The 144,179-nt window shown below is 35.9% G+C and overlaps 1 protein-coding gene and 1 long non-coding RNA gene across 4 annotated transcripts; one reads left to right on the top strand and one right to left on the bottom strand.

Moving 5' to 3' along the window:
- Positions 1 to 6,867: 6,867 nt before the first annotated feature.
- GLRB (glycine receptor beta) lies at positions 6,868 to 108,788 on the bottom strand. 3 transcript variants are annotated; one of them, XM_047854724.1, is made up of 10 exons: positions 108,653 to 108,788; positions 106,901 to 107,050; positions 72,021 to 72,127; positions 70,231 to 70,298; positions 49,487 to 49,716; positions 49,293 to 49,375; positions 47,319 to 47,459; positions 41,293 to 41,445; positions 27,336 to 27,634; positions 6,868 to 8,547 (listed from the first exon to the last, which is right to left on the bottom strand). In XM_047854724.1, the coding sequence occupies exons 2-10, from the start codon at positions 107,020 to 107,022 to the stop codon at positions 8,251 to 8,253; spliced, it is 1,500 nt and encodes a 499-aa protein (XP_047710680.1). In that variant the 5' UTR covers positions 107,023 to 107,050; positions 108,653 to 108,788; the 3' UTR covers positions 6,868 to 8,250. The 3 variants fall into 3 exon arrangements, with proteins under 3 accessions (XP_047710680.1, XP_047710681.1, XP_047710682.1); XM_047854725.1 differs by lacking the exon at positions 41,293 to 41,445; XM_047854726.1 differs by lacking the exons at positions 72,021 to 72,127; positions 106,901 to 107,050; positions 108,653 to 108,788 and adding an exon at positions 70,829 to 70,916.
- On the top strand, positions 28,401 to 45,773 carry LOC125163241 (uncharacterized). The gene is made up of 3 exons (XR_007151356.1): positions 28,401 to 28,521; positions 37,068 to 37,214; positions 45,573 to 45,773. It is a non-coding gene; the product is annotated as an uncharacterized LOC125163241 (long non-coding RNA).
- Positions 108,789 to 144,179: the final 35,391 nt, after the last annotated feature.

Raw genomic sequence — 144,179 nt, forward strand, 5'->3', positions numbered from 1 at the left:
CTTCATAAAGGGCAAAATATAGTATGTCTTAGTTGCAAATAAAACACCAATTGTTACTATACTATGTGTGTGTGTGTGTGTGTGTGTGTACACATACATATATATATATATATAATATATTATATATATTCACTTACACCTATTCATACACACACACACACACACACACACACACGTATACTAAGTTTTTACTTTAATATTTTCACAGCATTACACCTGTTAAATGTCAAGTTTTTAACAAAAGTTTCTTCATAAATGGATAAATACTATGGCTATCATATAAATTATGTTGCCTTAAGAAGTTCAATATAATTTTGTTACTTAGGGGTTGGCCTCATATATTTTCAATATTAGTTCAGAATGCAACACATTATCATTTATACGGAATTGGGTTAATTGGATATTTGGGTTAATTGAGAATATGTTCAGTACATAGTTGGGTTACCAATCTTCAAAGAATTAAAGTACAATAAGATATATTAAAATGAAAATTCTACTGAACATAATTTAGTAGTCCCTCTATGTTTCAGAAAGAACTTGAGAATCGTGCAGTTCTCCAGGATAATTGTTACGAGCATTAATTATCTTGTATTACTACCATACATTCATGGGTTATTAGAGACTAAGCTCAATTTCAACAAGATGGGTAACATATCTAGAAAATTCTTTTCTGTATTATTTTTTTAAAAATCTATAATATTCTCATTTATCTATTTGTATAGGATACATGTAGAATATGACCCTTAAATATGTGGATTCTGAGTTTTTGGCATTACTATATTCTGTTACCCACAACCTAATGTTTACATTATGGACTTCCAAGTAAATAGTCCGAAGATTTTTTTTACACATTCCAAGAATATTTTAATAGGCAATTTATAGTTCCTGATGTTTCTATTTTTAAAGTCCTTTATACTCCAAATTGATCTCGATGATTATGAGTGCTAAAATACCTGAAGGACAGACATAATGTGAATCTATTGTCAAAATGTCAGTGTATTTTTTAGCCCAATACTCGTTATTTTAATAAAGAACTTTTGAAAAGTGGCAGCTTCCTTAGAAATAGTGTATAGTGGTAAGAGGTAAAATGAAATGATAAGAACCATAATTTATTACACGTACTATGTGCTGGGGACTCTGCTGAGCATGTTACCTATAACAACAAATTAAAACGCCACAAAAACGTTACGAGGTTGTCATTGCGACCCCTGAGTTAGAAATAGGCAAATTGTGGCCCACAGATGTTGAATGACTTGCCAAGATTTACACTAGCAAATAGGATTCTAGCCTCGATTCTATGTTCCCAAATCCTCGTCTATAATGGACTATAAAAGGCAGGCTTACATGTTGTAATTGGTCATTCTTGCATTATTTTTATTCCCTCTTTAAAAATAGCGTAACGGAGAAAAAGATTCTTTGAGAAGGTTTGCAGGATTGTATATGGCAAACTCAGAACTATAACCTAGGTCCTATAACTTTCAGTCTTTCTGCTACCCACTCCCGCCTCCCTATATAATACAATAATTGGCTTTCGTCTTTGTTTAGACCCTAAGATTATTTTTATATGATGCATGTCCCGCATATATTCATTAGGAAAGTTCACATTTTTCTTTAGACATTTAAATTAATTCATCTAGAAATTTGGAAGCTTCTAAGATGCCCGTGGACTGATTGGAAACTCCAGTGATTTTTGAATGAAAGGGCTTTTGAGTACACAAATGAATGAACCAGACAAGTGCAGCTGTGTTTAGAATGAGGCTTTATAATAGTCTAAGGCAGACTTTATTAGGTATTCCCTCTTAATGAGTTCCATATAATTCTCCCAGTTAATAAGTTAAAGATCATCTTTGTAGCTGACAAGCCTGAAAATTCTGACTTAGATTTATAAAAAAAAAAAAAAAAAAAAAAACAAAAAAAAAAAAAAACAGAACAAAACAACACAACAACAAAAAAAAACCCTGTTAGCAAAGCAAGCGGATGTGCTTGTGTGCTTGTGTCCTAAGGAGGAGATACCTAAAAGCTATATGGCGTGAGGTCGCAGTCCTCAAAGAGAAGTGGACAGGGTGTTTACTATTGTTAAATGCCATTTCCCTCCTGCTATACTTCCAACTCTAATAAACACTTAAAAGAATATCCCATGGGAACATACAGTGAACTGAGCTGAGCTTTTCAAAAACTGAAATCATTTGCCTCTTCATCTTGTTTACCGTTTCACCAAATGGGGTTTCTGTTATGTGTCATCGATGGCATAGGGTGAGGCAATGCTAATTGACTAATAAAATCCCTGTTTGATGAGGTAATTGGGAAAGGACCTGTAGTTTGACTGCATTCTTGCTGAAGGGGTGGAGGGCTCTGACTCCTTTTGACAGCCTCGCTGTGAATGATATTAATTGAACTGCAGTTGCCTCAGGCTGCAAATTGGGATTTACTGAAAAATGTTTCAAGCTACAGGATTAAGATCAGATGGGAGTTTTAGTTAAGAAACAAACATTAGGTAAAGTGCATTACATCATCAGCTAAGGAAAATTTCCTTTACTGTTCATTATTTCCTCAGCAATGTTAACTAGGAAATAAAATTCAAATAGCACTTCGACATTTTTAATTGCAACGTTTCTGCACTTTACGCATCATAATTTTCTTTTTTTAGCTAATGTCTAGCTTCAAAATTCTATGATCAATGGTAAAATGGCCTTTATTAATGGGTATATTAAAGTATTTCTTACTTACTTTTTCTTAAGACAGGCTTTTTTCCTTTTACACAAATGATTTTGTTCCTCCTTATGCTTTGATAATATGCATTATGCATTCTGATTTGTTTTATAGTGATTTGGGAATTTAACATATATTTCCTTCTCACACTGTTGACTCTCATTTAGGAATGGAATCTCTGTCTTCACAGTTTTTGGTTAACACCTATTAAGATATTAAATACCCAAGAAGCATTTACCGAGCTACGTTTTTTTTTTCAGTATTCTAGGCTAAAGAGGGTTTAGAAAGAATTGTCTGGGGTATGATATGTGAGATGTGAGAAATTTTAAAGTACTTGTGGAAATGTAAATGGTATTTATTGTTTAGAATATAGAAATTCCAAAATTTCATTGTTCTTGCTGAGTAAGGACAAAATAAAATAATATATATGCATATATAACAATATATGGGTATATATGTAGAGAAAATATAAAACATATTAAATATAAAATATTAAATGTCTGTATATATGTGTATACACACACTAAGATTATAACCAACCTTGAATATACCATTCATATTATCCATTAATATTAGTCACAAGAAAGTCTGTTTAGTTAAAAAGTGAGGGTGAGTTAATGAATGCTAAATTATTAATATGTTATATAAACATATGCATTTAATGTGAAAATATAATTGGAATAAATCTGCTATTCTAAAGCAAGGTAATATTCTAACGAGAAAGCATTGAGTAAAAGTTATCAAAAATATTTCTAACCATTTATCACAGGCTTGGTATTGTATTTTTAATATTTATTTATTTTTGAGAGAGAGAGAGAGCAAGAAGGGGAGAGGCAGAGGGAGGGAGACACAGAATTGAAGCAGGCTCCAGGCTCTGAGCTGTCAGCACAGAGCCCAATGCGAGGTTTGAAATCACAAACTGTGAGATCTTGACCTGAGTCGAAGTCAGACGCTTAACTGACTGAGCCACCCAGGCACCCCTAGGCTTGGTACTTTAAAATTTTATATTCAACTATTTGCGTAAGCTGAAGTTTTCAGTGTAATAGATGATAAATTGAGTTGTTTTTAGAGCAGCTTAAGTTAAACACTGTGTATGTAATGGGAAATATTTTAACTTTATTTTTCAATAGAGATGTAACCATATGACTAAAAGACAATGTTGAGTGAAAACACATCAGTTAAAAGGAGTATTTAAAGACATGACATCCAAGGCTGGCACACGTAAAAGAAATAGTGAAACATAAACCACTTTCCTGTAAGGCAAGGTACCTGGCTGAACTTGACACTCCAATCACTACTAAATGAAACATAAAGGTCAAAATCAATTTGGTTGGATTTCAAAATGTGAGCAGAGGAGTAGTATGAGAAATAGCTTCAGGGATAAATTAAACATTTAACAGGAGAGAATCTCATGTCAGAAAGAGGATTTTTTTTACTTAGCTCATTGGGCAACACAAGGCACTTGAGATGTTTGACCAGAATGCCACGATCACAGTTTTATTTTACAGAACTTAACGTCATGATAATTAAGTGAAATATATGAAACTGGATTGGATCTTGAACACCCCCTCCGAACACAGTGGGGCAATTGGCAAATTGGAATAAAGTCTCTAGAATATAGCATTTTATTAATGTTAATTTCTTGATATGGATACTTGGCATTATGGTGGTAACAGGTTCTTGTTTAGGAAACGTACACTGAAGTTCGTAGAGGTAAAGGGACATCACATATCTTCATGCAACTTTATTTTAAATGTTTCAGAAAAAAAATGTCTCAAGGACACACACACGCACTTACACGCACACTTACACACACACACGCACACATGCATACACACACAGTAGTGGGGAATAAAGCAAATATGATAAAATATTCACATTTGAGGAAACTGGATAAATGGTACACAGGAATTCTTTGGAATATTTTTGCAAGCTTTCTAAAAGTCTGAAACAATTTCAAAAAAGCTATAAAAGTAATATGTCAATGACATAAGATAGGTTAAGAGATGACTAGGTTGTGAGAGTTTATCATGATGAAAAGCTACATTTGTAGCTTTTAGGAGGGAAATCTGGGAGAACTCCCCAAATCTAAAATGTATACATCTTTCAACTAAGTAACTTCACTTCTGGCATTTGTCTCATGGAAGAATACTCATATGTGCACAAATTTCTGTTTAAGAGGAAGCTACATTCAGGCATATTCATGCTATAAAATAATAGGAGACAGAAGATAGACCTATGAATGTCCAATATGTCCTCACAAAGAAAGATCTCCAAGACATATTAAATAAAAAATAAGCTAATTGCAAAACCAAACATATGGTAAAATCCCCTTTATGTTAAATCCCATTACATTAAATTATCTTTCATATTTAAAAATTGGATGGGGGGGCACCTGGGTGGCTTAGTCAGTTAAGTGCCCAACATTGGCTCAGGTCATGATCTCACGGTTCATGGGTTTGAACCCCACTCTGGGCTGACAGCTCAGAGTCTGGAGCCTGCTTTGGAATCTGTGTCTCCCTCTCTCTCTGTATCCCTCCTTGACTTGTGCTCTCTCTCAAAAATAAATAAATGAACATTTAAAAAAACACAACTGGATAAGGGTGCCTGGGTGGCTCAGTCATTTAAGGGTCCAACTTTGGCTCAGGTCATGATCTTGGGGTTCGTGGATTCAAGGCCCACATTAGGTTCTGTGCTGACAGCTCAGGGCCTGGAGCCTGCTTGGGATTCTGTGTCTCCCTCTCTCTCTCTGCCCCTCGCCCACTCATGCTTTGTTTATGTGTCTCTCTCAAAAATAAATAAATGTTAAAAAATTTTTAATTAAAAATTTGATTTAAAAAAATGGATAGAGTTGTAAATGCCTAAGGCAGATGCCTAAGGTGGTGACCTCTGGGGAAAAGAGAAAAGAGCTTGGAGAGCAGCTGCCATGACAGCAACTTTGAGTGCTTACTCGAAATACATCTTGGTTTCTAATACATCAAGGTATTCATATCTTACTTGGGTAATTAAAAAAAAATGAGTATCACACAGTTCAAAAAGAAGCTGATTTGAGGTGCCTGGATGGCTCAGTCAGTGGAGCATGTGACTCTTGAGCTCAGGATCGTGAGTTCAAGCCCCGCATTGGGTGTGAAGCCTACCTGATGAAAATAATAATAATAATAAGCTGAGTTCTAGTGGAGCGAGACTGCTGTAACAGTCTGATAAGGAATGGGAAAGGGCAAGTGAATTAGGGTTGTGTCAGCAGAAACAGAGAGGAGGAAGTGGTAGGTGTGAGAGGGAGAATCTATATGCCTCGGTACTTGAACGGGTATAGAGTGAGAGAAGGAAAGAAGATTTAATATGGCTGACTGCAACAGGGACGGCTTTAACAGGAATAGGGAATAAGAGAACCTACTGATTGTGAGGACAAGATAATTTTTATTTTGGAGACACTGGATCTGAGATACTGAGATACAGGTAAATACACTGCAAGTCTCCTAGAAAGACATAATATTTAAAGACACAGACCAGAACTACCCTGGGGTTAAGCGACTAAGTCCTTGAGCTAATAATTATAGAACAACTGTTAAGTGGACACTAATTGGACTTCATTGTTATGATCACTGTCTAATGTCCCACTTGAAGTTCTATATACACACTTAATCCTTAGATGGCTATGTATTTAGTTTGGTATTAAAATTGATCTTAGGAGGCTAAAATATTACAGAAAGGAATTCATTCACATTATTTTCAATAAATAAATTCTTGTATAATGAAACCTGTCTTCCATTTGGTACATTTCCCACTTAAAACTCTATATCTAAATCAAACTTCTGAATATGAGTGAAATTTGCAGAAATATAAAAAATGTATTATAAGCAAATGCCATTTTTATAAATAAAAGTTGTAAATGGTTTAAGTCTTACTCAAGGCATTTTCTTCCTAGCATGGTTCCATTAAGATGTTACTGCCTTGGGTCCTTGCAGGATATTGAAGTCCATCAGTGGGGTTACTTGTGGCATTTTAAAACTATTCAGATGCCTGAGCTTTTGCAACTAGGGGGTGCTGAAGTTCTACAGAGGATTAGATTACATCTTATTTTTTTAAAAATTTGGTAATCGGTGAAAATTTTTAAAAGTTAAAGTCTTTAATAAAATAGCATTGAATGACACATAGCAATTTGCATAAACAATATTTAAACACACTTTATTGTCGAATTAACCATATAAACTCTCATCTGCGACAGAACTCTCCAAATAATGTAAATATACTTATTTGGTCTTATGTTTGTGTTATATGAATTACTGATAATTCCAATTTCAACTATGGAGAAATAAAAAGGTACATTGGGTGGATACCACTAGGATATAGGACACTTATAGACCAGAAATTGCCTACTTTCAAACTGAAGATCAAAGTAAATAAATCTAAGTAATCTAGACTTGTAGCAAGAACAAAAATACAACTAGAAGGCCTAACATAGACAAAGACATTATATACTTAATCTTTAAATGTTTTATAACAAATCCGAAATTATTCAAATAAAAAAGAAATGAATTAAAAAAATTTAGTTTTACTGTAAAATATGTAAGCATTTTAATAAAATAAAGAAGCTAAAATCCTTCAAAGATTTTTTTTTCAAACTCGTTACTTCTAATAATAGCGTATTTTCCTCTTGGTTTCTTAAAAATTATGTGGAATCATATATCCATTATTATATTCCAATTTAAAATATTTATGACTCTTTAAGGCACAATGATTTTGTATATTCTATATCAACAAAATGAAATCCATGAAAATATATTTAGGCTTTAAGATGGATTAAATAGAATTTCTTTTGTCAGAAACATTTAATCAATGTATCTATCCTTTATTTTTATCAGAAGCCAGAATTCAGTATGAATTTATGTAAATCCAGATGTCCCTCTGTTTCAAAAATGCTTACCGTGTTTCATAACCTGGCATTTTGACAACACAGACACACTTTAAAATGAGCTGATTTTACAAACTAGTAACTTTTTGAACTTTATTTCTCCACAGAGCCCACATAATTATAGTTAATATATTTCTACTTACAAAGTTTAAACAATATGTAATATAATTTTTGCTTAATCTGTGATAGTACCATCTAAAATTATACAAGAATAAGATGGCTTTCTCTGAAAGTTACAAGGAAGGAAATCCGAAATACTACATACATTAGAGTGGTCATCATAACAGGATCCAGCGTGCACATCATTTTATTATCAGAATTTATGTGAAATATTTGCAATTTACACTAACCGAAGAGAACGGTTTAGATTTTATTGTATGGAGTATGCTTATCCTTCATTTATTCCTAAAGCAATATGTTTGCTATACATATATACATCATCAGTAGAGCACAGACGTAACAAGATCATGCTGCCATTCGAAAGTTAGGTGCCACATTTTTATTACAATCACATGGCATCCAAAATGCAATATATTGCTATGAAAATGCAAAATTTTTCAGACTGGCATTTATGAAAGAGGTTGGTCACAATGACATGGGATTTTATTTTACACAAATGAAAAGATTTATCATAAATATATAGACCAATATATAACATTGAAGAACAAGAAGCAGAAAGGAAACAATGCTCTTGCGTAAAGATCAATTCGCTTAGCTGCTGTTGGAATAACAGGTTTGGCAGGGGGCGGCTTCTTGTTGTTCTTTGCCTGAGATTTCCCAAGCCCATTGTTGACTTCAATAGGTTTTCCATAGCAGTCATAATTGGATAATTCGAAATCTCTTGGTAAGCTTCCAACAATGCTGAAGTCATTAGACCTCAGGTCAGACTTGGAGGTGCAAACCTTTTTGCATCTTGTCTCTCCAACCTGAGAATAAAAATTAAGGACAGGGTATATTTAATTTTTTTTCTATTCATAAAACATCTCTTCAAAAGGATATTTAAAAAATCTGATGGTCTAATCAGTTGACTATTATCTCTGTTTGGCAAAACAATTTAATAGCAACTGATTAGACCATCGGGTTACCTGAACATTTAGGGCTTGAAAATGTTGCCCATATAACAAGGCTTATGTCATGGAATAAACTTTTGACAGGTTATTTTATGTCAAAGGATCAAAGCGCAAACCAACATTTATCTCAGGCGCTTCCAGGCTTGTGAGAGTTCTCAGCTGAAATACCAATGAATAAAAATCCAATATTTAACCATAACACAGACCACATTACCACAATATGTGGATTACGGAAATCTTCTGGTATTTCTAACCTTTGACTTCCCCGTGGATTCTATTTCCAAAGACGGTGGTTTATAAATGACTGAGGCATTTATCTCCTCAATGAGACAGACTCTGTCTCCAAACCACACTCACAAACAAGATCTAAAAGATGGTCACAATTACCATGAACCAAAGATTTACTGGTGAAAGGCATCCATTCCTAATTTGTTGACTAAATTTGAAGAGCCAACCACACTCAGAGAATCTAAAGAAATTGTGTGTATTTCAGCCAGATCATAAGCCATAGAGATTATTCAGTTGATGGTCTCTGAATTATTAAATCTGCATTCATTCCCCATAACATACATAACAATTATTTTACACTGAACTCTAGCAATCAGAAATGCTCTTAGAAAAAACAGAGGTGTAGGCTAACCCCAGTGTCTAGGATAGCCCTGATATTACAAAAGGCCACAGAAGGGCCAGCTTTTGACTCTACTGCTTAATTTCCTACTGTTCTTACTCCTGAGTTCTATGCTTCACCTTTGGGATCTCCATTATCGATATTTACTGATTTTACTGAAAAAGGAAACTATGTCATTATATATACTGTTGGTATACTATAGTTTTTGCCTTGTTAGTATAATACATATGGATTCTACTTACCCTAAGTTATGGCTGGGTAAAAGTTATGCTTACTCTAAGAAGTAAAACACATTATTTCCTAGAAGTACTTCAGGTAGCAGGACCTTATCCTTTATCTGAACAAACACTGAGACATATTTTCTGGGCCAGAGCCAGATGGCAGTGTCTAGAGGTGGATAGCACACATAATTAAGATACACTGAGTGGAAAATCCAAAATGTGTTTATGCATCTCCTGTCATTATATATGTAGGTTATTTCCATTTTTTTTCAATTATGAACATGTATTGGTAATGTTATTTTTTCAGCTGGTATGCAAGTGTTAGCTTGATCATTATATACTTTATACCACATAGATATTTGTACAATCCATTGAGTAAGAATGTTTAAAAAATACGTTTCTATAAACATAATTATACAAAAATACACAAGAAAGAAAAGATATGGAGTGCCAATATATTAACATATTTAGAGAATGTTTGTTATTAAATAGCCCAAATGGAAACACATTTCCATCCTGCTTTGATGGGACTTTGTTTTAGCTACCAGCAGCCAACCTTAAGAAAGAGGATCCCCACCGCTTTTCTAATGTGCCGTTACAATTTGCCAATTGTGAGATCTCAGCTGAGCTTAGAAGAGTAATTGTGTCTTGATGAGGTATCTGGTTTTGACGGAGCAACCACAGGTCTAGTGTCTAGTCCATACCAATTTATGCACTGTGTCTATGACAATATCTGGCAAAAAAGAGGGGCTGGCGAATGAGAAAGACAGCAAAGGTAGCAACTAAAATCTAAATTATTTAAATAGGACTTTGGGAAATCATATATATATATATATATACATATATATATAAAATTCATGAATATATATACTTGACTATTATAAATATTTGATTGTACATGAGTATTATATATGTGAATATTATGAATTATGAATATAATGATTATATATGATAGAAAATAGATTTTATATATATAAAATTTACCTTTAGACCTTCCACTTAAATTTCCCAACTGGAAATTTCAAAAGGCCATTTTCAGCAAGCGGTTTGTCATTTAAGCTCCACCACCATGACAGACTCACGCACATACACAGACTCATCATATTCACAGTCACACACCTTCCGTGTAAGTGTGCCAGAAGGAAGCCCGCACTTAAAGCTCAAATTTTCCAGTGCTATCTGAGGAGTCGGTCTCAGTATGTACCAGTGAACTTTTGTAAAGAGTAAAATGACTACCTTCACTGGAACAGAGGTTGAGAACAGGCTCTACATATCAAATCTGTGCACTATCCTCAGACTCTCAGAGTAATCTGCAAAATCTGGGACTCTGTAGATATCCCAGTCTTTCTCCCTTTAGAATTCTCTAAGAAATCTAAAGTTTTAGATTCACTAACTGTGCTTTAGAATCCACTTATCAAAACAAAGGAGTATTCGGGCTTCTGCCAATAGACTTAAGAAGCATGTTTCTTCTCAGTGACTTTACTTTTTCACAAAGAAAGAGATGCATATTTACATGAGAAATACATTTACTTTAAGTCATATTTTATACACACCTACATAGCTCTAAGTATAGTTTTAGTATCTATAAATAACTAAACAAGTAACCAAATTTATATGATATTATAACCTAAGTCACACATAAATGCTTCACATTTTCTAAACTGTTTTATTTACGTAAACATATTCTTAGATTCTGCTAGCAATTTTAATAATTTTAAAATTTTACCTACACAGTTTATTCAAAATGTGACACAGGATGTTATATTTATTCAGAGAGTTTATTTAAATATAGTAAACATGTCAGTAAGAGAAGAATAATTTCTTCAATGTTAAAATAATAAAATAGAAAAGTACTCCAAAGGGCTTCAATTTGGTTACACTAAATCTTCAATCATTTTATTCATTAAAACCTCTTTTAGAAACATAGTTGAAGATTCTTCTATTTGAAAAGAGTAGGTGTGTGTGTGTGTGTGTGTGTGTGTGTACTGATGGAGAGAACCTCTTCTACAGAAATATTTTTTAATTATGTGACACAACTGAGAAAGAAATAAGAAGTCCTCAGATTCCTTAAGTAAGTCATGATTCATTAACAAGTTGGCTGCTCTCCCCTTTTTCCATTCATCAGAGATTTTATACAAACATAACTTTTTATTTAGTTAATACTCTCCACACATAATTATCATATCTAATATGTACATAAAAGTACAAATTTATTAAAATGTTTTAAGCAATTATAATATCACATGAAGAGGGATTCAATAAACTCCTTATAAATGAGATACTAACCCTACATAACACATTATTAAAAGTGATCTTAGTTATATTAATCTCCAATCTAAAATTTCTCAATTTTTCTCAGATAAATATGTGTCGTAATTTCATCATATAAACTTGTCACTTTTGAAAATACTGGTAGCAAAAATGAGGTAGCAAAAATGATAATGAAACTGTCAGGAATAAAAAAAAATGATGCAGAGAATAACTTACTAATGTTTCAAACTGAAGCCTTTAAGATTTTCTTTGTTGTCCTTTTCAGTTTGAGTCACACATTTAAAAGCAAATAACCTTATGCAATATTCCTTGACCAGAAGACTTACGCATGATTTCGTGGTGATAAAGATACCTTCTGCAGTTGATGAAAATACGTTCAGAAGGGAATAATCTCTATATATTTTACTAAATTTAAGTCATTCCTTATTTTTAAAAATTTAACATTACCATAGGAAACAACTATCCCATTGAAGCATGAACAGTAGATTTTATTTTTAATTCAATCAAATCCAAAAGCAAGGATACTATTTTTGTCTTTCATTCACAACTTTCTTGTGAATGGTACACGGCACACACTAGGCATTGAGAATAGGGTGGTATTAACAACAGTAGGTCCTCACTATTTTTGCTGAATTAAAAGAAAGAAATGTGCGAGTGAACAAACAAATTAGTAAACAAAATATTGTAATGGTTGAGGAAGTCCTAAATTTACCTGGAAAATTATGTATGTATGATGACAGATTTATGTATGCAGCTAAAATTATAAAAACACGTTAAAAGCTAGATTAAACTATCATTGCTCTTACATTTTTTTATATCTTCCCTTTTCTTAGCAAGGATAGTATTATTTTAAATATCAGCATCAAAAATTTCCTATAATCCAAATTTCACTGTGCTTCCAATTACTATTCCTATGCTGTCTAAAAATAAATGACATATCATTTTGAAACCATGCCCCACAGTGTTAATGAGACTGAAACCAGCAGAAAGTTTAAAGGTTGTTTTTTAGAGAATTGTTTCTCCCTAATCAGCTATTGTGTCTTTTCAGACCCCACTAACAAATCCACTAGCTGTTTCTACAGAGGCTTGAACTCAAGGTCAACTGATATAGTTCCAGCCTATGAACAAGCAAAGCCCTGCATTCCTTAACAGATAATGAGCCTAAGACCCCATTCCAGTTTATGCCAGCTCTTGGAACATGCCCATAGCCCCTTGTCCTTGGCGTAAAATAACCTCCTGACTGACGCCAGGAGCTGCATTTTTCCTTCTCTGGTGTTAAGTCCCCACCCCAAAGTGAACACGGGATGTATGCTGCATGCATGTTTGCTCAATGTGTGTATTCCACCATTCCTCATGAATAGTCATAAGTTTCCCTGCCCTTTTCATCAACATATATGTAATCTCCTACCCTGAATTACCCTTTAAAAACCCTGCTCCTTAACCTGGAACCTCGGAGATGGTCCTTGGACACCAATCCGCTGTCTCCCCAGGTTGCCAGACTCCTAAATAAAGCAATCTTTCCTTTCCGGCCAGCACCTGTCTTTTGAGTATTACCTTTCCAGTGGCAAGCAGCCGAAGTTGGGTTTTGCTAACAATTTCATTGAAATTACTTAGCAAAAGTTTGTGATTTGAAAGCAAAATACACTGGAACAGATGCATTTTGAAACCAAAAACTATATTTTTCACAGGAAAACCATCAATGAAAAAAGAAACAATTTTTTAATTTCTTTTTTACATACTTTTATGTGTCAATGTGTAACAATCTTATTGAATTTATCAAGCTTACACATTTGCTCTAAGTTTGAGATATATATATATATATATATATATATATATATATATATATATATATAAAGCTAAGTTATTTTCGGATGCATTCACATTCTGAAATCTTTCTCAGGGTACAAATACTACATAGGTCCAATGTTCGATTTAGAAATTGCATTTGGGGGCGCCTGGGTGGCTTAGTTGGTTAAGCGTCCAACTTAGGCTCAGGTCATGATCTCACGGTTCATGGGTTCAAGCCCTGCACTGGGCTCTGTGCTGACAGCTCAGAGCCTGGAGCCTGCTTCAGATCCTGTCTCCCTCTCTCTCTGTCCCTGTCCCCCACTTGCACTCTCTCTCTCTCTTATATAAATAAAGATTAATTTTTTTTTAAAAAGAAATTGCATTTGGCCTGTAAGCAATGAGAGTAATTTACATTTATTTCTGGAGATAAAAATTTCTGGCCAACTTTTAAACTCCCTAAGCATCACTCAGAATGTAGCAGGTTCAGAATTAAGACACGTGCGTTTCTATTGGCAACCCAAACATAGAGAATTGAAATACAGAAGTTCTTAAATATGATGAAGTTTTCTTCATTGGGAAATTATTTTAATGCCTGAAGACTAAAACTTAAATAATATAATTCTGGGGGAGAGTTCAAGATGGCATAGAAGATCCTGAACTCACCTCTCCCATGGACAGAACAAATCCATAACTGCATATGGAATAATTCCCTCTGAAGGGGATTGAGAAACTGGATTGAGAAGCTCAGGTGCTGACTCAAGTGACATGGAAAGCAGCGCAATGAAGGGGATTGAGAAGCTGGATGAACAGAGCCTCTGCAACAAGGAAGAACAAAATGGGTAGAAGAGGCAGAGACACTGTCTCGCTAAGGAAAAAAACACACCCGAGGTGCAGCACTCCATGGATCGGAGGGATCTCAAAGATACAGAAGTTTATTTACCCTGAGGAGTGAAAGATTGGAACTCCATGTAAGGCACATTACCCCTTAGATTCTGCACAGGAGAGAGGAGCCCCCAAAATACCCAACTCTGGAAAGTTATAAGGCATATATTCAGGAAAACTATGAAACTATAGTGACAGAATAACCCACTTTTAAAAAGCTCATGTGCTGGCTCACTTGACATGGAAAGCAGTGCAAGAAACACGATCAAAAAGTGCGTATCTATAGGTGAAGGAGGCCTCCTTACTAATGCACCCACTAGAGAGGCAGGAGAAAGCTGGGCCTCTCTCTCCCCAGGAACTGAGACACTGGAGGCAGCCATTTTTACTATCTTGTTCTGCCATACTGATTTTGGCACTGGGGAGCACCATTTTGGATTTTCCCTTTAGACTGCTAATGTCAGAGGGCATGATCCACCAAGAGTGCCAAACAAGCCTGGCCCTTGTCTAGGCCTTACAGCCAACAGCATAATAACCCTACCCACCAGTGCATCTGCACAATGACAGCCAGGCATCGCAGCCAGCTGGTCCAGGGCCACTCCCACCTATCATGTACCCACAGCAGTCATTTCCCCACCACAACAGGAGAGTGCACACAGACTACACAGGGGACATTCCTGGGGCAACCTTGTTCTGGAGACCAGGGGGAATTGCACTTCTGGGCCCCACAGGAGAACTTCTACATAAAGTTACTCCTTCAAGACCAGGAAAAGGATCTGAACTACCCAATACATATAGAGAAAGTCAGGCAAATGAAGAGACAGAGGAATATGTTCTAAATAAAAGACAAGACAAAACCTCAGAAAAAGAACTAAATGAATGGAGCAAAGCAATCTACTTGATAAAGAGTTCATAGTAATGGTCATAAAAATGCCTATCAAACTCAGGAGAAGAAAGGATGAACACAGTGAGAACTTTAACAAAGCTGGAAAATATAAGAAGGTACCAACCAGAGCTGAAGAATGCAATAACAGAAATGATAAATACATCAGAGAGAATAAACAGCAGATTATATGATATAGAATAATAGATCAACAATCTAGAGGACAAGATAGTGAAAATAACCCAAACTGAACGCGAAAAGAAAAAAGGATTTTAAAATGTAGGATAATTTAAGGGATCTTTGGGACAATATCAAATGTGCTAACATTCACATTAGAACTCATATAACTCAATATCAAAAACAAAATAAAACAGAAGATGGCAGCTTAGGAGGACGCTGGGCTCACCGCACATCCTGCTGATCACTTAGATTCCATCTACACCTGCCTAAATAACCCAGAAAACCGCCAGAGGATTAGCAGAACAGAGTCGCTGGAGCCAAACACAGATGAGAGGCCCACGGAAGAGGGTAGGAAGGGCGGCGAGGCGGTGCGCGCTCCACGGACTGGCGGGAGGGAGCCGGGGCGGAGGGGCGGCTCGCCGGCCAAGCAGAGCCCCCGAGTCTGGCTGGCAAAAGCGGAGGGGCCTGACGGACTGTGTTCCCACAACAAGCGCGACTTAGCGTCTGGGAGGTCATAAGTTAACAGCTCTGCTCAGAAAGCGGGAAGGCTGGAGGACAAAGGGAGGGAGAGCTGCTGAGCCCCCTGACAACAGAGCTCAGTTTGGTGGGGAACAAAGGCGCTCGCCAGCGCCATCTCCCCCGCCCATCCCCCAGCCGAAATCCCAAAGAGAACCAGTTCCTGCCAGGGAACTTGCTCACTCAGCGCAAACACCCAACTCTGCGCTTCTGCGGAGCCAAACCTCCGGCAGCGGATCTGACTCCCTCCCGCTGCCACAGGGCCCCTCCTGAAGTGGATCACCTAAGGAGAAGCGATCTAAGCCTGCCCCTCCTGCCCCCGAGCACCTTGCCTACCCACCCCAGCTAATACGCCAGATCCCCAGCATCACAAGCCTGGCAGGGTGCAAGTAGCCCAGACGGGCCACACCACCCCACAGTGAGTCCCGCCCCTAGGAGAGGGGAAGAGAAGGCACACACCAGTCTGACTGTGGCCCCAGCGGTGGGCTGGGGGCAGACATCAGGTCGGACTGCGGCCCCGCCCACCAACTCCAGTTATACACCACAGCACAGGGGAAGTGCCCTGCAGGTCCTCACCACACCAGGGACTATCCAAAATGACCAAGCGGAAGAATTCCCCTCAGAAGAATCTCCAGGAAATAACAACAGCTAATGAGCTGATCAAAAAGGATTTAAATAATATAACAGAAAGTGAATTTAGAATAATAGTCATAAAATTAATCGCTGGGCTTGAAAACAGTATAAAGGACAGCAGAGAATCTCTTGCTACAGAGATCAAGGGACTCAGGAACAGTCACGAGGAGCTGAAAAATGCTTTAAACGAAATGCATAACAAAATGGAAACCACCACAGCTCGGCTTGAAGAGGCAGAGGAGAGAATAGGTGAACTAGAAGATAAAGTTATGGAAAAAGAGGAAGCTGAGAAAAAGAGAGATAAAAAAATCCAGGAGTATGAGGGGAAAATTAGAGAATTAAGTGATACACTAAAAAGAAATAATATACGCATAATTGGTATCCCAGAGGAGGAAGAGAGAGGGAAAGGTGCTGAAGGGGTACTTGAAGAAATAATAGCTGAGAACTTTCCTGAACTGGGGAAAGAAAAAGGCATTGAAATCCAAGAGGCACAGAGAACTCCCTTCAGACGTAACTTGAATCGATCTTCTGCACTACATATCATAGTGAAACTGGCAAAATACAAGGATAAAGAGAAAATTCAGAAAGCAGCAAGGGGTAAACGTGCCCTCACATATAAAGGGAGACCTATAAGACTCGTGACTGATCTCTCTTTTGAAACTTGGCAGGCCAGAAAGAATTGGCACGAGATTTTCAGGGTGCTAGACAGAAAAAATATGCAGCCAAGAATCCTTTATCCAGCAAGTCTGTCATTTAGAATAGAAGGAGAGATAAAGGTCTTCCCAAACAAACAAAAACTGAAGGAATTTGTCACCACTAAACCAGCCCTACAAGAGATCCTAAGGGGGACCCTGTGAGACAAAGTCCCAGAGACATCACTACAAGCATAAAACATACAGACATCACAATGACTCTAAACCCGTATCTTTCTATAATAACACTGAATGTAAATGGATTAAATGCGCCAACCAAAAGACATAGGGTATCAGAATGGATAAAAAAACAAGACCCATCTATTTGCTGTCTACAAGAGACTCATTTTAGACCTGAGGACACCTTTAGATTGAGAGTGAGGGGATGGAGAACTATTTAACATGCTACTGGAAGCCAAAAGAAAGCTGGAGTAGCCATACTTATATCAGACAAACTAGACTTTAAATTAAAGGCTGTAACAAGAGATGAAGAAGGACATTATATAATAGTTACAGGGTCTATCCATCAGGAAGAGCTAACAATTATAAATGTCTATGCGCCGAATACCGGAGCCCCCAAATATATAAAACAATTACTCATAAACATAAGCAACCTTATCGATAAGAATGTGGTCATTGCAGGGGACTTTAACACCCCACTTACAGAAATGGATAGATCATCTAGACACACGGTCAATAAAGAAACAAGGGCCCTGAATGAGACATTGGATCAGATGGACTTGACAGATATATTTAGAACTCTACATCCCAAAGCAACAGAATATACTTTCTTCTCGAGTGCACATGGAACATTCTCCAAGATAGATCATATACTGGGTCACAAAACAGCCCTTCATAAGTTTACAAGAATTGAAATTATACCATGCTTACTTTCAGACCACAATGCTATGAAGCTTGAAATCAACCACAGAAAAAAGTCTGGAAAACCTCCAAAAGCATGGAGGTTAAAGAACACCCTACTAACGAATGAGTGGGCCAACCAGGCAATTAGAGAAGAAATTAAAAAATATATGGAAACAAACGAAAATGAAAATACAACAATCCAAACGCTTTGGGACGCAGCAAAGGCAGTCCTGAGAGGAAAATACATTGCCATCCAGGCCTATCTCAAGAAACAAGAAAAATCCCAAATACAAAATCTAACAGCACACCTAAAGGAACTAGAAGCAGAACAGCAAAGGCAGCCTAAGCCCAGCAGAAGAAGAGAAATAATAAAGATCAGAGCAGAAATAAACAATATAGAAACTAAAAAAACTGTAGAGCAGATCAACGAAACCAAGAGTTGGTTTTTTGAAAAAATAAACAAAATTGACAAACCTCTAGCCAGGCTTCTCAAAAAGAAAAGGGAGATGACCCAAATAGATAAAATCATGAATGAAAATGGAATTATTACAACCAATCCCTCAGAGATACAAACAATTATCAGGGAATACTATGAAAACTTATATGCCAACAAATTGGACAACCTGGAAGAAATGGACAAATTCCTGAACACCCACACTCTTCCAAAACTCAATCAGGAGGAAATAGAAAGCTTGAACAGACCCATAACCAGCGAAGAAATTGAATCGGTTATCAAAAATCTCCCAACAAATAAGAGTCCAGGACCAGATGGCTTCCCAGGGGAGTTCTACCAGACGTTTAAAGCAGAGATAATACCTATCCTTCTCAAGCTATTCCAAGAAATAGAAAGGGAAGGAAAACTTCCAGACTCATTCTATGAAGCCAGTATTACTTTGATTCCTAAACCAGACAGAGACCCAGTAAAAAAAGAGAACTACAGGCCAATATCCCTGATGAATATGGATGCAAAAATTCTCAATAAGATACTAGCAAATCGAATTCAACGGCATATAAAAAGAATTATTCACCATGATCAAGTGGGATTCATTCCTGGGATGCAGGGCTGGTTCAACATTCGCAAATCAATCAACGTGATACATCACATTAACAAAAAAAAAGAGAAGAACCATATGATCCTGTCAATCGATGCAGAAAAGGCCTTCGACAAAATCCAGCACCCTTTCTTAATAAAAACCCTTGAGAAAGTCGGGATAGAAGGAACATACTTAAAGATCATAAAAGCCATTTATGAAAAGCCCCCAGCTAACATCATCCTCAACGGGGAAAAACTGAGAGCTTTTTCCCTGAGATCAGGAACACGACAAGGATGCCCACTCTCACCGCTGCTGTTTAACATAGTGCTGGAAGTTCTAGCATCAGCAATCAGACAACAAAAGGAAATCAAAGGCATCCAAATTGGCAAAGATGAAGTCAAGCTTTCGCTTTTTGCAGATGACATGATATTATACATGGAAAATCCGATAGACTCCACCAAAAGTCTGCTAGAACTGATACATGAATTCAGCAAAGTTGCAGGATACAAAATCAATGTACAGAAATCAGTTGCATTCTTATACACTAACAATGAAGCAACAGAAAGACAAATAAAGAAACTGATCCCATTCACAATTGCACCAAGAAGCATAAAATACCTAGGAATAAATCTAACCAAAGATGTAAAGGATCTGTATGCTGAAAACTATAGAAAGCTTATGAAGGTAATTGAAGAAGATTTAAAGAAATGGAAAGACATTCCCTGCTCATGGATTGGAAAAATAAATATTGTCAAAATGTCAATACTACCCAAAGCTATCTACACATTCAATGCAATCCCAATCAAAATTGCACCAGCATTCTTCTCGAAACTAGAACAAGCAATCCTAAAATTCATATGGAACCACAAAAGGCCCCGAATAGCCAAAGGAATTTTGAAGAAGAAGACCAAAGCAGGAGGCATCACAATCCCAGACTTTAGCCTCTACTAAGCTGTCATCATCAAGACAGCATGGTATTGGCACAAAAACAGACACATAGACCAATGGAATAGAATAGAAACCCCAGAACTAGACCCACAAACGTATGGCCAACTCATCTTTGACAAAGCAGGAAAGAACATCCAATGGAAAAAAGACAGCCTCTTTAACAAATGGTGCTGGGAGAACTGGACAGCAACATGCAGAAGATTGAAACTAGACCACTTTCTCACACCATTCACAAAAATAAACTCAAAATGGATAAAGGACCTAAATGTGAGACAGGAAACCATCAACACCTTAGAGGAGAAAGCAGGAGACCTCTCTGACCTCAGCCGTAGCAATCTCTTACTCGACACATCCCCAAAGGCAAGGGAATTAAAAGCAAAAGTGAATTACTGGGACCTTATGAAGATAAAAAGCTTCTGCACAGCAAAGGAAACAACCAACAAAACTAAAAGGCAACCAACGGAACGGGAAAAGATATTCGCAAATGACATATCGGACAAAGGGCTAGTATCCAAAATCTATAAAGAGCTCACCAAACTCCACACCCGAAAAACAAATAACCCAGTGAAGAAATGGGCAGAGAACATGAATAGACACTTCTCTAAAGAAGACATCCGGATGGCCAACAGGCACATGAAAAGATGTTCAACGTTGCTCCTTATCAGGGAAATACAAATCAAAACCACACTCAGGTATCACCTCACGCCAGTCAGAGTGGCCAAAATGAACAAATCAGGAGACTATAGATGCTGGAGAGGATGTGGAGAAACGGGAACCCTCTTGCACTGTTGGTGGCAATGCAAATTGGTGCAGCCGCTCTGGAAAGCAGTATGGAGGTTCCTCAGAAAATTAAAAATAGACCTACCCTATGACCCAGCAATAGCACTGCTAGGAATTTATCCAAGGGATACAGGAGTACTGATGCATAGGGCCACTTGTACCCCAATGTTCATAGCAGCACTCTCAACAATAGCCAAATTATGGAAAGAGCCTAAATGTCCATCAACTGATGAATGGATAAAGAAATTGTGGTTTATATACACAATGGAATATTACGTGGCAATGAGAAAAAATGAAATATGGCCTTTTGTAGCAACGTGGATGGAACTGGAGAGTGTGATGCTAAGTGAAATAAGCCATACAGAGAAAGACAGATACCATATGTTTTCACTCTTATGTGGATCCTGAGAAACTTAACAGGAACCCATGGGGGAGGGGAAGGAAAAAAAAAAGAGGTTAGAATGGGAGAGAGCCAAAGCATAAGAGACTGTTAAAAACTGAGAACAAACTGAGGGTTGATGGGGGGTGGGAGGGAGGAGAGGGTGGGTGATGGGTATTGAGGAGGGCACCTTTTGGGATGAGCACTGGGTGTTGTATGGAAACCAATTTGTCAATAAATTTCATAAAAAAAAATAAAACAAAATAAAACAATCCAGTTAAAAACTGGGCAGATGACCTGAATAGATACTTTTCCAAAGAATATATGCAGATAATCAGCAGGCACATGAAAAGATGCTCCACATCACTAACAATCAGGAAAATGCAAATCAAAAACACAATGAGTTATCATACAACATCAGTCAGAATGGCTACTATCAAAAAGATAATAAGTAACAAGTGTTGGTGAGGATGTACACAGAAGGCAATCCTTGTGCACTATTGGTGGAAATGTAAACTGGAAAGTAGTGTGGAGGTTCCCCAAAAAAATTAAAAAGAGAGCCACCATTTCATCCTGCAATTCTGCTCCTGGGTATTTATCTGAAGAAAATGAAAACACTAATTCAAAAAGACATATGTACCCCAATGTTAATTGCAGCATTATTTACAATAGCCAAGGTATAGAAGCACCTAGGTGTCCACTGATAGATGAATGGATAAAGAAGATGTGGTAAATACATACAATGGAGTATTACTCAACCACAAGAAAGAATGAAATCTTGTCATTTGTGACCACATTGGGAGACCTAGAGAGTATTATGCTAAGTGAAATAAGTCAGTAAAAGGTAAATACTGTATTATTTCACTTATATTTGGAGTTAAAAGCAAAACAAACAAGCAAACAAAACGAAACAAACAGACTCATAGATACAGAGAACAAACTGATGGTTGTTGGAGGAGGGGGGCAGGAGGATGGATGAAATAGGTAAAAGGAATTAAAAGATACAATCTTCTATTTATAAAAATAAGTGAGACACAGCAGGTAAATTTCAGCATAGGGAATAAAGTCAATAATTTTGTAACAATTTTGTAAGGTGAGAGATGGTGACAAATCTTACTGCACTGAACATTTCCTAGTGTATATAAGTATCAAATCATTATGTTGTACATATGAAACTAATTCAATATTGTATAGCAATTATTCTTTGATAAAAAATAAATAATTCAGTCTAATGTTCTAGATCCTATTTATCCTTTGTATCTATTTTCACAAATAATTTTGATATGTTCTATAGTACTCTGAAAATCTGCTTCCAATGAATCTCTTGTATCAATCCCACTGCATCGAATATATTAAGATTCCAAATTCCTTGCACATTGGTGTTCCCTATTACTAGATAATTTCTGCAATTATCCAGACCCCGTGACATACCATAAAATGGAGCTGATTGTGGCACTACTGAAAATCAAGCACCCATTCCATAGAACGTCTTTGTTTTCTTCTCTAGATCACTTAACCAGAGTTCAAGTTAGTGGGTAGGGGGATTAGGAGGTAGGAAAAATGAGAAAGTGGTAAAAGACTAGGAGATATAAATTGGGGGACTGATAGCTAGGGCCACATATTTAAGGAGTCCATATAGTGACATGTCCATATAAAAAAGGGGGCTCAAGTATTCCTCCTTCCATTTCTGGAATGGGGAAATAAGTATGTTTAGAAGGAAAAGCAAACTTCCTCACAAGGAGCTAGCATGCTTCAAATACCAGTTTTTTTTGGTTTTTTTTTGGTTTTTTGGGTTTTTTTTTTATGTTCTGAAGCACCCTTAACCAGCCATGAGCTCTTCCAAGGTACTATTTGGTGGTTTGGGTCATAACAGAAAGTAAAAGTAAAATACTGGGGGAAAGAACCAATATTTCTCTGAAAAGGTGTGTTCCTGGTGCAGGAATGCAGTAAGTCTGAAACAGTCCAATAGGTAGAGCAGCTGTCACATAACTGAAGTGTTAAGAGTAGCTCAGTGACATGTCTAATCACTAGGGTGTGGCAGCCAGGCTACAGGTTCAGTGAGGATGCTGGGAGACTTGAAAAGAGTATTGGGGAACTCTGCTCCCAGGAAGATATAGTAGACATATACTGGACGTTATATAAAACAAACCTAAGAAGACTGTGAACAGTGGAGAAACAACCATTCTCCAGTTGTGGACCTTCAGACACATGGAACAACATGGTGGTGAGTGTCCTTTTCGCCTCATATATCCCAGATTTGAAGCTGAAGGAGCTGAAATTCAAAATGAAATTGGTACAGATAAAAATAGCTCCAATAAAAGTCTAATTCCTCTAGCCAAAGGACAAAGAAAAGAGTAGCTTAGCAAGACAAAAAACTTTATTTTTTAATTTTTATTTATTTTTTTTTAATTTTAGAGAGAGAGCATGCCAGGGAGAAGGGCAGAGGTAGAGAGAGAGAATCTCAAGCAGGCTCCACACTCAGGACAGAGTCCAATGTGGGGCTTGATTCCATGACCCTGGGATCATGACCTGAGCTGAAATCAAGAGTCAGACGCTCAACCAACTGAGCCATCCATGCGCCCCAAGACAAAAAAACTTTTAGACAATGTTCTCTCTGGTCCAGTCAAACACCACACACAAAAAGGTGACCCCATCCCCACCCATGCCAGCAAAGGTTGAGTGGGGAGCTGAGTCTTCCACCTTTAGAGGCTGTAACAAGGTGCCCAACACTCCCACCGCAGTGGTATCAGAGAAGACCCATTAAGGTGAGAGGACTCCCATCTCCATAGACCACTAACAAGGCCCTGCTTCCCCCATTGCATCAGAGGAGACTGTGCAGGCAGCATGGACTTCCACCCCTACCCAGCAGAAACAGACCGCTTCTCCTCTTCCACACTGGAGGTGATGTCACAGGAGCCCTAGCTGAGGGGCAGGAATTTTATCACCACAAAGTGGTAATGAGGGCACCCCCCCCCCCACACTGTGTATCAGTGGAGACCACATGGGTAATTAAAAACTAGCAGTCCCACCCTGCAACAATAAAGAGCCCCCAGCTATACTGTGTCAAGCCCTGGACTTCTACTTCCACTGAAGTCCTGAAGCAGCACCCTTCCTTCTCCCAGCAGGACAGGGCCAGAGAAAGCCATCTAACACAGAAAGTTTCAATAAGATTCATAGTCCATAACAAACTATGAAAATGTCCAAGTTTCAATAGAAAACCATTCATAATACGAAGAACTGGAGAAGATCTCAAATTGAATTTTTTAAAAAACAGAGTCTGTAGATAACAACACCAAAATGAAAAATGTTAGAATCATCTGAGAGAGGTTCTAAAACATGGATGATTAAAAAAAAATATATTTCAATCAGGTATTATGAACATTTGTTTGAAAGCACTGACAAATAGAAAGACTGAGCAAAGAAATACAAAATCTCAGCCAAAAGAAAGTCCAAATGGAAATTTTGTAACTGAAAAATACATTCAGCAAAATATAAATCTCAGTGGATAAGCTCATCAGAAAAAATGGAAGGGGCAGAAAAAAGAATCAGTGAATTAAAAGATATAACCAAAGAAATTATCCAATCTGAACAAAACAGAAAAAAATTGACTAGACAAAATGAAGAGAGTCTCAGGGATCTGTGGGACTATAACAAAGGATTTAACAGTTGCGTCATCAGAGGCTCAGAAAGACAGGAAAAAGAAGGTGGGTCTGCAAAGGGTACTCAAAAAAAAATAACAGTCAAAAACTGCAAATTTGACAAGAAACATAAGCCTACATTTTTAAATAAGCTGACTAAATCCCAAACAGGATAAACCCAAAGAAATCCCCACCAAAACACAGACTTTAAGGATAATAAAGACCAAAAGAAGTCTTGAATGCAGCCAGACAAAAATGAGTTCACCCTCAGGGGAAAACCGATATGAATGAAGAGGAGTTCTCATCAGGAGCCATGGAAGCCAGATGGAGGGAGGAGGCACAATAATTTTTACATGCTAAAAGAAAAGAATTGTCAACCTAGAATCTTATACCCAATGAAAATATCCTTCAGAAATAAAGGGGAAATCAAGATTTTCTCAGATGAAGGAAAACTAGCTGAATATGTTACCAGCAGTGCTCCTCAAAATATTGAATAAAGGAAATTCTCTATAAGTAAACAATGAAAGACATATCAGAGTAAAAGAAAGAACATGGTGAGCAAAAATATGCATAAATGCAATAAGCTTTCCTTCTCCCTTGCAGTTTCCTAAAGTATATTCAATGGTGAAATAAAAAGTAGAATGCTTTCTAATTAGATTCTCAGAAATATTTACAAGTCTATCATAAATAGAAAGTTAAAGTGACATTAAAGGATGTAATATTTTTACACATCACACAAACTGGTAAAATAATGACACCAGCAGACTTTGATAAGTTATGTACATATAATTAGTACCTAGGACAATCACTAAACAAGATGGATAAAGAGACACACTTTCAAACACAATATAGAAAACTCACAAAATGTCATTCTCAAAAATGTTTAAGTAACCTTCATGAAAGCAAGAAACAGAAAAGAGGGAGATAAAAAATGGGATAAGCAGAAAAGAAAACATAAAACAATAGACTGAAGTCCTAACATATCACTACTTAGATTAAATCATATCATCTAAACATACCAATTAAAACATGAGAGTGGTGGAGCGGTCCAAAGTCATAAATCAACTATATATGTTGTCGACAAGAAACTCACTTCAAAAATAATGATTTAGACATGCTGGATGGAAAAGGATGGAAAAAGATATGTCAAATATATGACTTCTCTAAGGTCATGATTGTTCTTTATTAACAAACAGTTTAGCTTTATTTATCATAAAGAGAGTTAGGGTATGAAAGAATCATAAGGCCTTAAAAACCCTCCCACAAGGTAGCAACTAACACTACAGAGACTTGGCTGTAGATGCAGAAAATGAGTTTAATGACTTTACAAGAAATTAAAATTTTCTAAAAAATATAGCTTCAGGCAGCACCACAAAAATAGTTTACTTTTCATATCTACAAATATGCACCTGGCATACTTGTCTAACATTCTAGGTAAGGGGTGTGATGGTAGATAACAAACTGAAAGAGTAATACTGGGCCAAAATACAGGCAGAGAAGGCAAGATTTTCAAGGTTGTAAGATGGTGTGAACCTATTAGTCTCCTGTGGAATGTACCAGGCTAATAAGCTCAATGGCAATAGCCTCCTGGTTTACTGGTCATCCCAAACAGAAGGTATCAATCAGGGGAGCTTTGGGGTAAGTAGAAACCTATCCTAAATTCATGAAACAGCCTGTTGATCCAGAATTTATCAGAATCTAAAGGCACTGACCATTACACTTAGACCAATGATCAAGTGACAAGGCAAGGTCCAATTCTGCTGCAAGTACTCACCACTGGGCTGGACAGATCCCTGACTACGGTATAGTTTTCCCATGGGCCAGGCATCCCGTAAGTAAGTAGCCTGCTGGCCATATTCTGTGTGGAGCTCTCTAACTTGATAGGGAAAGGAAGGGGGTTTTATCAAGAGCATGGGCTACCCTAAATCTACCAAGTGGGCAAAAGGTCAGTGCTTCCAGCAATCCTCTGGCCTTTGAGGCTTATCAGGTGAGAAAGAACAGGAGGGTCTGTAGCTTTGACACTATCTCCACAGTCAATGGTACCCATCAAAGAAGAAACATCTCATTAAACTCCATGGAAAGTCTTCTAGAAAGTTGATAAGGTGTTGATTTCTTTTTATTAATTAGTATTTGACCTTAGTATTTTTTATTTCTTTTACAAAAAGGTTCGATGTGTTTCAGTTCCTTTTTATCTGTGAGAGAAGAATGAGGGAGTACCAATTCTATCAAAGCTTCACACCCACAGAAAAGTACCTTTCTCCTGAACTGCAGAGCGGATGGGGGAAATACTTTCGCCAGTGTCATTCTTACCTGCAAAGTGCTAATGTGAACAGGAGTCCCTGTACCATTCACAGTATTCTTTTTAGCAGCATTTACATTTCCACCTTTTCCATCTGCCTGCTCAGCCTTTGCAATTCTGGCTTTCTCTGCTTCGACTCGTTTGGGGTTATTCAACATCACCTGCACGACAGCATACTCCACCAGAGAAGCAAACCCAAAGAGAAGACAAGCAATGAGCCACACATCAAGGGCCTTCACGTAGGATACTTTGGGAAGTTCAGCAGCAAGGGTTGTGCACTCGGAGGCCAAGCTGAGTACTGAGAAGATACCTACAGAAATAGAAATAGCAGTTAAAGTTGCTTCTTACCCCTGTGAAATGTTCTGCAAACATTACTTTTTGATGATATCCCTCTGCAGTTAACTCCCAATGCTCATCAGATCTCTTTCAAGCTCAAAGAGTAGAAAAAAATAATATTGACATACTTTTCATGCAAGTATTATTTAATGTAGTTGGAGATGTTTGTAAATATTTAATATTTAAAAGTAAATAGAAATTTAAGCCAACATGTAAAAACACAATTTAGATCTGGTTTAAATATTAAAGATGTCTGAAATTATTCTGTAGTATCTCGGAGGAAGCCACAAAGCTCTCTAGTTAGAGTTATTTCATTTTTCAGCTTTATTTTAGACAGTCACATAACTGCATTTTACCCCAAGAACAACTAAGTCTGAACAAGAATAGAACATATAAAGCAATTTTCTGATAAGGCTCACAATTTAAAATATCTAATAGAAAAGACAAAGATAGAGCATTCCTGATTATTTCAGGGGAAACAAATGATTTCAGCTTTTCAAGGAAAGAGTAATATTCTGCTATCTGTATTAACCATTTGTGGAAGGTTAACTAGTTACATATCAATTTAAGCCAAATAATTGTAAAATCCAAAAGGAAAATTGCAATAATTTATATCCCTCCTTTTTTTTGCACTTGCCACATTCCCACTGACTACCAGTGACACCCTGTGTCAGAAAAAGTCTTCTATGATGTCAAAGGAGGCTCACATTAAGTAATGTAGAAAACAGGTTTGCCTAGGATATGCACCTATGGGGCCAAATGCACTTTTTATTCTTAGATTTGACCACCACAGAGAATTAACAAATAGATCAACCTAACAAAGATATACTTGGTGTTCTTGTCTCTCGCCTTGGAAGTATGGTAAGCACTATATTAGTATTAATAATCAGTTAAAACACTGAAAAATATATTCCATCAGTTGCACTGTTTTAAAGTCTCCTGAGAGGGGTCAAGTTTGTTCGGCTCTTTTTTGTGAGTATTGAAGAGCTACGAGATTCTCTACTAGAAAGAAAGGTTTCTAGCAAAATATAGTAACTTCTGCAGATAGAAACAATATTACTTAGAATGTAAAGACTTGACAGTTTTTTAATTACCCTTGGTCCTGAGGAAAACTAAGAACTAATTAATAGAGACTACATCTTAAAAGTTAATATAGGTCTTAATGTTTCTAACCTGGAAGTGGAAACTAACATAAAAACCAAGATCTTATCACATGTTGCCCGAAACTGCAATTAGTTATACCTATGGGCATTAATTTAACAAGTCATATTTCCAAGTCAATTTTTTTATTTTTAATCAAATGCTGTATGTCAATCTAGCAATCAAAAACAACCTTACTTAATTCCTTGAAATAGAATATATTGACACACCATTCTCTGTTTCCATAGCATTTCACTTTCATCAATAACACAGGATAGATATATCAAACTGTTGTAAACTCAGTAATATACCTGAAAATTTCCTGATATATCAGAAACTTCATGAAAAAATGGAGAATAATGGCAGATTTTAAGGGTCCTGAAAGCCCTATAATGAATTTACCATACCTGGTAGAAAATATTAAGAAACTTTAAATTTGGGGAAGAGAAATGACATTACCAAAAGAATGCTGAGTAACATTATTCTGGTAGGGATATATACAACAGACTAAGAAAGGAAAAAAAATAGTAGCTGCAGAAACAAAGCACAGAACTGATGCAAAAGGATTTTGACAAGACATTTTAAAAGACTTGGTTACTGATTAAAGGAAGAAGGAAAAGATTGAGACAAAGCTCTGAAGAATGGAATAACTGGAAGAATACCCATGAAAGATGGGAAGAGGAGACGTAGGAAAGAAATGACTTTGGTATGAAAACATTGAGGTGGGTTAGAGAAAGGCCAAGAAGCATAAAACCGATGACCATGACAAGAGCATGATACACTTGAGAATGTTGTAAAAGAAAAGATTAGCCAATATTATTCAGATGGAGGTCATTTTGAAAATGCAGAAAACCTTGTGAGGAAAATATGCTGGAATGTCAAAGAAAGGAGACCAAAGAAACAGAGAAGGGACTGTCCTTTTAAAGGAAGAATATGGCATTAAGGGTTTTCTGGGGAGAGGAGGGAGGCATTTATAATTCCAGATATTAAGTTAGAAACCATGATGGTCAATTCTATTAAGATTTTTATCATTTCAGAGATGAAAGAATAGAAATGGAGAAAAATGTGAACATCACTGTATGCCTTCTCTTCAGGAAATCATATTAAAATTAGAAAATATCCATTTACTTTTTTAATCCTAAAATAAGAAATCTGAGCAAATAATATTTCTTTGGACAAGTATTATATCATTCACTTAACATAGTCTTCAAATAAAATTACTTCACTGTTAAATAATGCATAGTGAAATTTTGTCTGAATTTTAATAATTTATAAACCAATCAAAAGAAATTTCACTACTGGGCATCTACCCAAAGAAAATGAAAATTCTAATTTGAAAAGATATATGCATCCCTACGTTTATTGCAGCATTATTTACAATAGCCAAGATACGAAAGCCTACCAAGTGTTCAACGATAGATGATTTGTTAAAGATGAAGTGCATATACATACAATGTAACTTTACTCAGCCATAAAACAATGCCAATCTTGCAATTTGCAGCAAGAAGGATGGAGCTAGAGAGTATAATGCTAATATAATAACAAATGTCATGAACCAGTAGAGGTCAAGGAGTAAACTGCAAGTGTTTACATACCTGTCTAAACTACAAATAATTTTTATCTCATACTGCAATAAACTATCAAATTCATACATGGGGAATTGTGATTAATAAGATGAAAATTAATTTAGAAGTACTACTAAATTATATTAGCATGTTATCATTTCATAACATTTTACTCTAAGGATACGAAAAGGAAAGCTATTATTAATATCATGTGAGAATCCAAAAAAACCTTTTTGACATTTCTGTAAGAGGTCCTTATAATCCCTGAACACTGTTCTAGATGATCAGAGTATAAGAAAGAATGTGTGCATGCATGGTCTGCTAGAGGTCTGCCTTGTAACCTAAATTATTAATCTTTTTACACTTCAACTGAAAGTTACGTGTTAAAAAAACTCCTTTTTTAAAAAAAATTCCCTTTTAGCAACAATTCAAGTACTATATGTACCAGAGAAATGGAGTGTTATGCATAATTTACTTAAGAGTATTACAAAAAGTTGCTTCAATAATTACTTCCATACTCAGAGAAAGAGCTACAGACAAAAGTCTGTACCTAAAATTCATAGAGGGAGCTTTCATGTTTGTTAACAATGGAAAAGGTAAATTCAAATGAGATTAGGAGAATGTTTAGCATCTTTTCATGTGTTTGTTGACCAATTAGATGTTGCCTATTCAAGTCTGCTGCCCATTTTTTAACTGGACTTTTATTTTTGGTTTTTCTGCTTTTTTTGTTTTCTTTTTGTTTTTGAGCCGTATGAGTCTGCATATTTTCAATATTAGCCTGTTATCAGATATATGATTTGCAATTACTTTCTTCAATTCAGTAGATTATTTTTTCATTTTATTGATGGTTTCCTTTGCTGTGCAGAAGTTTTTTAGTTTGGTATAGTCCCACTTGTTTATTTTTGCTTTTGCTAAAATCATCAAGATTGACCAAGATCTATATCAAGGAGCTTATCACCTGTTATTTTCCAGGAGATTTATGGTTTCAAGTCTTATAGTCAAGTCTTTAATCCCCTTTGAGTTAATTTTTGTGTAGGGTATAAGATAATGGTTCAGTTTCATTCTTTGGCAGGTGATTGTCCAATTTTCCAAACACTATTGAAGAGACTGCCCTTTTCCAATTATACATTCTTGGCTCACCTGTCATAAATTAATTGACATATATATATATATATATATATATATATATATATATATGGGTTTATTTCTGAGGTCCCTATTGTTTCACTGAACTATGTGTCTCTTTTTTACCACACTGTTCTAATTGCTACAGCTTTGTAGTATAGTTTGAAATACTGCCTCCACCTTTGCTTTGCTTTCTCAAGATTTGGGATCTTTAGTGTCCACACAAAAATTTTAGGATTATTCTATTTCTGTGAAAAATACTATTGTAATCTTGATAGAGATTCCACTGAATTTGCATATTGCTTGGAGTAGTATAGACATTTTAACAATATTAATCTTCAAATCCATGGGTATGGAATATATTTTTCTTTATCTGCACTGTCTTCAATTTACTTCATTAATGACTTACAGTTTTCATATAGCTGTTTCACATTCTTGGTTAAATTTATTCCTAAGTATTTTATGCTTTTAATGCAATTGTAAATAGGATTGCTTTCTTAATTTCTCTGATAGTTCATAATTAGTGTAAAGAAACAACAGACTATCTTGAAACTTCACTGAATTCACTTATTAGTTCTAGCAGTATTTTGATAGAGTCTTTACAGTTTTCTGAATATAATATGTCATTTATAAATAATGACAGTTTTACTTCTTCCTTTCCATTTTGGATGATTTTTATTTCTTTTTCTTGCCTAATGACTCTGACTAGTATTTCCAATACTATGTTAAATAAAAATAGCAAGAGTGGCCATCCTTGTCTTGTTTCTGATCTTAGAGTACTGTTGGGTATAATGTTGGCTGTGGGCTTGTCACATATGGCTTTTATTATGTTGAGGTACATTCTCTCTATATCCACCTTCTTACAAGATTTTTATTATAAGTGGATGTTAAATGTATCAAATGCTTTTTCTGCATCTATTGAGATAATCATAGGAGTTTTATCATTCATTTTGTTAATGTGGTATATCACACTGATTGATTTACAGATGTTGAACCATTCTTGCATCCCTGGAATAAATTCCACTTGATCATTGTGTATGATCTTTTTAATGTATTTTTGAAACAGGTCTGCTAATATTTGGTTGAGGATTTCTGCAGGTATATTGATCAGGGATATTGGCCTGTAATTTTTATTTTTTTGTGTGTGGTATTCTTGTCTGATTTTGGTATCAGAGTAATGCTGACCTTGTAAAATACGTTTAGAGGAGTTCTTCCTTCTCCTATTGTTTGGAAGAGTTTGAGAAAAAAAATGATATTAATTCTTCTTTAATGTTTGGTAGAATTCACCAGTGATGTGTCTGGTCTGGAGCTTTTGTTTGTTGAGAGGTTTCTGATTACTGATTCAATCTCCTTACTGGTAATTTTTGTTATCTGTTCAAATTTGCTATTTCATCATGATTCAGGCTTGGTAGGTTGTATAGTTCTAGGGATTTATCCATTTTGCCTCAGTTGTCCATTTGTTGGTATATAATTATTCCTAAGAGTCCCTTGGGATCCTTTGTATCCCCTGATATTAGTTGTAATGTCTCCTCTTTCTTTCCTGATTTTATTGATTTGAGTTTTCTCTCTTTTTGTTTCTTGGTGAGTCTAATTAAGGGTGTGTCAATTTTGTTTATGTTTGCAAAGAGTCAGCTCTTAGTTTCATTGATCTTTTCTATTGTCTTTTAGTCTCCATTTTTTCCTACTATAATTTTTAGTTCCTGCCTTCAACTTAGTTTGGACTTCATTTGTTCTTCTTTTCCTAGTTCTTTCAGATATAAAGTTAGGTTGTTTATATGAGACTTCTCTTGTTTCCTGAGGTAGGCATTTATTACTATAGACTTCCCTCTTAAAACTGCATTTGCTGCATCTATAAATTTTGGTATGTTACATTTTCATTTTCATTTGTCTCAAGGTATTTTTTAATTTCTCTTTTGATTTCTATTTTTGATCCTCTGGTTGTGTAGGTGTATGTTGTTTAATCTCCAGAAACGTGCGAAATTTCCAGTTTTCTTAGTGTTATTAATTTCTAGTTTCATATTGCTGTGGTTTGGAAAACTGCTTGATGTGATTTCAATCCTCTTAAATTTATTAAAACTTGTTTTGTGGCCTAACATATGATCTTGAAAATTGTTCTATGTACACTTGAGAAGAATATGTATTCTGTTGCTCTTAGATTGAATATTCTGTAAGTAGCTGTTACGTACATATGCTCTAATGTGCCATTTAAGACTGATGTTTATTGATTTTCTGTTGGAGTAATCTAGGCATTGGTGTAAATGGGGGGGGGGATTAAAGTCCCCTACTATTATGGATTGCTGTCTATTTCTTCCTTTAGGTCTGGGAATGTTTGCTTTATTAATTTAGGTTCTTCCATGTTGGGTGCATAAATATTTGTAAAAATTATATCATCTTGTTGGATTGACCTCTTTATCATTGTGTAATGCCTTTCTTGGTCTCATTACAGTCTGTATTTAAAGTCTATTTTGTTTATATAAGTATAGCTTCTCTAGCTTTCTTTTTGTTTCCATTTGCATGGAATATCTTTTTATTAAAGTAATATGATATATTAAGTAGTACATTAAAGTAATATTATTTCTCTTTTAGATAAAATTATAAATATGTATAGGTTTAGTAACAGAGCTTCTAAATACCTACAGCATAATTTTATATAGTTGGAGATTTTTAACAACTCTCTCAACAATAGCTGTAAAAATAACTAGACAAAAGGCATAAAAGATTTCAACAGTACTATCAACCAACTTGATATTTACAGAACACTACATCCAACAGTGACAAATATACTTTGCAAGGGAATGTGGTATGGTTACCAGGAGATACATGTTAGGCTAGGCCATAAAAAAAAAAAGTCTGAATAAACAAAAAGTTTGAAATCATATTCTCTGACAAAATCAAAAAGCATTTAAATAAAATTAAAATCATTATCAGGTACTTATTAAAAGTAAATATTTGGAAATCAAACAGAATCCATGGGCCAATGAAGAAATCACAAGGTAAATTAGAAAACATTTTTAACTGAAAGAATATATCTATTTATAACTTTAAATGCTCCTGTTTAAAAAGAAAAAAAGATCTAAAATCAATTATCTGAGTTTTCACTTTAAGCATCAAAGAGAGATCGAATTAAATGCAAAGTAATTAAAAAGAAGAAATTAATAAAGAGCTAAAAATCAACCAAAAGGAAAATAGAAAAAAATAAATGAAATAGTTACTGATATTTTAAAAATATCAAAAAAAAAATAAGCCTTCAGCTAGAATAATCAGGAAAAAGAAAATTCACAATTTAACAATATCAAGAATTAAATCTGACATACCACTAATAGCCAGACATTAAAAGGATAAGGGAATATTATGAAAATATTTTGTGCTAATAATTCTTGCAACTCATGTAACATCTAGAAATCAATGAATATAATTCACCAAAATAAAGAAAACCCATCTAAATATTTAAGTATATGCAGAAAAAGAATTTGGCAAAATTCAATCAAATTTAAATTCAACTAAATTTTATCATACATGATAAAAAAAACAACTCTCAGCCAACTAGGGAAGCAAAGGAAATCTACTCAATTCAATTAAGACATCTACAAAAAATCTACAGCTACTATCACACTTAATAGTGAATGGCTGTTATTTCTACTAGAATCAGGAATAACAATTGTCAACAATTCTATTCAACATTATAGTAGAAATACCACAATGAAGTAAGAAAATTAAATGTTGGGGAGTATTTGAAGCAACTGGTAAGAATGCAAAATGGTACCATCTTTTTGAGAAATAGTATCTCAGTATTTTATAAAAGTAAGTGTATCTTGATATCACCTCACACCTGTCAGCATGGCTAAAATCAACAACACAAGAAACAATAAATGTTAGGGAAAATGTGGGGGAAAACAACCCTTGTACATTGTTGGTGGGAATGCAAACTGGTACAGCTACTGTGGAAAAGAGTATGGAGGTTCCTCAAAAAGTTAAAAATAGAACTACCACTGAGTATTTACCCCAAAATTTAAAAAACACTAATTCAAAGGAATGCATGCACCTCTGTACACACACACACACACACACACACACAAACATACTATACATATATATATATATATATATATATATATATATATATATATCACATATATACATGCCATGGAATATTATTCAGCCATAAAAAGAATGAAATCATCATTTGCAACAACATGGATGGAGCTAGAGATAGACAGTATAATGCTAAGTGAAATAAGTCAGTCAGAGAAAGACATCACATTATTTCACTCATATGAGGAATTTAAGAAACAAAACAAATGAGCAAAAGGAAAAAAACAAAAGGAGGGAGAAAGAAAGAGAGAAAAGCAAACCAAGAAACAGACTCTTAACTATAGAGAAAAAACTGATGGTTACCAGAGGGCAGGTGGCAGGGGGGGGGGGTGTGAAACAGGTGATGGCGATTAAAGAGTACACTCATGATGAGCATTGAGTAATATATAGAATTGTTGAAACACTATACTGTACATATGAAACTAATATAACACTGTACATTAACTATACTGGAATTGAAATTAAAAACTTAGTAAAAATAAAATAAAAGTTTTTCAAAAAGTAAAACATAGTTTTACTTTAAAATCCAGAAATCTTATTCCTGGGTATTTATCCAAGAGTAATAAAAACATATGTCCATACAGAGACTTGTACACAATTATTGAAAACAACATGTGGGTTATTTATAATAACCCAAACCTAGAAATGATCTAAATGTCCATCAACTGTGGAGTGGAAAAATAAACTATGAAATACTGCCCAACAATTATACGGAGTCAAATATAAACATGAGCAACAACATGGATACATCTCAAAAACAAATATATTCCTATCCTCTAGTTTTCTTTTAGTGGGTGTGGCTAGAGATAATCATCCCAACATACTGAATGATCTTAGTTGAAATTTATAATCACTAACCTCAGGAAGCCCATAATCACAGCAAGCATTGTATATGTCCCCTGTCCATTCACTACCTTCTCTCTTCAAACTCACAACAGTCTATCCTATCTCACTTGCAACTCATGACCTTTCTTCCTATTTTACTGAGAAAACAAAATCATTCACAAGCCCCCACTACCATGTCTACTTACCTATCTCTGTCTATACCTATATACTCTGCCTTCCCTCCTGATATTGAAGACCAAGGATTAGTAAACTGATGCATAGGACACCCATTCAATTATGTATTGTCTAAGGCTGCCTTTAATGCTACAACAACAGATTTAGGAGTTGGACCAAAAACCATATGGCCCACAAACATAGAGTATTTACTATCTGGCCCTTCACAGGAAGAGTTTGCTGATCCCTGGGACCAATCCACTTTGTCCTCGAAAAGGCCAATCTGTCTACCTGACCTCATCCACTCTCACTTCTCAAATTCTGCTCCTGCACTTCTTCCATCTCTCATTTTTTCCTTTGTTATTGGTTGTTTTCCTCTAAATATAAACATGCTAAGATTTTTGTCCGTCTTAAACAAAAACCAGAAACCCTCTCAACTCCTATTCCCACCCCAGCTATTTCCCCATTCTCTTTTTCTTTTTACAGCTGACAATCTCCAGCGTGTTGTTTCTACTGGATGCCTCTAGTTCCTCCCCAGATGCCACCATTCTCTCTTGAAGTCACTCCAATCAAGCTTTCCTCTGTTCACTCTACAGAAACTGTTCTTATCATGGACACCAGTGACTTCTCCAGGTTAATGAATCCAATGACAATAGTTAGCCCCAAACTTACTTGATTGGCAAGCAGCTTGACTGAGCACTCCTTTAACCTAGAAATGCTTTCCCCGTTTGGCTCCTAGGAAACTGCATCATACTGGTTGTTGCTCATCTTCTCAGTCTCAAGGGTTTAACCTTTATACGTCCAACTGCACTCCAGTCTCCTCACGTTAAAGACCATCTATGTTCTTACAAATCTAAAGTTCTTACCTCCAGGCTTGATCTCTCTTAAAAACTCCATACTTGTATAGCCAACTATCTGATATCTCTACCTAAAAGAGATCTCAAACTTAACATGTCCAAAACCAAGCTCCTCATCTTCCCACCTTCTCAAACCTCTTTTACATGCAGCTTTTCCCATGTCACTAAGTGGTAATTTCATCCCTCTAGTTTCTCAAACAGACAAACAAAAAACAAATACAAAACCAAAAACCCTTTGAAGTCAGCTTCGATTCTACTTTCTTAAATCCTACATACAACACATCTACACATCTCTTTATCTCTACCATATCCATCATTTATTATGAGCATCTCTACCCTCTGGCTCATACCGTGATCATTTCACTTAGATTATTAAAATAGCTTCTTTTTTTAAAATTTTTTTTAACGTTTATTTATTTTTGAGACAGAGGGAGACAGAGCATGAATGGGGGAGGGTCAGAGAGAGAGGGAGACACAGAATCCGAAACAGGCCCCAGGCTCTGAGCTGTCAGCACGGAGCCCAACGCGGGGCTCGAACTCACGGACAGTGAGATCATGACCTGAGCTGAAGTCGGACTCCCAACCGACCGAGCCACCCAGGCACCCCTAAAATAGCTTCTTAACTGATTTCCTTGCCCCCACCCATGCCCCATTTTAGTGGGTTCTAAACAAAGAGGCAAGGAGAATTTGTTAAAATTTATTTATTTTCTTATTTTTATTTATTGATTTGGGGGGAGGCAGAGAGAATTTCAAGCAAGCTCCATGCTCAGTGCAGAGCCCGACATGGGGGAGCTCAATCCCACGACCCTGGGATCATGACCTGAGCTGAAATCAAGTCTGATGCTCAACTGAATGAGCCACCCAGGTGCCCTGAGATCTGTTAAAATTTAAAGCACATCCTGCGGGAAAAGCCCTCAAGGGCTTCCCATTTCACTTTGAATAAAAGCCAAAATAATCAGAACACCTTAGGACATATTACACATCTCCTCCCTTTTGCTGTCTTTCTGACATCACCCTTTCACTTATTCTGATCCAGCCACACTGGCTTTCTTGGTGTTCCCAAAGTACTCCACACATGCTCCTGCCATAAGAATGCTGGCCTTGATGATCACTAACCCAGTCCATTCTTTCCTAGATATCCACCGTGATTTATTTCTTTACCTCCATCACATTTTTACCCAATATCACTTCTCTTTCAACAGTTCCCTACAAGCAGGCTGCTGTCCCTGAACTCTCTGTCCTTATGTCACTATCTTTCTACATTCCCGGACGTTAGGATTTTTTTTTTTTTTAATTGAAGTGTAGTTGACATACAATGTTATATTGGTTCCAAGTGTACAACAGAGTGATTCAGCAATTCTATACACTGCCCAGTGCTCACCATAATTACATACAGTCATCATCTGTCACCACACCCTGTTATTACAATATAATTGACTATATCCCCTATTTTGTACTTTCCATTTCCATGACTTGTTTTATAACTGGAAGTTATACGTCACCGTCTTATACATCATATATTGTACTTATTTGATGTCTATTTCTTTCCAAAAAAATACATACTCATTGAGGCTTAGAGGTTTTCTTTTGTTTAATCTATTTTATTAACTATCTCTTAGCTATTTACTTTGTTAGCTATGTGCCCATCTTCTTGAATATTGCTTAGTACACAGTTGGCACACACTAAATACTTGCTGAATGAATCAAGAGGGTAAACGTGCTTTACAAAGTGTAAAGTAATGTATACATGTGGCATATTATTAACTCCTGAATGTGTAATAAGCACTTTACACTCATATTTTCAGTTCTCCAAGTAACCCCTTGAGTATTTTTTGATACCTGTTGACATTTCAACAGAGTATGTTTAAAGAGGTTAGATCTGTTTGTTATCTAAATTGTCACAATTTAGACAGAGAGCAGGAATTGAAATCCAAGTGGAACTCGAGGGACTGACTTTCAACCATGAAATACTTCTGCTCCATACAACAGGTCTACTGGACGTTAAGTGGACAGCTCAGGGACCTTATGTCAGAACTCCTGCAATAGATGGGGATTTACAGAGAAAAATCCTTCAAGGACATATCAGGGATTTAAGTGTCTCCAGAGTACTCTTGAAAGTCTGACATTTCAATTTATATTGGTGCATAAGAGTAAGATATTTTTAATAAGCAAAAAATTGACTACTTGGGGGAAATGGATGATATTTTTCACAAGTCTAAGAACACAAATCTAGTTTTCCAGTAATTTTATTCTCAGTACAACATACTACATAGTTAATTCTCATCCCCTAAATGAATTAATCTATGAGTTGCCATTGTCTTCATTATACATACATAACCGCTAGGATGAAATCTCCTACATTTTTGGTCATTAAGATGTAGATTTGGTCTCTGTGGCTTTTATTAAATGTAAATCACCAAATGTCTTATTCAAGTAAAACTGTCATTTTCATTGCTTCTTTCCTGGTTTTCTACTCTTTAAAATCTGTATTTCATTTAATTCCCCTAACAAGTCTGGGGGGAGATTTGCACAAAGCCTTTTTGATGGAAATAAAAAATAAAATGCTGCAAGCAATCAGTCACCAAGAGGTCAGATATACCACAGCCCTACCTATATAAGTTCCAGGTGAAAGTCAGAGAACACACACACACACGCACACACACACACACACACACACACACGGAAATGAAACATTTTAAAACATTCCAAACAATCAAAATTTGTTGTAACAAAATCCTTATTTTCAAGATTATTCACTTCACCCACTAGTAGGGCTCTTGATTACTTCACAAAGCAAAGACTTTTTCACCCCTATACAGACACAATTTTAAGACTGGCTAATGATGTTTCTATGTGACAGAGCATTAACAATAACAAATAAGAGAACATAGATAACCAGCTCTTCTTCTCCCTAGCCACTCCTGATGATACAGCACACAATATCCGATGTTTAAGAAAATGATGCAAAGATGGGGCGGCTCAGTTGGTTAAGTGTCCAACGTCAGCTCAGGTCACGATCTCATGTTTCATGGGTTCGAGCCCCACATCAGGCTTTGTGCTGACAGCTCAGAGCCTGGAGCCTGCTTCGGATTCTGTGTCTCCCTCTCTCTCTGCTTCTCTGTCTCTGTCTCTCTGTCTCTCAAAACTAAACCTTAAAAAAAAAAACTTAAAAAAAAAAGAAAATGATGCAAAGTCACTTTTAAAAAGATAAATTGAGGGGCGCCTGGGTGGCGCAGTCGGTTAAGCATCCGACTTCATCCAGGTCACGATCTCGCGGTCCGTGAGTTCGAGCCCCGCGTCAGGCTCTGGGCTGATGGCTCAGAGCCTGGAGCCTGGTTCCGATTCTGTGTCTCCCTCTCTCTCTGCCCCTCCCCTGTTCATGCTCTGTCTCTCTCTGTCCCAAAAATAAACAAATGTTGAAAAAAAAATTAAAAAAAAAAAAGATAAATTGTACCACATATTCCCCAGTGAAGAGCATGAGATAGTATAAAATATCACTGAGAAAGATTCTCATCAGTATAGTTTTGTTTTTAAGTCTGGCACTATTGTGGCTTTTAGACTTTATTTACCTGTGGAAATCACTTCTTAATAATTATTTCACAAGAGTCAAAGTTGGACAGATCAGCTGTTTCAAATACCCAAAGACATGAAAGAAGAAAAAAACTTAGTTTAATTATTGACTGCATAAACACTGAGAAAATACAGTACGATGTCAAGTTTTGAAGGAAGCCTAAAAAAAGAAAAGAAAAAGGTTGCCTTCAATTCTACAGTTCTGTTTGAAAATAGTTGATTACACAGTTAGGCAAGGACATAACCCACGTCAGACATCGAGAGAGAAGCACAGAACGCTTTACCCAGGGGCACTCTGGCAGCGCTTGCGTCCGGGTTGATCCAGAAGGAAAGCCAGGAGAGAACCACTATCAGCAGGGTGGGGGCATAGACACCCATCATGTAAAACCCGACCTGTCTCCTCAGGGTGAAGATGACTTCCACACATGTGTAGTACCCTTTCAGAAACAAACATGTTAGAAATATGAGGTGCTCACCCACGTGCAACTGCAAAAATCAACGATGTACCTATAAATTGTAAGTCACTTCCATTTGAGGCAGTTTCACAAAGTAAACTCAGAAAAATATTTTTTTTCTATAAATATATAATTCATTTGATGCAAAAGGTTGACATTATGGGACCTGTCTCACCTGACCTTTCACAACTTTATTATGGCATCGAGAAATAGATACCACATGCTGTGCCACTATGTCAACATCTCAGCTTTTAAGTCTTTGTTCAGAGAATTCGCAATGAACTTAAACTTTTCATTACCCATGGGTCCTCTCAGAGCAATTGATCTAAAGGAGTCATATAGGGAGCAGTAAATCAAAGTGGAACAAGTCTAAAAAGAAACACTCCACGACTACGCATTGTCAGTATAATTTTTCAGCTACATGTACCACTTCTTATCTAGAAAGTATGGCAGTCTACAATAACTCCTATGCGTACTTAAACCTTAAAAGTTAAGAGTATTGGAAGTAAATGTTAGCAGCAATAAGAAATATGTGTTTTCAATCTATGTAGATAAAAAATTATAAAGGGCAAATATCCAACGTTCTTCTCAATTCTCTCCTCCACTCTAGACCCTCAAGCATGCTTTATGAGGCAGAGGATCTCATTTTCACAAGCGGAGACAAATGCAGAAATTGCATTACAGCATAATTCTAGAGATGCCATGACACTACTAGTCCCCCAGTTAATCACAAATTATGGGCAGCCTCATAATAGCCTTTGCTGACTTGAGAAACAAGTGACAAAATATTCTCCTAGCACTGGAATAGAAGACACACTTCTAGATGTTTGAGATTATTTTTTTAAATGTTTTAGTTCTTTCAGTTAGCAAATTAAATATAATATTTAAGGCCTACAGTGCTTAATTTTGATAAAATTGTCGTTAGCCATTCAAACAAAAGCAAGGTTATGTGCAAATGCCAAAAAGTTAAAATATCTCCAGTTGTGTTCAGCTTAAACCTTGTTATTTTAAAATGTGGAAATATATAAATGAATGATAAATGAACACATAAAATAATTGTGGGGAAAGGACAATATTGCTTTTTACTATTTTAAATTTTAAAAGCAATATTTATCTGATTTTCCTAGTTAGGAAGGATATATACACTTCTGGCACTAGAACAGTCTTCATTTTTATTCATTAATGGTATTTATGGCAAGAGTGGCACAATTAAAGAATGTTAAATAAAAGAATGGCTATTCACGTCCTCTTATTAAATAACTTAGATTAGAACCCTATCTTTTCCCCAGTGTGAATTATAATCATCGCCACCTCTGAGAGATTAGAAACATATTAGGGCTAAATATGTAACAAAAATAAAGAGTTGATTTGAACTGCAGTAAATTCTACTTATGCCAAATGTTTCCATATTATATCAGAAAACAAAAAAAAATGCAGAATGTTTGTCTCTTTTTTTAATTTTAATTTCATTAAAACCAGGCAATTAATTTAAATTGTGCATAGGTTTTAAAAAGATGCAAAAGGTCAAATAATGAAACCTCCCTCCCTTTTCTGTTCCCCACCACTCATCTTAACTTCCTGCCTGGACAAACAAGAACATATGTTTCTAACTAACAATTATGTGCAAAATTTCCAAAATAGAATCTTTTAAAAGTCCCATTTTCTGCAATTAAGAGGCTCCCAGTACTCCTTAAAAGTAGTTCTAAAGTACCTGGCTTTGCAATAGCATCACTTACTCAATTTAATTTTACATTTACCTAGCACATGTGAGATAGGGAATGACATACATGTGCTTATCACATATTTTTAAATTTATTTTTTATTGCTTTTTCTTTTCAAATTTTTATTTAAATTCTAATCTGTTAACATACAGTACATTATTCATTTCAGGAGTAGAATTCAGTGATGTATCACTTACATACAATACCCAGTGCTCAACACAAGTGCCCTCCTTAGTACTCATCACCCATCTCGCCCATCCCCCACCCATTATCTCTTGGTTTGTTCTCCATCTTTAGTAGTCTCTCACTTACTGCATATTTTTAGGTAACCTGAATTGTCACAAATATTACAACAATTTACCATGGAGTTGCTCACTTTAAAATGAACTTTTGCATTCCATCCCATCATATTTAATTGGCAGCCTAAATAACAGAAACCCTGTACTCTGAAGCAAGTTTCCACCCCCTCCTTTTATGAAGGCACCCACTAGGGGAGCTTCCCAAGACTTGGATGAATTTGGCAATAAAATACATGCTTGGATATTATAGTGATTTGCTCCATAAACTTTTATGAGAAACATTTCTTGATCTTTTTTGATCTTTTCCTAGTACTGTTACATTTATGAGAGGCAGGTGGGCAGCTAATTGATATAAATGTTCATTGGCAAATTCAATTTACTTTCTATTTCCTGTGGGGTTTTATTTCATTATTATTCACCTAGGCTTGCAATTTAAGTATTTTTCATACTTGTTTTCCCATATATTTCTCCTTTGTAACATCTACAATTATAAAAAACCTGTAACTTTTAATAAAGTTAAAGCTAAATTATTATTTCTGATTATTTCTGTACAAGTTAAAGAACATATTGTTCATCATTCTATATATGTTGCTATCTATATCTTTTTCATTATTCTACATTATTAAGCATCCCATATATTTAGAAGTTTCTTTATTTCTTTTATTTAAAAAATTATGTTTATTTATTTTTGAGAGAGAGAGAGAGAAAGATAGAGACAGAGCACGAGTGGAGGAGGGGCAGAGAGAGAGGAAGACACAGAATCTGAAGCAGGCTCTAGGCTCTGAGCTGTCAGCACAGAGCCTGATGAGGGGCTGGAACCCACGAACCACGAGATCGTGACCTGAGCCTAAGTTGGACGCTTAACTAAGCCACCCAGGCGCCCCAGAAGGCTCTATATTTCTAAGTACATTTCTAAATATCCAAATATTAAATACATTTTACTAGTAGTCATATGATGATTCATGTAAACACTGATGATAAAGCATGCTTACTGAAACATAATAAATGACAATTATTATGATGTTAGAAATAAGTTTTTTTTAGGGGGGAGGGTGCCTGGGTGGCTTGGTCAGTAAAGTGTCCAACTTTGGTTCAGGTCATATCTCATGGCTTGTGAGTTCAAGCCCCACATCAGGCTCTGTGCTGACAGCTCAGAGCCTGGAGCCTGCTTCCAAATCTGTGTCCCTCTCTCACTCTGCCCCTCCCTCACTCATGCTCTCTCTCTCTCTCTCTCTCTCTCTCTCTCTCTCAAGAATAAATAAACATTTTAAAAATTTTTAAATAGAAATAAGGGTTTTTTTGTTATTTTCTGTAGCTAATGAGAGTTCAGTGACTTATTTACAATAATTCAAAAAATACCACAAAATCTTTACTTATTATAATCTGAAGTAATCTCTCAACTACTCTCCAGCACATCTTATTTTCTTCTTAAAACTAAAATAAATTATTTTGCTTATGTGTGTACTATACTAGAATACATATGTACAAAAGGGCAGGGATCTTGCCTTTATTCCTTGCTGCATCCCCAAAAGGAGACTTTTAGATATAGGGCTTAAGATGTAGGGCTTAAAGGTGAAAAAACAAATATCCCAGGATTTTCAATGCTGTGTCATCATTTTATGCTATTACATAAAATCAGAAATAAAATTACCAGTTTTATTTTCATCTTTTAGATGAAATTTAAAATTTCACTAGGGTCTATTTCAAATTTCTTAAAACAATTTAGAGACTATTCATTTTGAAATGTTAAGCATATAATCTAGATGTGGGTAACTATTTGCAGTGCATATTTGCAGTGCATAATGGGACTGACTCCACAGGTAGGGTAGCAATACCAGACTCACTATTCCAGTGCTTCACCTAGATAAGTGTCTTTGCTTTATTGTCCTAACATGTAAAATAGGGAGAAGAAAAGTATCGAAGTCATGGCATTGTTGTGAGGATTAAGATACAGAATTCCTGTAGACTACTTAAAATAATGCCTGACATACACCAAGAAATCAAAGAGCTATGTACTTAATATGTGCTTCTACACAACAATCCCAAAACGCTGCTTCTTGGCTTTCAAGCTTATTTTTTTCATTACTAGGTGAGCTGTAAACGTTTCTAAACACTGTAGCTCATCTCCTTAATTTGAGTGAGTACCAAGAAGAGGAACACTATGCTTCGTGCAGTCGCCGACATCGAATTGCCTGGAACATTCGGTAAATCACTCAGTCACCCTGCTCTTCAGTTATTTTATGTGTTAAATAAAGAAGCTGGCTCAGAATTGTCATTAAGATCACTTCCATATCTAGCAGTCCGTGTATCTATGACTTCTTCACTGAGTACTTTGGTGGTCAAATTTTTAAGAGCTTTCAGGTTTTCCTTTTAAAAACCTTCATAGGGGCGCCTGGGTGGCGCAGTCGGTTAAGCGTCCGACTTCAGCCAGGTCACGATCTCGCGGTCCGTGAGTTCGAGCCCCGCGTCGGGCTCTGGGCTGATGGCTCAGAGCCTGGAGCCTGTTTCCGATTCTGTGTCTCCCTCTCTCTCTGCCCCTTGCCCATTCATGCTCTGTCTCTCTCTGTCCCAAAAATAAATAAACGTTGGAAAAAAAAAAAATTAAAAAAAAAAAACCTTCATAAACTCTTTCGCAGTGCACTTCCTTATTGTCTCTCCCGTTCTAAAATATATAAGCTTTATAAGAGAAGGAACTCCTTATATATAAATGCTATATAAGCTGTTAACTTATGTGAAAGTAAACAACACATGCTTAAACTAACTTTATCTCCAAGTTGCTTAAGTGTTGCATTTATTGTAGCACTGTAAATATGCAAATGTTCACTCTACCTTTTTTAATATTATATTTTGTCTTCGATGATGTCACGATGACAGCATTTTTGCTCAAACATCTGATCTCTCTGAATTCTACAGAATTATACTATACATGTTTTATTTTTGCAAGCCAACATAAATGTTGCAATAAATTTAAACTTTTATTGTATCTATTTCTGAATATCTTCATCATATCTTTGTTTACTTCCTGAAAATTAGAAATTGTATGGTAATTTACAAGTTGAAATGATAATTTGAAATAATAGTTTGATATAATGATCAAAATTCAATCATCTTTTTATGTATTTTACTAAGAGAAACAATGTTATTATATTTAATATCTAAAACTCTCTGTAACTATCAGTTGTGACTCAAAGGTTGAATATGAATCATATTATTAAAGTATTGATTAGTATTATATTTTTATTTCTGCAAAGTTTGAGGTAATTTAATGAATGAGGTTAATTTGTTGTGCTTTTCGCAATTAGCTGCTCCATAACGTATGCCAAGAATATTATACAGGGAGTGTTCACTGATGTCTAGTTATTTCCTAGACATGCTATTGATTCCTGCACAGCATAAAGATCAGTGCTTTGTAAAACTAACAATATGGCTCAACCAACATCTAAAACCTGCCTAAAAGACAAGAGACAAATGTATATGGATTACATCGATCAATTCCATAATGTTTGGCCCCAAAATGAATCTTGCCAGAAGCAGAGTTTCTTCAATACTTAAGCAAACCATTGCTTGGGAGAGTTCATATTATTAAAATAAAAAATTGAAAACCTCTTGTTATCTAGAATTACAAAAAGAAAAGCAAAACTAGAATAAAATTTTTTTAAGAACTTCAGTAAATGTAATTTTATGAAAGATTTAAGTATGTAATTTAAGTTACTTATAAATACTGAACTTTCTTTTTAACTAAGTTTTTTTCTATCCTGTTCCTAGCATATATTAAAATTAAAATGAATCTTTGAAATATGACTTAGTTTTGTTTAATTCAAAGAATATTACTTACCAGTGCCTTTATAGTATTTTGTACAGTTACCATATTCGATATCTTCCTTTTTAATATCAAACTGAGGCAATGCAATTTTTTCTAACTGAACAGGATCCCCTGATTGCCAGATAAACCGTAAATCATCAGTTGTGTAGCCAACTATAAACAAAAGTAAATACATAAAAATATTAGTTTGGAATATGATTATTAATACTTTTAAATATTTTAGTAGTCCAATTATCAAGTTCAGCAACGGTAAGATCATAGGCCTTACTTATATAAAATTTTTGTTAAAAATGTGAAGAGATAAAATCTATGGCCATTAATGAAAATATTAGCACAAATTTACAGATAATTAGTTGGCTTAAAGAAAGAATAAGCTAAAATATTTAGCATATTGCAGTTACAATCCTACGGCATCATATGTAGTAGCACATTTCTCTATATCAAAATTCTGAACTGTTGTTGATAAAGAGTAGTGAATAAGTCATTCTAGCTTTTTTGCATATCTACATTCCCAACTATACAATATGCTACCTGGAAATTAAAAAACAAAAAACAAAAAACATTTAAGCACGAAATCACCTATATTTTTGAAGACATGACCACAAACTCCCCTGAAGGAGTTGCATGGCCACAGGAAAGCAGTAAAACAACCTCTCAAGTGGACAGTATTACAGCAGGCCGAAGCACACATTTTGGGCTTAGGTAATATGGCTACAATTCAAGGGTCCTATAGGGTTTTACAGCATAGAGTAGCCTACCATTCAACTCTTAAAGTGTATGGATTTTCCAAAGCAATATTTCAGTGCATCTGGTAATAGATTTGAATGTAAATACTTAAAATTTTCTACACAAATACATATTGACACACAGGTATACACTGTACAACACATTCACAAAAATGTACATACACACACTTACATCTACAAAATCCCATTTTATACTTAGAAAGCAACCGATATTGTTCAAATGTAGGATCAAACTTCAGTACACTTAAAATAACAACAAATAACCACAAAGTAACTTTAAAGCACATCATCTAGCAAGTATATATACAATATTTTCCAAGGCTATCACTCTTTATTTTTTGCTGAAATAGCTCACGGTATATAGGTATTCAGGCTAAGGATTCCTTGTGTTAGTGTTCATTTTTCAAGTTTTGTGTCCCACTTTTATTTTCAAAAGATAAGCATCATAGTGAATTAATATATTTTAAAGGTAAATAATCATTTCAATAATAATTTCAATTAATATACTTTATACCTTAATTTGGTGCACCCTTCATAAACTGAAAAACATATGATCATAGAAACACAAAAATTCCAATGTTGTCGAAAAAATTTTTACACATCCAAAGAAAATGACTTTTTGGCAGGATTTAGAGACAGTTTTTCAATGTTTTCAAATTTTCTGCTCTGAACACGTGATTTTAACAGCAGAACAGTTGTTAAGACATAATTTTTTTTCATTTATTTTACTTACTTTTTAAAATGTTTATTTATTTTTGGGAGAGAGAGACAGACAGAGCGCGAGCAGGGGAGGGGCAGAGAGAGGAAGACACAGAATCCGAAGTAGGCTTCAGGCTCTGAGCTGTCAGCACCAAGCCCAACATGGGGCTCAAACTCACTAGCAGTGAGATCAGGACCTGATCTGAAGTCAGATGCTTAGCCGACTGAGCCACCTAGGTGCCTCATCATTTACTTTAATTATGATACTAATTTCAAACGAAGTTGGCAATTATAAGAAGTTAGAAGTATACACCTACGTAACTGAAAGTAAAACTAGTACCAAAGGGATCTATCTTAGTAATGATTACGGTAAAAGAATAACAATAATTTTCCTAAATAAATTATTTTACTATTTGTAATCAAAAGCATCAGTTTTATCATTGTTATCCAAGATATTAGTAGAATGTATTGTCTAGAGGTTTTAAACATATAGTCACACATAGATTTTATGTTATAGTCACTTTGGGTCTCATTTACATACAGCTCTCCAGCTGCATCTTGCAACGTTGTGTATCCATGGGAAACAAGGTCAAGTCCAAAGGGCAGGAAAGAGTAATAGATAACCTGAAAGTAGAAACAGAGGTCTTAGAAGTTGCTTAACATGTTTCTCTGTGATACACTGACTTAAAATATATATATATATACATGTATAAATGTACAAATATTAACAAGTACCTCATGCTGACAAGAACATCTCCATCACGAAAAATAAATAGAAGGATATTTTCCTGGGTCACATCATGAAAATTGGCACTTTTTTCATTTGCAAAAAATAAGTCAGGTTTCCACAGACACTTGTACATCGTGGGATCCACTGTCAGTGCATCTGAGCCCCGAAAATCACTAGGGAGCTTCAACCTGGGATCGTTCCATTTTTGTCTCAAGAAGATGTTAACTCTATAGTCCTGGGGGGGAAAAAAATGTGTGCGTGTGGGTGTTTACTGCTATTTGAAAGGCATACTCAGCACCAGAATAAAAAGAGTTTCAGTGATTAGCAGCACCGATATTTTTGGTCTTGTAACGTCAACCAGGATCAAAACAGTTTGGTCACTAAATAAAAAGAGCAGTCTAAAAAGACCCTTGTGTCTCTATAGACATTCCAGCAGCACTTGCTAGCTCCAACATCAGAATGTAAGTTTACCAATAATTGCTTTACCTTTATACAAATGCCAGTTACGGCAGTTGGGTAAGTGGTGTCATAAAAACCTGAGACTGCTAAATATTACCATATTCTTCCCCCCCCCAACACACCAAAAAAATAATAAAATTTAATTCAAAATAGATGACAAGTAGGTGAGGGTATGGACTAAATAGGGAAGGGGCGTTAAGGAGGACACTAGTTGGGATGAGCACTGGGTGTTACACATAAGTGATGAATTACTGAATTCTATTCCTGAAATCATCATTACACTGTATGTTAACTAACTTTGATTTAAATTAAAATAATAATAATAACAAAACAAAATAAACAACAACAAAAAAGCTTCAGGTTATTAATCAATATATGTGCACATTGTGTCAATATATCTAAAATAATTTTTATTTCTTGCTTATGAAATGTGCCTTTCCAACACTCACTGCCTTATGCTTAATGCCCATCTTTAATTACTCTTACTCCTATACCTCAATAAAGCTAAAAAAAAAAAAAGGAGAGTAAAGAAAAAATTTCTCCTGGCCTTTTACTAGTTAGCAAACTACAAAAATAATATATATGTGTATATAAAACATATACATTATATAATATTATGTATATATGTATATAACACACATACGTACATATGTTTACCTAAGAAGGAAAAAGAAAAACTGTCTTTGAAGATTCATACATGTACGATTATAGAGAGAATTTAAGATAGTCAAATGAGATTTGCATTGGATGCAAAACAGGTACATCAAAATTTGTAAATGTTATATTTTATTTAACTATAGTAGATAAATGTTTTGAAATCTACTAAATAGCTGATTATTTACTTGAGTTTTTTGTCTATCTCCTAAAATTTTTACCTTAAAACTTTGTAAAAATTGAATTATGTCAAGACATAGATTTTAAGAGTATGTGCACTAGGAACAAGTTTAATACCTTAATACATCTTATTATCTGCCAGTTAAATGGGGTTCTAGCACAAATCAGGTTGTTAGTATATACGAACTTAACATTGAGCATCATGCTCACATCTTTTGATTTTAATTGTATATACTATACTCAGAACGTGCACAAAAGTGTCCAAAGCATAAATTGCATTGGGCTTCAGCTTCCTTATTTTCAATCATTCAAAATTCACAAAATACTATCTATCCATATAGTCTTTTGATATTATCAAAATGAATGAAATCATAAACTTCAAATCAAAATCCAAAATAATTAACTAGGGAGAGGTTATAGATATCTTTTACTAAATAATAAGACCTAATAGATTTCTATAAAACCTAAATGTACATGCTTTACATATGTGTAAAATATAAAATAAAGCATAAGCAAGGAGCAATCTGAGACATTTTACTTTCTCATATGATCTTCAGAATGTATAGTAATCATAGAAGGGTAAAGGCACACAGTAACAATATCCACACACTTAAGTACAGAGAGTAAAATAAGATTTAACCTACCTATATCTCATAGCTACTCTAAACTTCAGGTTTCTAAAGGCTTCAACATATACAACACAAATGGTTTCTTAAAAATCATATGCAGATGGTTTCAGAGTGTCCAAGGCAAATAAACCAAGGATTATATAAGCAGGGTGCCTGGGTAGCTCAGTCAGTTAAACATCCAACTTCAGCTCAGGTCATGATCTCACTGTTCATGGGTTCCAGCCCCACGTTGAGCTCTGTGCTGACAGCTCAGAGCCTGGAGCCCGCTTCGGATTCTGTGTCTCCGTCTCTCTCTGCCCCTCCCCCTCCCCTGCTGGCGCAGGCGTGTGCTCTCTCTCTCTCTCTCCCTCCCCCCACACGCCTCTCTCAAAAGTAAATAATAAACACTAAAAAAAAGGATTATATAGGCTGACACTGAACTTATCTGCACCATTGGGGGGGGGGGGGGAAGGTAACATTTATCTTATTAAATGAACATGGAATTAAGGAGGGAATAAAGGAGGCCAAGGACTCTAGAAAACAAAGAGTTATGTTGCACAGCTACAAAACTGTTTGTTAAAATATATGCATATCTTAAAATTCATAATGGGATTTAACTGCCTTATATCTGACTGTGGTTGTCACGACTACAAGAAATAACTCAAACTCATCCAAGACAAAGGCTTCTCACCATCATGTGGTGACACTTCCAGCAGAAGTAATGCTCTTCCCACCCCAAGTTTTTATCCATTCCAGGCAAACATCCATGGCTCTCCCCTTTAAAAGGCATACACATTAGGTTCAATTATTTTCTAATAAAATAACAATTATACTGCCTTCACTAAGCGCATGGTTGACATAGACTTGTCATGACTTTGAGCACTTATGAGTATTCAACTTCATATTATTTGCTAAAAAGCTTCCTTGAAATGATCAGCTAAAATTATTGGTATTCTAAAATTACACACACTAAAACTATTTTATTACTTTCTTTATGTTCTATGTCTTGTCAAAAGGTAATTCATCGAAAACCACATCTTTAAACTTCTATGTTTAAAATGTGCATTCACATGTCATGATAAAATACATGTCCTTAACTTGTTGTCAAGGATCAGTATGAAAAATAACCAGATGAGGTTGCCTATCTATCTTCTGTAAACATGTTGCTAAAGCCATGACCCCTTATTTTGGTCAACGACCATTATATGAAAATACACAAGATAAATTCTTCTTTATTTATTAATTTTTCACTTGTTTATACATATATTACTATATCATTTAATAGATATTTACTGTGTGCTAGGCACACTTACTCTAAGCGCTTTGCAAAAATAAATCTACTCCTTAGAGTTTATTCCTAAAAATGCTCTCCTGATTCTCTTACATGCCTCCTATTACAGGAAAGTGAAACTGAAGTATCTCATCATGTTTTTCTTTTTGTCTGGCAGCTAAGGAGTGAAGGCTAAATTCTACAGCCAATTGAATTAATAATTCATCTCTCATATCCTGGTATGACTATCATTGCATGGTTCTTGCACATTTAGTCCTATTTCAATTATTTGCTTGCATTTTTTTTTGTTGTTATTATACACCTCAAATCCTTGCCAGAAATAGAGATGGATGAAAAGTAAAATATCATTTGAGGGATTGTCATATACCTGACAAGAGACTGTCAGCATTATTTGGATGCCACTGTTAATTAAGCAACTCTGCCAATGTGGCTTTTAGAATCTAGATGCTTTATTTTAGTCTAATATTAGGTATTCTTATTTTAATAGAATGTTAGATATATTTATAGAGATACTAATATTAAGATCTATTGGTATTCTGTATCTAGACTAAAAACAACTACATTTTGGGGTGTATGCTGGTTTGCCCCGTAGTAATTAATTTCCAATGATATTATATCAATATTTTTAATAATACTCAAGATATCTGACAGGAATGAAAGCAATGCCAACCTTTAACTTCAGCATACTTTGCATAATTAAAAACAAGCCACCTTATAATGTTTGGGGTAACCTGAATTCTCCTTAAAATCTCCACACATACACATATCCTATGTTCCACTATTCTGTCTCCAAAATTGTATGGATAGTTCATCTAAAATTATACAGCAAAATTATTTTTCTTTTAAAAATTCTATAGCAATTTTAAGAGTGTTTCTCCATGTGAAGATCATTATTCCAAATCCTTCTTGAACTCTAACCAGTGTTTCCATCAATGCATGAATATCTTTATATCACTTATACCTTTATATCCATGATTAAGTTCAAAGCATTTTAACCAGCTGAAAGCTGATTAAAGCCTTGCATAGCCCTATACAGTACCAGAGGGTTTTGACAAAATAAAACCTATCTGTGGAAAAAATTACAAAATTACAAATGATACAAGAATGTTTTAATGTCACCACCTTTTTATTCTATATATCATCATAAATAGTGTTTTTGAAGTTATATTAGCCAAATTATAAAGCCTAGTATAATGGAGTCAACATGGGCTAGAAAAGATAAAGTACTTGACTCAAATTTCAGCTCTGAATCTTTAGCTTTGACCCTAAGCAAGTTTCTTAACCTCTCTGAGCTCAGTTTCTTCATATAAAAAGCATGAATATTAATACCCTAACGTGATAATTCAATAAAATACTCAATTAAAAGATTAACACAGTGACTGCTATATAAATAAGTTAGTTCTCTTTTCATTAAACATCCTTGAGAATCTAGCTACAGAGTACATTCTATACTTTCAGAAAATGTTTACTTAAATTCCTCCTAAATCCCTAGGTGATGGGTTGGCTCATTCATTCAATTCAAAAATTATTTATTAACCATATATTCTTTTCCAAACACTGGATACTAAGGATACATCTGTGAGTACTCCCAGACTTCAAAGATAATTGTAAGTTACACTGACAATCAGTCAAACATAAAACAATTTGCAAAAGGCTATAAAAATGGAAATAGTTTGCAACAGGGCATCTAATCTAGACTCAGGATTAGATAAAAGTAGCCAAGCGAACTGACATCAAGGCAGGGACCTGAAGACAGGACAGTCAGACAAATATGGGTCTGAATTATATATATTTTATGTGCCCTAAAGCAATTCACTTAATCTCTCTGAGCCTCAAATTCCTCATCAATAAAATTAATCCTAAATTATTCACAGGAATCAAATGAAATGCTGTACCTAAAGCATGAAACCTGGAACAAAGAAGTACTCATAGTTAGCTAATTTATTATATGTATTATTAACATTATTATCAAGATAGCTATATCACCCCTGTGAAAAGGCTAACAATTACTATTGAAAGCATTTCTTTTCTATTGTTGTAAAGATGCCACCTGTAAGTTTTAATTGGTTACCAAACATCAAAACTAACTTTAATTCTATTAATTCTTCAAAAGCTTTGAAAAATCATTGTTCATGTACCAGATGTAAAGTACTATATTAGTTGCTGATTATACACAGATCAACATAATACAATATTAGAAAACAAAGCAGATTTCTGATTATTAACATTAATTATTAATATCTGCTTAATCTAATATTAAGATTTCACAGACTTTAGATACATCAATGAGCAATGGCAAGTTTGTTTTATAGACTAACAAAATAAAATATCTACTTGCTATTATGTTCCAGACTAAATTCAATGATTACAAAAGAGGCTCGGTTAACAATCAGTTTTACTATGCTAGGTTAAACATTCATTTCTTCCTTCATTTGTTCACTCACTAAACAGTAATTCATTAAGGACTTTCTATGTTCGAAGTTCTGAGCTACCAGTCTGAGAAGGATAAAAACATGAGGGCCACACTCTCAGGAGGTGATGAGGATACAAGTAAGGAAATAATTGGTAAGGATTCTAAGGGTGACAGTACTTGTTAACAGAATAAATGATCACTTCAGACACCAGTCAGGAAAGGCTGTAGAATGTGAATCTGAGGAGGGTCCCTGAGAGTGGGCAGAATTCTGCCAGGTGCTGCGATCAGAGAAGGTCAGGTAAGTGTTTTATCAGTAACACAAAAGAATCATTAAGGGGTGCCTGGTGGCCAGTTGGTTAAGCATCCGACTTTGACTCAGGTCATGATCTCACAGTTCGTGGGTTCAAGCCCCGCATCAGGCTCTGTGTTGACAGCTCAGAGACTGGAGGTTGCTTCAGATTCTGTGTGTCTCTCTCTCCTGTGTCTGCTCCTCCCATGCTCCTGATCTCTCAAAAATAAATGAAAACTTCAAAAAAAATTAATTAAAAGAATCACTAAATATCAAGATACATAAATTGACAAACATAATCAATATCATCACTAAAAAGAGGCCAGAACAAGAGACAGAGGTTTTGTAAGTAATCAGTGGAAAGACATTAGTTAAAAATCAAGAGCAAGAAATATACGAAGGACTCTTTTTAATTTTTTTAATGTTTATTTATTTTTGACAGAGAAACAGAACATGAGTGGAGGAAGGGCAGAGAGAGAGTGAGACACACAGAGCTGTCAGCACAGAGCCGGATGCGGGGCTCGAACCCACAAACCATGAGATCATGACTTGAGCCAAAGTTGGATGCTCAAATGACTGAGCCACCCAGGTGCCCCTACAAAGAACTTTTGAAATGCAACAATAGGAAAGCAAACAACCCCATTAAAAATGGGCCAAATATCTTAATAGACACCTCACCAAAGAAGATATACTGATGGCAAATAAGCATATGAGGAGATGTTCCACTTTACATGTCATTAGGGAAATGTAAATTAAAACAATGAGATACCACTACACCACCTATTAGAAAGGGCCAAAATCCAGCACACTGACAACACCAAATGCAAATGAGGATGTGGAACAACAGGATCGCTCATTCATTGATGGTGGAAATGAAAACGGTGCATCCACTTTGGAAGACAGTTGGAAGTTTCTTACAAAATGACACATACTCTTACCACACTGCACTGCTTGGTATTTTTACCCAAAGGAGCTGAGAACTTACACTCACACAAAAACCTGCACATCCATGTTTACTGTAGTTTTATTCATGATTGTCAAAACTTGTCCCTCAGTAAATGAATGGACAAACCGTGGTACATCCACACAACAGATATTACTCACCAGGATAAAGAAATGCACTGTCAAGCCACGAAAAGACATACAGGAATGTTAAATATATACTATTAAGTGAAAGACCCAAATCTGGAAAGGCTATATGCTGCATGATTCCAACTATGTGACATTCTGGAAAAGGCAATACTATGGATACAGTAAAAAAAAAAAAAAAAAAAAAAAAATCAGTGGTTGCCAGGGGGAGATGAATAGGTAGAGCACAAAGGATTTTTAGCTTAGCGAGATTCTTTTGTATCAAATTATAATAGTAGATCATGTGTTCACACCTTTGTCAAAACCCATGAAATGAACAACACCAAGAGCAAACCCTAATGTAATCTAACAGACTTTAGGTGATGATGTGTCGTTGTAGGTTCACTGATTGCAACAAATGTATCTCTTTGGTGCAGATGTCCACAGTGGGGGAGGCTGTAGGCAGGGAGAGGCAGGGGGTGTATGAGAGTTCCCTACACATTCTGCTCAATTTTGCTGTGAAGCTAAAACTGCTCTGAAAGAATCTACTTTTGGAGTGCCTGGGTGGTGCACTAGGTTAGGCATCTGACTCTTGATCTTAGCTCAGGTAATGACCTTGCGTTTCTTGAGCTCAAGCCCTACGTCAGGCTCTGTGCTGATGGTGCAGAGCCTGCTTGGGATTCTTTCTCTCCCTCTCTGCCCTCCCCCACTTGTGCTCTCTCTCTCTCTCAAAATAAATTTAAAAAAATAAAAATAAACTCTACTTTTAAAAGTGAATGCACTTGGGGCACCTAGGTGGCTCAGTCATTTAGAGTCCGACTTCGGCTCAGGTCATGGATTCTGTGTCTCCCTCTCTCTCTGCCCCTCCTCCGTTCACACTCTCTCTCCCTCTTGATCTGTCTCAAAAAGAAACATTAAAAAATACATACATACATACATACATAAAAGTGAATGCACTTGGCACATAAATATATTTCAAGGATGTTTATTGCACACATCTATGTAATAGCCAAACAAACCAACAAAAACCCCCAGAAACAATATAAAATCTATCATGGAGGAACAGATTAGTAAAATATGTTATTTTCATATGATATAATGAATTTACCATTAAAAATATGAACATAATTTATATAAAACAATCTGATCATTCTCTCAAAACACTGATACTACGAGTTTCTTTCAAGAAAGTAACATTTCTCATGGAAAACCCAATAGCGAAGTCTGCTAAGAAGAGCCAATGAACATGAAGATATGTTCCGCCTCACTAGAAACGGAACACAATAAAAAACAAGATTCAATTTTTTCCCTTTGTTCATGAAATTGGAAATGAGGATGATGAGTAATCATATTTATTATTCACAAGGCATGGAGACCTGGCACATTCCTACACTACGGATAGCAAAATAAACTTAAAAACTTTCTTGGAGGGTTATTTGGCAACATATATCAAAATTTAAAGGAAAGTAAACAAATTCCAACAAAGTAATTCATCCTAAGAAAGGTATGTACGAAGATGAAGCTACAAAAAAAATTGAATGCAAAACATAGTATAAACAAAATAAAAGGGAAAAGGAGGTAAAGTAAAATAAAATCTGGAAATAGAGAAAAAATGCTGTTGTTTGCCTTTTTAATATCATGCTGAAAACATTGTCTAACAAGCCCACTTAAAGGGTCATAGGATTCTTCGGGAAAATGTAACTTTGTCTGACTTGCCATTTTCTACTGGTTAGGGGCCCAGATGCCATAAAATCATATAACCTATAGCAGGTTTGTAAATTGCAAATGATTTTTGCCTGATGTAGATGCAAATGTTTTATGTCAGGTAGAAAAGATATCCACCAAGAATATGTTTTTATTGCCCTGTGAGACATTAACAAGTCTGTATCTAATTTAGCAGTCTAATTTCAGCATTCATTCCTTCACTTCCAGCTCCTGAAGTCTCCACTGAAGCAGCTTTACTATCCCACTGGATCCCTCACTAATGAGTTTCAATAAATCACTAACATGTCCTCACTCTACGTACATATTTAACTTTTCAACAATTATAGTCTGTCCTCACAAAGTTAAACATAGGAATACCATATGCCCCAGCAATTCCACTCCTAGGTATAAGCCCAAAAGAACCAAAAGGAGAGATTCCAACAGATACTTGCATGCTCAGATTCACCGTGGCATTATTCACAATAGTCAAAAGGTGGAAACAACCCAAGTGTCCACCAAGAGATGAATGGATAACCAAAGTGTGGTATGCAGGCATACCTTGACGATATTGCGGGTTCAGTTCCAGACCACAGCAATGAAGTAAATACTGCAGTAAAGCAGGTCAAATGAATTGTTTGGTTTTCTAGTGCATATAAAAAGTATATTTACACTATACCGTAGTGTATTCAGTGTGTGACAGCAGTATGTCTGAAAAAAACCAAAGTACATGCCTTAATTAAAAAATATGTTATTGCTAAAAAATACTAACCATCATCTGAGCTTTCAGTGAGTCATAATCTTTTTTTTTTTTTTTTGCCGGTGGAGGGTGTCTTGCCTCGGTGTTGATGGCTGCCGACTGACCAGGGTGGTGGCTGGCAAAGGCTGGGGTGGCTGTGGCAATTTCTTAAACTGAGACGACAATGAAGTTGGCCACATCCAGTGACTCTTCCTTTTGTGAATGACTTCTCTGTAGCCTGAGATGCTGTCTATAGCATTTGACCCACAGAAGAACTTCTTTCAAAACTGGAGTCAATCCTCTCAAATCATGCTGCTGCTTTACAACTAAGTTTATGTACTATTCTGAAACCTTTGTTGTCATTTCAACAATCTGCACAGCATCTTCACGGAGGAGACTCCATCTCAAGAAATCACTTTATTTGCTCATCCAAAAGGAAACAACTCCTCATCCATTAAAGTTTCATCATGGGATCGCAGCAATTCAGTCACATCCTCAGGCTCCACCTCTAATTCTAGTTCTCTCCCTGTTTCCATCACATCTACAGTTATTTCCTCCACTGCAGTCTTAAGCTCCTCAAAGTCAGTAATGAGGGTTGGAATCTCTCTCTCCAAAGTCCTATTAACGTTGACATTTTGACCTTTTCCCATGAATCACCAATGATCTTAATAGCATCTAAAACACTATCTTTTCCAGAAGGGTTTCAATTTACTTTGCCCAGATCCAATGGAGGAATCACTATCTATGACAACTATAGCCTTGAGGAAAGTTTTTCTTAAATAATAAGACTTGAAGTTCAAAATTACTTCTTTTTTTAAATTGTTTATTTATTTTTGAGAGAGAGAGAGAGACAGAGCACAAGTGGGGGAAGAGCAGAGAGAGGGGGAGACAAAGAATCCGAAGCAGGCTCTAGGCTCTGAACTGTCAGCACAGAGCCTGACACAGGGCTCGAACTCACAAAACATGAGACCATGACCCGAGTCGAAGTTGGACACTAAACGACTGAGCCAGGCACCCCAAAGTTCAAAATTACTTCTTAATCTATGGCTGCAGAATGAATGTTATGTTAACAGGTATGAAGACAACATTAATCTCTTTGTCCATCTCTGTCGGAACTGTTGGATGACCAGGTGCATTGCGAATGAGCAGTCATATTCTGAAAGGAACCTTTTTTTTAGAGCAGTTGGTCTCAACAGTGGGCTTAAAATACTCAGTAAACCAGGTTGTAAACAGAGGTGCTGTCATACAGGCTTTCTTGTGCTACTGATAAGAGCACAGGCAGAGTGGAGTTAGTATAAAGCTTAAGGGCCTTGGGGTTTTCAGAATGGTAATTAACATTGGTTTCAACTTAAAATCACCAGCTGCCTTGGGCCCTAACAAGTGAGTCAGCCTGTTCTTTGAAGTTTTGAAGCCAGACATTGACTTCTCTTCTCTAGCTGCTAAAGTCCTAGATAGTATCTTTTTCCAATAGAAGGCTGTTTTGTGTACATTGAAAATCTGCTGTTTAGTGTAGCCACCTTCATGAATTATCTCAGCTGGATCTTCCGGAGAACTTGCTGCAGCTTCTCCATCAGCACTTGCTGCTTCATCTTGCACTTTGATGTCATAGAGATGGCCTCTTTCCTTAAACCTCATGAACCAACCTCTACTAGCTTCACACTTTTCTTCCGCAGCCTCCTCACCTCTCTCAGCTTTCACAGAGTTAAAGAGAGTTAGAGCCTTGCTCTGGATTAGGCTTTGGCTTAAAGCAATGTTGTGCCTGGTGTGATCTATCTGGACCACAAAAACCTTCTTCATATCAGCAATAAGGCTGTTTTGCTCTCTTATCATTCATGTGTTCACTGGAGCAGCAGTTTTAATTTCCTTCAAGAACTTTTCCTCTGCAACCACAATGTGGCTGTTTGGTGCAAGAGGCCCAGCATTTGGCCTATCTCAGCTTTTGATATGCCTTCCTCACTAAGCTTAATCATTTCTAGCTTTTGATTTAAAGTGAAAGACATGCGACTCTTCCTTCACTTGAACACTTAGAAGCCATCGTAGGGTTATTAATTGGCCTACTTTCAACATTGTGTATCTTAGGGAATAGGAGGCCCAAGGACAGACAAGGAGAGAAACAGAAAATGGCTGGTTTGTGGACCAGTCAGAACACACACATTTATCAATTAAGTTTGTCATCTTTTATGAGCATGGTTTCTGATGCCCCAAAACAATTATAAGACTAACATCAAAGATCACAGACCATCATAACAAATAATAGTAACAAAGTCTGAAATACTGTGAGAATTACCAAATGTGACAAAGAGGCAGAAAGTAAGCAAATGCTGTTGGAAAAACGGCACCGATAGACTTGCTCACTGCAGGTTGCCACAAATCTTCCATTTGTAAAAAAGACAAAATCTGCAAAGGACAATAAAACAAGGTATGCCTGCATACACATACACACCGAGGAATATTATTCAGCCATAAAAAGGAATGAAATTCTGTTATACATTATGGCAGAAATAAATCTTGAAAACAGAACAACAACAAAAAGAAGACTAATGAAGAGTTTGTCTAAAAGTATTAATCATAGTAGGAATGCAAGGCAAAAAACAAACAAACAAACTAACTAACAAAGCTCTGGGAAAGGCAAGCATTTAAGGGACAGGCTAGAAGACTGAGGAGAAAAGGAAACCCTGAGAATGTGATTTCATCACCAACCCAAACAGGCACAAACTTTGAGAAGGTCAACATCAGCAGACGTCACAGAAGTTCAAGTATAATCACACTTTCAGCAAATGAGGAAGCCCCTGAAAATTTTAGCAGAAGCATTTTAATAGAGTGACATAGTAAAAGCAAGATTATGGAGGATTAAGAACTGAACAGAAGACAAAGTTTCCTGTCTATAAGATGTGGATAACAAAAATATACCCACAAAGATAGCATTTTTATAAGGATTAAGTGAGGTAATATATTCTGCACTTGGCTATACTAAGGGCTAAACAAGCACATTGCCTTATTAGGATATATCTTTTATACTGCTGTTATCCTTTTATAATATCGGTAATACCTATTAATAAAATTTTTGCCTCAAAAAAATTCTGCATATAGTGTCACTCATTCAATTTGTTCTGTACTGTGCTGATCAACCAACAGTTATTCTTTTTTTTTTCTTTTTTTTTTAATTTTTTTTTTCAACGTTTATTCATTTTTGGGACAGAGAGAGACAGAGCATGAACAGGAGAGGGTCAGAGAGAGAGGGAGACACAGAATCGGAAACAGGCTCCAGCCTCTGAGCCATCAGCCCAGAGCCTGACGCGGGGCTCGAACTCCCGGACCGCGAGATCGTGACCTGGCTGAAGTCGGACGCTTAACCGACTGCGCCACCCAGGCACCCCATCCAACAGTTATTCTTAACAATAATTTACTTCAAGGTCACAAATCCTGACACAGTACTAAAATATACTTCTGAGCATCTCCTGTATTATTCTTCTTGCTTTCAACTGTTCTGTTGTAAGCTCAACATACCACATAATCCTCAAGCCTCTACAGTTATCCTTTTCTTAATTTTATTTTTTAGAGTACTCTAGAGTTGTATTACAGTAAGCATCACTGAAAAACTGGAAATTGCTTTTCTTGTTCTATCAGTCTTGGTCATTGTATCTTATTATCTCATTATGAAAGTACTTCAACAATGTTTTTCTGTTAGCTATGTAGCCACATAGTATTATGATTCAATCCAAGTTGCAGCAAATTTATATATCTTTTAAGAATGTTTTAAAATTTTACAGTTTAAATTAATAATTGGAGTTTAACATTCATTAAAAGATAAAAGCTCATTAGTTGCTTTGGTGAATGTTTTATGGGCATTTCTAAATAATTGCTAGTTATTGGCATTTCCAATGCTCTATATTAAGATAACTATCTTTGAAACCTACTTATTTTCATTTTCAATTATTCAATCACAATAATTATAGCTTTATCGTTTGTTTTGCAATGAAAAATTCCCATCAGAAACAGACTTCTTTTATCAGTGGAAAATTACTTAATTGTTTTTAAAGAACTTGGTGACAAATACCACTCATTGTTCATTCCAAAGAGCATACGGTTATTCATTATCTAGAAAATGGATGTTCTCCAAAATTTTCAGTCCCAATTAACACCCAAATTCAACTATTTCTTCAAGGCAATAAAACACTTCACAACAAGACATTAAAACTGGTTGAATTGCATTATTGATATTTTAACACTTAAAAAGTTTTTATACTTTGTATTATTGTTAGGATAGCTATTCTGGTTAGTCCTGATTTTTACCTAGCCTTCACATATGCAATCTTTAATTTAACTCTTGGGTAGTCTTTACATTACAATACAAATTGAGCATTCAAAGAAATAAAGGAGATCAATTCTCATAGCATCTGGCAGCATAATAACTAAAGTTCTGTCAACAAAGCTGTTATAAGGCTGTTTGAAAAGGGTTAAATTTAGTCATTAGTGAGGTTAGATGTTTCATGTAGGAATTACAAGTTAACAAAATGCCACTAAAATTTTTTAGGTCATATTTTAGCAATATTTTTCAATGTGTAATTTTATTAAAAAGTTTTAGTTAAATGGCGTTCAATAACACCTTATGAATATTTAAAATTTTCTAGTCCTATTCCAATATTCCATGGATATGAGGAGTGCCTGGTAGGTGGTACTGTGGTGCCTCTCTGAACTCAAAACTCCATGAGAGTAGCAGTCTGCTGGGCTGCATATACCAAAAGAACCTAGCGTAATTGGGATGATCCTCCAACAGAATTTGGGAGGAAAAACTGTATTAAAGTATTCATCAGCATGTGTCTTAGTTTCCCATTGCTGCTGTAACAAAATTACCAAATCTTTAGTGGCCTAACAGATAACAATTATCATCTCACACTTCTGGAGTTCAGAACATCAAAATTAGTTTCACACGACCCAAGTTACAGTGTCTGCAGGGCTGACTCCTTCTGGAGGTTCTGAGGACAGATTCCATTTCCTTGCTTTTTTCAAGTTCTAGAGGGCACCTATGTTCCTTGACTGATGATACATCACTTCCTTGTATTACTCCAAGTTCATATAGGTTTCATTGCATCTACTACTGACTCTGATCCTCCTGCCTCCTGTTTTTAAGGACCCTGGTGATTATAGAGGCCTTGCTTGGACAACAGAATAATCTCCCCAGCTCAAGATCCTTACTTTAATCACACACACAAAGTCTCTTTTGCCATGTGAAACAGCATATCCACAGACTCTGAGATTAGGACATGGACATCTTGGAGGAACATTATTCCTACCATAGGGTACAAACCTAAAGGTAGATCATATGAGAAAAAATATATATATAAAACCTTTTGAAGGTTTGTGTATCTAAGATGTAAAATAGAAAAAAAATGGGAACACATATGTCTAATTTTATTCTATAATGAATTAATGTTGGAAAGTTAATAATCAAAGCAACAAAATAAAAGGAATAGTAAACTAAGACTAGTTTCAAGGAAAAAATGTAAATCTCTATATAGAAGGGAAATATACAAAATTGTTTTTAAAACAACAAAGATAAATCATTGCCATAAACCAGAATTAAGCTCTTTTAGCAGATCCCAAATGTGACTTTTTTTTTCCTGATAGGCTCAAAAAGAGCTGAAGTCTATTATTAAGACAAATAAAAAGTCATACAGCAGAAAGGCACAGAAAGTCTGACAGGATCATGAGTTATAGTGCAATAATAATTCAATATAATTATGAAGCATGACTAAACCAAAGAAAGAATATGGATTGTATAAACAGGCTTTGATTTCCATGAAAGAGCGCTTACGTATCTCAGATGAGGTGAAGTGTCTGTGTATAGATTATTATAATAAACCATAATACCCAACTTTTCCCCCACAAGTGTAATAGTTCACATTTTCAATTATGAAAATCCAGTGATTTAAGCCAAAGTAAGAACTGAATAAAAAAAAATCAATAAATATTATAAACATAACCATAGAACAGATGCCACCTGGCTTCTAAAAAACCATTCTTCTCACTGTTCTGAATGTTCCTTTTCCAGTTGTCCCAAGCAGTGGCATCTACACTGATAAAATTAGAACTTCAAATTAGGATGATTACATTTATTTGACAATTTTGGTGATGCTACCATTAATGTCAGGAAATACCACTTGTAGTATTAATTATGATATTTTACCAAAAAAAGTAAGGGAGTAGGATGCAAACAAACACATCGAAATGAGAAATAAGAATTTTGAACTATAAAATGGGATCGTAAAACAAGCTGTAGGGGCATATAACATGGAAAGATCTTAAGGAATATTAATATGACTGTAATTTCTCCTTCACTACACAATTATGGCTTGTGAATCAATGTGAGATTACTTTTAGTTTAGCCAGCAATAGTTAGCATCTGAGTTAAACAAACAAGCACAAAGAAATGGCTGCCAAATGGAATTGGTTAAAATTTCCCAACAACAATGTGAATGCCTGGAACCCTGATTGCTTCTTCGATAATCAACTTTATCTGTTGGAAGAAAGGACTGGGTTGCCTTCTTTCAGAAGCTGCCCTACATCTGTCTGCCACCTGACTTGAAGCTACTGATGTTACACACACCCCTGAGCTTTGTGTTCTGCATTATGCCTTCTGGAACAAGAAACTGCCAGTTGAGGTAGAAAGGTTTGAACTATAGAGAAAAGCTTTGGGCAATATTGAAGCTTCCTAAATTTTAGGAGTTCCTTTATTTCAGCATATCTTTGTAGGGGAAATTTCTAGGCAGCTATTAATAAACAAAACCACAACTTTACAATGGGGCTACTAACAAACTTATAAAGAGTTCATTCTCTTTAGCATTTCCTTTAAGATGCGATTCTATTGTGAAACAGTACATAATTTGAAAATGCTTGACAACCAGAGTCACCGTCACTGAGAGCTAATATGCCAGGCAAAATACTGTTGCTTTATTTTTGTAACTTATTCACTCTTTTTAGGGTATAGCACATCGGGTACACAACACAAGTGTATTCAACACAAGTACATTCAGGTGTTCAAGCACAAGCCTGTCTGCTATCACGGCTTGCACACTGTGCACCATACTGTTTCCATAAACATACATCCTGTATTTAGACAAATCTAATACTCTTTTTTCCCAACCTCTTGTTTTAGGGCACTTTTTTGTTTGTTTTGTTGCTAAGAAATATGTTCTCTAGTTATTATTTTAAACAAAAAGGTGGGGAGAGAGGTAACAAATACCAACAAGGATGTGGAATAAAGGGGACCATTGTACACTGCTGATGGGAACATAAACTGGTATATACGCCACTATAGAAAACAGTATGGAGGTTCCTCAAGAAATTAAAAATAGAACAACCATAAAATCCAGTAATCCCACTTCTGGGTATATATCTAAAGGAAATAAAATTATATTCTTGCAGACATATCTGTATTCCCATGTTCACTGCAACATTATTCACAACACCCAAAGTATGGAAACAACCTAAGTGTCCATCAGTGGATGAATGGATCAAGAAAATGTGGGGTGTGTGTGTGTAATGGAATACAATTCATCCTTCAAAGAAGGAAATTATGTTATTTGTAACAACATGGATGAGCCTGGAGGGCATACAAACAGAGTAGAAAAGTGGTTGTCAGGGGCTTGGGGTGTGGTTGGTAGAAGAGTACAAACTTTTAGTTATAAAGTGAATAAGGTAAATAAGGTCAGGATCTAATGTATAAGATGGTGACTATAGTTGAAAACACTGTTTGTGTAACTGAAATTTGCTAAGAAAGTAGAACTTCAATGTTCTCACCAAAACTTTAAAAAATAAGATAAGTATATGAGGTGATGGATGTATTGATTAATTTGATGAGGGGACTCCTTTCACAATGGAGACATATATCAAATCATCACAATTTCAAATCTCTTACAATTTTTGTCAATTATACATCAATAGCTAAAACAATAATAATAATAAAGTAAGCCCACCCTGGCAGATTGGAAGGGGAAAAAAAAGAAATATCCTCTCATCCAATATACCCTTTAAGTTATTCTCCTGAGTCCATCACTATTATTCCTGACCAGTGTTTGTATCTAGTAACAAGGAACAAATTTTGTTTTAGACCTTGTTTTTCCTTAGATGATACCTTAAAGTTATCTATGTACCTATAATACCTTGTGACTTTCCCTACTTGGAAGGAACAAAGTCTGAGGGCACTATTTTGAAAAGACTGAGCAAATCTATAAAATATGACAGTCTCAAAAGACATGTTTAGGAAACTGTTTTATGGGGATGTATAAAATAAACATTGCTGAAAGCAAAACATAATAATAATAATTATTATTAATAATAATAATTAATATAATATAATATAATATAATATAATAATATAATATATAAATATAATAATAAAAATAAAGCAGAATATTTAAGTCTATTCCACGAGCAAAACTTTAGGCTGTGTTTACACAACACAAAGTGAAAGGCAGATTGATTTTCATCCAGCAAATATATATAATTTGGCTCCTCTGGATAAAGGTCTCTAAAATTTCCAAAATCAATGCTCTACAATAAAAACCTATTTCAGTCTGTTACTTAATCAAATAAGTGCTTGACATAAGTCTATTAATTACATTTGCCCTGCCAATTGTTTTAACACTACTTTGACTCTGTGCTAGGCAAAGAGCAGAATATTTGTTCATTTATTCAATCAATATTAGCTAATATAAGAAATTATTTATAGGTTTACTATTTATGGAGCACCTTTTGTCTCCTGTATCTTGGAGAAAATGAAGTGGGATACATTATTCCTGCCTTTAAGAAGTTTACAGTCCATTAGAGAATAAAAGAACACACAAAAATAATTTAGTTACAGTAAAGAAGCTATCAGATGATAGAGATGAAAGATGTGGTTTGAAAAGAAAGCACTAAGTGAGTCAGAATAGCCATAAAGGGCTCTGATTAGAAGATAAGAGACAGAAATCAGGGATAAATAGGAGGGACAAAGACTCCCTGATGAAAATTGGATGAATCCGGTTCCAGCAGGAAGTACTCTGGGCTAGCTACCATGATGAATCCCAGCAGGAGGACAACAAGAGGATACATTATAAATATGCAATATTTTATTATAATCCTCAAATATTCTGTAAGAAAGTTCCTCTCCCTTTTCTAGCATCCCTTTTCCCCAGGTGTTTTCAACCCAATACAATCAAGTAACTACTGATGGGACCTGGAGAAGTTTAGGTGTCTGACATTTGGAGGGCATTCAATAATTACGAAAGCATAGATATATTAATGATACCTCCTGGGTTGGGACACATGGTAGCCTTTATACAAATGAGAACAAATATCCTTGCATTAGCTGTCCCAGAATGCAAGATACAGTAGAAATGTCTCCAACAGCCCAGAATATCTTTCAGGGATGATTTAGGATTAGGGCAACGATGCCACAAAAGACAAAAGAGGGTACAGAGGAGAGCACAGACACTACGTAGATCCTCTTAAAGTTTCACCTTGGGAAAATAACATCTCCTACTCTTGCAAAGTGAAGTGCTTAGACAGACTAACCACATTTTCAGTTAAAGTTAACTACACTTGTCTCCTGAGTGCTGAACAGTAGTCTGTATCTTATTCCACAGCTATCTTCTAGTGATCTATACTGTATGTTTCTGTCATTTAGGTGAACTAAAAGGTCACTGGAAGTAAATGAATTTGATTCCAAAATATCCTTTTGAATAATTCTCCAAAAACATCTATCAGCTAATAAAATAATCAAGTTATTCAGGGGCTAAATACATGCTTCTAAAAAAAATAAATAACATTCTCATTGCAATTAGATATAAAAACAGTTGTCATAAATTAAATGCAATACACAGTTGCTTTTATAACACATAGTGCTACCCTGAGGAATAATGGAATACATATTTTAAATCACTCTTACTCTAGTGTGAGATATTCCCTGAAAAATTATACTGTGCCTTATCTATTACTAGGCTTTCAATCTGGAACATATACTATATTGACAAAAATGTAAGTATTAATAAAAATATAAGTATCTCCAAAAAATACAAAAAACTTGAGCCTTCTCTCTCCCACTTGAAGCAGCATTTCGGCATGTGTTTTTTCAAAAAGGGCAAAATCCAATATTCTAAAACATCAAAAAGCAAGTAGACTTTATTGAATGTCTTTTAAGAGGCTGAAGAGGAATTACATCACACATCATTCAGGTAATCTGCTAATTAGTAACCTACTAATAAAAAAGTACTTCATGGAAGCTGCAATACAACTCATCACGGATAACAGCCACTCCTCCAAACTCTTTTCCGTGCCTTTCAAGACAGGAGCCTGCCTGTCACTACTTTCTGCTCTTCCTTTGCTTTTCCTTGACCTTTCCCCTCACTACGTCAGTTTTTTAGGGAGCTCTGCTGCCATATCTTAGAAAGATTGATTTTCTTCTTTGCTTTCTACAATTCTCTGATCCCAACATCACAATATTAGCACAACAGAGGAAATGAAGATTCTCCTCAAGAAACCAGAAGATAAATAAACCGTGAACACTTATTTTTAATGCTCACACAGATAAGCATATTAGGAAATAAATGTTGCTCCAGAATACATAGCAGAAGTGCTTTTCCCAGGTGGTAACCAATTAGTTGCTCAGAGTGAGTATATTAATTCTTCCAAGTCCGTAAGTTTTAACTAACATTAAGGCTACATTTGAACTGCAAAATTATATAGGCACTGAAATCATTGATGTAACAAACCTTGGAACTTGGATATTTTATACTAGAAGGAAGCATGCATTTTGCCTTAGAGTTATTCTTTATTTTTCAGTTTTTTGTTTTTTTTTAAATTTTTTTAATGTTTACTTATTTTTTGGGAGAGAGAGAGAGAGCGCAAGATGGGGAGGAGCAGAGAGAGGAGACACAGAATCCAAAACAGGCTCCAGGCTCTGAGCTGTCAGCACAGAGCCCAACACCAGGCTCGGACTCACGAACCGTGAGATCATGACCTGAGCTGAATGAAGTCAGATGCTAAACCAACTGAGCCACCCAGGTGCCCCTTTATTTTTCAGTTTTTTTTCATGTTTTTATGTTATTTTTGAGAGAGACAGACAGAGTGCAAGCAGGGGAGGGGTAGAGAGAGAGGGGGAGACAAAGAATCCGAAACAGGCGCCAGGCTCTGTGCTAATGCCGCAGGGCTCAAACTTTCAGACGGTGAGATCATGATCTGAGCTGAAGTCGGATGCTTAATGGACTGAGCCACTCAGTTGCCCTCATTTTTCAGTTTTAATATTAGTTTCACTATTCTCTAGTTAAAATTTTGATAATTAAAAATATTAAATTAACTGCAGTCTTACCATTGTTGTCTCTTGAATGGATCCAAAACTGTTGATAAAAATGTTGACTACAACATCAACAGGAATGCCTGTGAATAAAAATTAAGAATACATTTAGTAACTATAAAAAACTTGGTCAGAATTTTCAAATTTTAATGGTTTATGCACTTGATTTTTATATTTTTTCCAATCCACATGGGATATAAAAATTTAAATCTATGGTCTCAATATTCCATGTTCACAATTGCTATTAACACATTTTTCTAAATAAGGGATCATAATAAAAATAAAAATGAGTTAAGTTGTATTTTCTCATGTTATTTATTCAGACATACTTATCTCTTAAATTGTAGAGACTCGGAGTAAGTTGTTCACCTTTAAAGAATTTTAAATTGAGCTAATGCATTTACCTTAACAAAATGTAAATTATTCTTTAAAAAGCACCATTTTCAAAATGGTTTAACTTTTTGCATTTTTATAATCACTTCAAATCTTACTTGAATTAGAAAGCGGTATTCAATACATTTTACTTACAATTATTATATTTTGATTTTTAATTCATAAATATGTGAAGTTAAGCAGACATATAACAGAATCATTATAAAGATTTTTGCCTGACCTGTTGGAAAATAATTTGAAAGTTCATGGAGTGAGAATTAAGGTATAATGTTGCAAATTTCTTTCTTGCTTGCTTTTTTTCTTTTTTCTTTTTATTCGTTGTGGGCTGCTGGTTGGGCTAACAAAGGGAAAATGTGAATTTAGCCTTTTAGCCACAGAACCACTGACTGATGAAAAACAGGTGGTGAACCAATATATGGTAGACATGAGACAACCCAGACCATGGCTGTTGTTGAAAGTAACTGAATAGGTTCTGGTAATGAACAAAAAACCCTGTTTTTACAACATAGTTGTATAACTTCAGTTGACTAGAAACAGCTGCAGACATTTTTTTTTTTTCTGTAAAGGAAGAAGAAAAAAATATCAAGCCTTATAATGTTAATCTGATCTACATTAATACCTGTCTTTAGCCGGCAATAAGGATTACAGTTTTTCAGAGGAGAGCTTTTCATATAGCTTTTCCTAACTCATCAAAAGGACAAAAAAAAAAAAAAAAGAAAGAAAGAAAGAAAAAAGAAAAGAAGGAAAGAAAGAAAATTTGCACAACTAAACAATATTTCTGTGACTTTTATTCAAAGTATAGTTTGGTTCTTGAAAGGTGTGATAAATAGTAACATTCTGTTGGAGTAGAAGCAATCTATGTGGTAGAAAGCATAGTCACTCTTATTCACAAAGTTAACATGTTTTTTAAAACCATATGGCCACCTTTTTCCAGCGAAAGAGTAGAGGGAATTTTTAATCAACGTTTAATGCTAACAAAAATTTTGAAATAATCTAAATACATATAGGAACTACTGTCCATCCCTAATGAGTATATAAGCTTTTCTACAAATTATAACATTGGTGTCTGTGAATGAAAGCCAGACTGCATCCAGAGCTTGAAGTTTAAATCACTAAGGTTAAGAATACGAAGTACTACTTAGAAAACCCATGACAGAGGTTGATTGTTAATTCACACTATACCTATTTTTGTTTTTTTAACTGGGAACCACATGAAACTATTAGAATTAATGTTCTGCTTATCTTTGAATACCTTTGTCATTAAGTTGCTCTAAGTCTAAGCACATCACAGGACAGTAACATGACAATTTGACATCTTATTGTTCTGAATATCACAACTAAATGATTTTATACAGGTAAAATAATTTTTAAACTGCAGAGGTTGAAGACTTTTGGTGGGGGGAGAAACAAACCTTTAAAATTTGGTCTTATCCTGGGATCATAACTGACCAATAGCCTATTCAAGATATTGCTAGTGGAGTTGGCGGGTACGCGGGCAAGGTCCTCTGCCGACTGCTGGCTATAAAAGAAAACGAAACAAAACTCTGGTAAGTATTTAGAAATGGCCAACAACAGAAATGGGTAATTGTCATTGGGGAAAAGACGCTTTTTGAGACAAATTCACAACGAAAGCATGGTGTTCCCAAATAGAAGTAACTAAAAATAGTAGACATTGTCAGATGCCCAACAAATATTGGTTATAAAAAATAAAAAATGAAAAAAGTATCTTACCACTTAATTTTACCACATTCATGAAAACACTGTTCTAAACACTCCATGTAACTCTCTTTCAAATAAAATTAAGCAGACGGGGCACCTGGGTGGCGCAGTCGGTTAAGCGTCCGACTTCAGCCAGGTCACGATCTCGCGGTCCGTGAGTCCGAGCCCCGCGTCGGGCTCTGGGCTGATGGCTCAGAGCCTGGAGCCTGTTTCCGATTCTGTGTCTCCCTCTCTCTCTGCCCCTCCCCCATTCATGCTCTGTCTCTCTCTGTCCCAAAAATAAATAAACGTTGAAAAAAAAATTAAAAAAATAAATAAATAAAATAAAAAATAAAATTAAGCAGACATCTTACTTGCCCCAAAACAACCTGCAATCAAAATCTAGACAAGCGCAAAGGGAGTGCAGACAATGAGATAATAGGAAAAAATAAGAACAGCAAAAAATATTTTTAATGATGTATATTAACCTAAGCAAGGAGTATGTGAATACTATTAAGAGAATACAGCCAGAGAGATAGTCTAAGAATTCATAAAACTATCATGTTGACATTTATAAAATAGTATTACCCAAGAAATAACCAATGAATGTTCTCATTGAGTTAAATATGCTGGGGGGAGGGGGGTGGAGGGATGGTAAAAGAAGTTTCTCTATTACCAGATCAATTAAACAAGGAAAATACAGAGCTACAATTTACAACTATCTTTTCTACATATGTTTGCTGTCAACTATCAAAAAAAGGACAAATTGCCATATTTTTCCATTTTAATTAACTTTGAACAATGAAGCTTGACTAAATTGGTATCCTTTGAAAGCATTTAACAGAAACAAAAAACGCACTTCCTTAGATCTAATAAAAAATGTTTTTGTTGTTTACTGTTTGTTTGGGTTCCTTTTATGACCCATAAAATCTTATATAATTATTGCCCCAATACAAAAAAAAATCCATTACAATTACAAAGAAGTTTTCATTATACTTGGAATACCTAGCAGTCTACTCTATTCTGTATTGATATGGTGAAACTATTAATTTCACAAATGATATTAATTTATGTGAAACAAACTTAGAAGTAATGGCTTTGTTTTGAAATCCCAGCTCTTACCTACCAGTCAATTCTGTTCTGAGTTAATTATCGTACAATCTGCTGATAAGAACCAGTAGAGGTGTGATGTGACTGATATTAAGAAGTTTATAAAAATCAGAAAATACTACAAATTGATACAGAAAACCTTTTCAAGTAGATATCAGAGTCCAAAATATTAAAGAAAAAATTGATAACCAATTAGTTAAAACAGCTAAAGGTGCAAAAGACTATATAGATTTTTAAAATTGCTTCTCATGGTCTTACCAGTTCTAATATCACAGCTGTTGGGACTTGGGGACTGGTAATGGGATTTTCCATTTCACTGCAGGTGAAACTGTAATCTCCCTAGAGCCAGTTGTCATCCCTTATCAAAAGATTGAAAATTCTAAAGAGAATGAGGGTATGTGGGAAAATTGGATATTAGGATGCAAATTAGTGTTCAAACCCATCTACAAGGTTTCTCATTCAGGGGAGGAAAACAGAACTGATTACAAAATACACTTCTATTGGATCAATTAAAGACTGCATTATTGTGTCTCTTGATGTAATATTCCTTTACAGGTACATTCATTCTAAGCAATGAAATGACCAGACACCATAAAAACAATGAATACTAATTTTAGTAGTAGAGAAATTTCCAGCCCGATTTTTCCTTCCAGCTGTGGAAGATGTCTCTTTGGCAGATGGATTATCTGGAGCTAAAGCCACTTGAAAAAGAGCAAATGCAGGGGAGGCTCTCTCTGAACTCCCATCTGGCTAAAGACAGATCCTCCAAACAGAATTTATTGTCCTAAATCCCTTCCCTGGGAGTTTCATCAACTAAAGAAGATTGAATCTTATCACAGAAGAGGACACTCAAAAAACTTGGTCACAAACTGTCATGATCTCCCATCTATTCTTCTGGGGGCCAATTCATCTTTCCTAAAATTCCCGTACTCCCCCTTTACGAGGCACGTATTCTCCACTATCAAGACATAATATCAGCTCTCAAATCTCATCACACTCTGGGTATTCACTTGGGTTTTTGCTCTGGTGCCCCTGATGCATGTAAAATTAAAAATTAATAATTTGTATACCTTTACTCCTGTTAATATGCCCATTATTTCATAGACCTAGCTATCGACGATAGAGGGAAAAGTCTTTCCTCCCATTCAGCCGTAAGCTTGTGTCAAACTCACTTCCTAGCCCTTGTAATTCATTACCAAATTTTATCCTTCCCCCCTTCACTGGTTCAGAATAAATCCTCCTTTCTAGAGTACTGTAACTTCCTCTTCTCATTGTCCTCATCTAAATCCAGCCTGTCCTTTAAGGTTGCCTATCTAAAATCTTGCCTTAATCATCCCAGCTTACTCTAATGAACACAAACATAGATATACTGTTTGGCAATCATTTTGTAGCTTTTTTTTTCATGCACGCGCGTGCATGTGTGTGTGTATTACTAACTGGACTGAATGTAGACAGTACGATTCTTGAGGGAATCATGGCTTCCATATTTTTGTAATTCCCTATAGTGCTTGCATAGTATGAAATACACACTGTCTCAAGCACTTCCCATCTGCCAGTGCTTCTAAATTGACCTCGGCCTCAAGATGCCTGCATGCTCTATAGGAGTAGCAGGCGGCAGCAGGAGTCGCAGTAGTAGTACACACATCACTTGCAGATGAAGAGCATTTCCTCCTGAGATGTCCTCTTAGGATGAAGGTTAGTTTTTGTGGTTCTGTGGTTTTATGTTTTTGTTTTCCTCAGAAGCTTCCCAGCATTGGCCACTGCTGAACCAATCACTGGCAAGGAGAAAGAAACAATCACTATTGGCTCAGATCAGTAGTCTGGAATGAAATAGACATTGGGGAATCAACTGTCATGTCCACTACATTCTTTCATTTAATAATCACAAATGCTCCTCTGATGAAATAGGAGAGATTCTTAACTACCCAGAGAGCTCTTTTTCAGTGGAGAGAAAGAGAAAATCCTGATATATATATATATATATATATATATATATATATATACACACACACATACATATATGCATACGTATATATGCATATATACGTATGCATATATGTATGTGTGTGTGTGTATATATATATATATATATATATATATATATATATATCAGGTTCTACTCATTAGTCTTACTAATTTTTAAAATCATTAGTCCTGAAAAATCTGAATTTGCTCTTTCCATAACTTATCAGCACCACTCCTCCCTCCAACCATCTCTAAATGTTTTTATTTCTTTCCACAGCTAAAAAGAAACAACAAAAACAACAAAAATTCTTATTTATTAACAATAAAAAATCAATGTCGCTAACAAAAATCTCTTGAAATTATAAGAAGGAATATATCAAATATATTACAGCTCTTTTCTTTCATTCTTATTTGTATCAATATATATTTTCAAGACTCTGCTGTAGTTAATCTGATATGAATATTTATTCAATAGTTCAGTAGTTCACCTTTATTATATTAGAAATTCAAAGATGTTTTAAAACTTAAGTGAAATCCCATGTAGTTTATATTCACATGCATGCATTCAGGGGTTTTCCTACCTAAAAACAGTAGAAATCACTTGTTTAGCTCAATCAATACTAAATAACATTAAAGTCATCTCTACACATTAAAATATATTTTAAGAGTCTAGAAGCTACACCACTTTCTGCCAAAGAGTTGAAATAATTTGCATATTTTCAAATTATGCCTGCACTTTACATAATTTTGCAATTTGGTATAGTGACTAGTATGTACACAAAATAAGCAAGAATAAGAAGAGTTAAATGCATTTAATTAGGGCACATACTTAATTCACATTTCATTGTTAGTCTTTATATTCTGAATCTCAGTACAATATTTTATCTATTTGACTATGCCATTTTGTTTTATTTCAAGAAATCTATCAACAATTCTGTTATTACTACAAAAGAGGATTTACTGCATAGAAATACGATACTAATTTAAGAAAATAACTTACTTTACTCAGGCAAAGTGATCAAATGACTAGAGAAAATAATGTTTTATATCAAAAGCCTTTTTACAACCAGTCTTCTTTTGTTCACTTGCCTAAACTTGAACCGATGTCATTACTAATATGTGAAGTTATGCAAGGAATGCATCAGGCTGTATAGCTGGATGATGTAATGTTTTCCAGCACCAAGGGAAAAATCCAGAACTTTCTTTCCAAAGGGGAAACTCAGTTTTCCATTAACTGAAGAGCATTCTTATTTTTACATGACCCTTTAGTGACCATACTGCACAGCTCCATTTCAAAACTGGTGTGTTTGAGCATATTATCTCAATATCCTCCCTCCAACCAGGAGGGAGTCCAAACGGATGATTTTGTTTTTATAGAGTTATAAATGCAACAACAATGGTCAAAATTCCTTTCAGACTTTGAAGTAGTATGGCACATGCCAGCATGAGTAATCTGGGTGTGGGAGCCACAAAGCTTTGAGCCTCACATGAACTGAGGCAAGCAAGCACAAAGCAGTAAGCAAAGAGGAAGGTATGTAAAATGTGTAGGTTGTATTATTTCTCCTCTTTACGGCAGCGATTCCCTCTTTTTTAGGGTATGGACAACACTGAGAATCTGGTAAAAGCTATGTTCTTCCCTGAAAACATGCAAAGTTTACAATGCTGAGGGATCGTGGACCTGAACACCTCAGGTGGTAGAAACCCTCTTTTGTGGAAACAGATGTTGGTATTCTCATCTAAAATGGGAGGAAAAGAGAAGATTAAAAAACAAATTAGATATCATGTAGTGACTGCAAGTAAGCTCAAAAAAAAAAAAAAAAGATGATAAGAGTGTATCAAAGAGACACAAAGCCAACAGAAAGGTCTCCCAAGAGCCAAATTTGAATGATTTGAGCAATAAAATAAAGTCATATTGGATTATATCCCAAAGTATAAAATAAAAATCTGTGAGTCCATAAAGACATGCACAAATGATTAAATAAATAAACAAATGGAAGAGAACAGACAATTCTCTCATGCAGAATTCCAAATAACTGGAATTCCAAATAGACCCTTTATTTTCAGGGTAGAAGAGAGCTCTGCATTTCTCAGTGTGAGCTGTGCATAATGACTTCCTTCCAAAGAGTACATATAGGAAGGGGGAAAAGAGTTACTTTACAGCAGAGAAACCTGACAAATACTATCTCAACCAGAGGATCAAGGTTAACCTCTACAGTGAAAAGTCATGTCAACTTTATGTACCCTTAATAAAATGTGATGAGAATGGCAATGAATCCTGTGGTCTTCCCCCACCAAAACATGTAACTCCAATCCAAGCATGAGAAAAATATCAGACAAATGGCAGTAAAGTGACATTTTATAAAATACTTGACTAGGACTCCTCAAAACCATCATGGTCACGTAAAAAAAGGAAGGTCTTAGAAACTGTCACAGCCAACAGGAGCCTAAGGACACATAAAGACTACATGTACTATGCTGAATGGGATCCTGGAACAGAAAAAGAACATTGGGTAAAAACCAAGGAAGCCTGAATAAAGCATGGACTTTAGTTAATAATAGTGTATCAGTATTGGTTCTTTAATTATTAAAAAAAAATGTATTATACTAACATAAAATGTTAATGATAGGAGAAACTTTGGCAAATTTTCTATAAATCTAAAGCTGTTCTAAAATAAAAAGTTTATTTGGGGGGGGGGGGGGCGGGGAAGAGCAGAAGGCCAAGGGCCTTAACAGATACCGCACCAAAGATCGACAGATGGCAAATAAGCATATGGAAAGAGGTTCCACATCATACATCATCAGGCAAATGCAAATTGATTGAAATAATGAAATACCATCTATACCTATTAGAATGGCCAAAGTCTCCAACACAGACAGCACCAAATGCAAATGAAGATATGGACAAACAGGAACAGTAGGAACTCTGACACATTTCTGGTGGGAATGCAAAATGGTGCAGCCACTTAGAAAGACAATGAGTGTGGCAGTTTCTTCAAAAATTAAACTTACTCTTACTACACAATCCAGCAATCTCACTCCTTGGTATTTACCCAAAGGATATAAAAACTTAATGTCTACACACACACACATACACACACAGGCACAGGCACACACACACACACACACACACACACACACACACACACACAAATAAAACCATGCACACAAATGTTTATAACAGCTTTATTCATAATTGCCAAACTTGGAAGCAACTAAGATGTTCCTTAGTACATGAGTGGATAAATAAGTTGTGGTACATCCAGATAATGGAATATTATTTAGCATTAAATTATTTGCTCTATCAAACCATGGAAAGATATGGAGGAACCAGAAACGCATATTACTAAATGAAAGACGATACGAAAAGGCACTGTATGATGATTTTAAACCTGTGACATTGTGGAAAAAGGCAAAACTATGGAACAGTAAAAAGAGCAGTGGGTGATAGGGACTGCGAGTGAGAGGGAGATTAATAGGCAGAGCACAGAGGACTTGTCCAAGAGCCAAGAGACTAGCATTTTAGACCCAGACAGACTGGAAGATTACCACATAAGATTGGGCAAATCCCTCTCTGAGTCTCTTCTAGATAATCAGATAGATAGACATACAAAGACAGAGCAACACTTTATATATTCAGGTAATCAATTAAGTCAATAGTTGTGTACGAATCCAGGGTTATTATATTTTTATTTATTTTGCATTTTCCTAATTACAGTATAACTTATTATTACCTCTCTTGACAGCTTCTATATTTATTTTCCATTCAGTTTTCACAGATTAAACTGTGAACAGGTTTATGAATATAGTGAGTGATACCTTTTACAGGATTAGTTGAGTTTAATTAGTTTATATTTATTTGAAAAGAATGTGTTTATGGGCATATGTGCATGTGTGTGGCAAAGTCTACTGTGTTATTATAGGCCAAGAATCATAATTAAGAACAGTGCTTCACAGCATTCATTTTATTTATCCCTCAATTGGGCTTAAGGAACTGTTGGATCTTGTGGAAACATTTTCAAATCTTGTCTACCTACAATCATGGAATTACATCATCCATGGCCCAAAGAAAAACATTTTTCACAAAGTAGAAACATCTATGTCTAGAGATTCTGGTTTTGGGATACCAGCAATCTCCCAATCTCTATGGTCTTTTTTAACTTCATATCACATGAGATTACTCATCCTATGAACACTACAAAGATCTATTTACATGTTATGTTTCTCAGACAGTGTAAAACATTATATATTCTCACTACTTCTTATTGGTTTACTAATTTGATACAAACCTGATGACATAAGGAGTCAAACTTACGCCTCAGAACATTCACCGTGCAATTACCTTCCACCCACAGGGTATTACAGCAGATACAAATCCCGAGTAATACCTCTGACTCCAACACCGACTGCAACTGCTACGGCGCTTACCTTTTCTCAGTTCTCCATACAGAACATAAATATAAAATATTTCCCTTCTGGCCTCACAGAAATGGTGAGAAGATAAGTCCAGCACTCATGCACACATGATCAAGTTACGTGTGGTTATAATTGAAGAGACACTTGTCAAAGAGCCAAGAGACTAGCATTCTAGACGCAGACAGACTGGAAGATTAGTACATAATATTGGGCAAATCCCTCTCTGAGCCTCAGTATACTCACCTTTAAATCAAAGGTCAAAATCAGGTGTCTGTAAGATCCCATTCAATTGATAATCTGGTTCCACTTGCAGCAGATGCTGTGGTGCCCCATCCCCCAGATCACCCCTTCAGAATTGAGGCTGCTGCCAGGAATGCTGGCTGCCTAAGGCTCTGAGCCAGGTCACTTCCAGAACAGCCTTCCTTCAGCCTTGCCCTGGAGGCAACCCACACTCAAAGACTTTGATATGGGGACACAAAAGCATTCAAGGTCCCTTCCTACAGACAGACATCTCTGCAAGCCATCCAGGCTTCAGAGCTCCCTGGAGCATCCTGATGCCTCAATTGCAAAGGCATTATTCCTGTGCTTGAAACCGCTTCCTCATTCCCTAGAAGTGTTCCAAAAGCAATCTCTTTCTGCATGTAAATCTTCATCTCACAGTCTGTCTTAGAGATAACTCAACCCACACCATCAACTAAATAATAAAACTCCTCAAAGAACAACGAAAACTTAACCATCATTCCACTGTCTGCATGCTGAATTTCTCCTTGCATGCATTTTAGTCATTACTGAATTCATTTAACAAAGTTTTTGAGCATTTGCTATATGCCATGCATGGTGCCATATGCTGGCTATGCACTTAAGAATGAAACACAAATGTTGGTTATTCTGATGCAAAAGTAGTATTTAAAATTGTGGGTTCTTGGGACACTGGGGGGGCTCAGGACGTTACTGTCCGACTTTTGATTTCAGTTCCCATGATCTCACGGTTCCTGGGATCGAGAGCCCTGCATTTGACTCTTACTGACAGCATGGAACCTGCTTGGGATTCTCACTCCCTCTCTCTCTGCCCCTCCCCCACTCCAATACACACGCACATGCTCGGTCTCTCTCTCTCTCTCTCTCTCTCTCTGTCTCTCTCAAAATAAATAAACTTTAATACTGTAGATCCACATGGATTTGTCTAGTGATTCTCAGCTTTGTTGTGCACGGAATTCACCTGAGAAACTCTGCAAACTACTGATGCCTAGTCTCACCCCAGATTTAATTAGTTTGGGGTGAAGTCCAAGCATCAGGATTTTAAAAGCTCCTCAGATGATTCTAATGGTCAGATGAATCACTTGTTAGAGAGAAGAACATGGAATTAAAACCTGAGGAACTCCACCATTTAATGAGCAGATGGAGGAAGATAAGCCAACAATTTAGACAAAGAATCAACTACCCAAGAAGAAGGAAGAAATCCAAGAAGTGTGTGGTGACAACAGAAATTAAGGAGAAAGGGTAAATGTTATGGAAGGGTTGGATAACGGGACCAAATACCGCTGAGAGGTTAAGGTGAGGACAGAAAATATCCCCATGGCATTTAGCAAAAGGGAGAGCCGTTTTTCAGCTGAGAGAGACAGAAGCCTGACTGGCGTGGGCAGAGTAGTGAGCGGTAAGGTAGGAAATGAAGTAAGGGAGAATACCCATTGAAAACTTTTGACTAGGAGAGACTTCAGCAAGGGACAGGAAGCTCTGGACCCTCCTTCCCCTCTTGAACATACCAAATGAACAGCAAAACCCAAATCAATTCTTTTTGTCAGAAATCCAAAAGCTAGTTGAGAGGCTTCTACACCCAAGCGTGTGTAATGAAAGTAGCAGGAAAAGTGGAGACACCCTCTCGCCATAATCTCCACCTTAGCACAACACAGCACAGTGCAATGCCATCCAGAGATGTCCTTAGCTCCTGCTTCTTCCTGAGGAGGGAAAGAGACCTCACATCCAATATACCAGCTTTTCTGAGTCTACCTTAGGAACCAACTCCTATCTCACCATCTGGGGCAACGATGGGATCCAGCACACACGTGGTAGTCCCCCGGGGAATAGAGAGAACAAAGCAGCTGTTTGATCAAGTGGCACTCACCACAGCTCTGCCCCCCACTTTGCTGTGAGTGGGCTGGAAACCCAGCTCTCACTGCATTCACAGTGCCACAATATAGAAGTAACCTGAATGCCCACTGACAGATGAGCACATTGAAAAATGTGGTATATACATACAATCAAGGACTATCAAGCCTTAAAAAAGAAAATCCTGCAACATGCAGCAAGGGTGAACACTGAGGACATTATACTAAGTGAAATGAGCCAGTCAAAAACATAAGTACTGCCTGATCCCACTTCTATAAGGTCTCTAAGGTAGTTAAACTCAGAGAAGCAAAGAAGAAAATGACGGTTGGCTAGAGTGAGAAGAAATGAGGAGTGGCTAATCAAGAGGTAAAATTTCTGGGGTGCCTGGGTAGCTCAGTCAGCTCAGGTCATGATCTCACGGTTTGTGGGTTTGGGCCCCACGTCAGGCTCTTTGCTGACAGCTCAGAGCCTGGAGCCTACTTCAGATTCTGTGTGTCTCTCTCTACCCCTCCCTGGCTCACACTCTGTCTCTCTCTCAAAAACAAATAAACATTAAAAAAAAAAAGGTAAAATTTCAGTTATGCAAGATGAATGAGTTCTAGAGATCTGCTGTACAATATTGTGTCTATACCTAATAATATTGTATTGTACATGAAAATCTGTCAAGGAGGTTACATGGTATAGTAAGTGTTATTACCACAATAAAATGGAAAAAAAATACAATTTCTAGTGACAACCTCCAAAAAAAAAATCTATACTGTGTGTATACATAAAATAAGTTTTGCATGAGTTACTGCTCAATTTGATGTAGGAAAAAAAGTCAAAAATTAGTCTGCTTTTTTAAAAAACTGAGTCAAATAGCTTATTATTGAACTATTTGCACAGCTATTATTTGGAAATCAGAGAAAGGATGGCCTCTTCAATCAGTGTGCTTCACTGGGGTACCTGGGTAGCTTAGTCGGTTAAGCATCCAACTCTTGATCTCAGCTCAGGTCATGATCTCACAGTTTGTGAAATTGAGCCCTGCATTGGGCTCTGCACTGGCAACATGGAGCCTGCTTGGGATTCTCTTTCTCCCTCGCCCTTTCTCTCTCTGCCCCTCCCTGCTCACATATGCTCTCTGCCTCTCAAAATAAATAAATAAACTTAAAGAATATTAAAAGTAAATAAGTAAATAAATGTGTTTATTAACTGGATATGCCTATTTTAAAAAATGAGTCTTGACCCTACCCTACATCATATACAAGAATTAAACTGAAGCGGATTACACAGTTAAATGTGAAACATAAAACAATAAAGCTCTCAGAAAAAAAAATAGATTATCTTCATGACCTTGGGCTAAAGAAAGACTTAAAAAACCATAAAAGCATTAACAATAACTAATAAATCAGAGCTTATTCAAAATAAGTACTTCAATTCATCAAAAGACACCATTGAGAAAGTGAAAATGCATAACAAAGATTGGAGAAGAGATCTGTAGTACATGTATGTGACAAAGAATCCTATCTAGAATGCATGAAGAACTACATACCAATAAGAAAAAGAAAACAAATTTTTTCAGTGGGAAAATACTTGAAACAACACTTTGCAAAAGAGATAGCTAGAAGTCCAATATATGAAAAGGTGCTCAATGAGATTAATCATCAGGGAAATACAAATTAAAATTACACTGTGGTATCATTATACCCACACAAGATGGCTAAAATTCAAGGGATTGCTAATAATATCAACTTTGGACATGAATGTGGAGTGGCTGGAACCCTCATACATTAATGATGGAGAATAACTGGAAAACTGTCCATTTCTCCTAAAGTTCAATATTCATATACCCTATGATACAGAAATTTCATTCTTAGGTGTATGCTTATGTCTATCCAAAGGCATGTATAAAAAGGTCCATAACACTTTTAATGAACCCAAATAATAATGACCCTAAACTGGAAGCATTATGAATATTCATCAATAGTAGTGATAGTAATATTCGAACTTTACCTGAACTCCTGGAACACTGAGATGTTAAGAAATACCTCCATCATTCCCAGCATTCTGGGAAGCACTTTACCTCAAAGAGTTTGTCCCCAGGTGACCTAAGTAAGACTCACGGTTAACTCCTTGTTTACCTATGACAAGACCAGAAACTCTCTAAACTCCCCTTTTTTGTCTACTAAATGAGTACCTGAACTGTTTGTCACCACTGACCAATCTGAATCGGAGACCTGGCAACTTCACCTGACCAAATGTGGCTTAGGCTTCTCTCCTCCCACGGGTTCCTCAGTTTTCTCTAGCCCCTAAGATTAAAAGCAATCACTTGGAACGCAGAACAAAACCTCCGTAATGGACTCCTCCAAGAACTGGCTCACAGCAAAGAAAAACTGTCCAATTTTGCCACCTGCTCACTGCAGTCTTCAACAACTGGCTCCTTCTGGCCACATTCACTCCTATAAAAGAGAAGTTCCTTCTGCCTGACCTTTCAGATGCTTATCGTTCTTAAAGTCAGAGTGTCCCTCTACTGCAACAGTCCTTTCCAATAAAATCTTGCCTAAGTATGGATTTGTTTTCCATTTGACATAAAGTGGACGAATACACTGCAGTATATTCAAGACAATTAAATACAACACAGCAATGAGGAAGAAAGAGCTATCGCTATACCAACAACATGGGTGAAATCTCACAGATATGATGTTGAGTGAAGTGATTTTCCAGGATTATTATCCCTGTTCACAGATGAGCTAACTGAGGCAGAGAGCCTAACTATTCTAGAAAATCCTTTCTTCATAAAAGACCTGTTTTCAATATTAGACAATTTAAGTAAAGAGCTTAGAATAGTACGTTATACATCATGTTATGTATCAATTCACAGTAACCTATTTTGTGTTATAAGCAAAGCAAAAGGAATCTGTTACAAAATAAGACAACCCAGTCAGAAAAAAAAAAAATGGAGTCCAAAGCAAGTGAAATTTATCACTATTGTGGTTTGGTTTAAGCGAATATGTAGAATATTCTGATTTCTTGCATATATGCAGGCTGTAAATTCAGGCATCTTATTTTCCAAAACGATATTCTAATTTTACTGCTCTCTAGAAAATTATGGTACTGGGCTAGTGAAAGGAAGTAGTTTTCTTACTACCACAAACCAAAATTTAAAAACAGGACATTAAGTCAAGAGAAGTCAGAGCAGAAATCAGGAATTGAAATAAAATATTAAGCCTCAACACCCTTTAGAGTACAGAGCTCCAAGAGACACTGCAGAGCCTTTGGAGAAAGGGGCTTTTGCTACTGTCCGGAAACCCAATGAGCTGAATGAATTGCTCGCTGAAAAGCCACCACAGTTGATTCTGTTTCTGCTGTAACTGTTCTTTGCAACTTCTCTTTGCAGCATTTCTAAGGTGTAAGATTACTTGCGAGATAGAGACAAGAAAACCATCTCTTTTGAATTATATCTTCATTAAAATATCCACAGGCACACATGTCTGAACAATGATACGTGTCCCCAACAAAAATCCCATGACAAGATACAAAGGCCACAAATATGAGTGTCATTAGGTGAGATGAACTACTTCCTTGCAGTATGTGGTAGCATCCGGATAATGAAAGATAAGCCTTTTTTTGTCCTTATCAACCACTGTTTGGAAACGAATGTGACTCTTTATTGAATGAGCTAGAATCTGGAGGACTCAATTATAAAAAAAATAAAAAAATAAAATTCTGTTTTCTCCCCAACATCCATCCAAACCTGGATGTGAGCCAGCATTCCACTGCACTTGAAGGAAATCTCCAACAGGTCTCATAATATTTTCAGTCATTCTCTGATAATAAAAAGTCTCCACCGGCACTTTCAGTCCCACTAAAATTGTCACTTTTATATTTCAGATGCCCAGTCCCTGGTAATGATAAAACTTCAGAGCTTGATTCAGAAATGACAACACCTCCCTCTCCTCCTCAAGTCTCCCTCAGAAAGGGGCTGCAGGCTTGACTAGGTTTTGTTCTGTCTTCCTGCCTTGTTAGTTTACAGCATTTTTGTGGGTTTCCCAAAATCCTCTCTTCGAGAACCTCAAAGTTCAATCACCATGAAATGGCTATGGCTTTTTTTCAGCTGGCAACTTCACCCCAGGTATTCTGCAGTCCACACCTCACAGGCACACTACTGGGGTTCCATCATCTTCCCAGCCCCTTTTGGGCGAATTTCCTTTCTTTGTTTTGTTATTATTATTTTTTAGTTTATTTATTTATTTTGAGAGAGAGCGAGCAAGCACGCAGAGGTGGGGCAGAGAGAAAGAGAGAATCCCAAGCAGTCTCCACACTGCCAGTGCAGAGCCCGATGTGGGGCCTGAACTCACAAACCATGAAATCATGACATGAGCTGAAATCAAGAGTCAGACACTTAACCAACTGAGCCACCCAGGCTCCCCATATTTCCTTTGTTTTAAACATCAAACCGGTACTTTCTTACTTACTTTGCTCTCACCCTGTCACTGTCTACTCCTATTCTCTCTCATGTGACCAACATCGGAGTCACAGTGAATGCCCAAGTATTCTTTTTCCTGACACACAGAAAGCAAATCTCCATGTCATGGTAGCCCTCTTCTCTCTGTTCTACAGCCTCTAGCCAATACCTGCAGCCATGACTGATGACTTCTCCAGTGTGAGTCAGATACCAGTCTACTATGAATCCCCCAAACTACAGGAGACAGACATGGTTCCGCCTCTCAGTAGCATTGAGAATAAGGCAAAACATTTTCCTCCCAATTCCATGGCAGGGAGTATGGAAAATGTCACTGGGCTCCAAAGAATTTCCTCTAAAGTATTTCTATATGCTCTCTTCAATCTTAACCCTTTAAGGCCATTGAGGTAGATGCTGAGTAAAGGTCACAAAGCCAGTTTTCAGCACCTTTTTTGCATGACTGCATAAGAGGTCTCTTTCCTAACTTTGGTATGTGGGGGTTCGTGGCACCTATTGTTTTGTTCTTGGCCTTTGGAGCCTCAGCCAAAAGCTGAGTCAGAAAGAATGCTATTCCAACTTCCTGATATACTAAGCTAACTTTTAACTGCTCTTAGTGGTCCTTTCTAACAGAAAATGTAGGTAATTATAGATTATTTATATAATTAATGAAGTAAATATTAATATTTACTTAACATTAAATAGAAGTACTTAAAATGTTCCTTAATATCAAATAATCAATTATCATTTCTATATTTTGGATTCTGGCAGGATGTAACATAAGGATAAAAGACTTTCCAATACAGAAGGTGAATTAATACAGATAGGCAGACTTTTTGAAGTAGAAATTTAAGAATTTTCACATGAGCTAAGATTTAAGAATTATGAACATTATCAACTAGAATTTTTATAACTCGGCTTTCTAATTAAATAAAAGTTCTTTGCCCTAATTAATAGTTGAATCAACAACTGGTCATTTCTAAAGGAAGAATTAAAAAAAAATAAAAACATTTATCACAAAAATATTCCTGTTCAGGTGGGTTTTTCTCTAAAATCTCACACACTATTGAAAGGTAATTTGTGCACTATGGCTTAGAAATGGAACTTCAAAAGCAAACAAGCAAGTACATATATGGAAAGAAAACAATCTAAAGCTCTGTACGCTAATCTTCTGGAACCCACAGAGAGAGAACAATGAACCATAAGCAGTTATCTACTGCATGGCACAGGGGTATCAGTCAATTAAAACCTGCTCAGGTTGTACAGATCCTGTAGGGCAATACAAAGGAGACTTAACAGAAATACAGTTGATGTTCTGCTATCTATCCAAAGATTTTATTTTGGTATCCGTGTCCTAGTGCAGAATAAGTGGCAAGGTTATCAGGTGCGATATGTCGATACCAGATTAAGTCCCTTTTATATTTTCCAATGTAATATGATTTTTTAACCAAAACAACTGCTTATCTAATTTTCCTCTATCTATCATTGTGAACCTCATACAAAAGCTGGAAAAAGAGATAAAAAAGCTACTGAAGGTTACATTTTCCACTTCTCTGTGTTTCTGCCATTGTGAAATCACTCCAGTAACTGCCCCCTCTCTCCTGCATCATAAACGTTCTCTCTCTACCAGAACCTTTCCACCACCTTACAAATATGCTTTATTATCCCCCATCTGTAAAAAACTTTCTCTTGACCCTGCATCCTCTCTGACTACAGCTCATTACTAATGCGCTTTTTTACATCAAAATTCCTCAGAAGAATTTTAATACTTGCAGCCCCCATTTCTTCCCTTAATGTCCTTTAAGTCCAATGTAGCAAGATTTTGTAACCATCTATAGAAACAAGTCTTATCAAGGTCAATGATGTTGTCAAATGCAATGACCAATTCTCAGTGTTCACCTTCTTGATCTAACCACAATACTTGACATTGTTGATCATTACCACCTCCCTTAAAAGATTTTCTTGGCTTGAGTTCTAAGTAAAAAGACATGACCATAATTCCAATCTTACTTCACTAGTTGCTCCTTCCCATTCTCCTTTGCCTGTTCTTCCTCATTTCTTCAACTTCATCCCCAGTCATTTCTCAGATGTTTTTACCTTCCTAAATAACTCAGTTTCTAAGTGACCTCATTCATTTCATTAATTTACAACTCACAAATTTATACCTCCAGACTACACCATTTCCCAGAATTTCTGATGCTATATTCAACAGCTTATTGGACATTTCTCCATTGAAGTCTAATGAAAACCTCAAAATTAAGATAACCAAGACCAAATTCTTGATTTCCCCTCACCTCTGATCTACTCCTAATGTAGTCTTTAATAGACCTCTCAGTATATTAAAACAAACAAACAAACAAACAAACAAAAACCTTCATGCTTTCTGTTCTCAGGCCCAAAACATGGGAATAACCCTTAAAATGACCTACAAGTTTTCTGACTCTTCCCATCATTCACTCTGCTCTTGGTCTCCATACCATCATTTAAATACATAAAGCCTGCTTCAGGACTTTGATATTTGGTGTCCTTTTCCTTGAATCATTGTTCCCCTAGAGATCTCCATGGCTTCATCTTTACTTCAGCTCCCTATTAAAATCTTACCTTATCAGAAAGATATTTTTGACCAGCATGTATAAAATAGGAACCCCCACCCCTTAATTTTCCTACTCTAATTTTCCCCATAGCCGTGATCACCATCTGCCATATTATTTTTTTTAATGTTTATTTGTTTTTGAGAGAGACAGAGTATGAGTGGGGGAGAGGCAGAGAGAGACAGGGAGACACAGAATTCAAAGCAGACTCCAGGCTCTGAGCTGTCATCACAGAGTCTGACGCGGGACTTGAACTCGTGAAGTGCGAGATCATGACCTGAGTGGAAGTCAGACACTCAACCAACTGAGCCACCCAGGTGCCCCTCACCGCCTGCCATATTAAAAATTCACGTCTACATATCCATGTTGTCTCCCACTAGTACCAAACTTTCTGAGGGCAAGAACTTTGTTTTAGTCACAGCTATAGCCCAAGCACCTAGATCAGGGCCCGGTACATATTAAATGCTCAATAAAGGGTAACTGAATAAACTAAATGATTCATTTTTAAAACATAAAAGAAGTAGACAGTATATCAGTTAAGTGTCAGAAAGAGATTGTTTGCTCTAAGTTGAAAATTTGCATTAAGAATTGTGAAATCTCAGAGCACCCGGGTGGCTCAGTTGTTTAGGTGTCTGACTCTTGATTTTGGCTCAGCTCATGATCTCATAACCTGGGATTGAGCCTGGCATCGGGCTCCACGCTGGCAGACAGAGCCTGAGTGCAATTCTCTCTCTCCCTCTCCTGTCCTTCTACCTCTCTCAAAATAATCTTAAAAAAAATAATAATAATTTTGAAATCCCAGAATATAATCATATAATGCACTCAAAATTGTAATGACTGTGCCTTCTTTTTTAAAGCTACCTATAAGACTACTCTTTTCATTTCCATTGATAAGACAGAATTGACTATACCTACCTAATTTTTATAAGCAAGAAGATGCACATTTCCAGAAGTTACTTACAGGAGTCCATCTTTATTATGGATACTTTAACTGTAGCTCCAAATGTCTATTTTACCTTTTTTCATATAATTCTTATTCTAGATAACCCAATCTATATTAGTACTATCAAAGTTCTAATTCCTGCTGCATTGCCAAATGCATTAGTCCAAAATTTTGAATATTTTGAATCAAAGAAACACATCTAAACTTTAAAAAATGAATTATATTTTTGGTAATTAATTACAAACAGTGCTTCTATGAACATTCTTGTACATATCTTTTGGTACACATACGTACACATTTCCACTGAGTATATACCTAGGAACAGATTAGCTGGGTGATAGAGAATATGAATTTCAGGTCTTGGATGCTGCTAAATGAGTCACCAAGTCTTGTACCAGTCCATACTTTTCATCAGCAGTACATGAGAGTTGTAGCTCACATTCTCACTACCACTTGGTATTTTCTTTTTTCTTTTTTTTTTTACTTTTAGCCATTCTAGTGGATGTGTAATAGCATGCCATTGTCATTTTAATCTGCATTTCCTTAGTGACCAATGAATATGCTTATTGACCTCTTGGCTATAGTCTTTTGGTCATTTTCAATTAGGTTGCCTGCCTTTTCCTTAATGATTTTCAAAAGCATTTTTTTTTTTATGTTCTCAATAAAAGTCTTTATTGGTGTGTGTGTCTGTGCATTTGGAAACAACCCAAATGCCTTCACAGGAGAATAAAGTGTAGTGATTCATATGACAGAATACAATGCAGCAATGACAGTAACAACTACTGTGACATTTAACACTGTTGATGAATCTCACAGATAAAACAAAACAAAAAAAAAGCCACTCGTTAAAGATATTTACTGGATTATTCCATTTATATGCAGCTGAAAAATAGGCAAATTTAACATACTGTATGGTAATCTTCAAAAAGGCAGTGAGTAATTGGAAGAAGAATGAAGTGGCTTCTCAAGTTTGAGTAACGTTCTATTTCTAGATCTGAGTGCTGGTTCCATGGTTAAATGTGAAAGGTAATTAAGTGGTTCACTTATGATTAGTGCATTTCTATATATGCATATTAGACTTCAAAGCGTGTAAAACAATACACACAACAACAACTTTTGTGTTTAAATATATGTGTATGTATGTGTACACCCACATGGACAGACACACACACGTATATACATATATGCACACACACACACACACACATGAAAAGAGAAACAGAGAGACTGCATAAAGCAATTAAAAGGTGATTCTGGAATTATTGGTAAGTTAAAACTAAAATTCTCTAATATTCTATGTGAAAGGGGATAAATACACGCATCCAAATTTGTTATAGTCACTAAAAGATAATTCCCTTTTGTATCTCTCAAGAACTGGACTATTGCTTTTTATCCCCTGAAAGCAGAGTCGAGGAGAACTGTGTGTTTTACACTTCATTTCCTTTGTAGTTATGCCTTTGTAGATCTTATTGTATGAGTACAAGCAGTATGAAAAAAAGAGTGCACAGATACTGTTTCCTGACAATAGTAGCTTAGAATGATTTCTTATTTACAAAACTCTATTGGTAACCAACATCCAAACTGAACACCATTAATCAAATGAATGACTATTTTTTATATGGTGGAACCCACATCAATGAACAGGAAGATTGTAAGACTGTGTCCTCAGAAACTGACATTCTGTTATTTAGATAAAACATCGATGAGTTTTAAATCTCAGTAAAATCCCACAAGCAAACCTAATGTGTTACTTGAAAGTGGTAAAAACATACAAAGGATAAGTGAAATGAAGGTAAAGAAAAATGAGTTCTCATTGGTGGAAATAACATCTAGATAAATACAAACTGGAAAGAAGGCTCATAAAACAAATTGCACTGAGAATCAGAAGACCTAAGTTTTACTTCCAGCTCCTAGCCTGTGGTATGCCTTAAGAAAGCCATTTCCTCCTGTGACCTCAGCTTTCTTATCTTCCAAATAAACGGAATGGACTATGATGCTGTATGACCAAAAAAAGAAAAAAGAAGTCCTAAAATACCCATGTGGATTAGATAACAAGAATACTACTAAATTTATGACCTTAAGAAAGCTATATAAACATGCTCCACAGCACAAACTTTTCACATGTAAAGGGAGAAGGATGCTGCCTCCTATATAGATTCATTGTATTAAAAAGGGTCATAGGTCAAGCACATGGCACCTGCCCTCACGTTGAGAGAGTGTGCCACATACGTTGTATTCACCCAAATCTTAGCATTCTGAATCTATGAAAAAGCTATGTCTAATAAAGTTACTCATATATTTTCTCCATGATTAGTTTTCCTGCCTATAATAATTAGCTTAAGTAATGATAGAAGAATGAGACCAAGAATAATATGAAATACGTAAAATTCCTTTGAACCTTTAAAAAGGTTTCAACAATACACAAATATAGGTAATCCACTTTGTAGAACTTTTACAGTTCAGAAAATACTTTCATATACAATTTCAAATTATACTATCAGAGAAGCTCTGTGAAATAGGTAGAGATAATTATTTCCAATTTACAGATAAGAAAATTGAGGACTGGAGAGGCAAAACAATTGCTTATTCAAGGTCACAAATGTATTAATCTGTTCTAGAACAGAACCATGGTCTTCAGACTCAGGACAACATTGTTTCCACATGTTAAAATCCCAAATAATCTTTTCTCCCCAAACTGTGAGAAATTCATAAATCTTATTGCTAATTCTTTCATTTTACAGATCAGGGTTATTAAAATGAAAAGTGACTTATCTGAGAACACACCACGAGTTAGTAACAGAGCAGAGCCCAATTCTTCTCCAGAATTTCAATCTAATTCTTCTTCCTCTTTATTAATTCAACTAATTTCACTTTAAATTTGGCATTAATTTCAATCATTTAATTGCACATAGAATAGGGCTTTCGTAGAGTAGGTAGGTGGCTTTTGAGGTGGGGTTGGAGGAGGAGGAGGCAGGTAACCGGTAAAAAAGGAGAGGACAAAGACAAAGTCAAGGCAGTGGTTACAGTATGCACAACAGCGCACAAAGGGACGTTTGTCAATGACAAGTTAAGTATGCCAAGAGCATGCTAGCGGTGTGGAATAGAAGTGAAAAGAGAAAGGGTCAGCCATAGTCAGAGAAATAAATGATGGGATATACACTGAGCATCACTGATCTGCTGACACTATAAAACAGTAGTTTTCAAGGTGCAGTCCACAAATACCTGAAGGTACCCAAGACCTTTTCTGGTGGTCCATGGAGTCAAAATTACTTTCATAAAAATAATAATTTTAAAAATATTATTTGCTTTGTTCCACTATACTGACATTTACACCGATGCCACAAAAGCAACGGTGGATAAACTGCGGTGCGCAAATCAAGAAAGTAATACTTATACGTATTAACAGTCCTTTACTTTTGCATGTTAGCAGTAAATAAATAAATAGTTTTAAAAACAGTGTTCCTGGGGCGCCTGGGTGGCGCAGTCGGTTGAGCGTCCGACTTCAGCTCAGGTCACGATCTCGCGGTCTGTGAGTTTGAGCCCCGCGTCGGGCTCTGGGCTGATGGCTCAGAGCCTGGAGCCTGGTTCCGATTCTGTGTCTCCCTCTCTCTCTGCCCCTCCCCCGTTCATGCTCTGTCTCTCTCTGTCCCAAAAATAAATAAACGTTGAAAAAAAATAAAGAAAGAAAAAAGAAAAAAAAATAAAAATAAAAACAGTGTTCCTAAGTAATATTCTTAAAGAAGCACTAAAATGCTAATTTTGTTGAATTTTGAAATTTAAATCCACACTGTCTTAATATTCTGTGTGAACAAAATGGGAAGCACCCACACAGAACATCGAACTATGCTAACAGGTCCAAAGAAAAGCAATTGGGTCACTGATGTTCTAGCCAAAGCAGACACTTCTTATGGAACACCATTTTCATGGAACAACACAGAAAAACTATGGTAATTTAGTCTTAGTTACTTAGCAAACAATTTTTCAAAAGTGAATCAAGAGCTTGTTAACTTTGAGAAAAACTGCAAAGAGCATAGTATTTGCTGCCAATAATACATTGGAAATTTTCACACAAAAATTGGAATTTTAGATAAGGTAATACTCACCATCACGAGCTTCAATACTTTGCAATACTTAACAGACTTTCCAGTGAGATTGGAAGTGACATTAGATAGATGTGATTTTTTGACATTGTATAATGAAATGTGTCAACATTTGCAAAACCCAGCATGCCAATATTTTCCTAATGGCCAATGGAGAATGTTATAAAATTATGTTACAGTCATTCACTGTAACTATAGTTAACAATATCATGCTGTATATCTGAAAGTTGCTGAAAGAGTAAATCTTAAAAATTCTCATCACAAGAAAAACAAAATTGTATAACTATGTGCTGGATATTAACTAAACTTACTGGGGTGAGCATTTCACCTTACTTACATATGCCAAATCATTATGTTGTACACCTTGGACTAACACAGTGTTATAGCCAGTTACATCTCAATGAAAATAGAAAAAAAACCAGAAATCAAATTGTTCCAAAAACAATTTAAGACACTAAAAAAATGTGAACAGTAATAAAACTAAGAAAGTATAAAAAAAAGGGGGGGAAACCAACAGATTTTTGTACAACAGAGAACAAAATGTTCACTGATCTGATTTCAGAATTAACACCGCAATTAACTTTTAAGAAATTATCACTTGTTAACTTTTAGCATGGCATTAAAAAAGAATATTCACAGCTATGAAAAGGCTATTAAAATAATCTTCCCTTTTCTAATTACATGTCTGTGTGAAGTCATACTTTTTTTACCTACTCCAATCAAAACAATATACCACAAAGCCAAAATGAGAATCTGGCTCTCTTCCATTAAGCCAGCAGGAAAGAGATATGCAACAATGTAAAACAACAGCCACTCCTCCCACTATTTTTGTTTGTTTTTGAAAATATAGTTCCTTTTCATAAAAATTAAGTTGCTTATGTTAAGATGTAATAAGTATAGTTAAGTGATTTAATTAATATTTTAAAAATTTGTCTCAATTTATAAGACAATATCAGTACATATAACTCAAACAAACTAAAGCTCTTTGTGGCCTTCAAAATGCTTCAGACTGCAAAGGGGTGCTAAGACCAACAGTTGGAGAGCCACTGCTGTGCAGTATGAACTAAAGTGGAGAAGGCAGGCTGGAGTTCAGGCAACTAGGTAAGCAATTTCAATAAAAGATTCGAGATGAAATGATGAGAAAATGACCAAGACCATAATAGCAGGGATGGGGAGAAGCAGCCAGATATGAGTCATTTCTAAACAGGAATCAATAGGATAAGTAACTGATGAGATGATCAGGGAGAGAGCTCATGGAAGAAAGATGCTTCTGCCATTTTTCATGAAAGGCTGAGTACAAAGTTGAGAAATGCAGATGGTAGAGCCGGCTTGATACATGAACTGAGGTCCAGCAGGAAGTTGAGTTCTGAGGGGAACCCACAGGAGTAGTTACGCCTAGAGATAAAGTTGTGTGGATAACCACAGATACAAGTAGAAATTACTCAGGAAAAAAACTGATGAGTAAGAAGCTAAAAGGACCAAGAATGAATACCTGGTAAAACCCAGTATTTCAGGATACACTAAAAAGGAATAGCTAGTGAAAGTGGCTAATCAGTTAAATCAGGAAAAAAGTTCCAAGAGTGAGTCAAGTGCTAGTAGCCAAAAGATGGATGATTAGGGTAGGAGACTGAGTCAGGATGTAGAAGACAATCATTAGTCCTTATCAAGTCATAGAAGGACTCAAAAGTCAATAGACTTGCTTAAAAAGAATAAAATATCTTTACCAAAAAGTACAATGGTAACAGGAGTTAATATTAACAGAGGAGTGAACATTAAGAATATTAAGTAGTACACATTGTTTCATTTCTTACCACAATAATGTATGGCTTTCATAATTCCAAGAAATTCAAGGAAAGGAAAGGAAAGAAATAATGAATAGCCTAGAGAAAGTATAGACCATTGTAGGCTATTAATTTAAGATACATGGTAGTGAACAGAGGGAAAAAACAAAGTTAATGAAATAGGAATACAAAAACTATACTAGGAAGGAAAAAACAAAAACAAAAATAAAAACTATACAGTAGGGGCGCCTGGGTGGCTCAGTCAGTTAAGCATCTGACTCTTGGTTTCAGCCCAGGTCATGATCTCATGGTTTGTGGGATCAAGCCCCAAGTTGGGCTCTGCATTGATAGCATGGAGCCTGGGATTCTCTCTCTACCTCTCTCTCTGCCGCTCCCTAGCTTGCACTCTCTCTCTCTCAAAATAAATAAACTTAAAAAAAAAAAAACTGCATATATTTTTTTTTCAGTTGAGAGACAATTTAGTATATTTGTAAGCCCTTGGGGGGGGGGGGGAAGCCAAAGAAAGAAAAGCAAATTGAAAACTCGGGAGAGCAGAGGTAAGGCAATAGAGGTAGGTCTCAGAAGAGAGTAGAGGAGATAGGACAAAAGGAAGTCCCTTTTCCTGTTATGTCACATGGAAAGGAGAAAAGAAAGGATAGTATAGGTAGCTTTAGAGTGAAGATAGGCACTGGGAGAGTTTCCACCCAATTACTTCTATTTGTTTGTCTTTGAAATAAACTAAGACTGTATGCTAAGACTCAAAGGGGTAGGCTCAAGGATAAAACAATTATTAGAGAGAGAGAAAAACAGAGACACTAAGGGCCAAGTAAAAGGATTATTGGAAACATTGTGAAGACCCAGCCAAGACTAGATCACCACACAAAATAAATCAGTACAGATTCTGAATAACTGAAAGCATCTACATCTGAAGAATTAAGCCAAAAATATCATAGTCAAATGAATACAAAATTCTGGGTGATATTGAAAAGTGTTGTAGTAAGAATTTGGATCATTTTGTCAGTCATGCCCATGGTGTAATGGAGAGCTAAATATTGATGCAAAAAGGCACTCATTACTCATCTACTCATTAATACATTGGTATTTTCTATGAGGTTATTCCCAGGAATCATGGTAGTAAACTTCCCTGAACAGTCATGAATCCATACTATTGTTCTCCTAAAAGAGGACCAATAAAGGTCAGATGTTTCAAGTTAACCAACATATTCTATTAGTGATTTAATCAGTGTTTTGCTGTTATTCCAATCAGAGCTCTAGAAATATTATTTCATATTTACATCATGTCTCGGAGGAGCTATTTGTATGTACATAAATTTGAATAATTTGCCTCATGAATTCTAAGCGTAAATTTCCATAAAATGTCTACGGTAAAAGAAATCCTTTATAAAAGGTTCTCTGCTTTGTGGAACACAGCAGTGTTCTGTCTCTTTCAGGTAGTAACACAATGAGAATAGAGAAGATCTCTGCAAATATACTCTGTGCTTTACCATATTACTGTATCTCCAAAAGAAAAAAAAAAGGCACATTTCTGTAAGTCAAATTCCTTAATGTACAAAAATTGGTACGCTAACAACGCAAACAATTCACCTTCTACATACATTAATCTACTTTGGAATACAATGAAATACATACATTTTAATAAGTCAACTCTGAAATTTAGCTCCCTTTGTAATTAACTTAGTCAAGAAACAGAATTTTGTGTATTCTTTTTCTGTTGGTAGGTTTGGCTGGTTTTTAATCTGAAAGCAAAAGAGGAACAAAAACAAAAGGAGTTAACCCTGAATATAAAGGTACCAAAAGAATGATAAATAAAACTTGATTAAGTCATAAAAGATACAGTTGTCATAAATGAATGATGGATGAGTGAAATTGGGAGACTACTGAAATCAAACTTTTCCCTATACAAATGAGTAGAGACCCCCCAAATTAGTGACTTATTCAAAGTCATAAAACCAATCAGCAACAGTTTTAACTGAGATACAGGAGTGTTCTTTCTCCCATATTACAATGCCTTGACCATCATGATTTAGCAGACATACAAAGGGAACTTTAAAGGTGTTACCTTTAATCCCAGTCCCAGTCAGCCACTGACCCATCAAAAGATTGATTTATATTATTTCTGTATAGTCAGTCACCCATTTTATTCCATTTGACTTGGCAGGCATAGTGGGGCTCTTATGCAAAGAATTTTGAAGTAGACAGAATATAAAATTGTGTATGTGTGTGTATACTATGCATGTGTGTGTATACACACACACACACACACACACACCTTCACATATATACTAAGTATATGTGTATATATGTATATACATTAAACTTTCACATTCTGCCTATTTTGAGATACTTTGCATAAGATTCTCATTATGCATACTAAATAAAAGTGTGTCTGTGTATACATTTGTTATATATGGTTAGAGTTAACATATTGTGTTAACCATAAATTGTAAACACTTGAGATATATGTATATATACATATTAGATGAGGGGTGTGTGTGTGTGTGTGTGTGTGTGTGTGTGTGTATGCATATATTTGTTAGAGTTAATACTATATATGGTTCAACAAGAAAATAAAAGATACCATATAAAGAGTATTATTATTAAATATAATCAAATATCAAAACATGCAGTATGAACAAAAAGACTCAAGAAGAGGGAGTTAAGATTAATTCTAGTCATAGACTCATGAAATCTTGGGTATGAGAACAACTTTTAAATTCTGTAATTTCCCAGTGAGGCTTGATTTGGGTAGTATCTCTACCCAAGCCACATTTTATTAGCAACAAAGAACTACCCAAAGAAATCAATTTTCTCTTTGGACAGTTCTATCATATCCTTTAAAATTGAACTTGTCTTCCTCTATGTTTCTCTTTGATCTCGGTTCTATAAGTCGACATCATGCAAAAGAAGTCTAGTTCATCTTGTGTAATAACTCCTCAAATAGCAGGTAACTACTCTTCTATTCTTCAAGGAAAACAACTCACAGTACAACCAACCAAACAACAGACTTTCATGTTCCTGCAAATCCTGATCATGATTCCTTAACAAATTCCCATGAAATTCTAACCATCGCAAATGATGGCAACCAGAATTCATACCCACCATGATATTAATACTTTTTTCTTTCTAAAAATAGTATTTCTATCAATGTCCAAGACTAAGTATTAAATAGCCAGCACATGCTATCAATTTATATTAACCTTATTCTCAACTGAAACTTCTAATTATTTTTAAAAATTTCATAAGGTAAGGTAATACTTGAGGTGAATCATGAAGGACGACTGAGACCTGCATAGATTAACCAAGGTGTTGTCATTCTAAACATAAACATGTCTAAGCATAAACAATGGCAAGAGTAGTTTAGGAGCAAGGGCAGATCAACCTTTCTAAAACTAGAGGGTAGTTTCACATAAAGTTTGGGATGTAAATTAGAGAGGCCCTTGAAAATCAAAGTAAAGAGTTTGCACTAGGATCCATCAGGCAAAAAGAAGACATTGTGGGTCTTGAACATAATATTAACAAGATGAAAATGGAAACAATATATAAGATGAGTAATAATGACCAGAGGAAAAATAGGGCAAATAATTAGAAAACTATTGAGGAAAAAAGTTCAAAATGATGGTAAGTAGAGATGCAACGAACATGAGAGATAGAGGAAATCATTCTAAGAGAAAGAAAGACAGGTTCCATTTAAGTTTCATGCCTGAGTAGCTAGAGTAATGAGGATGCCAGTTTCAAAACCTAGGAAATTATTTGGAAAGGGAAGATCATTAATTCACCTAATGGCAAAACAACAGCATGCCAGTAAGCTGGGATTGTTTAACAGGTAGTAAAAAAAAAATGCATAACTAAACATAAGTGACATATTCAACCTAGATGTGTTATGGTAATAATAATACAGACAATTTTCAATTGTATTCATTACAGAAATTACCCACACCCTTTTGCAATCAGCTTTTCATCTTTTGGCCACCACATTTATCTTGAATGTTTCCATCAGGAAGAAACTAGAACTAAACTAAAATCAATCCACTCTATTATAATCAATAGTAGGTAAGAAAATCAGAATAGGAAGAAAATAGCTAATATTATACTTAGACAACATGTAATAGCTTTGATTATTCAGTACATCTACCCTTCTACCACATATAACTGATATATACAAATGCTATCATTAAATGGTCAAATCTCTAAGAGACAAAAAAATTTCTCATAACATACCAAATGCTTTTACACATATAGTTGGTTTTTTTGTTTGTTTTTTTTTTTAGTTTGTGAACAAATTAATATAGAGAAGCCACATCGTTTACCATTATACACACAGAACCAAATTCCTTTGTCATGATTTTAAAAGTAGAGTACCAACAGTTTGGAGGAAAAAAGATGGGACTCATTTATGCTAACATGACTACACACTAATATAAATAATAGCAGCCCTCATCTAGTATCAATCAAGGGTATATTATTAAGTCTCCCCATATTTCAGATACAAGTATGGGCCAAAAATGGGAGAAAGGAAATTTTAAATTTAAGTTATAAACATATTAGTGCACTTACTATCATATATTGAAATTCAAACAGTCCTCAACAAATGGTAGAAGATTCCCTAGGCTCAGTGATGGCAAAAATGGCAGCATGTGCCAAAAGGTTACAGCCTGGCCAAATTCAGTATTTAAAAGTGACATTATGTCTGCTGATAGCACAAACAGAAGTGACAAGTAATGTTTTTTGTTGTGATAATTCTATTTTGTTTTGGTTTATTCAATCAAAAATTCTGAAAGTATACTATATATGTTCTGGTTTCATATATAATGAACATATAAATACAAATATATCAACATACACCACCTTCTTAAAAATTACGGCAGGTATGACTAGATCACTTAAATTTGCCATCCCTCGGGGCGCCTGGGTGGCGCAGTCAGTTAAGCGTCTGACTTCAGCCAGGTCACAATCTCGCGGTCCGTGAGTTTGAACCCTGCGTCGGGCTCTGGGCTGATGGCTCAGAGCCTGGAGCCTGTTTCCGATTCTGTGTCTCCCTCTCTCTCTCTGCCCCTCGCCTGTTCATGCTCTGTCTCTCTCTGTCCCAAAAATAAATAAACGTTGAAAAAAAAATTAAAAAAAAAATCTGCCATCCCTCAATCATTATTTGAGAACAGTAGCTTGACATATTTCTTCCTATTGGTTTAGATCAGAAAGGAGAAATATTTTCTGGGATTGAAAGACATACTTTAAAAGTATGATCGTTCATGAAATTCCAAGAAGAGATTCTACCACTGAAGGTTTTTAAATCCTTATTATTAACACAAGACCAAGATATATTTATTTTATATGGGTGGGCTTTCCAAGACAATGCACCAAAAATAAAGGCAGATCTGTTTAAATCTGCACTGAAACAAAATTTTCAAATGATTCTATCCCATTCTATTGGATAATAGTAAGGCTGTAATCAAATACAATATATAAAATCAAAGAATCTTAAAAGTATGACAAATTAAATTGACCTTAAGTATCACTATCTGGTCTAACCACCTATCCAATGTTCAAATTTTCTATAAAATATATCTGCCAAATAATTACCCTTCATGCTGAGTGCCTCCAGTTACTACTTATTTTAACTATTGGTGCCAAGCACCAAAATCTACTTTCTCATCCACATCAGAGTTTTTCAATGATTTGAAAACAACTTTCAAATACCTCAGTTTCTTCAGTTCTTCCTAGTATGACATGATATTAATTATTTCAATTGTTACTGCAATATTGATTAGCGCAATGCAGAAATCTCTGTAAATCTTGCTTCAAATAATATCATTCTACTAATACACTTAACATAAAATTGGTAAAATAGAAATACTAACTTCTTTAAGTAATGATATATACTCATTTGTATCATATATATTATATACATGTAATGCATATATATACATATATATTATATATATATATATATATATATAATTAACGTAGTATCTCATTTTTTCTTTCAAATGTTTTCTACCATATTTTCCCCATCCTATCCTTGCACAGGTGATTTCTTGACAAAAGTGCAATTTATACTTCCATCTTTTTTAGATTTAGCCCATCACTTTAACCCTTCAACATCACAGTGGATCCTAATTCTGTCTCAGATATTCACTATATGTTCCCAAATCACACGATCCTCAGTTTGGGTGTTTCCTCTGTATAGTCTTATTTTAGTCACTGAAAAAAATGTTAAACTTGATAAAGCCAAAATTTCACAAGGAAACATCATCCATTTTGGAGATGTTCCACTAATTACCCAGTTGTTAACTCATCTAGTTGTCCCTATATTGAGACTATATTTCTAAATATGGTCCATAGGGACTTATATAAGTTCCTTTCAAGTATCTTAACAAAACCCAGATATAATGACTTATATGAGCCAAAGATCTTTAGGTTTTTATTCATCCTTTAAACAAATTTTTATTGTATGTATATATTCTGTGATCTCTGATGATTGAGTCAATAAGACACTGCTCTCTAGGAGCTTACAATCTAGTGGGGAAAGCAGGCAATTACAACTGATGATTACCAAACAGTGTTATAATAAGCATGATAGGCAGTTGGGGAACTATGGAGGCACAGAGTGTCATTATCTAGATCAAATGATCAGATTAGGGAAGGTTTCCCAAGGTTTGAGATCTTTATGGAACAGTCAGATTAAAATTTGGTTATATGGGTGTGATGCTCTTCAGAGAGAGGTCTGGGCCAGACATACAGAGTTAGGTGTATTAAAAAGAAAACCACAGGCCCAAAATGGTGTCACTTAAGCCAAGTCACCAAATATAGACCTAATACCTAACCCAACTACATTTCAACGTCCCCTAAAAATGTAGTTTTAACTAGTCAGTCAGGAATGTTCTGATCAGCATCAATGAGGAATCTGTCACATGTGCCCTCTCCATTCCCCAAAAGATGAGATAATGCATCTAGTAAGATCCCTTCCCTCTAAGGGAATGTAGCCTTGCCTGAAATAATCCTTTTTTTGCTAAATAACGTCTTGCCACACTCTCCTTCCTGTAAAAACCTTCTATGTTGTATAACTCCTCAGAGCATCTCTGTACTTGCTAGATGGAATGCTGCCTGATTCATGATCTGCTACTAAACCAATGAGATGTTCAAATTTACTTGGTTGAATTTTGTTTTCTAAGAAGAGTCAAGAGTGAATAAGTGATATTTACAGCCATGGATTTAGACAAGACCACTGAGGCAGGAGTTAACTAAAGACAAAGCATTGGCATTTCAGGTAAAGGAAAGAACACTTCGAGAGGTGTGAAAGAGTAAGTGTGTATGAGATCTGACTCATATGTGTTGAGGTGGGAGGGGGACTGGGATAGCAAGATATTGCTGGAGATGCCTGGGTGGCTTAGTCGGTTGAGCATCCAACACTTGATTTCAGCTCAAGTCATGATCCCAGGGTCGTGGGACAGAGCCCTGTGTGGGGCTTCGTGCAGTGTGTGGAGCCTGCTTGAGATTCTCTTCCTTTGTCTCTCTCTCTCTCTCTCTCTCTCTCTCTCTCTCTCTCCCCCCCCACCCTCTTCCACATGTACGTGCTCTCTCTGTGCAAAAAAATAAAAGTGGTGGCAAATGGCTATTGAAAAAAAAAAAAAGAAGAAGAAGTAAAGAAAGATATTGCTAGAGGTGTCAGAGGCCAGCTTAGCAAGAGCTTTGAGTCTGAAGCCAAGAAACGAGAACCTTATATAGAAAGCTATGGAGGCGCTTAAGGGGCTCTAAGCATTGGAACTACTTGAGTAGACTGAAGATTCAGAAAACACACTCCAGTAAAATATGAATTAATGGAGGAAGACAAGAAGCAGGGAGACTAATAAAAAGTTCACCAAAACAGGTGGAGAAGAGTAATTAAAGTAGTGTGTCCACAGGGGAGTGAAAATGAAGGACATATTCCAGAGCTGATGAAGACTCTGAATTGAGAAGTCTTGGAGACTACTCAATTTGAGACACTAAAGTAGAAAGAGAATGTCTAAGGTGATCCCCAGTACTTCCGTTAGCAAAAGAGGTAGTGGTATCATTTGCTGGAAAAATGAACACGGTATTAGGAGTGGTGGGGAGGATTTCTGAACTCAGGTTTTATCATGTTGAGTTGAGCCCGAGGTCAAAATAAGTATGGCCACATAAAAATATTGGGAGTTATGGGTATGGCATTCTTCAAAGAAGTCTGAAATGGACACAGAGATTTAGGAATACAGTGAATAAATGGTAGTTACAGCCATAGATTTGGACAGAATCTCTCAGGCCGACTGTATAGACAACCAGAAGACAGACCAAGGAATGAAGGTTAATGTCAAATTCAAACTGGAAAATAAAAAGCTCACTATGTCCAAGGACTTAATCAAAATTATCTTCTCATTTACAGTTTATTTCTTATATTTTAAAATATATTAAATTTCTAAAATGTTTGAAAGGAGATTTATCAGATAGCTTGTCAATGTCATATGACTTTCACTTACACATCAAAAAACAACAGCATAAATTTATGTTACAGCATCTCAAAAAAATGTGAATTAAAAAAAAATAGTAAAAGAGCCAGGAAAAGCTTATGATATAATTCAAGCTCAACATCAAAATTGAACCCTAGAATGTTAAGGACCCCAAGTCTTTTATTTCTTCTACATTTTAAAACCTTTTTCTTCTTATATACAGTCTTGGTTGGGGGAAGGATATTATCACAACAGTGAAACAGAAAATTTGTGCTTGTGTTTGCTACACTCATACATTAACTGCCTATGTCTATACAACTCCAATGCCTCAACTCTACTAAAAAAAATTAAATAAAAAATCACTAAGGCTTCCCCATATTAAAGAGTATTATGATGTGATCTGAACCTAACTTTCATAATCTCAAATATTCCTCTTAGTCAAAATGTTTTATACTTTTCAACTTATATAAGATGGGCTAACTGGATCATCCTCTAGATACAAATGATTTGCATATTCTTTCACAGCACATTATTAAAGCTGAGGTTGTTAATCTGGATGTTCAAAGAAATTTAATATAATGGATCCAAACATAGCCAGAGAAAACTCTAGTCTTCTGAAGTTCACTGAATTCAGTGATAATAAGTCAAAATTCTTAATAAAATGCTCAAACAAAAAATATGTAAATCTTATTCTCCAAGGCACACTTACTTTTTAATAAGTCAGATTTTTGGCAGCATCACCATGGCAACTGTTAATAATGCTTTAGCTAGTCTCATAATTATAAAAAAAATAAAATACTAAAAAGTTTAAAATTGTGTTAGAAAATTTCAAAGATAAAATTTCAATTAATTACCAACACGTCTAAAATACTGTGATATGGGCTTACCAAGTGTATGTTGGGCCTTCTGCTTGAAGATATTCATATTCATCAGAACAGAACCTTTATGGTTTCACTCTTAATTAACCTACTAGATTTAACTTTAAAAATCTGTCTCAAGTATAGACACTTAAATATATAGCCATTTTATATATAAGACAATTTAACAGCATAATTCTGAAAAGGGATAGAATGTCCTCTAAAGAACTCATGTAAGATACATGGTAGTTCTCAGGCTTGGTGTTGGCATCTTCAGAACTCTCTTAACTCATGACAGTTGATGGGGAAGGCAGAAGGAAGAGGAAAAGAGCCCTGTGAACCTCCACATATAGAGACCTGACTGATTGAAGTTGGCTTGATTCCACACACAGGATGACCATGACTGTTAAGACATACGCAACAGTTTGTACCAATATGCCAACAATCATCAAATAAATGGTTAATACAAAGAATATCTAAAACATGAGAATGTGTCCTTTCACTTGGGAGGAGTAAGGCCTGCCAATGTCCAGTTCCCTAAAATGCTTATCTCCTGGTTGTGACACCAAGGCTCTTGACATTGAAGAACAGTGATAGTTGCAGATGGCAATTATTCCTGAACCTGCTCCATCAGATACCTCATACCCAGTTGGGCAAATGGCCAAGGAGGGGCACATGAGTAGAATTCAGGGCCATCCTATTACACACCCAGAAATCTGGTCCTGACATCAGACTGTGCAGCACTGAAATAAGCAGCAGGACTATTAAACCTGAAAACCAGCAGATACTTCTAAATAGGGAAATTTATTTAATTCTAGACTTTGATGTGGATCATGATACTGTCTCCAGACTTTTAGTCTCACATACTCATATAAATACCCATTCCAAAAAACAATTTTAATAGCCTTTCTTTATAAAATAAACTTCCTAAAATGTGCCTTAACATCTCTTACAAAGTATCTACAAACTGTAATAGTCTACCTTTAAATGATGTTGATCCTGAAATTACCCATGATCAAAATACCCATGGCATTTAAAAAAATCTTAATTCAAAACTGACCTATAACAACAAATTAACTTTTATTTCAGACCACCACATATATTATTACCTAAAAACACATTATACTGGTGTAAGTTGTTTGCTTACACACTGTTCAATTGCTCTAACCATTAGGTACTATTTGCTGTTATTCACCAGCAATATTAACCCTTCCTATTTAAAAAAAAAAAAAAAAAAAAAAAAAAGAGTCCAATCCACAAAAGGAGGAGTGGGTGATTTGGATTTGTTTTCATGTTTTTTTGAGAAATAACCTAATCTCCTAATCTAAGTCCTTTGCAGAAAAGTACTGAAAAAGAAAACTGATCTACCATGTGAATTTTCTTCTTCCATGTATCAATATAAACTAAATACACCTTAAAATCCTATTTTAGCTATCTAATTTTTAAATTAATATTCATTTTTAGGAATATTTTTTAAAACCATCTTTTTGAACTGGTATTTGCTCAAAACACAGAATTCCAGTATCTAATTATAGTTGCATATTTAGGGTTGAAAGAAATAGTAATGCTTTTTTCTAATTTTATAAAAGATGGATAGAAACCATATAATCCCAGAACATGAACAAAACTTTATAAAACTTTACCTTAAACACTAGGAAATAGCTATCACGTGCTAAACCTCTCTTGTGAAACCAATGGGTACATATTCTGATATGAAAAGTTTTGCTGATATGTGTTTTAATAAACCACCTTACTTTGATAAAAAATGCAATAACATTTCTCCATATAAGAATATAAGACATGAAGAACGTACGATGGGCATAGATACTGCTTCTTTTTCCCCTTCCCTTTCTTTGAAGACTTCTCTTTAGAATAAGCTTCTTCAACCCACAAGGAAATTAAAATAAAAAAGGCAATCGCCAATAAAAACTTCATCTTGAAAGTTAAATTTCAGGAGATCAATCTACAAGAAAGAACAAGAAAATGTTTACATTAAATGATAACAATAGGACTCTACAGAGTAGACCATGACTACCCAATGGCCAAGGGCATTTATATGTGAAAGTTTCATTGCTCAAACCTAAGTGGTAAGCCTTCATTATACATGTGTGATGTTTAGTAGTAAAAGTTAAATAGTGATTCACAGAAATATAATCCCAATGTTTAGAAAGCTACCTGGAAGGATGTTTAACACAGTGTTAAAAGGTTATCTTCTTCTTGTACATTGGATTCTTTATTTCCTTTTTAAATTTCTATATTGTTTGAATTTTGCATGTACATTTTTTTTCAAAAATAATAAAACTACTCTAAAGGAAAAGATAATTCTAAATATTAAAGAACTGATAGAGATAAAAAATTAGTACCAAAAGTTTCACACTTTATATTCATTGTTTTTTACTTATATGCATTAAATTTGCAAGTTACATTTTACTCAAAATAGGATCATAGTGATTTAAGTTAGCTTGTTGGCTTTCCCACTTTCGTGTTACTAACATTTATCATCAAGATGATTTTCGACTCCACAAATTCTGTAACATTATATGAAAAAAATAGCAAGTGTGGTCAGACCCTTCCAAATAATCTTTTCAGTCCTATTTTAATAACATTCTCTATGCTCAAATGAGAATTATATTCTTGCCGGTCCCATGCATTAACAAAAGGGAGAGAAAGAGAGAAAGAAAAAAAAACTTTAAGCATCTAGTGACACTGGAATATTTAAGCCTCTTTTGCAGTCCTTCATTTCCAAACCATAAATTGTTTCCCCATCATTGTTTTCTGCAGACTAAGAGATCTATCATAATCCTCAACACTAACTTAATTCCTATCTCACCTGGATAATTCTCCTTCTCCAATGTCATAATTTGCATCTCCCTTTCTCCCAGGAACTCTCATTTTCTCCCATCTATCCTTTACAGCCCCTGAGGGAAGCCAGAAGGGCTTCTTCCCTGGTTCTCTCTACTGAGGACAACAGAGGGGGCTTATCAGGCCAAGGGCAACAACAGAAGCTCTCCTCTGTCAACTTCCAGCATTGGACGCTCCCTTCCCCATCCTACGGTGGCATCTGCTTCCAGACACCTTTGCCCACAGCAGCAGGTACTTCTCCCACCTTCATTCTTCCCCGGGAAATCAGGAGGGCCATCCTTAACGGGCTGAAGGGTCGACAGAAATCCAAGCCTACGCTCTCTGTCTTCACCTCCAACCTTTCAAAGGGGACAACTGCAATGACTGAAGGAGCTTCACAAACAAAACAACGCAAGGAGCCCTCCCCGCAAATCCTGCGTTCCCCCAACGCCCCCCCAGTTCTCTGCATCCCTCCTTCCGGAGCGTATCCGCGGACGCCACCGCATCCGTGACCCGGCTGCCGGGCGCCCCGTGCCCCTCTCCCCGCGCAGGGCAGCGCTCACCTCCTCCCCCTGCACGCCGCAGTGCTCCCCGCGCCTCCCAGGCTTGACCCGGTCTCTCCGCAGAGCATTTATTCCGGTCCCCAGACCACCGCCGCCGCCCACTCCCCGTCCTCTCTGCCCCCCACCCCTACCCCCAGCCGAGTGGAGCCCCTGACTCTTACCCGAGGCGCCCCCGCCCGCAGCCGCCAGGCGAGGACGCGGCGGCGCGGGGCCCAGACGGCGGTGGCTTCTGGGGGTGCGGCGGGCGCAAAGCGGGGGCAGCTGCGTCCCCGCCGCCCGCGCCACCGCCGAGCTCGGCTGACGCGCCTGCTCGGGCCGCCGAGCCTGCGCCGTGCGTGGCGCGCCGCTGCCGGGCGTCCGCAGCCGCGCTCGGGGACGCTGCGGGTCGCGGGCCGCGCTGCCGAGAGCCGGCGCGGCTGGCCCGCGGGACAGCCGGCTGGCGCGACGGCGGGCCGGCGGGCCGGGAGGAGGGAGAAGGTGTTCCGACCGAGCGTGGAAGGACGTCACAGCACCTTCCCCTCCAGGCCCTGGAGGGGGTTCTGTGAAATGTAGTCCCCCTGCAGGGGACTAGAAACGACGGGCGCGGGGAGGGGGGTGGGGGGGTGAGGACCAGTTTGGGGACAGAAGGAGACAGACCTTTCAAGGAGCTGAAATCGTTTAGGGTCAACTTTTGATCACTAGTTACAAAAACAGGAAAACAACAAATGATCTTGGATAAAGCAGATGAACACAGCTTCCGTAATTTCATCATCAGACTCTTGGCATCTAACTTAATCCCTTGAGTTTTACCAACTATTTCTAACAACTTGACCTTTCTAAGCAAGCTTAAATTGGTCGAAATTACTAACACCATATAATCTTTCAGGTAATGCTATTTTAACATTTGTTACGTAATTAGCATGTGTCTAGAACTTTACAATTTCAAAACCCTATCCCTGCATTATATCATTCATTCCTGGGCAAGTTTTATGTCGTCATTCCCGGTTTGCGGATGATGAAAGTGAAGCTCAAATGTATTAAGGAATTTGCTTAATGTTGAATGGAATTTACCAGCAACTCAAAGTCTGATTTTTACATTTGAGTCAAATATGATCTCTGTCTTCTGGTAGCAAAGTGTTGGTTGTCGCTTTTTAGGAAGCAGCGTTTTATTTGACTATGCACCTTCAAGTAACAGACAAAACTTTCCTATTACTGCTTGACTGTATGCCTAACTGACTTTTTTATGAACAAAGCATTGTCCCAGATGAGCACCATTTAGTACTGTATATTGGGGCCTACAGATGTATCCACTAATAAATATTTCAAACCAGATGATATGAGCAGAAGGGGACATTTTCCGTACCTAACCCTGTTTTATAAGCTTCACAAGACGTTCTGCTGCCTAAGGTTAGCATCTGATCATTATTTTACTTAAAGAACTGTTCTACTGGGAGCCTCCAAATTGGATCAGAATAGGACTTTGGGATTTTACAAGTATATAAAGGAGAATTGCATTGACCGTATAAGTTTTATAAGATGCAAGTTTTGGAGAATATGTGATGTAAGGAATTGAAGGGGAACAGAATTTGCTACCCCAAACTATATTTCTTTGGGATAAGGATTACTTTGAGCTGATCATTTTTAAGATACAACAGACATAGGAGAAAGCTCTGAAAACTGAGCAGAAGTTACCCTTTTGTAAAAAACATTTCACTTGTAGAGGGGAAGTCTCCATTTGTAAGGGTGTGTCTCTCTCTCTCTCTCTCTCTCTCTCTCTCTCTCTGTCTCTCTCTGTCTCTCTCTTTCTCTCTCCACCAGGGAGAGGAGGTTGACTAAATCTCTAGAAAGTTTTATCAGTGGAGAAGTCATTGACTTAAATCTGCATAACAACGATACACTTGTTTACTGTGCTTTTCCTGGAAACCTCCCATAACTGGCCTTCCTGCCTGACAACTGCCCCACCCTCTAACATCTTATTTTGTCTTTAGCAGTAGATGGTATTTAAGATGATGGTTTGATGGGGCGCCTGGGTGGCTCAGTCGGTTAAGCGTCTGACTTCATCTCAGGTCGTGATCTCACCGGTCCGTGAGTTCAAGCCCCGCGTCGGGCTCTGTGCTGACAGCTCAGAGCCTGGAGCCTGTTTCGGATTCTGTGTCTCCCTCTCTCTCTGACCCTTCCCTGTTCATGCTCTGTCTCTCTCTGTCTCGAAAATAAATAAACGTTAAAAAAAAAATTAAAAAAAAAAAAAGATGATGGTTTGATGGACTTCAGAGAATTGCTCAGTTTTCCTGGGTGTTTCCCATGTGTACACAGAGGTATACATGTTATTAAACTTGTTTGTATTTCTCCTGTTAATCTTTTATTGGGTTGGTGGTGAAATATAGCAGTTCTTAGCCAAGAATCTAGAAGGATAGAGGGAAATTTTTTTCTCCTCCCCTACAGAAAACTAAAAGAATAAGTTTCATGCAACCAAAGGAGTTCAGAAGTTGAAGAAAACCTTGAACTTAGTTTTCTCATAATCAAGGAATCACTAAGAGTTTGGAATAATAGGATATTCAGATTCCAGTAATGAAATAGACTTACCTTTTATTTACAAAATCTTAGGAACACATTTGGAAGAATTTATGTGTTGTAAACACATAAAATTGACGGGTTTACTTTCCTTAGAAGTGTTTTGTAATTATGCCACCTGTAGATATAATATTGGGAGAATTAGTTATTCATAAGAAAAGCATGTCCAACTGTTTGGATAGGTTTGGGTTTGTTTTTGTTTTTTGCCCAGAAGTTAGGAAATACAGTTGGTGACCTAAAATGACCACTTCCAGGCCTATGAAGCTGTAAGTTCAGATTTTTGAATATTACCTATGAAGATATCAGCCCATCTGCATTTATAAAGCTGCTTTGTATATTTCCAAAAGGAAAGCTTCCCAACGATGTCATGAAATAATCTATTTTCTCAGTCTTGTCAAGTGTTGGTTCACTTTCTCTATTTTTTTTTTTTTTTAATTTCCATTCACTGTCTTAGTAATTTCATCTAGTTACAGGTCTTTCAGTACCATTGTTGATGACTCCCAAATTTATTTCTCCCAACTAGACCTTCCTCCAGAACTCTAGACTCCTATATCCAATTGCATTTTCAATGTCTCAACTCACATATTTAATAAACATTTAGTACTCAACAAGTCCAAAACGGAGCTTATCTTCTTCTCCCCAAAATCTGTTCCACACTCAGTCTTCTTCTCAACTGATGGCAATGCCTGCCTTTCTTCCTTCCTCAGGCCAAAAAATAAATCTTAAAAATTGTTCTTTATTCAATATCACTTTGTGTCACTCTCCACATCCAAACTATGAGAAAACTCTGTTTCTCACTATTTTTACTGTAACATACCTGGACTGAGTCACCATCATCTCTAAATGGATTATTTGTACAGCTTCATGGCTGCTCTTCTTGCCTCTGCCACTGCTTCCCCTATTCCCTAGTATTCTCAGCACAGCAGCCAGAAACCTTTAAAATATGTCATATGTCAGATGACGTCACTCCTCAGCTAAGAACCCAGCAATGACTCATTTCATTCAGATTCTAATCCAAAGTGTTCACAATAGTCTGCAAGGTTCTAGTTGTTATGTACCCTTCTCCCATTTTTCCCCTTGATCCCTAGGGTCGATCCACACTGATCTTGATGCTTCTCCAACATGCCAGTGCCACGCAAATGCCACCTTGGGTTGTTGGTTCCCTCTAGTCTGTTCTTCGTCCAGACAGCCATGTCTAACCTCCTAACTTCTTCAATTATATCTGAGATGTAACCTCTCAAGGAGATTTGTCTGATATTATTTAAAAGTGCAAACTGCCCCCCCTCCAAGGATTTCTGATCCCCCTTTACCTGCTTTTCCTTTTCTTTTTTCATTGTATTTTTTTGCCTTTTAATATATTACACAACTTATTAATATATGTGTTGCCTCTCTTTCCATACTTAAAAATGTAAGCTCAATGAAGGCAGTGATTTGTGTCTGTTTTTGTCCATTGATATTGCCCAAGCACGTAGAATGGTGTTGAATAAATGAGTAAATCTTGCCCTAGTTGCTTAATCTCTTTAATGTTGTGTTTTTCTATCAATAAAATGAAAAAAAAAAAAGTTCATAACTTATAGAATTGTTCTAAAAACTAATCAGGTTCATTATGTTAAATATCTGGTACAGAGTAGAGAGAACATAAATAATTACTTCCCCTCTTCTTGTGTTTTTTTTTTTCTATTTAATGGAATGATAGTGTTTTTTTGTTTTTTTGTTTTTTGTTCTTTTTATTAATGGGATCCCATTGTACATTTCTTCCTACTTTTCTGTTCTTTTATTTACATCTACCTGGAATGATATTATGAGACCTATCTCAGCATATTCAATAGGAACCCTATTTCTTATGTACCCAGCTTCATGTAGCCTATAATATTTATTTTAATTGATCATCAAAAGTAAATGTTGTTCTATATATCTTGCATTAGACCGAGTAACCAAACATAAGAAGAAGAGAGATTTTTCTCACCACATTATTTGTTCATATGGAATAAGCACTTAGCACTCCTGCTACTGCCTTAAGTCTGGAAACATTAGTCTGCAATATGTAAATTCATTCCTTTCTATTTCTTCTCTATAAGATCATGTTGATTTGTTAATGTTAGTCTGAATTGTAAATCATTAATGAGATTTTTCATCAAAACTTGAGTCCAAATTCAATTTAACCACCATATATTTTCAAGAAAAACATGTTCAGCTGTTTTATTTTTTCCAGTTTTGTTGAGATATAATTGACATATAACATTGTATAAGTTTCAGATGTATACCATAATGATTTGATGTATGTATATATTGCAAAATGATTACCACATTCATCACCACATATAGTTAACAAATTTTTTTCCCTTGCGATGAGAATTTTTAAGATCTACTCTCTTAGCAACTTTCTTCTTTTTAAGTTTATTTATTTTAAGAGAGAGAGCATGCAAGAGAAGTGCAGAGAGAGAGGGAGAGAGACAATCCCAAGCAGAGCCCGATCTGGGCTCCATCTCACAAACTGAGATCATGACCTAAGCTGAGATCAAGAGTCAGACACCCAACCGACTGAGCCACTGTGGCACCATAATAACTTTCAAATAGACAAAATGTATGTTAACTATAAACATCATGTTGTACATTACATCTCCAGAACTTCTTTACCAGATAACTGAAATTTTGTACCCTTTGACCACCTTCACTCAATTCTTCCATCATGTCCAGCTATTTTATTTATTAAAAAAAACTTTTTTTAATGTTTACTTATTACTGAGAGACAGAGCGTGAGCAGAGGAGGGGCAGAGAGAGGGAGACACAGAATCCAAAGCAGGCCCCAGGCTCCAATTTGCCAGCACAGAGCCTGACGTGGGGCTCGAACTCACAAACCACGAGCTCATGACCTGAGCTGAAGTCAGACGCTTAACTGACTGAGCCACCCAGGCGCCCCTCATGTCCAGCTATTTTAGATGTGTTTTTTCCCCCAATTCATCATCTTTAAAAATTGTTCAAAAATAGATAATGGGATTATAAGTACAAATAAAGAGAATGTTAAAACAGAGGATGCTTAAAATAATGTGTCAGTTATTCAGCATCTTTTAAGTACTATTCACGAATTTCAGAAGACAGCAAAATTAGTATTAGGAAGTGTCAATGGACAGCCAATTTTAATGTATTACAATAATGAAAACAGTATTTGATAACCCACGATCACTTCCATGTTTTTCCAAAATACCATATCATCCTTAAAATATTCTCCGATCTCCAATTATTTTTAAACTAACTTTTAATCTATAATAGCCAACTGTTATTGATTAAATTGCCAGAAATGGCACTGATACCATACTTTAAAAATTTCAAGCTACCTTTGCAAGTTATTTTAATACCCATATTTTTTGTCAGAAATCAGAGGCTTCAAAAGGGAAAATAACTCATCTAGAATAATAGAGTTACAAAGGGAAGAGATGGGATTGTTCCATCTTTAATGTCCTGTTAGAACATTAAGACTCTGATTCTGGTGAGTTAAAGCAGCTTAGTTTTTAGACACAGACATGGCTTATACAGAATTCTGGCTGCAGATTAGGAAATTGAAGTCAGAGAGGCCGTTTAAGTATAGATTCAGGCTCTTACTTCCAAGTCCAGGTTGGTCCTAAACATGAACTAATATGTTAATCATTTTTCACTTAATTCTTTTGTTCAACATAATGGTCATAGTAATAATTATCATTATTGATAGAGTGTACTATTTTCCAGACATGCACAAAGTGTGCTAAATTCATTATCTCTTCAACGATTTTATGGGGCCAATATTATCTATTCTTACTACAATTTATAGAGGAAGATTCAGAGGCATCATATAACCCTTATAAAGTTTGCAAATAACTTTCCTAATAAGTGATAGAGAAGACATACACTTACATATTTCTGAAAAGTAAGCATTTAAAATATTTTCGTGTGGGGGCACCTGGGCGGCTCAGTTGGTTAAATGTCTGACTTCGGTTCAGGTTATGATCTCGCGGTTTGTGAGTTCAAGCCCTGCATCGGGCTCTGTGCTGACGGTTCAGAGCCTGGAGCCTGCTTCGGATTCTGTGTCTGCCCCTCTCTTTCTTGTGCTCTCTCTCTGTCTCTCAATAAGAAATAAATGTTAAAAAAAATAAAATATTTTTGTGTGTACAACTGCAAATTATATATTCAATCATATCCCATGACACCTAGAATAACATTCATATGCAACCAAAATATCAGATTAATAGTAATGTGATTTTGAGAATATAAAATAAGAAATATGAGTGAGACTTTCCTGTTTATGAATTTGAGCATTATGCCATATCATGCAGTTGAGAAAACAGTTCTGCACAAAGACCCACTGTACTGACTATCAATCCATCATCAGCCCTTACACCCATGGAGAGGAACAATCTGTGATTGGAGGTGCAGGAACTTAAAATAGATCAAGGTTTTGATGTTTTATCAGAGCATTCAATGCAAAAGCACCTACATAATATGATATAGCTTTTCGATAGACCAGATATATATCCCAGGTCCTTAGCAAAAAAAGACAAAAAATTACTGAGTTCTATAAATAACATGATACTGTCACTATACTTCCAGAATATGCCTTCAGAAAAAAAAACAAACAAACTATTATTTAGTGTCATCAAAGCTAGTCCAATATCAATATCATACCAAAATCGCTGATTTGAGCCAAAACTCTTCACATCCAAGCAGATATGACAAAGCAACAGTCATCCAAAGATCAGTTTATGTACATTATTTTTTCTCTTATTTTATGGCTAATGTGTGATAGATTGTCTCATTCAGGACTATTCAAAGCCAAACATTCCTCTAGAGTAATAGTAACAATTATTGCAGCAGAAGCAGATGACTAGTATGTCAGGGCACAGCTCTTCCAGTCAAAGGCAGTTTCGCCAAGTCTGAGCAAAGTTGTATTTGCCTCTTTTGACAAACGTTGAATCTGCCCATCAACATTGCTGCAGCTCTGAGGTCATGCTTTCCTCCAGCAACCAGGATTTTAAGTCTTAAATGTTTATGACAACATGTCCTCTTCCTCTGGTATCCAAAGCAAATATGTTATTTCAATTTGATAAGCAATCCAAAAAATCTGGTTTTTAGAAATTTGTAAACAACGTCAGCATTGATTTTTTTGTTGTTGTTGTCTCTTTTTTAAGACCTGAGGAAACAATCAATATTGGTCAGTATTACAAATGTATTCCTCTAGGTTTTCTAAAGTCAAGCTAGATCCACTGAAAGTTCCAAACATGCAGATGATGAAGTCTAAATCTGTGCCTTTGCAGGAAATGTTTCATTTTTTACCACACTAGTAAATCCCATTTATAATTTATGTATATGGCATAAGAGCTGATGAATAAAGAGGTGCCTGGGTGGCTCAGTTGGTTAAGTGTCCGACTTCACCTCAGGTCATGATCTCACAGTTCATGGGTTCGAGCCCCGCATTGGGCTCTGTGCCAACAGCTAGGAGCCAGGAGTCTGCTTTGGATTCTGTGTCTCCTCTCTCTCTGCCCCTCCCTTGCTCATGCTCTCTCAAAAATAAATAAATCTTAATTTTTTTTTTTTAAAAATGAGAGAGATGATGAATAAGAACAAGCATTCTGTTTTAGCAGATTTTTTTTTTAGAATAAACACATGAATGGGTAATGGTCCTGCAAATATTGAAAGTAAGTTATAGAAAAAAAAAACATGGTATTTATCACATTAATATAGTTTAAAATAAGACTTTAAAATGAAGCTCACCAAGGAAATTAAGCTCATCATGTCATCATTAACTACTTAAGCTTGCTGTGGATTGTAATGATTATATATCTCTAACCTAATTTTTAAAACATATATATATATATATAGTACTAGTGCAGGAGAACTTTGGTTCTAGGGCAATAGCATCAGCAGAGAGGGTGAGGGGTGACAGATAAAAGTCCAATTCTGACTCTGGCTTGGTTGTGAAAGAGAAGCCACCAAGAAAGTCAAGAAAGCATTGGATTGGGTTAGGAAAAATGGGATCAGAATAAAACATTTGGACAAAATCTCTCAGTTAGCATTTCCTGAAGGATGTCCTATGCAAGCTTAGCCCTCAGTATGCTTCAGGAGAAAAAAGAAATAGTCAATGACTAAACAAACTCGGCAATTTTTATCTTCTCAAATTTACAAAGTATTTTAGCATACTCAATGTTTTGCTATGTCATAAAGAAACATTTCAACATTATCTAACCCAGTATCTCCATAACATGTTTGCGTAAGATTTATTTTTAGTGCTGCAAGTTTAAAAACATAGACCTAGGGTTCCAAAAATAGAACTCAGAAAATCTGTAAAAAACAAACAAACAAAACAAAACAGTATAAGATATAGGTTCCTGGTAGATTAAAGGGATTGTGTGAACAATGCTTTTTGTGTTCATTTAGGAGTAGAATATTAGCTAAAATAAGAGACTAGTGGCATAGCACCTGTCTAGAAGGATCTTAACAGTAATCACAGCATAAGATGAAGGGCTAGATGAAATGAAGGCTATGAAAGTAAACACAAATGATCAACCTTATAGACATTCCAGAGAGGCAATTGACAACCCTTAATTCAAGAGTTTATGTAATAGTTCTAGAAAGTCTGAAACATGGTAACCTTCCTTAATAAGCTATCTTTCAGTGGGAGGGATAGCAAACAATAGATGTGAAAAACTGCAAGCAACATAAGAGGTTTCAACATTGAGCATTAAACCTTGAGAGCACTAATGGTAAATCAAGTAGATAATCAACAAGAATAGCAAAAATAAAACTTGTCAGGTGGTAGGTCTTATGCCTTAAATAATTTGCCAAGAACCAGGATAGCAGTGCTAGCAAAGAGAAGAATGAGAACTTGGTGACAGAAGGGAAGAAAAATTCCAGTATTTCCAATGATTCCAAAACTTAAGCCTTAGAAAAAGAAAATTAGAACTTTCGCTAACAATGAGCAAGACGGGGTGCTGGTCCACAGGGGCCACACCAATAAATGTCATATCCATCCGTCAATCCTCAAATGAATCGAACACAATATTACCATCTCTTTTAAGCGCACCGCTTCCTCATAGGGTAACAGTAGAGCATAATCATTACAACAACAACAACAAAACTCATATACAAGGCACTCATGGCCTCCTGAAAGTGAGTTATTAACGGACTCCGAGGTATGGGGAAAGGATTGCCATTTCTCATCGAAATGATGCCTGAGTTGTGTTTCTAAAGTCAATATGCCAGATTGCCCAAAAGGAAAAAAGGAATTCCTAACAAGTAGAAAAATGCGTGTGAGACATAGATGTAGATTGCATGTTATATCCATATTTTTGTGGTTTTGTTTTGCTGGAACATAAAGAGTTGATATGAGGGAAAGAGAACGGAACAGAAAACAAAGCTGGAGAAGGTGGGATGGGTCAGATTATGAAGGGTCTCATATACAGTGAAGTTCATTTTATAAGCTGTAATGAAGCAGCCAAGGGTCTTAAGTAAAGGGAATTATATGATCAATTTTTTTTTTGTAGAAGGATCACTTGAACAGCCACTTGGAGACAATGATGGGAGACAAAACAAGGAACAAGTAAGAGCACTGAGGAAGTTGTAAAAGTCCACACAAAATAATATGGGTCCAAACATAGGTAGAGTCTTGGAAAATAAGGGGCCAGAGAATGTAAGAGATATCTTCGAAGCAAAATTCCCAGGACTGGTGACAATTTAGATGTTAAGGAATGAATAATGGAACATGATAGGATGAGGATGGCAGAACCAAGCATGTGGATAACCAAAAACATAGGAACAACGGGGTAGTTATTTTGTGTATTTTGTTTAATCTATTTCAGTTCGGTGGCTGAAATGGGAATGTAAATTATGGCTAGGCAGTTTCGAGGAATAACTCTCTTATTAATATCCTGAACTATTCCTTGTTCTTCTGCCTTATCTCCTTGATAACATTCCAACCCTGAGTGAAGCCAACTTCCTGCTTTCTCCAAAACTGAGTGAACAGATTAATTACTTAGCAATAGCTTAAGTGACATTTATAATAGATTGGCCCTTTGAAAGCACAACAATCTTACTACCTTGGCTCCTGTTTTCCATGATTATTTCATACGTTCTCCACTCTTGCAAACCTCCAAACATCTCACTTCCTACTCACTCTCAACCAATGAGAAAATGGAAGCCAAAAAAAAAAGAAAAGAAAAGAAAAGAAAAAAATAAAAGAAAATGGAAGCTATCAGAATGGAAATTCCTCAAGTTTTATTCAACAAACCTACTTCTGATAAGAATTTTTCTTTTCTCCTCCCATTCAGTTAAATAAAACACTTCTTCTACGTTCCTTGTCCTCTCCAAGAGCAATTCCCATACCTGTGCCTTAAATCTTATCACCTGTGTTATATTCAGGAACTATAACACATCAATTCTCCTCTCTCTTTCCTTTACTTCATCTTTAACTTCTCTACTAACTCCATCATTAAACACGCTAATGCGTTCCAACACTTAAAAACAAAAACCTTCTTCTGAAAGACTAGTAATCGATAATAAACTTCAATATTAAATGAAATAAAGCAGTGGGTACGAAGCATTCCAACTGTGAAGATCTACATCTACAGAACTGTGGCTAGAACCTTCTTTCTCTCTCTTTACGTGATCAACTTTACTATGTAGAGGAAGAACATGAGGATCCCTTTTGATTGGAAAGTACTTGACCCAAGTTCAAAACTGTACTGGTTTGTTAGGGCCACCATAACAAAATACCATAGACTGGGGCTTAAACAACAGAAATTAATGTTGTCGCAGTTCTGGAGGCTGAAAGTCCAAGATCAAGGTGCTAGCAGTGTTGGCTTCCTTGTAAGGTCTCTCTCTTTGGTTCGCTTCCTACCTCTTCATATGGTCATCCCAATGTGTGCACACATGTCCCTGGTGTCCCTTCCTCTTCTCATAAGAACACTAGTCATATTGGGATGGGGCTCCTTCCTAACAATCTCACTGCAATTTTTTCACTTCTTTAAAGACCGTATCACCAAAGATGTTTACATTCTGAGGCACTGGGGGTTGGAACTTCAATGTACACATTTTGGGAGGACATAGTTTAGCCTATGACAAGTACTCTAAGCAGATATGAAAGAAGAGCACAGTGAAGACTCACAACTTTTTTTGACTACTTAGATATTATTAGTTTATTATTTTTTTCTCTTATTCCGATGGTAGAAGGAAAAGTTTCAGGCCTACTATGTTAGACTTTGGACAAAGCACCTGGAATGGATGGCAGAGACAGATGTGTGAAAGGACTTTGAAGAAACTGCTGAAATACGAAAAGGAAATATGTGAGAGAGATTTCAAAAGTAGGTCCATATTACTTATAATGTGATTGAATGTGGAGGGCAGTGAGAATCACTCATATATAACTCATGGTTTTTGAACTTAGTTGAGTAGGTCTCTGATGGAATATTTATAGAAGGGACTAGGAGGAGGAGTGCAATTGGAAGAGGAAATATTCTATTTCAGATGCACCGAAATTGAGGCACCAAATAGTGATGTCCACCAGGCTGTAAGAATTGAAAAACCTACACTTAGGAAAAAGTCAAGGATGGCAATGTAATATAACGCACAATACCAACTTACACATTAAAGGAAAATACAGAGAAAGAAGTCTAGCTATACCTTTGGAGATGCTTCCACTTAGAGGAAAAATGGAAGAATTATTAAAATAAATGAGGAAACAAAATTCATGGAAGTAAGGAGAGGAGAGATTTTGAAAACAAACAAATAATAATTACCATAGTGAAAGGCTGCAGTCTGTCATTCTCAATGACTAAGATGTGTTCCACAGGAAAATGGAGTAGGAATGAAATAAAGGACCAAAAATAAGCATAAATCAGTTACCTTATACCAGAAGCTTTAGGTACAGTATTTCTAACTCTGGAAGCATATGTCTTTTGTCATTTTCTATGTATTAAAGCCAAGTTTGAAATCTAGGTCTTTTCATTATCATATCCTACTTTGTGTAAATGGTTTACAGTTAATTATCTATATAGAACTTTAGAGATAATATATTAAAAGTCAAAACACAGAAAGGAAAATGGAATTGGTAAAAATAAATAGATAAATGGACAGGTAGAGATATAAAGATAGTCTCCAAAAATATTAACAGAGAGCAAAGTCCAACATTTTCAACATTATATGTACGTCATCAAATGTCAACAGGAAGAGAATTCCACAAGCATTTATGGACATCTTCGTTGGTCAAAATTGATACTTCAAAAATAAAACTTTTATCCCAAGACAAATTAGTTAATTGGCACTTTTGATATTTATTTCTCATTTTTGTGTTCAATTTCCTTTTTATTAATTAATTTCAATTAATTCAACTCAGTTTCCTATACAGTCTTTGTAAATTAATGAAACCTAGGAAAGATATGGTTATTAAAAATGTATAGACATGGAAATGATAGAGTACTAGAGCAACACTAGACATTATATTTTTAAGTAAGAAAATTACCCATTATGACTGAAAGAATACTAGGTAACTCATTTTCATTTTATTTTTATTTGAATGAAAACATGTTTTAGATACCCACTATGGGCCAAACATCATATAGGCAACTGAAATATAAAAACTAGTAAGAAATGATACCTATACAAAATTGGTATAAAATAGGAGAAACAAACATTTGTAAAACAGTGTGGTTAAGAGTTGTCACACAGAGTATTCTGGGAGCATGTAGCCCAGACTGGGGGAATCATGAAGGTTTCCCAAAAGAGATGAATCTTCCAAAAGAATGAATCTTGTCAAAGATTAGGAGTAAACTGGATGAAAGTCCTTCTGGTGCAGATTTTTTTTTTTTTTTTCTAAACATACAGACCAGGATGTGGATGGATATTTGAACTGAGTGTGAGCCCAAGAGGTATTCAGAACTTCAGTATGGCTGGGACATTGTAAGAGAATGGAAGAGCATAGAACAAGAGAGGTAAGCCAGATAATGAAGAATGTTGAACACCAGGCTAAAGAGTTAAAATTTTAAGTAGGAGATAAAACATTACTGGATTTACATTTAAGAAGTATGATTATTTTTCCTTACCTTCCCCTATGTTCATCTGTTAAGTTTCTTCAATTCCACATATACTCAGAGTGAAATCATATGATATGTCTTTCTCTGACTGACTTATTTTACTTAGCATAATACCCTCCAGTTCCATCCATGTTGTTGCAAATGGCAAGGTTTCATTCTTTTTCATCGCCGCGAAGTATTTCATTGCATATATAAACCACCTCTTCTTAATCCATTTATCAGTTGATGGAAATTGGGGCTCTTTCCATAATTTGGCTATTATTGATATCACTGCTATAAATAAGATAAAAACAGAGACAGAGGCAAACCGTAAGAGACTCTTAAATATAGAGAACAAACTGAGGGTTGATGAGGATGTTGGGGTGGGTTAAATGGGTGATGGGCATTAAGGAGGGAACTCTTCGGGATGAGCACTGGGTGTCATATGTAAGAAATGAATCACTGGGTTCTACTCCTGAAGCCAAGACTACACTGTATGTTAACCAATTTGAGAATAATAAATAAATAAATAAATAAATAAATAAATAAATAAAATAAGATAAAAGTTAGAAAAAGAAGTATGATAAGCACAAAAATATGTTGATTTTTAATTAATTCCAAATATTAAGGAATTTCATTAAAACAGATTAAGCAAACAATGTAATGAATTTGCACTGAAGCAAACCTTTCAACATAACATATTGTGATTCCAAGATAACACAACACTGTTGTTTCGATTTTGTGGTATATTAATTCATTTTTGGCATTTTTATTAAGTAGCTGAAAAAGTAATTTAGAGGGTTATTTATGGAATTGTTTAAGAATTTAAATGTCTCCATTAATGAATTGTGTATGAAACTTCAGTGTCAATCAATCTATATCCTCAATTGGTAACTGGCTCAATCCCAATGATATTTGCAAAATACCTTTGTACCTAAAAATTAAAAATAAAAATGGTACTGGCAAGAATTGCTGCTCTAACACAAGTCAATGTCATTCAAGGAACTTCCACCTTGACTGCAGTGCCAGTAACCTGGAATCCCTGAGCTGCAAAAAACTTGAGGCCACAACAGGAGGCAGGTGTACAAAAGGAAGTTTACATATTTGCATGCAGTGGATAGGCCTGTATTCAGAATACTTAAAGAAGAGGAAGAGAGTCATTTATATCTCTGGCTTGGTATTTGGAACATCCCTAGGAAATCTTTTCCACTAGATTTATGAGCCCAAGATTTTGTCAGCCTTATTTTTGGAGAAATCTATAGCAAAATAAAGTCAGAATTCCTAGCTATTTAACATAAATATTTGTCCATACATTTTGGAAAATTCCCAGATGAATTCACATAATTGACTTTCATAAGGATAAAATAGTTATTAACTTTTTCTAATACAGAATAAAATGAAATATTCTTAAGAAAACAAACATAAAAGAGGTAAATAAGATACTTGAGACCTGAGTCAATGCCTCTTAGGAAGTTATAGGGTTTTTGTTGTTGTTGTTCTTGTTTGTATTTTAGTGTGTTGCCAAAGGAAATACAGGAATATCCAAAAATAATTCTTCATCTATTGCCCTTCTATTTTAGTTAGTGTCATTCCTAAAGAAACTGTGTACAATTGACTGAGTTAATTGCTTTCATTTGAAAACCAAGATAGAAGATGTCTCAATCAGATGCCAAATCAGGTTAAGTGTTAATGATGGAATAGCTAAAAGCAATAGAGGTTTTATTAGGTTAGTGAGAGAATATATTTTAAAATTTATAATAGATGGCATTTAGTGCAGTTTCACTGATTTTTATTATGAACACTTAAATGTCGCTTTCAACAAATTTGTAGCTCCAAATGGAATTGATCTGGAAGAAGATGAGAAAAGCCAAGAAGGAGGAAGTATGCCAAAATTTAAGAAGGTCAAAAGAAACTGGAAGGTTAACATGTGAATAAAACTTAGTAAATTTAATGTTTTCCATTGTTTTTGAAGCAGTGTACTTTATAATCTCCACATTGACAAGTAGACAAAAATACATTTCAAGAAATAGACCTCTTCATTTTCCCAATTTATAAGGATAATATTATGTCGTGAATAAATAGGGCACTATTGACGTGAGTGCTTTAGCTTGGCCAGATACAAAATAATAATCAGAGTGTTTTTCTAATAGACAGATATAGATATATTTCTTTACTTTAGCTAATGCAAATGCAAGGTTCTCTTTTATTTACAAAGAACAAAATAAAAATAAATTCTTCAGTCTTCTTCAGGCATATATTGCTATATACTTAGCCTCCAATATGAAAGCTACTTTGTCTAATATTGTTATTCAAGAAGATGGAAAAAGTTAATGATAACTAACAAGATTCTATACAGATGTCTTCCTATGTTACTAATGAATTCTGTCTTTTACAAATCACCTCTTTAGTAATTAGTGTGTGTGTGTGTGTGTGTGTGTGTGTGTGTGTGTTGAGGAATTGTGTTGGGTGGTTGGGCCAAAGGATACAGCTTAGGGAGAGGCAATCAACCTCATAAAAGGTTTTCTTTTACAAGGGAAGTCTACAAAAAGTGATTTCTGTCATGCAAGACCATGGAGTCCTAATGGAGAACCTACATGAGGAAATTGGGGTGAGGCCCTCCCATGCCAAGGCTTTCACAGAAGAACTGTTCGTATCTGCACTGTGATCAGAGTACAGGGAAAAGCAAAATGCACTTACCTGTTGTGTCCCCCTAGGGAAGGACTGTGCCAGGGAAATGAGAAGCCAGGAGGAAGATGCATCTTGCTGCTCACTCCATAAGAGCTTACTAATGTGGAGGCTTCCAAAGAGAGCTCTCAACCGAGGTGTCACAGCTTGCCAGTCCATTGGCTCCTAGACAACTGGTGACAGAATTCATTTTTAGCCTCTTACTACCCAGGTAAGACAATCCCTAAATACGAGTAAGGAAATAAAAATGAATCCATAAAATGATATAAGAAAACATTTCAAAGAAATTAGAGAAGAATAAAAAAAGAAGTTAAACAGTTTAAAAACAACAATAGCACACTTTTTTTATATAAAAAAGTTAATAAAGGGAATTTAAAAATAGAGTGCTAAAAACAAATCATCAATTTGGAAAATCAAATGTCAGAATCCTCACAATACAGAGCAATGACAGCGTAAGGGGTTGAATTACCCTATTAAACGATAAATGCCAGGTTAGATTAAGAAACCAAATCCAGCCATGTGCTTTTTATAAGGAACAAAACAAAATAAAATCACATAGGCTAACAATAATGACATGACTAAGAATGTTCTAAACAAATGATAATTTTAAAAATCAGATAAAGTAAGATATAACACTACAAGTATTAAATGAGGCCCCAAACAAGTATATTTATAAGGATAAAGACTAGATTAGAGGCTTCTAGTTTCAGATGTAAAGACTTGGAAGTTGTCACTCCTATCCTTACAAGAGAAAGCTAGACAAACCGGAAACCAATGATTTTTCTTAGACCTATCAGAGAACTAAGTCTATAGTGCTAACGTCGGCCCTGGAGTTTGGAGAGACGGGAAATTCCAGAGTCTCATGGCCAAAATCTGCTCACATAGTACAGAGGCCACTGGAGCTGTAAACTGGTAGGAATCTTAACTGGTAATTTTGACAAATTACTGGAGGCTGAGTGTGGACTAGCATGAGAATGAGATACTCCTGGGGGCTGAAGTCCTAGGGGGCTTCATACTTCATGGACTTTACCCTGAGGAAACCAAACAGGTTGTCACAGTGAAGACTGAAGAGAGCAAGGAAGGAAGAGTAATCCTTGTGATGTATGCCCAGAGCCTTCTCTGTAATGATGACCTACTCTCCAGGGGCAAAGACTTCATCAGAGCCTTGTCCTAGAGCTCTGGGGAAAACTGTTCTGCTCCCTCCAAACCCGCCGGCCTTCCTCTCTACCTATGGAGGGAACCTGTACAAAAAAACAAAAACAAAAACAAAAACAAAACACTTGTGAAAAGTCATAGGCCAGATACACAGGCCCCAGTGAAAGACTGATTGGAAGATTATAGAATAACCTCCCCCATCCATACCGCCACACCCGAAAGCCTCCTGGGTAAGAATGGTGTGTTACAACTGAAAGAAACAGAATTTTCCTGAAAAGTACTTTAAAATTCTTTTTTTTTTTTTAAGTTTACTTATTAATCTTGAGAGAGAGAGAAGAATGAGCAGGGGAAGGACACAGAGAGAAAGAATCACAAGCAGGCTGTGTGCTTAGCACAGAGCCCGAGGCGGGGCCCAAACTCACAAACTATGAGATCATGACCTGAGCTGAAATCAAGAGTTGGGCACTTAAACTGACTGAGCCACCCAGTTACCCCTCCCTGAAAACTACTTTAAAAAACCCAAGGTTAAGAAACATTGATGGTTTTGGTACCTATAACTAAGCAAACAGTAAGTGAAGCCCAACTGTTAACCAGATTAACATAAAACTTCACACTAAACGCCTATTTACATCAGTTCCTATTACCCAATAAAACACGTATAGCTTTCATCAAAAATAAACGAACAAACAAACAAGACAAAATAAAAAGCAAGAACAAAACAATATAAAGAGATAAAGCAAGCATCAGAAACCAGTCTTAGATACAGGTGCTTGAATTGTCAAACAGGGAATTTAAAACAGCTATGATGAATACGATAAGGACTCTAATGGGAAAAGTAGAAATATGCAATAATAGATGGGTAACAAAAGCAGACATGAAAATTCTGTCTGGGGGGATGGACAAAATGGGTGAAGGAGTATGGGAAGTACAGTCTTCCAGTTATGGAATAAGTCACAAGGATGAAAGGTACAACGCAGGGAATAAGGGAATAAAGTCAGTGGTATTATAATAGCATTTTATGATAACAGATGGTAGCTACACTTGTGAGCACAGCATAACATACCGACTCATCAAATTATTATGTTGTACACCTAAAACTAATGTCATATTGTGTATCGACTATACTTCAGTAAAAAAAAAAAAAAAAAATTGAAACAAAACATAAGATTAACAGAAATGAGGAATGCGTTTGATGACCTCATTAGAAGACTGGCCACAACAAAGGAAGAAATAACTTACCTAAAGAAATTATAACAATCACAAACTTTCATTCTGTAGCTAAGACAACAACAAAAACTTCTCCAAAACAAAAATTTCTCCAAAATTTCTCCAAAAAAAAAAAAAAGAAAAAAGAAAAAAGAAAAGAGAAAGAAGAAGAAGAAGAGAGAGAGAAGACTACTTGATCATATACTTACAGGTTTATTTTTAGGGTTTCTGTTCTGTTCCATAGATCTATGTGTTTATTTTTGTACCAGTGCCATACGGTTTTGATTACTACAGCTTAGTAATATAACATGAGGTCTGGAATTGTGATAAATCCAGTTCTGTTTTCCTTTTTTAAGATTGCTTTCGGGGGCGCCTGGGTGGCGCAGTCGGTTAAGCGTCCGACTTCAGCCAGGTCATGATCTCGCGGTCCTTGAGTTCGAGCCCCGCGTCAGGCTCTGGGCTGATGGCTCAGAGCCTGGAGCCTGTTTCCGATTCTGTGTCTCCCTCTCTCTCTGCCCCTCCCCCGTTCATGCTCTGTCTCTCTCTGTCCCAAAAATAAATAAACGTTGAAAAAAAAAAATTTAAAAGATTGCTTTCGGTATTTGGGGTCTTTTGCGGTTCCATACAAATTTTAGGATTGTTTGTTCTCGTTCTGTGAAAAATACTGTTGGTATTTTAATAGACATTGCATTACATCTGTAGATTGCTTTGGGTAGTATACACATTTTTAACAATACTTGTTTTTCTAATCCATGAGCATAGAATGTCTTTTCATTTCTTTGTGTCACCTCGAATTCCTTTCATCAGTGTTTTATAGTTTTCAGAGACTACTGGTCTTCACCTCTTTGGTTAAGTTTATTCCTAAGTATTTTATTTTTAGAGTAATTGTAAATGGGATTGTTTTCTTAATTTCCCTTTTTGCTGCTTCATCATTGGTATATGGAAATGCAGCAAATTTCTGTATATTAACTTTGCATGCCATGACCTTATTGAATTCATTTATTTGTTCTAGTAGTTTTTTGGTAGAGTCTTTAGGTGGGCCAAAATCTTTTGAGTAGGGTCAAAGCACAAATAGTCTGGGGGCTCTGCAGGAACACCAGCAACTTGCTACAGTAATGGACTTTTGCTCAGTGATCACCTCAGCAACCAATTCTATTTAGCCAAGGTTAGTTTTCTGCCACCAATATCAGTCACAGTTATTTGTAAACAACATATACAGCATTCCGTTTTGTCTTTAAAAACCCCTAACTTTGTTCCTTAGTAGGACACAATTTGGGTTGTTACCTGAATCTGTGCTCTCAAATTGCGATACTATGACCCCAAATAAATGCTTTTGTTTAAAAAATAATAATAGGGGCGCCTGGGTGGTGCAGTCGGTTAAGCATCCGACTTCAGCCAGGTCACGATCTCGCGGTCCGTGAGTTCGAGCCCCGCGTCGGGCTCTGGGCTGATGGCTCAGAGCCTGGAGCCTGTTTCCGATTCTGTGTCTCCCTCTCTCTCTGCCCCTCCCCCATTCATGCTCTGTCTCTCTCTGTCCCCCCAAAAATAAATAAACGTTGAAAAAAAAATTTAAAAAAAAAAATAAATAAATAATAATAAAGGGAAGTGGGGGGGGAGGCAAATGGATGATGGGTATTAAGGAGGGCACTTGATGGGATGAGCACTGGGGGTTGTATGTAAGTGGTAAATCACTGAGTTCTACTCCAGAAACCAACTTGAATTTGTTTTTAATTTTTTTAATTAAAAAGTAGTAATTTAAATTTTTTAAATGAAAAGAAAGTACATGATTCTATAATCATGGGGGAAGATTTTTAACATGACTTTCTCAAAAATTATCGGATCACATGGCAAAAACCCTGAAAGATACGGAATTTGTTTGCATTTTTTGCTTCTTCTGTTTCTTTTATTAATAAATACATGATTCTTTTTTTACCTGAATTGGTCTGAACTGGTGACTAAAATGTAGAGTAACTAAAACCACCCTTAATTTTGTCTTGCTGTTGTCAGTTTTCCTCTCCTTTCCCTATTCCTATCTCTCTCTGGTTTGGGACCACAAAATGCTGAAGATAAAAATCTGAATGACACAATTAACATGACTGATCTACACAGAATTTTATAACCAGAAAAAAAAAAAAAGACAAAAACCTTGTAATTTATGCATGATCTTTTCCAAAGCCCAACTTCTTTGCCCCTGCAATAGTAGATAATGACTATTTATAAAGCTGCAGTAAATCACTCAACTAATTTCAGGGTGGGAAAATCTATATCAGCTTAATTTTCAAGCTACAATACAATAAACTAAAAATTAAGTATAAATGACTAGAAACATACATACACATAAAGGCTTTCACTTCCAAAATGAAAAAAACACATTTCAAAATACAACTTGAGTTAAAGAGAAAATCAAAACTGAAAATATAATTTTTCAAAATTAATGAAGAAGCTCTGTATTTCAGAAGTAACGGATTTTAGACCAAAGCAGTACCAAGAAGAAAATTTATGAATGTATTTATTAGAACCCAAGAATATTTTATTTATTTATTTATTTTTTTTTTTTTCAACATTTTTTATTTATTTTTGGGACAGAGAGAGACAGAGCATGAACGGGGGAGGGGCAGAGAGAGAGGGAGACACAGAATCGGAAACAGTAACCCAAGAATATTTTAAATAAATCAATTAAGCATTCAATCCAAGAAGTTGCATAAAAAGAACAGTTATTTTCTTTTAAATATAAAAGAAAACATAAAAGCGAAAGCAAAAATTAATGAAAATAACAAATTATATCAATTAAAGTAAAATAACTTCTGGCAAAGTCTTATTTAGTATCAAAACAAAAGATATTAGAAACATCTACATATTGGGGCACCTGGATGGCTCAGCTGGTTAAGTGGCCGACTTCGGCTCAGGTCTTGATCTCATGGTTCGTGACTTCGAGCCCCGCTTAGGGCTATGTGCCAACAGCTCAGAGCCTGAAGCCTGCTTCAGATTCTGTTTCCCTCTCTCTCTGCCCCTCCCCCACTCGTGCTCTGTGTCTCTTGAAAATGAATGTTAAAAAAAAAAAGAAACATCTACATACAATTACTAATGAGAAAAGAAACATAAAACAAAACAAAAAAAAGAGGATGAATTTAGATGCCATTGATAATATTCAAGGATATAAATAACCAAAATTGACTCAGGAAGACATAAAAAACACAAAGACCAATACACACAGAATATATTGAAAAGCATATTGGATTTTCTATTGCAAAAGTTGACAAACTTTTTCCTCTAAAAGGCCAGATAGTGAATATTTGAGTCTTTACCAGCAATATTGTCTCTGTTGAACATACTCAACTCTGCCATTGCAGCATGAAAGCAGTCATAGAAAATTCCGGGGAGTGGCTGTGTTTGAAAAAAGCATGTGGCAGGATGGAATTGCCCCTGTGGCCCCTGTCTAAAGTCAACTCAAATCACTGCTACTCTTTTCTTAGGTCTCCTCTATATTTTAGAGGAGAAGCTTGAAATTATCTTTTCCCAAATCCACTTACAGTATGGTTCCAGGTTAGAGTCTATACACAACAGAAATTCACATGAGATACAAACAGTGGAAGGGTAGGGGAAAGCCAACAGTGCTCAGCATCAACTTCAGATAGTCCATCAGTGCTTGTAACTAGGTGGGTTACATTTGCCAAATTCTGGGACTTGGTTAGCAAACCTGTTTGACTCTCCCGTTAAGAGAGTCTCTTAATTGACTCTCTCTCCATTTCCATTTCACCCTCCATTTTCCATGCTTTATTTTCTTTATTTATGTAGAACTTGGGGAAAAAAGAATGGTGACATTTGGGGAGAGAGCCTCAAGATACCACAAGTTTTTTGAAGCTATTGTTACAAATAATACGTATTATAAGAAAAACAAAAAGTTCAGGTGTAAAACTTGAAAAAAAGAAAAGGAACATGTACATCAAGGAGACTTTAAAACTCTACTGAAGAATGTACAGAAAGACCAAAATAAGTGAAGAATGAGACCATACTCCTAAATAGGAATTTTTCAATACTATAAAGATGATGACACTTTCCAAATTAATTTGTAAAGTCAATGAAATCCTCAAGAAAACCCAAGCAAGTCTGGAAGCCCAGAGGTTATTCTCTTAACAGTTAGGTCCTAATCCATATGGAGTTTACGTAGGTGCTGGCGTGAAAATTAGTCTAACTTAATTTTTTTACCCCAGTATTTATTTGATTGCTCAAAGCTCATTTGTTGATTAGTCCATCTCTTCCATGCTATTTTGGATTTGTGAAACTATTTCTGGGCTCTCTATCCTGTTGCATTAAACTTTTTATCTACAATTCAGTGGTTTTGAACAGGATGCTTCTTTTCAAAAGGCATATAATTATCCACTGAAGAGGGCATGGCCTTGCTAGAAACCCTAAGGGTCTATGTTATGATTCTTTCATTGAGACTTTCCATAAACTTCTCATAGCATCTTTTACCACTGATACATTAAATACCATACAGTCCATCAATTTTAATAACCTAGAGTTTGTCTCGAGGCCAGACTCTAGAACCTTTTTCTGCTCAGTGCCCTACTCAAAGTTGACCAACTCGTGTTACTTGACACAAAAGTCAGGGCAATATTCCTAGATATGCCACATGGTACCGCCATAACACAAATGAGCCTACTTAGCAATGTCCTTTCTTCCTAGTGGTACAAAACGCAATAATCCATCCTTTACTTTGGAGAATAAAGGACCTCTGGACCCTTAAAAGTTTTACTGATGTAATGGGTCTCCGAATCCTTGCATTTTTTATTTCCCACCCTTTGGAATATATGGGTCTTATTCAGGCCTCTAATCCAATAGCCACTTCTGGCTCATTCAGTCCGATTAGCATAAAGGCATCAATCTAATAGACCAATGATGTCCTGTGGGCTATTCAACGGCACAAATCCCCTTGGACTATTTCATGGCACAGTGTAAGAGAGTTAGCATAGCCCTGGGACAAAACTCTAAATGTCTATACATGCTTCCTCTATTCCAAATAAATTCTGTTTATGATCCTCTTTTCTGATAAGAGTGGAAAAGAACACATTCCTTAAATCAGGGGCTATATACCACGCACCTGCTACTCTACGCTAGCAGAGATAACCACATCTGGCCCAGCAACTACAATTTGGGCTACCACTTGGTTGATTTTGCAGTAGTCCAGCCATCCTCCAGTGAAGCAACAGATGATCCATCTCTGAAGTCGCATATCAGCTTCTGCTTTTTAGAACATTCCTGGCACTAACTGCTGCTCTTTGGCTTCTCTATTAAAAAGATAAAGGTTAGCTTGCCAGACATTCGTTAAGGAGTGCTCTTGGGAACGCAGAACTGTAAAAGAGGTAGAAGGGAAAGAAGGTTGGACAGAGAGAGAAGTTAATCTGTAATGCTGCCCCAACAAGAGCCTCTGTGGATTCCGTGCAGACGTCTGGAGCTGGGATGGCCTCTCAGAGTTTCTTGAGTTAAGGAGAGGGTTCTGGCCTTAATACAATGGTGCTGATCAGTCACTGGATGCAGGCTAACCCTGGAAATAAGTGCACCCCTTGAGTGAGAGTTTTCTTTAGCCAAGGCAGTCCCCATAAAGGGTTGACAGTTGAGAACTATCTTACCAGCAGCTGAAATAATAAGTCCTTTATTTATTAAGGAAAATATGGGCAGATCACTCACCACAATCAGATGACAGCGTATGGGGGCTATTTCTGTGCTTTCTATTCTATTCCTTTATTCAACTTCTCCATCCTTACACAAATATCATGTTGTTTTAATCATGGTAGTTTTATAACAGATCTTGATAGTTGGTAATGCCTAGCAACTTTTCTTCAATATTGCTATTGCTAATTTTTTCCATATACATTTTAGAATAAGCTTATCACTTTTGATTTAAAAAAAAAATCTACCGGGATTTCAGTTAGGATTGCACTGAATGTAAACATACTTGGGAAAATATTGGTATCTTTACAATACTGAGCCTTCCAATAAACAGAAATTATTCCTCCTCTTTCTTCAAACTTAATAAAAATTTCCATTTCCAGTGCAGAAGCCTTGAACATCTTTTGATACATTTATTCCTAGACATTTAATGTTGTTAATGTGTTATAATGATACAATTATTTTCTGTTTTATTTTGTTGTTTTATTGCTAGAATGCACACAATTTGTGTAGATTGGACACATATCCAATACCCTTGCTAAATTCAGTTATTAGTAATAATTGTTTTTAAGCTTTTTATATTTCCTAGATACAAATTATTATGTCTACGAATAACGATCACTTTATTTCTTCTTTTTTCATTATTATGTCCTTTGTTCTTGCCTTGTTTCCGGACTGAACTTCTAGTACAACACTGAGTGAAATAGTGATACTTGACATCTTTGTCTCCTTCCGAATTTCAAAGGAAATTTTTTTGATGTTTCCTCATTGTGTAAGATGTTTGCTCTAGGTTTTTTATAGCTATTCTTATAGATTACTTATAGATTAAGATATTTCCCTACTATCCTAGTTTTCTTGGAATTTCTACTATGAGTAAGTGTTAAATTTTGTCAAATGATTTTTATAAATCTATCAAAACAATGATGTGATTTCCCCCCCTTCCTGCCTCTGTGTGTGTGTGTGTGTGTGTGTGTGTGTGTGTGTGTGTGTGGTAAATTATGATGATTGATTTTTTTAAATTTTTTTAATGCTTATTTATTTTTTGAGAGAGAGATTGACAGAGTGTGAGCAGAGGAGGGGCAGAGAGAAAGAGGAAGACACAGAATCTGAAGCAGGCTCCAGGTTCTAAGTTGTCAGCACAGAGCCCGACATGGGGCTCAAACCCACAAACCGTGAGATCATGACCTGAGCTGAAGTCGGGTGCTCAACTGACTGAGTCACCCAGGTGCCCCGAAGATTGATTTTTTTTAATGTGAAACTAAATTTACATATGGAAAACCCCACTTGGTATTGGTGTATGTGTGCATAAATATACATACAGTTGACCCATGAATAATGCAAGGATTAGCAGCACTACCGCCCGTCCCTATGGCAGTCAAAAATCTACATATAACTTTGACTCCCCTAAAACTTAACTACTAATAGCCTACTATTGATGGGAAGCCTTACCAATAACATAAACAGTCAGTGAACTGTTTTTTTCACTGTATTTTGTATGTTATATGTATTATACACTCTATTCTTACAATAAAGATGTACTGTGTTCATTGAAAAACATCTGCGCATAAGTAGACCCGTGTAGTTCAAACCCTGTGCGGTTTTTCAGGGGTTGACTGTACTAAATCCTAATTGCTAATATTTTGTTAAAGATTTTTGCACCCATGTTTACAGTCGGTCTGTAATGTTTTTGTCTTGTAATTTCTTTGCCAGGTTTGAATCAGAGGGTGGATGCTATTCATATAAGGAGCTATGACTTCCACCTTTTTTTACAGTTCCTGGAAGAATTTATGTTGGGATGGTATTATTTCTTATTTCTTCTTTTTTTTAAGTTTATTTATTTATTTTGATAGAGAGAGAGAGAGAGATCACACGAACAAGGGAGGGGCAGAGAGAGAGGGAAAGAGAGAATCTCAAGCAGGCTCCATGCTGTCAGTGCAGACCCCAGTGCAAGGCTTGATCTCACCAACCATGAGATAATGACCTGAGCCGATGTCAAGAGTTGGATGCTTAACTGACTAAGCCACCAGGTGTCCCTCGTTTCTTCTTAAGTTTGTAAAGATACACCAGTGGAACTTTCTGGGCCTGGAGTTTTTACTGTGAGAATAATTTTTAAAGTTTATTTATTTATTTATTTATTTATTTATTTATTTATTTATTTTTGAGGGGCCCCTGGGTGGTGCAGTCGGTTAAGCATCCAACTTCGGCTCAGATCATGATCTCACGGTCGGTGAGTGCAAGTCCCGCGTAGGGCTCTGTGCTGACAGCTCAGAGCCTGGAGCCTGCTTCGGATTCTGTGTCTCCCTCTCTCTCTCTGCTCCTCCCCCACTCATGCTCTGTCTCTCTCTCTCCCCTTCAAAAATAAATAAAAACATTTAAAATTTTTTTAATATTTATTTATTTTTGAGAGAGAGAGCACACGAGTGACGTAGGGGCAGAGAGAGGAGATCGAATCCAAAGCAGGCTCCAGGCTCTGAGCTGTCAGCACAGATCCCTACGTGGGGCTCGAACTCATAAACTGCAAGATCATGACCTGAGCTAAAGTCTGTCACTTAATCAACTGAGCCACCCATGCACCCCTTGAGAAGAATTTTTTTTAATAATGTATTCAATTTTAACTTTTAGATTATTAAAGAATGATATTCAGTCCCTGTTCATTAAATGTATATTATCTACCAAGTTATGTATAGAATGCATGTTATGCACCATTGTGATAGAGGTTGCCTTTACAATGGTGATCCTGTGAGCCTAGAGTGAGACGTGCTGAAGCTACCAAGGTGAGATGGGTGGCCTGCTCTTGTGGAATATATATTCTAAAGGGGGAGACAGACTTTCGTCAATAAACAGCAATGCATATAGGATTTCAATTTTAATGATTTCTAAGTAGAGGGTTCATGGTGCCATGAGCGTTGGTCATGGAAAATCTCATGTAGGCATACTAAAAAGATTTTCATGAGGAAACAGTATTTGTATATAACTAAGTGTTTTCTTCTTATCTTTATAGCTTTTAATTATTTCTTTCATCTTTAAAAACATTCTTTTCATGTAGCTGCTTTGCTATATAGGTACTTATCCAAGGTGGGCTAGAAACGCAGCCATATCTCTATTACAGGCTGAAATATCCATATCACAAGGAGAATCGAGTTCTCCTTTGTGAGCTTCCACCTCTCCCGAAGTTAAATGGGAACGTGGAGTTTCTCTTCATTCTCCTGCTGCCATTGCTTCTCCCTGCCACATGGTGTCTCTGTTGACAACCCGTCCTCCACAATCAGCTAGGTGAGTCCATAAATCTTTGAGGGATTCTCCTCTATTCTCTGAGAATTATATGGAACAAGGACCTACACTGTTTTGATCGATATAGTCAAGGTGCGTATGCTTATTTCTCTCAGTCATATTCAGACCTTACCCAGATTCTGGGAGTGCTCTTCCAAAATTTTTTCAAGAAATGTCTGTGCAGTTCTGAACATGCCCAGAGCCTTGCTTTTATACTTCTCAAAACTCAAAGGGCCTCATATGCCCTTTCTTCTCAGTTTATTTATATACCCACTTGAGGATTGTTAGACTAAATGTCCTGGGCCAACACCATCCAAAACACAACAGATGGCTTTATACCCCATTTCCTAGACAAAGGAGGCTGCTCTGTTTGCTTAGAAAGAGGATCCACCTTCAGGTCTGAAAGGAAATTTGTCTTCCTAAGGATTACCAAGGTAACTTTCTAGTATTTCTCTCACTAGATTCAAAGAAATGGAAAAACAAACAAACACAAGCTTAATTGGGGGGGGGTATATACTATATATATACTATATATATACTACATATATACTATAATATATAGTATATAATGAAATATACACTACCATATATATATATATATATATATATATATATATAATAAAATGCTCTTTAATTACATACTTTTCTTTTGTTCTAGCTAATATTCATATCAAGAAAAAAATAACAGAATGTTGTGAAAATACCTCATGTATCTAATTATAATAATCAGACTGCCCTGTGGGCTTTCCTTGTCTATTATGAGCAACACCATTCTTTAAACCTTTCCTTGGGTTACTATTTTCTATCCCTTTATTCATTTTCCTCATTCTTCACTGATCTTTTCCAGTTTGTCCACATCTTTTAAAAAGTGCGGTAACCAAAAAGTAGCCACAATATCCTAATAAAGAGCTCATGAATGCATAATATAGCAGAAAGATTACTTCCAAATGTCCCATGAATTATTCCTTTTAATAAATTCCAGAATCATAATAGCTTGGGTTCAGCATCAAGACTCCAGATTTTTCTTTTATATTTTTGTCTGGTCAATCCTTTATTTTATTTTATTTTTAGTTCTACTGAATTTTATTGTGCTTTAGAAACCAATATTTTTGCTCTTGTCACTTTGATTCTTATTTTAACATTTCAGAAAAATGGCAAGATTTCTGAATGCTAAGTTATTCCACATCTCAGCCCTTTTATATATGCTAGATTGATTATTTAGCAGTTTCTATTTATTGATTTTTAAAATAACTACTTTGAACTCCTCCCAATATCATAACATTTATGAAGAAAAGTAAAATTTGGACAATAACTAACAATGTCTTTCTGATTCTGGGCATATCTGATTGTATTTTTTCCAATTTTAGCAACGATGCAACAATTTTATACAAAACAAAGGCCCATGCCTATTACACTTCTTTCAACAAAGTGCTATTACTAAACAGAATCTTTTCTTTTAGCTTTGCATACCAAGGCATCTGTGTATCTGAAAGCAGATAGGTGGATGAAATAATTTCTTCATATTTTTATAGACCCCATTAATTTACATAAGGTCACTTCTATGGCATATCATCACAGTGTTCCCCAAAACAACAAAATTTATTGTATTGTTCTCCTATAAGTCACTGAATCAAATAGTCTCTAATATGTGAATCTTGAAATAATATTCAATATCATTAAAATAAACCCCATAATGACGAATATGAGGTTCAGGCAATTTAAGAGATGTGTCCAAAATCAACTACTTGGTGTTCAGAATTGGATTAAAAACCAGCTTTTCTGACACAAAATCTAAGGTTCTTTCCTCTCCATAGCACCATATTCTTAATTTGCCATTTCAATAACTTTTAATGACATATAGCATTAAATATGACTAATATGTAGAAGTTGTAAGTCTATGAACTCAGGACGAACTTAAGTATCAAAGAGTTGTAGCTTTATAGCAGAAAACGATTTTATGAGTATCGGTTAGTTTGTTGTAAACATTATTTGTCATTAGAGTAAACGAACTTTGATACATATATTCAAAGAATGTAATAACTAAACATTGTCAGTTACTGCTTTCAAGTTGTGGGTTTTGATCCACTGTATCTCAGTTCCAAATCTATCCTTCTTTGCTTGCTGTGCCTGTCACCATCATGCCAGCAGTGGCAGATGGTTTTGGCCATCAGCCTCTATGGCTTCCCTCTTCTGCTCAGAGCACTCTAGTCAGAGGTCTGCCCCCAGTTTCTGGTTACCCGGCTCTCTTCCCTTTACTCCCCAGACCTGGGATGGTGGCTACCTCCTGCTCTAAGTCTTTCTTCCCTTTTCTCCTAAACTAGCTACACCAGGGTAGCAAAATCCCTTTATTAAATCCTCCTATTTAAAAATTTCTAGGGGAACCTGGGTGGCTCAGTTTAAGCATCTGCTTCTTGATTTTGTCTCAGGTCATGATCTCATGGTTCATGGGATTCAAGCCCCACATAGGGCTCTGAGCTGACAGAGTGGATCCCACTTGGGATTCCTCTCTCTCTGCCCCTCCCCTGTTCTCTCTCTCTCTCTCTCCTCCACCTCTCTCTCTCTGTCTCTCAAAATAAATAAATAAACTTAAAAAAAAAGTTTCTGACCCCTGGCACATAGGGTTACCCACATCCAGAAGACATGATGTTTTTTTCTCAATATTATTAAGAATTTTGTACTTTCAGGGGCGCCTGGGTGGCGCAGTCGGTTAAACGTCCGACTTCAGCCAGGTCACGATCTCGCAGTCTGTGAGTTCGAGCCCCGCGTTGGGCTCTGGGCTGATGGCTCAGAGCCTGGAGCCTGTTTCCGATTCTGTGTCTCCCTCTCTCTCTGCCCCTCCCCCGTTCATGCTCTGTCTCTCTCTGTCCCAAAAATAAAAATAAACTTTGAAAAAAAAAAAAATTAAGAGTTTTGTACTTTTAAATTCTGAATTCTCTAACATTGTATCAGAATAAGAAAGAGAGAAAATTGGAAGACTTAATGTCTAAATGGCTACCTTCCTTGGAATAAACCTCGCTACAAATAACTAATCATGAAAAATAACACATCTTACGGCAGAATTAGATTCTAAAGTCAATGTTCAAAAAACAAAATAAGGTCCAATCAAATTATCCTTGACAATCTCTTAATGGTTCATGAGTATATCAAATGTAGCTCTATGTAAAGTACTAAATTTAAAATATGTATATAAAATGTGTATAAACTTATGAAAATTTATAAAAATTCATATACATTTTATATGATATAAATTATATTATAAAATATATTACAATGTATAGATATGTAATATTTATATAATATAAAATTTATGTAATACACATAATTATATATAATTAAATATATACATATTATTATAACAATATATAATGTGTAATATATATATATTTTAAATATTATCAATGCAAAATATAATTCAAATGATTGCTTTTGTTTTTAAACATTTATGGTTGAAATTTTGAAGTTTATATTTAAACATAATGCAACTAAGTCAGATATTAATGGAATTGTGAGAGAATGTAAAAATTAAAATATTATTATGTGTCCTAGGCTATAGTTTTGGAATCCAAGAAGTATAAGTTAGCTAGCCAACCTTTAGTTGTCTGTAAATATGACCCTTTAAAAATACTTATGTACGAATGGAAGTACTTCTGCTAATTAAAAATGATTTAATATACTTCCTACAGCACATGCATTTTGTAAGAGTTCCTAGGAAGAGTTAATAACTAGAGTGAATAAATGCTTATAATTTTTCATTAATTTACAAACAGGATGTAATATTACTCTGGAAATACTCATAAAAATCTTTCTGCTTTTAAAACCATTGTTTTAAATTTTTTGCAGAAGGTAGTTATCGTATTGATGCATTTTATCACAAGGATTCACAGAATGTTGGATATTTTAAATGCAAGTTTTTATAGATAGGAATCTTTTTATATAATCTTAAGTTTGATGATTAATCTTTTTCAATCTAGTTAACTTTTATTCGGGTAGATTTTTGTGATTCATGGAAATGTAATTTTATTGATAATTTTTATATAGACCATTTTATTTTTTCTTAGAATTCATATCACGATCAGTTCTGCTCCCCATGTCTTTATTCAATTAAGTTATTCTCTATGCATTTATTTATGCATGTTATTCTGTACAATTTTAGAAAAACTATTTTTTCAAACTATCAGTGTAAAGAATTATGACAAATGGCTAACTTGTTTAATTGACATATAAAAGTATAAATTTATAATTTTCAATTACTAAAATTGAAAATTTTATTTATTTTTATTTGTTTATTTTTATTTTATTTATTTATTTTTATTTATTTTTATTTATTATTTATTATTTATTTATTATTTATTTTTATTCCAGTATCAGGTCTACCATAATACTTTTCACTGGTAAAACAGCAGTGAGTATTCTATTGTATTCCAGAAGCATGTGAACTATAATCGAGCTGCTGTCTTGACAGTAAAGTGTGACAGTACAGTGGGTATTTGCAAGAATTATCAGCAGATTATTCAGACCAAAAATTATTTTCTCACAAATATCCAACATAGAAAAAAAAAGAGTGCTTATTCGAATCGTCCGTATTGGTAAGTGAAAAGTCTGCTGCTTTGTGTACTTTGCTTGGTACAACCTTTGAGTCAAAACTCCATCTGCTTAACTAATAAGCTTAGTCTTTACAATTTAACAAGCTTCAGACTTTAAATACAGGGTTCCTGATTGAATTAGGAAACTCTAGTGCAACGAACAGTCTCCCTGTTTATAGTCCTGGGCAAAATGAGACATAAAGTTTGAGCCTGTTCCCTCACCTTCCCTTACCAATACCATGCTCTCCATCCAGATCATCCCAGAGTACTGGGCAGCTTATACTGTCCTCTTAGTAACTTGGCTAAGCCTGTCCTCCATAGGTAGTGCTCTAGGCTCTAGTTTTACCCTCTGTCCCATATAGTCCCAGTCACATTCCTTAAAACTCATGTAACCTGTCACAGCTGGAGGTAAAACATCTGATAAAAGTATTCATACAGTAGAATGTAAATGAAAACTACCCCCAGGACTTTGCAACATAAAGACTGATGTTTGGAGAAGATATGAGTTGGGATAAAGTAATAGATTCCTAATGGTGAAATTTTAGTCAATGCACCATGCCAACTGGGAACCAATGTAGGGAAGGGGCTGTTGAGTTCTTATCTCATATATATATATATATATATATATATATATATGTTTTTTTAATACCCTGTCTTTCAGCTTTAGAAAGTAGTATCAAATATAGCAAGAGGGAAAAGATCTCGGTGAGAGTGAGAGGAAAGGTCTCCATGAAGCTCTACAAGCTTAGGAGTTTGACATTTTTTATTTCACTCCAAATGATTTCTTTAATAATTCAGGTATACAAATTGGAATCTTGGAACTGAGGAAGCGGAGCCAGAAGAAAAATAAATTTAATCTCACTTCAAAGAAAGACATGGACCATAGTCTTCATCACAAAATAATGTGATTATTTTTTATTTGGCCACCACAAAGTATATTGTATTTTTAAGCAGTTAAAGATGGACTTTTGGCATGATTTTATAAAACTTGAGCCAGATTAGCTTATTTTATTTGGATCCCTGGTTTATCTCAAGAGTTGGAATTCAGGGCCGGCCCATTTGTGAAACTTTCTAATTATCTTCAGAGCCTGAACTAAGCCCTATACATCTTTATGAGAACTGTTTATCTTAGAATCTTGGCTTGTTGTAAAGAAATGAATACTCATCTTCAAGAACAAATATGTAGAACATAATTATATTCAAATGATCTACCTAAAGCTCAGCAATAATTCTTGCATTTGACATGTTAATCAATTCCATTGTCATAAAACAATTTACTATTAATGTAAAAGGTGATGAGATATTATGCAATATACGTGAAGTGAGATTTTCTCCATTTTAAAGGAGGCTACACATGAGTGGTTCTGCAACTCTGAGAACTGAATTATTTTTTTTAATTTTATAATAATAGTAAATATCTTTGGGTTGGTATATATACTGTTGGATAGATTAATCTTTACCTTCATTTTTAAAATTGGCCTAACCCCATTCCAGTTTGCAGTTACAAGTATGGATTTCTAGTTCCACTCTCAGAGAGCTGCCTTTATTAGGGGCTGGTCCTGTTATGCAGACCAAACTATTTTCATGACTCAAACAAGTGGAACATCATCATTACCATCACTTGGCCTGTGATTTTCTTCTGCTGGCGTTCCTTTTTTTCTGAGGGTCTCAATAAAATAAGGAGGCCTTCTGAATTTAAAAGCTGTGTGGGTTCAAACCATAAGAGCAAATGGTTAACTTGTGAATTAAACCAGACAACTTGGAAAATCACAAACACATCATAATCACCCTTAGTTATAAAATAATTGTAAAATAGTTTGTTGTTCAGGCATTGAATTAAAAAATAGTGCAGATAAAGTATTGACCTCTACATCTCAAAAATTAGGCACACTTAAAAAAATGTTAATGTTTATTTATTTTTGAGAGAGAGAGAGAGAGAGAGAGAGAGAAACAGGACAAGAGGGGGAAAGGGGCAGAGAGAGATGGAGACACAGAATCTGAAGTAGGCCCCAGGCTCTGAGCTGTCAGCACAAAGCCCAGTGCGGGGCTTGAACTCGTGAACTATGAGATCATGACCTGAGCTGAAGCTGGATGCTTAACCAACTGAGCCACCTAGGTGCCCCAAAAATCAGGCACATTTCAATATGATGTATCTTCCAGGAAGTTAGTATTTAAAGGCAGACAAAAAATGATCTCTTGGCAGCACTGATGTGTCCTCGTATGAAACCCTAGGTATCTTGCAAAAAGTGCAAATTATGATTCGGTAGGTCTGGGATAGAGCCCAGGAACCTGCTTTCCTTCTTTTTAATGTTTATTTATTTTTGAGAGAGAGAGAGAGAGACAGTGGGGGAGGGGCAGAGAGAAGGAGAGAGAGAATCCCAAGCAGGCTCTGCGCAGAGCCCAACTCGGAGCTCAGTCTCATGAACGGTGAGATCATGATCTGAGCCGAAAGAGTTGGTTGCTCAACCGACTGAGCCTCCCGGGTGCAAAAATGAATCTGCTTTTCTAATAAACTCTCACATGACAGCAATGTCAGGTCCATGGAACACACTTTGAGGATGAGGCTGTAGAACACTGTTACCAATAGAACTTTCTGCAATGATGAAAATATTCTATTATCTGCGCTTTCCATCATAAAAGACACAAGCCATTAATGACAAGCAAGCACTCAAAATGGGATGAGTGAAATTGAATTGCTAATTTAAATAGAAGTTGCCACATATGTCCAGTGACCATCTTGGTGAATGTTGCTCTAGACCGCCTAACCATTATGAATACAATATTCCTGGGTGTCTAACTTAGTGTCTGAAAGCTGAATAAAGCCAACTTGACAAATACATACGCGATGTCTTGTAAAATCAGCTTCTCTAATAAAACTTGAAACAAATGGACATTTAAGTACACTCGTTCAGAATGAAGTGCATGTGCATTATCGACAGGGATGCCATTGCCCCTAACATGATGAAAATTGGTTCTCGTGTGGGGCCTGGGGGTGCAAAGATAGCATTTAGGCATGATGATGGTTGGTGCAGCCCAAAGCTCAAATTTACCTGACAGAATCTTATTCCTTAGTATTTAGTGTCTCTTGTTAGGAAGAATTTATATTTAATTTATTTTTTTTCTCTTTAGAGAGGCGATATAAAAAAAAAAGATTGAGAAACACATCTAAAAGTAAGCATCATTATAAACTGCACTTTAATTTGAGTCAATGAATATTTTTAACAGGTCCCCAGATCACTCACCAAAGGATGTAACTTCATTCTCTGTTAGGAACTGCCATAAATGTGGGGCGCCTGGGTGGCTCCGTTGGTTAAGCATCAGCTCTTGGTTTCGGCTCAGGTCACGAGCTCACCATTTGTTCCTGAGTTTGAGCCCCATGCCAGGCTCTGTGCTGACAGTGGGGAGCCTGCTATGGAATCTGTCTCCCTCTCTCTCTCTGCCCTCCTCTCTCTCTCTCACATACATAAATAAACATCTTTTTTTTAAAAAAAGCGTTATAAATGTGACACAATTAGGGGCCTGCTTTCTCTAAGTCA

The sequence above is a fragment of the Prionailurus viverrinus genome, chromosome B1 (assembly GCF_022837055.1).
Source record: "Prionailurus viverrinus isolate Anna chromosome B1, UM_Priviv_1.0, whole genome shotgun sequence".
Classification (NCBI taxonomy): domain Eukaryota; kingdom Metazoa; phylum Chordata; class Mammalia; order Carnivora; family Felidae; genus Prionailurus; species Prionailurus viverrinus.

Coding starts and splice junctions, on each gene's coding strand:
- GLRB (XM_047854724.1), bottom strand. CDS start 107,022: ATGAAGTTTTTATTGGCGATTGCCTTTTTTATTTTAATTTCCTTGTGG. Junction 41,446..47,318: donor AAAATACTATAAAGGCACTG/GTAAGTAATATT, acceptor TGTTTCTGAAAG/GGTACTACACATGTGTGGAA. Junction 8,548..27,335: donor TTCACATTAGCACTTTGCAG/GTAAGAATGACA, acceptor TTTTATTCTCAG/GTTGGAGAGACAAGATGCAA.